Source organism: Leuresthes tenuis, unplaced genomic scaffold, assembly GCF_036924035.1.
Source record: "Leuresthes tenuis unplaced genomic scaffold, fLeuTen1.0.hap1 SCAF_8, whole genome shotgun sequence".
Taxonomy (NCBI): Eukaryota; Metazoa; Chordata; class Actinopteri; order Atheriniformes; family Atherinopsidae; genus Leuresthes; species Leuresthes tenuis.
The window spans coordinates 12388597-12501304 of record NW_027325362.1 but is presented as its reverse complement, the minus strand read 5'-3'; the positions used below and the strand labels follow the sequence as shown (position 1 = coordinate 12501304).

At 38.8% G+C, this 112708-nt stretch overlaps 2 protein-coding genes across 3 annotated transcripts; both read right to left on the bottom strand.

Annotated features, from left to right (window-relative positions):
- Window positions 1-16414: 16414 nt before the first annotated feature.
- Window positions 16415-18175, bottom strand: LOC140312575 (dickkopf-related protein 1-like). The gene is made up of 4 exons (XM_072390355.1): window positions 17773-18175; window positions 17499-17643; window positions 17262-17396; window positions 16415-17160 (listed from the first exon to the last, which is right to left on the bottom strand). Exons 1-4 carry the CDS (start codon window positions 17986-17988, stop codon window positions 16895-16897), a joined length of 762 nt encoding a protein of 253 aa, XP_072246456.1. The 5' UTR covers window positions 17989-18175; the 3' UTR covers window positions 16415-16894.
- Window positions 18176-19969: 1794 nt separating this feature from the next.
- Window positions 19970-104743, bottom strand: LOC140312970 (cGMP-dependent protein kinase 1). 2 transcript variants are annotated; one of them, XM_072390878.1, is made up of 18 exons: window positions 104240-104743; window positions 96057-96223; window positions 76969-77082; window positions 53112-53217; window positions 48627-48690; window positions 42989-43066; window positions 41564-41658; window positions 35309-35374; window positions 32410-32484; window positions 27296-27392; window positions 27020-27159; window positions 24142-24231; window positions 23759-23900; window positions 23286-23449; window positions 22978-23100; window positions 22818-22880; window positions 22668-22734; window positions 19970-22555 (listed from the first exon to the last, which is right to left on the bottom strand). In XM_072390878.1, exons 1-18 carry the CDS (start codon window positions 104494-104496, stop codon window positions 22457-22459), a joined length of 2007 nt encoding a protein of 668 aa, XP_072246979.1. In that variant the 5' UTR covers window positions 104497-104743; the 3' UTR covers window positions 19970-22456. The 2 variants fall into 2 exon arrangements, with proteins under 2 accessions (XP_072246979.1, XP_072246978.1); XM_072390877.1 differs by lacking the exon at window positions 104240-104743 and adding an exon at window positions 100562-101238.
- Between the last annotated feature and the right edge of the window lie 7965 nt (window positions 104744-112708).

Sequence of the window (112708 nt, the reverse complement as noted above, 5' to 3'; positions counted from 1 at the left end):
TATTTCTAGGACAGCTCTAAAGACCTATCATGTCAAACTGGATTTCTTTTATTCCTGGTTTATTTTTCTTTGTTTTGGTCCAAAACATGTCTTGTTTCTGTAACACCACAATGTGCCTGACAAGTCCCAAAAGAGCATCCATCCAGAGAGGCTGCAGTGGTATGACATAACTAATAGACTTTGTAAAGACTCCTTAATTTCTCAAGGCTGCCATACAACACAAACAATGTTTAAAGAAGCGCTCAGCCTGCCCCTTAATCTTTCCTGTTGACATGTTTTTGTCTCTACTGGCCTGCTTTTCAGTTAAACTCCTTTGAATCTACCTCTCTGGGTCAAATGATTCCCTGGCTTCACAGCAGTTCTGTGGTGGCTCCACTAATGGCGCTGTAATTTTGCATGTCTTTGAAGTTTTCCCCGACCGTTGTGTTACCTGAAGTCTGTGCTTCTCTGAGGTTTTGGGATGGGGCAGGCTAGCTACCCTCTGCAGCCTAATTAAATGTAATTGCTCCATTTTGTAGTGGTGCCCGTGTGGAGAGGGGAAGCCTTGTAATAAGAGAGATTGCGTGAAGGGTCCGAGGATCACAGACGCCAAAGAGGAGCCACGAGGAGACGATCGGAGACGCTTCCCCCTCTGTCGCCTCATCTGTCCTGAGCAGACCTAGTCATTACCCCTCCACTCTTCTTGCTCTGGCTCTGTCTCTCCTTTCCTCTGTTGCTCTTTCTGCTTCTATTCCAACTTCATCCCTCTTCTGTCCATTTACAGTCATGCACACACACAGCCAGAATGTTTTGTACTGTTTTCAACTAAGCTGCAAGTGCTAGTCTTTGTTTTTCACCCTCATCCTAAATATTTTCATCTGGGCATGAAACAGCGGGAAGTTGCATCCTGAGTATGTACAGGAAGTGTCTGGTATGATCTCTATGGCATTCCATCAGGTGGCGTCACAGTTGAGGGAGCGAAAACAGGAATTCTTGGAATCCTTCAGGCACCTTGGAGACTGTAACTGAGTCAGACACCAAAATAGGCTGTTTTTGCCCCCTGACACTGACTGGTGGAGCGACAGGAGACACATTCTTTCACGGACAGAAGAGAGGAAAATAAAAAGAAATTACAGAGAAGGAGGGAGACAACATGACACAGAGTGAAATGGAGCATTGGCTTGACCGTGACCATCTGGGATGACAGGCTGACACGGGTTGTGTGATGATGTGTGTGTATTGGGTACAACTTAGATCCATCAGAGAAATTCTCCATCCATCTTTTTTTGTGGGAGGGAGGTGCCAGAAAAACTTCCACTGGAGATGATGGCATTCCTTTCTGCTGCATAAGCTCCTCATGCTTCTGTGTCAGGGCGTCCATCCGGCGATTTGCCTTCCTCATCTTCCTCTGAGTCCTCCTCCTCCACTCGTCTTCTCCTCTCTGTGGTGCCAGTGCGTCTGCCACACGGCCCGTTAAGGCTAATGCGACGCAGGCTCCATATCACATTTCAGCCTCACATGAGCAACCACCCCCCCTTCTACTTCATCGCCCCCATCCCCCCACTTCCTCTCCTCAAAGCTGACTAGGCTTGGCCCAGGATGTACAGATTTGATCAGAAAACACAGATCAATAAAAGCTCAGGATCCCAGAGCCATCATTTGACGTTTTATGATCCGAGAAAGTGTCCGCCAATGATTTCTGTGCTTGTTAAAATAGTTGTGTGAAGTTGGAAATAGGTGGCAGTAGCCAGGCGTCTGCTTACATGAGGAAGGAGCAGGGGGAGTGTGTATGGGTGCGTGTCTGCTTTCCTGACAGTGAGAGTAGAGGTCTCTTAAGGAGCAATGATAAAAGTCTAGGAGGGAAACATCAAAAGTGCAGTGGAGAACAAGGGTGGTGAGATCGCACACAGCGCCTCGCCTGCTGTCTTTCTCGTGACCTCTCTGTCATGTGGCTTCCATGAGAACCAAACATCCAGCTGCAGTTGTTTCCATACTAAACCAAGCTGCTTTGGTGATCTGAATGCTGTTTTACTACCACAAAGCTAATCGTTTGGATATCTGGGACAGTCTCAGTATTACATATGGTGGTGAATTTTGTCACCCTCATTTGTTGTCAAATTCATGACTAAAAAATCGCAGTTGAAACTCTTCATGATTCTTGCAAACCAGTTAAAAGATGAAAAAGGAAAAAAAGTGAAAGTTTCTTCAAAACGCTACTGTTGTAGTCATGTTATGCTGCTCCATAAATCTGCCAGCCTGATTAGACTTCTGTTCTTAACAGGGGGCATAACCAATTAAGGAGGCCTACACAGTAATTAGCTGTCTGCATGTTGAATAACTCCATACTCTCAGTTCCCATTAGTGGCATATCATAATAAGGTTCATAATTATACCATGAATTGTATATGTGCTTGATTCATAATTATACCATCTATGTAATTATAGATTAAAGCTTCCTCTGCAACCTGTTTTGACACATTTCATGAACTTTCGTGATCAGAGCTATTGGTGTGTAAATGTTATTGAGTCAGGGATTGCACCAGATCTTTTGGCAAATGTTTTTATTGTTTCCAAACATTGGGTAAAAACTGTTTTGGTGATAACAAGTGGAAACCCTCCAATCCTTTGTCTTTGAAGAGGAGACTTTGCCGTGATAAAACCAAATAGTTCTCACTCGTATAAAGGCCAATGACATTTTTTTTTCTTCTATTCCTGGCAAACATCTTTTTTGGGCTTGATGTTTACAACATGAAACTGCATATTTTCTAACCACGTGTCTACTCTATGATTAGTGCCTTTTTCGCTGCACTGTCAAAGTATAGTAGGTGCCCTGGAATTAATGTAATTGTTTGAAGTGTAAAGCATCAGATGGCATTCATTTATGGGCTTATCAAATCCAGATGGAGCCATATTTTTCTTGGCATGATTCAAATATTCATCTCTTTGAGTCTGCCTGCAATTAAACCATTCAGTGAATGTTCAACAGCTTGAGAAAAACCTGGTCTTTTGGAATCAGTGGGACAAAAGCCGGGTGAGCTGTTGACACCCGTGAAAGACCACCCCTGATTTTGACTGTAAATGATATTACACGTCCGTCAGGGCTCAAGTCCTACATCAAAGCAAAGGAAACAATACGACTGAATGGTTTTTGCCCTGTGTGAGAAAATCAGGATTGTTTTGAGTGCTGAAGAGTTAATCTCTTCTTTGGATACACAACAGTGGTGGCATTCCTCAGGAGGTACACTGCAAAAAACACAGCCAATCAGGTGAAAAAAAAGATTGAGCCAGAGAACCAATAAAAATGGCATTATGGGGAACTCCAGATGTTTGGTTCGATCGAGAATAACAAGTCCCTGTCAGACATTGCCCTCCAGCAAAATGAAGTTGTAATTTCAACCCCATTAAGATGCATTAGTGTTAATTTGTTTAAAGACAAGGAGCTGTTGTTTTGTGAGAAGAAGGCCTATTGTGTTGGAAATTGGGTGTGGACAATGACAACTAGATTTATCTGCAAATGTTGGCATATGAAGACATAGTTTCTTAATTAATAAAAAATATATGGGTGCAGCTGATAGGATAGAGCAAATCCACATACGCGGTAAATTAAAAATGTGGTTTGTTTTGTAGCTGAAGCGAATAGCATAAAGAAACAAGTCAACATTTTGATACTGAAGTGCAACTAAGTGGCTTAATGGAGACTGGCTGTGATGAAAATCATGTTCAAACCACATCATAAGGAGGTATAAATGGGTTTCTTTGACATGACAGTGAATCCTAATGACTGCAAATTAATGTATATTTCTCATAATGTTCAAATGTTCCTCAGGTACACCTGCATGGAAGTCTATTTTCTTTCATTTTCAGATCATTTACATGCTGTCATTAAAGTGGAAGTAATATAAGATTAATCAGAAAAATGCTCAGAAAAGCTGAAGAGGAAACTTACAATGCAGTGCTATCTACTTTTTTAAAAAAGATCTTAGAAAAGAACAGCATCAAAACAAAAAAGGAGATCATTTCAGAACAATTGGACAACACAAGTTATCCACAGTGACAGAGGTGGACCGCTGAATATTGGACACATTTCACATAGGTCAAAAGAGCAACATATAGTAAAAAAAAAGAATGAAAAATAAAATACATTTTGGCCTCTCATTAGAGTGCAGTGCACCATGGGGACTTCCTGAGTTAATAACTGGGATGAGGTTTGCATTACTTTGTGTCTCAGCAGCAGGAGAGGAACACAACCCTTTAATACAGCAGCTTCAATTACACCACATCAGGAAAACGATGTCCCCTTAGATCCTATTAACAAAAATAATACTCAAGTTGAAGTGTATGTCTCTGTGTGTGTGTTGTGTCTCATGCGTGTTTGTAGATGGAGGAAGAACTTTATATGTGTATCCTTTGCTGAGTTGAATTTGTTCTATCGACTCAAAAATTTGCCTCCTCTACTCGACAGCTCGTGCATCAGAAATTTGTCAGAACTATCCTTTAGTCAGCACTGGAAAGACTGGTGCATTTAAAAGCTTCAACCGTGCACCAACATCTGTTAAATTGTTGCCATCGATAATCATCGCAACTACCAGCAAATTGCTGCGTCTTATCATGGACAATTAACAAAATGTGGAACTTTTCAAACACCCTCTGGCTGTCTTTTCTCTTCCTGAAATTCTCTCTTTCTTTCTGTTTCTGTTTCAGCTGCTCAGACATATGTGGCCTGTTGTTGGGGGATGCCTCTTCTGTCCATTGAAGGAAGCTATTTTGCCTAATGCCAAAGCCATAGAGTTGCTTCATTTCCTGTCAGATAAGCGGCCACAAAGAACTCTCTTTTTTTTCTTTACTCCCAAACTACTTCTAACATCTCAACATCCTCCTTTCTTCCTCCCCTTTCCCCTCCTACTCCTCTTGTTAGTTGATAAAGAGCGTTGTAATGTCAGGAAGGACACACATTCCTCACAATGTAGTCACATATCTCTGAGGAGTAGGGTCTAACTTCTTTCAAATGTGTATGACACATAAAAGGAAAGGAGAAGGGGAAAAAGGGATGAAAAAGAGAGAGTGATGAGAGGAACACTGATACACAAGAAACTGAAATAATTTTCACACACTATCTCCAAAATGCATGTGAAGAAATTCTCTGAAGTTGCCCTTGTTCACATTTAGCACACACAAATAAATAGTCTCTTTTAATAGCTTTCTTAAGTCATGGGTTGGTACTGGTCAGTGAGAGTGAGAGTTCTAGCCAAAACATATAATACACTTGCTTATAATACTTTAGCATTTGAAGAAACTTCACAATAAAGGCTAACAAACTGTACAGCATCTATATTTACCTACATTCCATAGTATTCAACTGCAATACAGCTCCTGTTGTTTTTCTGAATAAAACGGATATATGGACACAATTTACCATTGTGTCCATTACCACGCTGACTTTCCAGCTAGAGATCTCTGGTTCAAATTCTTTCCTGCACAAGCTTTTCTTCAGTCCGTTCACTATTTTACCTTTGCTGTTACCTTTCTTTTCTGCTTCACTCCCATTTGCCAAAAGTTAAGATTGGGAGTTACAAAGTTAGTGTAGGGTTAGGGCTAGAATTAACATACATGGTTAGGCTTGCATGATAAAAAAGACATGGTTAGAGTTAGAAAAATATACATTTTCATGATCTTATATTCACTGGGTGCAGTGTCCGTCACATGACATGACGTCACAAATTATTTGCCTGAAAAATGTCGTTTTAAAAAATTTTGAAGCCAGGATTGTGAAAGTAATGGATGTGCGGACAAACGTTCACATTTTACAACTTCTGGTGAGACCGAGCAGTGCGGGTGGAAGTTTATGACATGACAAGTATGCTAAGGGCATTTTCATAACATGTTCATAAAAAAAATGAATTAAAAAATGTTTCTTGTTGTTAACTGAATTTGTCTCGTGGCATTTTGGCATCTGCTCTAATGATGAAAGATCCTAGACCTTACAATCATTCTACATGCATATTTGCATTGGCACCTTTGTGTTTAATGACCTTTCCACTAAACAGTCAGATATTTGAATTGTTGAAGTTTGTCCTTGTCACCTGAAAAAATCGCCATCATAAAAACGCACTACCTAGCTGTAAAACATCCAAATGAAAAACAACTCTATGAACTCCGCTCGGCTGTGCATTACTCACACTTTCCACTAGAGACATGGCAGTAAAAAGTCCAGCCTTACTAATAGTTTAACAGAGAAATTAGAGTACTCTTTTCTTCCAGTCAATGACAAGTAAACATTGAGCCTGAATGTGTAAACACTGCTAGAAAAATACATTCGAGTGGTTCAGTGTGAGTTTACCAAGACATTTCATACAAAAGAATAGACTGTCCTTAAGTAAAAATAATGATATTAGTACTTTCACGACTGAGCAAGTAGTGTACTTGGATAAACTTCTGAGACAGATGCTATGTTCACTTTTCATACATGATTAATGACTGTCTCCTATAAATTACATTTCATTGTGACAGCACCCACTTTATGCTTGTACAGAGGCTCGGGTCATTTCACAGTTCAACCCATGGTCCACATTACTTTTAATCATGACCACTTGATAGCCTTAACAGCATGTTTATTGCTGTAGCCATGACAATACTGTTCATTTTCCCTTTCAAACCAAAACTCAGCCTTTCTTTTGACATTACTGTTCCATAACCTGAATGTGTTTACTTTTGGTAACCATGTCTACATAGATCCTCTTTTAAAACCAACTCTGATCTTTCCCTAAAACTAACCAACTTCTTTTTGTGAGTGACTTAAACTATTTTCTGCCACTATAAACATTCCTATGGGTCATAGTCAGAATAAAGGGACACATGACCTGTATGTTCACTCATGTTAGAGCACTTGTTGCAAATAAGGAATAAGAAATGTGATACGAGAACTGGATCTACAGCAATGTCAATAATGAGTAGAATAAAACTAAATCTTCATTGCTTTGAATTAAAAACAACTTTAACCAATTTTACAATAAATGTGCAACTAACTTCTTTCTGCAAATGAATCAGTTATTCTCATCTGTGGAAAAATAGCAGCTCTGAGGCCCAAACTTGGCACTGTTCTGACTGTAATGTCTCACAGGTCCTGGGCAACTTCCAAAGTGCACCAACTTGAACCTTTATGTGATTGCACTGCAGGAGTCAACAGTGGCAAGTTTTCTAAGTTTATCAGCCTGATTGTAAATTACAAGCACAGCACAACAAAAATACCTCTGTGTCTCCAGATAGCCAAAGTCTCAAAATCTCCCTTGAGGCAACTTTTAGACGCCTTGCAACCAGAGCACTCAATAAAGAACAGGCTTGGTACTCAGCCCCAAACCATTAGTACTGAGCGAAGGCACTCAACTCAGTACACAGGCGTTAATTGCCTCGTTGCTTGTAACTTGGAATCCTTTTTTAATGCTGTTGCTTTTGTAAACAAGGTCATTTGAAATGGATTGTAAACACCTGTGTGCTGGAAAATGTAGTGCGTGATCAGGACACTTGGATGCTGAAAGGTTTGTCCTGGGCTGATAAGTTTAATGTCATCCATGTGCTTGTCCTGACTGATGATCTGTGTTATCTCACAGAAGCGTGTGGTTCTTGATGTACATTTGAAGATGTTTTATCACTTTATTCCCTTTAATCTTGAGGCTATGCTCTAGTGTCTTACTCATCCCCTTATTTTAAACCTGAAATGTGTCTGGAAACTGTCTCCAGATGCTCCAGCTGTTGTCCCAGACAAAAGCACAAGAGAAGCTGTCCAGTAACCACAGCACATAGCAACATTGTAATGTAGTAGACTATCATCATTACATCTCTTGCATTTGTGAAGATTGTATACACTTTAAAATTACTTTTTAGATTAAATATTCTTTCTATCTCTGCATCAAAAACATATTTTTCATTTTCTAATATTTAATAATCCATGACAACAAAACTGTTTTAATGTTGTCTTTTTACTGTTATGAATCAAACTTGAACATTTAAATGATTTGCACACCAAATCCTTGAAATTTGATTTGCATACTCAACATCCAAACTTTTAAGATAACATGGTTGCATTAACATTTTCTTTCATTTCATAAACATGAATTATTTCTATTTAGTTGTTGTGCTGATGCTGCAGAACAGGCTGCTATATGAAGTACTAGCAAAAAACAGTGTTACATATGAAGCATTCCCAGTTTGGCTGCTATCAAAATGGCTGAGATGCTTGTGGCTTTGTGATTAAGCTGTTGCAAACCACACAGCCCAGGGAGAGTAAACCCAACATTTAAACCAAAAGCCAGATACAGGCAGCTTGGGCAACAACAGTGGCATATTAGTAATTACCCCAAGACAAAATGTCCGTCATTTGTGTCTAACCCACATTCAGGCAATTCAGCTTCTCAGCTCATGAAAGTATGTCTTAGAGGGCTTGAGGGAGGGAGCATGCGGCCATTTGACAGCCCTGAATCGTCTGGAGGAATTAACATGACATTCTATAAAACTGGCCTATGCAATTAATGGCACCATTTTTAACTTCATTTTTAGCTTCAGCGTTGCTGCACAGACTGCTTTTTTACATGTTGTTTGTTTCTTCCTGCATGGTCAATTAAAGATCACCTGGTAGTTGAACTTCAAAGCCAGTAACAATTGGATATCTACTGCATCATTGCTTACCAAGTCCCTGTGAATCCCCTTCTGACCAGTGGAACCTTGTCTAGAGGGGAAAATAACCCATCTGTCCAGCAAATGCTTCCATATGGACACAAAGAGTAGGCCACATTCTTGTGGAAATGAAAGCAGTTCCTTTAATCTAAGAGACATAATCAATAAATGATAAGGCCTGCAGCCACAGGGCAAAGCGGTAGTTTGAAGATAAGTTAAGACAAGATTAGTGATGGGGCAAAATGAGGTGATGGGGGTGATGCTGAATTAAAACATTATGCAAGGAGGACTAGAATTACTAGCTTGGCAATCACGAGTGCCTATCAGCTCTTCAGATCACTTCCTGCAAGCTTAGCTCAGTCGTCCTCAAGTGATCATTGTTTTATCTGGAAGGAATGCTAATTGGAGTGGTGAAGAAGCCAATCCTTGCCAGCATCACCAAAATACACTTTGTGGTTAGTTTAAATAAGACAACAGATGCCTCCACAACAACTATAATGCAAAGGAGTACGAATTTGGAACGTAATTTCCATCTAGCAAAAATTCCCCCAACAGCCAAAGACAAGGAAAAGAGCCCAACAGACAGCTAGCATGGTTAATGGCTGAGCATAGAAAAGGCTGAAATGTACCATTCAATAACAGGGAGTTAGACTGAGGCTTCTGAGCTCAATTCAAGCCCCTAGGGAATGTGCTGAGTTGGACCTTTGATGCACAAGATAACCAAAGTAGCGAGCATTTTCAATCAACGTGTCAACCCAAATTTCAGTAGAGAGTAAAAAAAAAACACCAAAGATAGAGGGAGGTTTTAGGCTTGGCTTTGATTCATGGTAGTATACGCTTAAGAACCGGAATTATATTTGAGTGCCTGGAGAATTTGTTCATTTCTGGAGGCATTTCTAATGATATGGAATGACCCAGACGGGTGCTACTGGTATTAAACTTCCTAAAAATAGAGTTTTTATTTGAAGTCCCATATTTGGGACATGCACTCAGAGTGGTAAACTGTGACACCAGGGAAGGAGTTCAATTTTCCCTCTTATGGATGAAAATTCAACTTAACAAGCCTAACAAGTATCTTTTGAAACAATACATTTGGAAATATGTCATTTAACTTTTGTGATAAATACATAAAGCTGTAATGAAAAACTTGAATGTCTTTCCATTTCCTTCCACGCAAATGTACCCACATTATTCTTTTGTTTATCATGACCCTTGTGATTTCAGGAAAATGTGTTAAAAATGTATGTGTAGTTTGTGGCTTGTAACAGCAGAGGCATCTGAGAGCAGATCCTTTTTGGTGTCCACAGTTTACTGAATTATAGGAAAAGATGTCAAGCATGATAAACCTAATTCTTTGTCTGGCTGTGGCTGGAACAGGGTGTTGGGGTGTGTGCTAAATATGACTGATTTATACCTTTTTCCTAAAGTCAGTTGTGAGAGTGACAGTAATATGATGTTTCCCACCCACAAAGGAGCAACCCACACACAGGCAGCAACCTCAACATGGCTGTTTGCTGTGGCTATAAGCTGTTCCCAATCATTTCCTTCTCCACAACAGAGACAATGAGCATGCTGTTTGGTTCTATGTGTAGAGGGACCAGGTGATGCATAAGAGAATAAATCAGATGTCAGTCAGGGTATAATCTTTTGACATTTTTACTTTTAGAAATAGTAGCAAGACTATTTAAGTGCTATCGTTTGGTTGGGTTTAAAACTGACACTGAGGAACAGATAAGCTGTACTCACGTCTGCAGAGCAAAATGAACTTGACCACCTTGCTCATTTACATTCACTTGGTGTTCTCTTTTGTCAGCTCATTTAGGGCTCCTTAGATGTTGGTGTAAGCAAATCAACATTTAGATAGCGTACTAATGTGCTGCTGAGAAGGCCCTTGGAAGATAAACTACCTTTGATATGACCCCCTGTGGCTCACACTGTCCCCAGCTTAGCCCCACCAGCAGGGGTAAGACAATCCAATCCATTTACCCCCTTGAGAGATCAAAGCTTCTATCTCCTCAGCTCCTTTCTACTACCAAGGACTCCACCTTTGTAAAGTCCATACAGAAATGAGATTGTGCATCAGCATTTGCCTTTGGTGGGGTTAAGGACAGTGTTTTTGAAAGGATGGAAAACAAGCAGAGACATTAAAGTGTTTGGGTGTTAAAGGAGATGAGATTGACTGGTGGAGGCAGGGTGGCATGAAAGGAGGTGGCAAGTGGTGAAAAGCTCTTATTAAGGCCTGATGACTGTTAATGGGTCAATAGTTGAACCACCGGGGCCAATAATGTGTCTTTGTCTGATGGGATGCTACCCTGTTGAGTTAGCTTTTGCCATCACGCAACTGGGGCTTTTGATGTTCCTACACAAAGATATTTGTCTATGTCTCACAGAGATGCACTCATCTCCTGTTGAGGATGTTTAACAGTATGAACCATGAGCTCAGAGACATCTATTTCCTGCTTCCAATAAAAGTCATTGCCTGTCTGCTGTGAGCATGCTGAATTAGGCATGCTCACAAGCAATTCTAACTGATGGCATGCACTTATGCTGGGCTTTGCCAGTCATTACCTAAATGGTCTCTCCTCAGAACTGTAAGTAATTTCTCAAAGCATACGGTTTCTGTGGTCCCCTCTAAGTCAATCAGCTATGCTAATTGACTGTGACTCCATAAGACTACCATCTTTCAGTATTATATTATATTTTACTCTTTACTGAATAGAAACTGTGCATTAGTTTTACAACAGCTATTTCACTCTGCAAAACTTTTCTGAAACTTTTTTGAAACTTTGTAAATAATAACTAAATTATATGTGTGAGGCAGCTTTGTGCAATGTGGTTGTGGCTGAGGCAGACTTTACATAGCAGCTAGGAGCTGAGCCAGCTTTGGCCCTGGCTCTTGTCCTATTCTCAGCCTCAGGCCGCCAGCAGCAAACTTCTGGACCAACCATAATGAAGAGTAGGCATTTTTATCCCCAGATGAAATTCTGCCCCCCTCCTGGTGCATCTGTTTGTTCCCCTGCTAGTCTGGCAGAGTGGGCAGACGTTGCATATTGGGATATTATTTGTAAAAACAATGGTCAGATTATTTGTTTGCTCAGAAGTGATTGCAGCTGTGTAAGCACTTGATATGTTGCACATGGTAGGACTGGAAAGAGGGAAAAAACCTAAAGGATACAGGTGGTGTGGGCTGAACTGTAATGCCAGCATGATCTTTGAGTTCTATTGCCACTGCCTTTTATGATATAATTACTGTAGAAAAGGTAAAACAGACATGTTCTCTTTACTCTGCTTGTGTAGTGTTACTGTCCAGACAGCAGACTCAATTTAACACAGCCACTTGTTTCTCTTTTAGTCCAACACACACACACACAGATGTGGTAAATGGTCTCAAAAATAGGATGGCTTAATTAGAGAGGGACCTGAGACCACAAAACAGATAGCAACAGAAGATAAAAGGAAAACCAGGACATATCAAAGAAATCCTCCATAAGCCTCCCTTAGTGAGCATACCAAGGGTCAGGGAGCAGCATCGTTTGGTTCGGGCTCTGTAGAGGATTCATCAGTCCATAAGACCTGTTGCCACAGATTTTAAGTCCAGTTCTTGTGTTGTTCTGCATATCTCAGCCTTTTTTCCCTGTTTCGCTTCCTGAAAAAATAGACACCCGCCCTTCCATGGACACCATTTCTAATGAGACTTTGCGAAACAGTAAATGAATCAACTACAGAGCTAGATGCATCGCTTCCCTCCTGCAACTTTGGGACTGTAACCAAGAACTATGACTCTGTAACTTTAACCAAGGAACCAACATTTAGCTAACTACTTTTATTAGCAAGCATTAACTAAGTTCCTTTAATTTACAATCAAGTAGTTCAGTAATAGAGTGGAGATAATAAAGATAAAGAACAGTGAAAAACTACCATGCTTAAAGTCCAATATATGAACACCTCATACTTTTTTAAGAAATGCTTCTCACTTGTTGACAAGTCAACACCATAAAACAACTTTTCCATCACTGGTTAGTGAAGGGGCTGCCGTTAAGTAAAAGTAACTAAAATTCAGCTGCAGAACAGTTACAGTTACCTTTGTCTCCTGTGAGGAAGGGGATATTGACATGATGCAAAAATGTTTTCTTTTCAGCATATCAAGAATGGAGGATGAGGCTCATTGATGACTGTTTGGTGTTGATATCAATACGGCATGTGTTTTGAATGTATCAACAATAGTAACAGGCAAGTAGCAGGGAAAGCAGCCAACGAGTCAGCAAAACGCTCGCCGGTGCACACTGACACACTTGCTCATCTGTAGTAAATGCTCCGGAAGATTAGCTGCGACGTTTGAACATTGTCTAGCTTGCTGAATTTCCAGGGGATTGGGTGGAAAATCTCCATAAAAAGTCCAGAGCGAATGGGGTAGATAGTGGCATTCTAACATGCCACCGGGACATCTGGACCACATAAACTTGTGTTCTTAATGGAAGTGTGTATTATGCATAAGTAGCTCTAGGCCAATTGATAAATTGGAACTCAAGTCACAATTTTATGAAATATGATGCTGATATATCAGTCAATAGTTCTAAATTTTTAAGAGTATGCTTTCACCATTTGAAAAAAAACTTATCCCTTAAGACTTATCAGAAGACATGGAGAAGTGACAAGTGTGGCATGTAAAAATGTCTTTTATCCCGTCTCCAGTTTATCTTCTGACACAACTGCTGCAAACAGACAGAGGAGCAATCAGAAGTCTTATTATTGCAGTCAGGTAGCCAGATTTTGCCCTGTTGTGCTTATAAAAACCACAACAAAACCTGTGCTTACCAAACATCTCTGGGAAACTGCATGGCTACATCATAGTCACAATTACTAGGTGAGTGAATATTGTTGAAATTCTGCCAACATGCAACCCTACCTAATTTCATTTATATATATGTTTATATCTATATATGTTTTTTTTTTCTTAAAAAGTACTTACTTGAATTGGGAATTGGGTTCAAATGTGCTCGGAGACAAAAGAGACTAAGAGGAGTGAGGTACAATAAACAGAAACAAAGACACAGGAAGCAAGTGAGAATAATCGTCACCAGGAAATTACCTGGAACGTAACATGACACCCAATCAAAATACAACTTGTCATCACCTCACTCTGTGAAACTCTTGTTTTCTCTGTTGTGCTGACATCATCCAAGAGTAAAATAAATAAAGCAAACTTGTTCTCCACCTGTATTCACACACTCAACACATTGTTCTGAATGAGTTGCCCTTTGTTTAATTATTATTTCCCAAGTGCAGGGAGATTCAACCATATTGCTCAATCGGGAAGATTGTCATCTCACAAAGAAGAATAGTGAGCATTGTGTTTCTTTTGCAAGGGGTGATCGGTGCCAGTAAGCAGACGTTTGACACCTCCAAGTGAAATGTTATTTCTGTAAGAGCATGTTTTTTTGTCCAAATTCTCATACCACCTGACAAAATAAAATGCATTCCACCTGTATACTCCGCTTCATTTCTTCACTCATGAATTTTATCATTCTTTGAGTCAAGGGTGTTTGGCAGCGATAACAATAACAGATATACTGTGTACTCAAGCAGAAAAAAATGTTTAATTTGCATCTCAGACTGTGAAAGGAGAGCACAGTGAGATAATGATATAAACAAATGCTTTGGTTTTAGATCAAAATCTGATTTGTATGATGTTGTTTTATGTTTGGTTTATTGAATCAAATACCCGTAAAATGTACAACTAAATTAAAAATGCAACTATTATTCTATTTAGGTATAGCATACACGTTTGTTGTTTAGGTAGATATTTACCATAGTTACACGTAGCTATTCCTTTTCAAGTGCATGAAAACATGTGATAGTGGATGTGCTGATTCATTCTCAAGCTATGACGACACCAAATACTGATGGTTAGGATGCCAAAGTGTGGGTGCTCCCCTGTAAGAATGTGTGAATGCGTGTGTACATGTGTAGCTGTGTTTGCAAATGTATAAAAGCCATTAAGCGGCATGTGGGTACACGGCTGTGTGCGCTGTTGCATTGTGGTGCAGTTGTCGTCACTGTTGTTACTCCAGAAAATGTGTGTAAAGCATAGACAAGCACACAAACACAATCTGGCCGTCCTTGAGTTGATGCACATGCCTGTGGCCTGTGTTAGTCTGTGGCTGGTGTAATGATGACAGGCTCTCAAACACACAGATTCCTGGACCCCCACATACATGACTTGGCTGGGCCTGTGTGGTATACTGTGTTGCTGACAATGCTCCCATTACTCTCAATTACTGTAAAGAATGGAAGTTAAATTATTTAATTGGATATGTCTATTCTCAAAAGTGGTGAAGCATTCTTCTCAAATTGTCTAATTTAATGAAAAATAACTATCCCACAATGCAGAAGTGCTCTATCAAAAACAGAATGCAGCTTCAATTAAGAAGCTTAATACTTAATACCAAATGGCTCCTGGAAGTAGGCTTATGTTGTTATATAGACTACTGTTGTGTCATTATTTGTCTTGCATTGACATTCAAAGTGATCATTTTTGGGGAGCAGTGTATAGAAACTACAAAATAACAAACAATAGATATACTAAATTGAAGAATAAGATGCCTAAGAGGGGCATTTGACTTGTTTCCTTTCTGGCAATTTTTCATCACTGATTTCAGTGACAGTAAGTTAAAACCTTTACCTTATCTTCTTTTAACATACTTTGAATCAATGTCACAGAAGGAGGTTTTCGAGCTCAGTCAGATAACAAGAGCGTCTTGTGCTCCTTTTGATCTGACAAGAAAATCAAGCAAAAAGTACAGTAATTTCCTTGCCATCTTCTAATCTAAACAGGTCTAATTACAGACACCAAGGTGTGTTTGACTGGATTCATAGCCTACATATTAGAGCACATCCATTGTGCAAGATGTCAGGAAATGGGGTGTGCTGAGCAATCGCAGCTAGGCAAGTTCTCTTTTTTTCTTTTTCAAGTTGCATCACTAAAGTGCTGCTGTGCACTTTATTTCATGAATCCTTGTGCAGATTGAGTAAGATGAAGTAATTAGAGGCTTAAGCTCGGATAGCTAGCTATGTGCTCTGCTGCACATAAAGACAGAGAAGTTGTAATTAGAAACTAGCCAACGCCAAATTGTCTTGGTGGCAAACACTCAGGACACACATACTTTGACATTACCTTTTTGCATATAACATTTGATATTGCCGCATCCTGTTCTGTAATTTTTGGTAATCTTATCATGAACATAACTGACCATTATCTCTTTCCATAGCAATAAGTGGATTGTTGATACTCCAGTAATAACTAGTAGCTTTGTTTTTGGGTTTTTTTCAGAGAAAATGGATATTTTCACCAATATGTGAATTGGAGTATCTCTGGACCAAACGCTGAACCCATTCACTCACCCTGGGCTGTGAGTTAAACAGCACAGATATTTCTCAAACAGCTTTTGCTCTCTAGAGGACGATTGCTCTGAATATTTAGACAAGACTGATGCATTCCTCTTTGACATATCTTTCAACCTTTTGTTCTGTGTAAGATGCTAACAAATGTGATAGACAGAAAGAAGGGATAAGGTTATAAGGAGACATTTAATAAAACCAAATCTTCACATTTTCTCTATATATATTTTCTTATAAAACAATATATATAATATATATACATATACATATACATACATATATATCTATATATATATATAGATATATATATATACATATACATATAAAACATATTTACAAAACATGCAGCACCATGTTTTTATAATACTGGTGTTGACATAATTCAATAGGACAAATAAGTGCCACTTGCAGAATATTATTTACACGACAGTAATTTACTGCAATAACAGTGGCTCCAAGTTCCATAAAAAGAGAAACAAAACAGTTCTGCCACTACTGACATGAATCAATTCCCCAAATACTTCTGAAATGTCCAATACTAACTTCCGACTCTTCATCAGTTGATGGGGAAGTATATCAGCTCGTTTCGCACTGTTGCATCCCTCTGGGTGTATCACTTTTCCAGGATTCATGTCTATCCTTCAGGGTGATGCGTTCGTGTCAGCAACTTTGGCAGGAAAGAATGTCTTAGGTGTTGGGTGTCTTTGAGTGTGTGGGTGTGTGTGTGTCAGCATCTTTGGTGTACGCAAAACTGAGGAGGATTTGTCAGTGTCTGTCAGTGGTTTATTCGTGTGTGTCTCTGTGTGTGAGTGTGTATCTCTGTCTCTGTGAGTGTATCCGTGTGGTTGTATCAGCGTCTTTGACAGGTGTGTAGGTTTCGGGCTGCCGTCCTGCTGACACCATGATCTCGCTCTCCTTTCTCTGGTCGGCAGGCCAGGCCCTCGCCACAGTCGCAGCGCTGGAACAGCTCCAAGCCATGGGTGCCTTTCCTGCGGTGGCGCGTGCACACTTGGCCCTCAGTCAGTACTGGCTTACAGATGCGAGACCAGAAGTGTCTGGCACAGCACAGACCCTCAGAGCAGTCTGATGATCTCAGGCACGTATCACCCTCTTGGCCTGGAAATAGTAAAAGGATGAAAATATGTCATGAAACAGATCTAACTGAAAACATATTGAGTCTGTAAAATAAGATTGATGGTTCTTGACAAGAGACTCACCTTTGACTGCATTAGGCTGATAGTCACGGACAGTGGGAGGCCTCTTGGCTTGATGCTCCATGGTGTTGTTTTGCTTATGCCAACCAGTGATGGTGGATGCATCCATGCCATACATGTCATTTGCCTGACAAACACCTACAAAGGGAAAAAATGAATATATTTAGCCCCCATGTTTGCCGCAGTTGAAAGTAGATTATACAATAATTATAGATATCAGTAAACATAGAGACAGCTCACCATTGCTGCAGCGGTTTCCCGAGCAACACATGGAGTCCTTTACGCAGCGCTTCCGGCTCTTACGGCAGGGCAGGCAGACACTTCGGGCTTCGTTGCAGAATTCATCACCTCCGCAGTCTTCGTCATCCGAGCAAACACCTGACTGCTTTAGTGTGATAACAACAAAAGTACCCCGTCACAAAAGATATTGCTGTCATAAAACTTACATGAGCGCAGTTGCTATCGTGGCCCAGACAGTTAACCATTACGCGTCGGAGATTAAAAAAAAAATTACCTGTACGGTGTCCATGGGTAATTTGTGTACCATACTGCCTGCGGGGGAGGTGTGCGGACTTGGACTGACAGTGTACGCGCCTTTGCCAGCCGGAGCCCCGGGTAAGTTTTTGATCGCGTTGGAGTTCATCAGGACTGCGCCCGCGCAAGCGTCTCCAAAGTATCCAAACAGCGTGAGATACGCAGCCAAGAAGCGGTGCGCCAACGGCATATTCATGATTCTCCTTTGTCAGTTCTATGGCAAACAAACAGAAAAGAAAGAAAAATCCCCTGTTTTGTTGAAAAGCTAAGTGACAAAGTCCAAACAGCCTCGACTCCTGAATCCCAAAGTTTCCAGAGAGTTTCGGAACGATGCTTGGAAATCTCTTGACTCACTGTCCCGGGATGATCGCTTTATACATGTGGACCTGTTTGTCTTCCCGCCCCTCGCTGTGCACAACAAAGGCGGAGGGGTGGAATTTCAAACAGAGCCCCACTGTACGGAAATGGCCATCCCTGCACAGCACTACGTTTCACAGTGTTTGTGGAATGATAATGACCTGCAAAGTCTGTCTGAATACTCATCACTGACGCGCAAGGAACAAACAGTCTAACTCCAGTAAGTTTAAACTAAGATTTATCAAAAACGTAAATACTAAGAATAATAATTTAATCTAAATTGTTGTTCATCTATTTTTTTAATGCGGTATTTTTACTGTGCCATATTATTCTACAGCTCAATAATATTCATGGTAAACAAATTCTTTCTCTCCCATATTTATATTCTGGGGTGATTTTAGTCATCTTCTTTAAAAATAGTACAAACAAGAACAAGTGATCATCTTGTTTTTTATTCTTATTTAAACTACGCAAATTCCATCGTTTTTTCCAGAAATAGTGATCAAATTTTGTTAACATTTTACTCAACGGCTTTTAAATCGTTTTATATATATGCCATGGCAGAATACCATGGCAGTTTAATTCATAACTTAAACAGCATTTTTCAACACATGGCGTTATTCTGGTATCATGATGGCCCATCTTTCTAGGGGTTATTGGGTTATTCCAGTTTCTTTGCCATCCACGTAGACAAGCTGCCCTTTGGCTGGGCGAGGACTAGTGATTGAAGTTACTTGTGTCGATTAACTACTTCATTTGATCTTCCTGATCGCAAAGGTAGCAATTATCCCCCAAAGTGTGCTTGATTACACCAGCGGCGGACATCAATGTGTAGGATATGCAGACCATTAATGGGTGTGAAAAGTTTACCGAATTAATGGACTTCCGCGGGGAGGCCCCTAAGCGTTGACTAGCACTTCGAGATTAAAGGCGACTCTGATCTGCCCTTCTCTGACCCTTTGGGTCCCAACAATGAAAGACGTGTCCAAAGTGAGGAGATACTTGTTTAGGAATATACAAACTGAATCTTATAAATGTGTACTTAAACATTCCTTAAACCAACCCTCATCAATGTAGAGATTTCATGCAGTTAACGGTGTCCTCGAAAATGTCAAAGTAGGATTTCTGGGGAAACGTTTTAGTATATTCTTATAGTAAAACTTTAAAGGGAACAGAATGGAAAGCTCACAGGTGCTGTGGTGCGCGAGGTGGTTTCTTTAGCAATATATAATATCTTGGCACTTGGACGTCATCTGCTGGTCACAAATAAGCCTCGTCTGAGTGTGAGGCCGTATGTCGGTGTCCGTGCGTGTGTCCGTGCGTGTGTGTGAACATGCAATATACTCCGTGGACACCTGACAAACGCACGGGCACTTTGCGCGTTGAATTGCTGCATATCTTTTGAAGTAGAGCTTTTATCTTCACTTTACTAAATGTCAGTGCTGGTAAGGTGAACTCCTTTGAGGCACTTTGATCCCCTTTGATCTCCCAAAAGTGTCACCCTGTTGTTACGACTGAAGCCATTTCCCCGTTCCCCAAAACAGATTTGTTGTGCGAACAACAGGGTGACTATGAGAAGCTGAATCATCTCCACTTACATTTAAGTGGATGACACTAACTCTAGGGCTGATTATTAGATCTCAGGGGTCTTTAAACAGTTCACACCAGGCTGAGGCAAAAATTTCTTACCAACAGCTCCCTGTTGTGGCAACTCCTGCAAACTGCAAACTCTCCACAGTGAAAACATCCAATCGGCCACTCTTGGTGGTTTAAAAGAATTAGGACACAAACACGACTCAAAAGTATTGTTTTTACTCTATAATTTTAAAAATCTTACATGTGGCACTCTGCAAAATTATTTTACAGAAGAAAAACAACATAACACAAGGCAAATATCTGGTCACTTTGCAGAAGGCAGTCAAGAAAAAGTCAAAACCAGTGGTTTGGAGAGTGATGACAAACATAAGGCTTTGTGACAAACAAAACCTGCCTTCAACACAGTCAAACACCTTCGAAATATTTACAGCATTAAGATTTCTACTTTAGCTCTCCATCGAAAGATGTATAATGTGTCAGTCTACCTGACTTCCTGAAGTCAAATCTGTTCAGCTTTATTAAAACTGATAAAATAAGAATTTGAATCATGATGTAATATGATCGATGCTGTCTTAAAGATTGTCAATGGTGGCAACATGAGTTTTATATTCAAAACTGCAAATCATCCTTGCCCTCTCTAAATGCTCACATTTAACGGCTTAAACAGGTGACGGATGGTCAGTCTGAGAAATGATCAGTGCTCACTGGTGTTTCATATCACGCCATTACTGGTTGACTTCTTAAGATCAAAGAGGATAAGCAGAGAAAAGCATGTCATTGCAGCTATGTCAGGTAGGACAGATTTCTTTTATCATCTTACTGTAAATAAATGTTCCCATGAGATTAAAAAAAAAGAGGCTTATGCAGGATTTTTTTTTTCATATACACTTTTGTTTTTCATCAAATTACTAAAGATTTTCTTAACATGGTGATTAATGTATTCATTGGATATAACAAAGGATGAAAAGCAGCCATATAAGACGCTTTTGAGGTGTATGTGTTCGTACAGCATTGAAAAGGTTGTGTGATTTTAATTTTATATGCCATCGTCTTAAGGCACTTAAAGTCCTTTTGAGTTAATGATCTGACTTTTTAATGTAGGAGTTTATGGTGGAAGGACCATGAACTTTCATAAAATAAAATTTTCTCCTTTCACTGTTTGTCTCTAGGACGCATTTTAAAATTCCAATAATATGTGGATATGTAAAGCTTGTTTTAAGAGAATGTTACAGTGCTCAATTTAAGCCCCAAAAGTGAGAAAATGGGGAATTTATAAGGATTAACTTCACATAGATAATGGAACCCCCTAAAATGACCACTTTACACAACTCGACATGGTGTCAAGTGACAGAAAAGAGGACCTTCACTCAAGTCTTCAAACTTATACAAGTCTCTAATTTTCCAAATTATGACGTCAAGTATGTTACAAAGTAACCAAGATAAAAAAAAAAAGAAATCACAATAGAAAAACAATAACCAGTACTGTCATGTCAACATCACCTATAATTAATCAACAGCACCAAAGACACTGAAACCATGTTCACAGTTATGTCAGAGCTGTACAGGAGCAAGCAAAGGATGTCTGGTTTAAGTGGGTGGGAAGAGGCATTTAAGTGATTTGAAAACAAACCAAAGAAAATATAGGCAGAGAAACATCAATATGTGTGATTAAAAGCACATAAAAAGACTATGACTTATACTGAAGCTTAAAATGAGCTGTAACTGCTAATTTTCTCAGTTTATGGTCTTAAGTGCATAATGACACATTGCTTCATGGAAATACTAGCATGTCATATGTGCCGGTGTGTGATTCATTTAACTTTAAGCAGGGCACTCAAAGAGTCACAACTTTGTCCACTGATCACACAGTGTTTGTGCTTTTTAAGGTAGATTAATCTCACATTAAATGTACTAAGTATTTGATTTTATCCCGGTTGTGTTTATGTATGACAAAGTAACCTGAAAATTCAAATACTATGTACTGTACATACTGTATGTCATGTGTTAAATAATAGGAAAATGTGACATTCAGGTTGGTCTTGAGCACTTCATACTGGGAAACTATAGTGTGTAGATCTCTGGAAATGATCATAGACTACAGCAAGCGGCTGCATGTCAAAAAACAGACAACAACTGCAGTAATATCATGTTCCTGCCCCAAAGTCCACCAAATATTTTACCAAGTACTGCACAGAGACAAACCTAGCAAAGAAAATGAACAATTAGTCTCCTCTCTAATTGAACAGTCATGTTTTCACATCTTATTTATCCTTGAACCAAAACTTAAACAAACTGTCAATGTTCATACATCCACGAACATCTTTCCCTGTTACATGGGGAAATCTGGCTCCATTATCAGCCTCTGTTGTGTGTATGTGTGTGTGTGTGTGTGAATCCCTGTACTTTCTTTGCCTTTGCCTTTAAACTCATGTGTAAGACAACACCAAAGATGTGCTACAGCAGAGTCCCATTATAAATGCTTTATCCAGAGCCACAGTGAAATAAAGGCATATCGGTGACCCAGAGTGTTTGCCATCTGTTTATGTTCTTTTCTCTTTCATTTTTACTGCTTTTAATTTCTTCATTTTCTTTCTTTCTCTCTTTCTTTTTTCTTTCTTTTTTCAAACAACCAACCAGGTCCAATATGGTCTCCAGGCCATCAAAACTGACAAAAGAAGAGCTTCTTTTGGTTTTAAGTGGAGAGAAGGACTTCAAAAGTCCACGTCCCAGCCAGAGTTGTCATCGGGAGGTGGGTCCTCATTGTCCTCCGGGAAGCTATCAAAGTTACTTGTGTCAACTGCTGATGTGACCTGGGAGGGAGACAATCATTTGCATAAAGAATAAACAACAACGTAAGACTGACAACAAAAGATAGAAACAAAAATCTGTAATGAGCACAGAATGTCAGGACCATGCACTTACATTTGGGATAATTGGCGGTGTCAACGTTCCCTTCTTCAAGCCCTCCCAATTAAAGCCCTCAAACCATCTAATGGGAAAACATTATTAGTTAATCAGAACACAACAACACTGTGAGGAGATACAAAGTTCTTTCCTGCCAAGTTCTCTTACTTGTGCTTTTGAATGTCTTTGACACCATTTTTCAAGTTTCCCAGTCTTTCAGATGGATTATCCCTGAAGAAAAAAAAACAAAAACAACATAGGATGATTCAGTATACAGACCACATAAACCAGCCACTAGAGTCCAACTGCTGGGGGTACAAGTGCTTACCTGCATAGCTTTTTTATTAGATTCGCAGCGTTTTTGGTAATTTTCTTTGGAAATTCAATCATGTCAATGCCTCTCAGGATGATGTTGTAGGTTTTCATAGGATCAGGGCCAGAGAACGGAGGACTAGACAACAGAGGTCAAGAGATTAGTTTTAAGTAAAAAGAGCATTTTATGCTAAATTTGCATGTGCATTAAACTCACCTATTTAAAAAACATTTTCCCATGTAGTTTTGCATTGTATTGTATGTTACAACAGGGAGTACTCTATGAACACATTTTTTTACAAGCATGCCCAGGCTTGTGTGTACCTGCCAGTTAAGAGCTCAAACATGAGGATTCCCAGAGACCAGTAGTCAGCTGAGATGTCATGGCCCTTATTCAGAATGATCTCTGGCGCTACATACTCTGGTGTCCCACAGAAGGTCCATGTTTTCTTCCCAAACCCGATCTTTTTGGCAAAGCCAAAGTCCACCTGAAGGGAAGGAAGATTTTTTCAGGGAGTCAATTAGCTTCTATAACAGTTTAATTCATATAATATGAGATAATATTCAATCGTTTGTATGAAAATGTTTTAGTTGGAAATCGTCCCATCACAGAACCCAATTCAGGCTCGGTCATGCTTTTCTTTCTACAGTGATAATTTTTTCTATCTCCAGCTATTGTGAGGCAGTGTTCGTAGTTGTTTTGATATTTCACTGTAAGATCAGAGAAAGATATTTCTCCTGTTTGCATCATTTCAGCTGTCCACAAAAGACATGTTGATTACATTTTGATCTCTTACCAGTTTGGCATAACCCCTGTGGTCCAATATGAGGTTCTCTGGTTTCAGGTCTCTGTAGATAATGCCTTTGGAATGCAGGTAAGCAAAAGCCTCAACAACACAAGCTGTGTAAAACCTGGTGGTTGAGTCTTCAAAAGAGCCCCTGGAAAAACAGCAAGAAAGCTGAGATGAATGGCAAAATGAAAAATTTAAAGATAGAGAACACCAAGGGTAATGTCTTTTCTTAGACCAGCTGACAGCTTTCATTAGTTCAGGCCGTCAATGAAGGCTTTTTAAGTTAAACTTCAAAGGCGGTGTCAAGAAATGAAAAGTAAGCATAAACTATTCATTGCTATACTTGCTTTCTAAATATACATGATTCCAATCAGTTAAATCAAACTTACCTATCCCGAAGGATCGTCCATAATTCTCCACCCAAACAGGCTTCCATCAACATGTAGAGATACTTGCTGTCTTTGAAGGTTCTATAGAGTCTGAAAAAAATAAATAAACAAAAATCAATTTGAACTCATACAGTTATAAAATCCATGACAGTTGAAAGACTATTGAACAGGATAAAAGCAAATAGTTACCCTGGGTGGTCACATTACACATTTAAAGGACTTTTATTTCTAACATTACTACTTACACCGATTAACACGGTGCATTAGAAGATCTTTGAACAATGTTTACTGTATGTTTCACAGAAGTTCAACTTGCAGAAGAACTGAAACTTTAAAATGAGTGGTGCTGTGTTAACATCTAGTGTCACTGTTAATCATCATTGTCATGACAGATGGGGAGGATCTATAACATTAAAGTGACACTAGAGAATGTGGCAAGTTTCTTTTGCTCTTTGGCTTCCCCTGCAATTGTGGGATATTACACCTCTGTTATAAAAACAAATCCCCACGTGGGCCCTGCACACATACAGCCATACACGATAATTTGTTAACATGTTGAAGAGGCCACACTGATCACATAAAAACAAAAGCCCACAAAAGCTAAACGGTCTGGCGCAGGGCGAGAAACCCAAGTTTTAAAGTGTGGTATCTCAGTCCCGGGGTGCTCCAGGGCGCTTTCCGGCCCAGGAATATGCATATTAAAGGTCAGTGTGCTTCACAGCAGCACATAGCTTTAAGGCTCACAAACTTTTCTGGTGTTGCTTTAAGTCAAGGCATGGGTGAACAATTCTGTTTGCTGCACTGTGTTTCGTAAATGCCTGCTTCTGAGCATCTGTGGGCGTAGATAACACAAGCACAAAAACGCACTCATAACTTCATTTCACCAACTTTACTACACTTCAGGCAGAAGCTGCCTCTCTGTCAATCCCACTGTTTGTAGAGACAGGAAAACGAACTTAGAGGGCTGAGCTAACAAAATATATTAACCCATCATCTTAAGATAACAAGGATAACAAGCCTCTTTATCTCGAGATAATGACTTAATTAACCCATTATCACTACAAAACGAGTTTCAAACATGGCCTCTCTTGCCTTCAGTACTCCTCATTCTCAGTGTTTTATATACAATGTTAATATGTTCGATTTTCATATTAAATATGGCCAATGATAAGTTTGAAACAAGGGAAAAGTATGTTAAGATAAGCTCAGAGAGCCAACATACCAGGCTTTAGACAGCTCTGAACACTTGATCTGTAATGATTCTTTTATTTCAATTTTATCCCACTAACCCTAAAAAATTAAAGATTGACATATGATACTGTTATTTGTTACAGGCACCGCATGCCCAAGAAAGACTGGCAATGCTTCTCAAAAGCACTGGAAGCTGCTCTGTGACAGGCCTTCTGGATTTTGCCAACCAAAGAAGACACTGTATTTGATAGTTTTGATAGTTTGAAGGGAGAGACGCAGGTGTAAGAAAAACTGCTTGTTCAGAAAAGATAACTAATTGAGGGTCTGCATAACTGGTTAGTAAAGGATGAATACATAATTACACAGTAATTACTGTGAAATTTGCAAAGCAACTCCAATCAAAATTAGAGCAGTAACTTCCCTTTGGTAGAGAGCAATTTTGATATTTCTCTATTTCTATGTTGATACTACTTAACATCTAAATTGATACCAACAAAAAGGATCTATATCTCAGTTGGACACAACACAAGCACACAAACGCACTCATAATTTGATGAAAATTATAGCCTGTTAACTAGGCTGTTAACATTTGCAACATAATCGAGTATACTGCGCACTGTTCCTAACTACATTTCTTAAGTGCTCTGCAGTGCGTTTATTTTTACTTTTTTGATATCGTGTCAGGTTTCATACTTGCTCAGATCAAATTTAAATTTTTTCTCTTTGTTTAGAAAGTGACTTAAAGTTGTAAAATGTGTCCACCATGAATCTTGAAATACTGTAGATTCCTGTCATTGTTTCAATATAACAACTTAAAGTTAACAATGCCATTTGGTGACATCTTCCCTATATATTACAGTTCTGTATCTATACACTCCCTTTTTCATGTTATGCAGTTGACTCTATGTACTCATAAAATGAGTCTCAGCCAGCAGAGCAAGTTCAACTCAATTTGGATGAAATTAGGTTGCTTATTGCTTGTTTTAGTCTCATCTGACCACCGAGCAGCCAAATTCATCATCATTCTTATCATGTACTTTGGCTAATTTCAATCTTACAGTTTTGTGCCATTATTTTTTCCAGCAACTGCTTTCCTCCTGGATTTTTTTTTTTGAAGATTGGCTTCATGTAATGTCTGAGCGGTCAAAGAAAACAAACAAAAAGTAAATGACAATATGTGCATAACCCCTGAAACATCGGTTTGTAGTACGGTTCTTGGTGAACCTCCTAATCATTACTGCATCTGTGTTTTGGCTCAGGTTCAGTAGCCTGCTGATGTTTGTGTGGTGTCTCCCGTCTATATTAGGTTTCTGGATTCTTATTGCTCATGCAGTTCCCCGCCATGGTGAAACAGGTTGAATTAGACACTGAACAATCCCAAACTGAAAAAGCATTTGTAGGCTTTTCTTCTTTTTTCTTTCACAATCATGTTCATCGAGTTAGTCTAATTGGAAACTGAGTAATTACTTTGGTCATAAGTCAGCTGACTTTATTAATACATTTTGCTGTTAGTGCTGGAAACCTTTGATGAGAAGAGGAAGCTCTGCAAGCTCCACAAAGAATACTCTGGTAATTAAGCCTGGGTACTCATGGCTCTGAGGTAATAAAGCACTGATTATGACATGTCAGCTGTATACACAATTTATGAGCCATATAGCCTTTCAATAGAGCTGTTCTGGGTGTGTACCTAACAATAAAGTCAGAGTGGGCTTCTTGCATGATGAGCTTCTCTGAACGAATGTGCTCCTGCTGTCTTGTGTCAACAATGTGTCGCTTTTTTAGGATCTTCATGGCAAACGTTTTGCTCTCATCGCTCTTGAGTTGAACCTGCAGTAAGAGGGAAGAAAAAAAAAAAGCTAAAATACAAATGTCTGGCTGCATGTGAACCTGCAAAGCTCGTCTTAAAGATCATCGTTAAGAAATATAACCATTTGTGTTAATGTCACGGTGCAGCGTTCCGTACCAGCTCAACCCTTCCAAAGCCACCGACCCCCAGAGTGTCGATGATGTTGAAGTCAGCAAGGTTGAGATTGAAGAAAAACGCATTCTCTGCTTCATACCTGTAGTGCCAGGAAAAGGGGACAAAAGAAAACATGGGAACAGGATTAGAGATAAGATGAAGGATGAAAGAGCACATAATCCACTTTCAACAAACTGAGGCAAAATATCCGTTTCGCTGTGAGCTCATTTGTTTGCAGATCTTTGACAACTTAACTCCTAGTAATCTAACAAGGATGTTTTTGAGGATGTGGAGTGTATGAATACTAACACATGAACAGGATGTGTGTAAGTTTAGTCCTCTTGCAAATTATTTTTGACCTCTTTGAACACAGACCGACTGTCACCATCCTTGATAGGAACGAACAAGCTGTTCACGTCTCAGTTGACTGTGAAGATATGCCTTGGCTCTGCCACTGAACACTGCAATATGACATTGCTGACCTGCACATGCTGGCAGTGGAGAGTATTTCCAAGTGTTCATCCCTTATCCCCAAATGCCCTCTGTCTTCTCCGGTTATTGTTTGATCCAGACAGAGTTTCATCTGCTGGATCAGTGGGCTTAGCACAGATCTGAGCCTGGACAGGCCTTTCTGGGTCACTTGAATCTGAGCATCAACTCAATGTCATGCCAAACAATTGAGACTCACAAAAGTCAGTTAACTTTCTCAATGGAGCAGCAAGGATTAAGTTTGTTTACTTAATAGTAACAATGTCTCATTTTATGAGCACTGTTCCAGCTTTGAATTCTATAAATTAAATGTTATAGAAGATGTCTTTCCTTTCCCTCACTTTTTCCTGTATTGCATGGCTATGTCAGATGTGAGTGGGGAATTTGAGTTGTTTCCTATCGACTTTACTCATCAGTTACTCTGCATTCCAGAAGAATCAAACCCTTTCCCTCAGCCACATGTCATTGGGCCTTGTGGTGGCACGTGTTGGGAGATTACTGAACACAGTGTTTCTCAGAAACACATCAGGTTACCAGGACACTCACTGTTTGTTCCTGTTTATGTGGGCACTACTTTTATCATGGGACATTTGACAATGATCCTTTCATCTTTTTCTCCTCTTGATTCATCTGAGCTAGCATTGAGAAGACAGCAAATCCAAAAATAATCCCTGTTTAAGAAAAGGACAGAGGGAAACAAACCAAGAGCCAAAAAACTATTCTGTTGGGATTACTGGATTATTGGACTCTGTTGGATTATTATCATGGTCATGTTGACTTTGGGTTCGCACACAAAGAAGAAACACATTAAAATCTACGGTATAAGATGTAAACATGATGTGTTTAAATTCTGATAATGAAGTTTTACAAATCCATATAGATAGAAATAGAAAAGGAGTCAGAGGAGTAATGGCATTATTTGGCCAGCAGATGGTAGCATTGCTGTATTTTAAGGCAAAAAAACATAAGCAGATGTACAAAAACTTCATGTTCTTTTGAATTAAATTGCAAATTAGAGAATAACCACATATATCAAATTCTGCAGACACACTAAATACTTTACTGAGAAAATATAAAAGGCAACAATAAAAACAGGAATGTCCTAAAGACACACTGAATCTGAGGGAATCAATGATAAATAGAGATATCTACAAAAACATTAACACATATACATGTGCAGATTTTGAAAACACCACTTGCTCATTCCTTGCGGCTGAGGCATGAATTTCAAAAACCTTGAATATGATACTGATGAGCAGGTCCATTGAGACTGGAACCATCCAACCATCAAAACTATTACACATAGGCTATAGATATAGATAGCTCATATAGAGAGCTCAGTTGCATCCAACACTGTAAAGTAACTCTGGTTACTTACACATTTAATGTATTTTAAGATGTTTTACATGAGACTGAAATAACACATTATTTATTATTGTTGCCTGGAAAATCAATTTCAACCACAGCAATACAGTGTATCCATGCAGGTCAAGTAGCATCCCAGTGGGTGATAATCTGTATCACTGAGCAGATGAGGTCATAAAAATGATGCAATCCCCATGAGGATAACTTTTTGTGTGAGTACATTATGTGAGTGATTGTGTGCTACCATCTTAATTCATTTTGCTCCCATTTTTTTTGGTCTAGCCTGACTCTAGGGAGCAGAGTCAGGGGAAGAAAGCATTTGTGACCTTAAAGATGGCTCTTGCCATATTTATTTATTTATCTATAGTTTATTATTTATTTATTCATTTATAGTATTTCCTGCAGACAGAACTTCCACACTAGCACAAAAGTCATAAAGGTCATACAGGTCATGCTGAGTCATACAGGGTAATTCTTTCCACAATTTTCAACCATAGAGGAATTTTTTCCCTGGATGGAACTAATGTGAGAATGGTCATTATTAATTTGAGAACGAAGAAAGAGAAAAATTCCCTTACAAGATCAAATGAGTTTGAATATTGTCTACAGATTCTCACCTTCCTTTCCAAAAAAATAATTTAAAATTTAAAAAGTTGTCCCTTGTGTAGAAATAGACAAGTGAAATACCCACTCTACCTAGTCTAAAATAGAGCTTCTCCTGCCAGGAGAAGAACTCGCTCAATCAAAATGTGCGCATGCGAAACGCGACAGGGAGGTAGTCTTTGAAGAAAAGACCTGTCAGCCTCACAGAGAGTAGCAGTAGTTTGCCATACAGCTACAGTACTGCTGAAATGTGCTTATCCACCGTGACCAATTATAGATAGTTTCCATCGCAGTGGGATCTTGACTTAAGCTTTGCTCACTGTGACACAAATTGTGCTCTGCTGGGGAGGGAGGGAGACACAAGACAGCAAGTGATTATGGGAAAGCTACGTTAATCAGGGTGAAAACAGGTTTGATGAGACAGATTTGAGGGCGTTGAAGGAGTTCAGGGCTGATGATAGGGTATATAGCATAACTTTTTACTGAAGAATGGGGTTAGGAATGTGCACTGTAGGTTTCTATTTGTCAAAATCTGCTTGCAGAAGAATCCTCAGCTGCAGTGAGCCATGGGGGATACCGTCCAGGGGTGAATGCCAGACATGAGCCAAGGGACCTCTCATTGTAGTCATCCAATCTCTTTCACCATTGCCTCTTTCCAATTCAGTAACTGGGGTCATGTTCTGCTCTTTGCTGACTAAATGCCACTGTCTTGCAAAAGATGACTGTCACTGTCAGCAGTCAGCTAGAAATCCAAAGTATTGCACAGAAGTCTAGTTGTCTTGTCACCAGTCCTGTTCTATTGCCATCCCGCTTTACTCCATGCATCCATCTACATAACAAATAGGCTGCTTTCTGCTCTCACGCTCTCTGTAATCTGTCACTGCTGACATTTTGTTTCTCCTCACTTTGATTTACAGCATAATGAGTGTAGTATCAGATTATTCTATTAGATGGCTTATTCAACCTCAAGATGCCCATCTCATGGCCAAGGTCAACTGTGCTTTCGATGATGTTATTCTCATCCTTCCATAGTGATGATAAAGAGAGTACTGTACATATTAATTCCTCCAGAAATAGAGGAGGTTATACTGTTTTCTGGTTTGCTAACTGTTTTTTGTCACGTAACACACTTAAAGGCACTCAATATATTAACAGCATGTTTCTTTACAAAACAACAGCGAATCAGCAGTCAACATATAGTTTTGATGCAGTTTGTAATAGTTTTTGATAACTAAGTTTGAGAAAATTGACAATACAAAGGAACAAGCATAAATATATATACGATATATATATCGTGCCATAAAAAAGTCTGGAGCCACTCATCGTTTCTTTATATTGCCAGAAAAGCAGGAAATAGTTGCAACAATTAACTAAAACATGTGCAAGCAGAGATGTGAATACAGTATATAAGCCAAAAGCAGAGTTTGTACAATTCTAATTATCTTCAAAGTCTATATTTGGCGCTACCTCCTTCACTCTTTAACAGAGCCTTTTTAAACTTTCTTATAATTTCTTTGAGTAGTCTTCAGGCATAGTTCTCCAGGCTTCTTGAAGGACATCCAAAACATGCCTTTTGTTCTGCTCTCTGTCAAGATCCCACACAGCTTCGATAATGTTGAGGTCCAGACTCTGGGGAGGATTCTTTACTCCATAAGACATGTTGTAACTGATTTTCAGTGCAGTTTTTGTGTCATTTGGCACACCTCAGTCGAATGACATCTTGACAGCCACCCCTCCATGGAGACCATTTCTGATGAGGCTTCAGTGAACAGCAGGTGGATCATTTGAAGGGCCAGATGCATCTCTCAGGTCCTGTGTCAGAACTTCTTTCCTCTATTTTCTCATGACATAATTTTAACCCATATGGAAAAGATTTAAACTAAAATGACCTAACCAAAATGGACAATGTAGCATATGTAACATTAGAGATCTTTGACACTTGGCGGTGGTATTTTAATCTTTTTTAGAAATGTGATCTACGTGGTCCATTTGGTCTATTACATATTCCCTATCATTTTTCTGAGGTCCTATGGGTTAAGGTATTGCTCATGTGCTGTCAATAGATTTTTTTAGGCTTGCCACTGCTTCGTATATCCTCCACTGGTCCAATTTCCTTAAAATTTTTAAGTATAATTTGCACACCGTGCTGAGATATGCAAAGTGTTTGGCTAATAGCTCTTTAGAAATCATCTTCCTGGTGCAACAATACTATTCCATGCCTTTTAACTTTCTTAGATATCTTTTTGTGGATGCAACTAAATGGGAACAAATCGTGTGCCTCTGTGACAGGCTGCTAGTCACAAAGTGCCTAAAATATCATCTAAAATAGGTTATTTACTAAGATTGTTGTATTTTTTATGCTTCAGTAATTTATAGGTCAGTGTTAAGTGGCTTAACAAACACAAAATCGTATTTCTTTGAAAATGGACAGTTTCAAGGATGAGACTGAAAGAGAGCGAAAAAGCTGCCAATGTCCAATGAAAATCTTTGAAGACCTTCAGATAGCCCGGAGAACTATTATTCAAGACCACTTTAAAAGATAACAAAAAGTTTGGCTCCTTGGAAGCACAATGTTTAGAAAGTAGAGGTGACTCAAGACTTTTACACAGTACTGTACATTTGGGTAATTAATTTTGAACAATAATTCAAATTTGGCTTACTTGGCTTTGGCATCAGCATCCTCATGGCCTTTACTAGACACATCTTCCAAACCTCCAATCAGGTGCTTGAATGAACTGAAACACAGACAGTAAATGTTATAACAGCTCTTTGTTGAACTTTCCAGACATGACGTTGTTCAATAATCCACAATTTATTCAGGCTAAAGTAATACACGCACTCTCCTGTCATGCTTGTAATGAATTAATAGATTATGTTTCCTGGCACTAAAGCAGTTTGTACACTACAGACGATCTGTAGTCAGTGCATCACCAGACTGCCATAAAAATACCACCAGTTACTATTAAATATTCATCAGCCTACTTTTAGTGACTAGCCTTTAAGATCACAGAAGAGAAGACAAATGAAAAGGTGTAAAACACTCTGATAGCAGATGTTGATTGAGTGCAAAGTTTGATACAAAAGTAGAGACACATTCATTTCTGCTGAATGAAGAGGCAGTCACTAGATTTTATGTAAATTATGATTAGACCTGAGTATAAAGTCAGTTATTCAGTTGAAAAACAGGGAAACCTTGTTCTTGTGATGCCTTTGGAATAAACTCTCATTAGGCATGAAAGTTGTTCATTTCAGAACAATGAGCTCCACAAAATTCTTGTCAAATTAAAAATTCAGCTCAATTCATCCACTCATTTTCTATACCCGCTTAATCCAATTCAAGGTCAATCCCAGCTGTCACCGGGAAAGAGGCGGGGTACACCCTGGACAGGTCGCCAGCCCATCACAGGGCCACACAGAGACAAAGGAGACAAACAACCATCCACACTCACTCCGAGGGACAATTTAGAGTCACCAATTAACCTGACATGCATGTTTTTGGAAGGTGGGAGGAAGCCGGAGTATCCAGACAGAACTCACATATAAACGGGGAAAACATGCAAACTCCACACAGAAAGGCTCTAGCTGGGATTCGAACTTGCTGTGAGGCAACAGTGCTAACCCCCACACCACCGTGCAGAGCCCAATTCAATTCAATTCAATTCAGTTCAGTTCAATTCAATTCAATTCAATTCAATTCAATTCAATTCAATTTAATAACACTCCATTAATCTGTTGCTGCAGTATATCTGTATATATATCAAATATCAGTATTGTTATATAGGTAGCTAAATACATAAAATACAATCAAATTTAAAAACATTTGGAAACTTGAAGTGTAGCAGAGAGAGGTGTGGTAGAAATCATCAAAGTTTGCCATGATAGATTCAGGCTTCTTTAGTAGCTTGGCAACAACTTAGCTGATGAGTACACACAGTGTCCAATGGTAACAAAAGTTAACTCTCTCAGTAGACAAAATTGTCAGAAACTCCCAGCCAACTGTTCAACATCTAGGGCATACAGATGCTTCGTCTCATTGACATGCCAAGGATTACACCATCTGTTGTTACCAATCTGCAATCCCTCCTCCTTCACTGTTATCTATCTGTCTGCAGTCTGTCTAACCATTTAGTCTTAAAACTGAGTAGAGAGGTGTTAGAGTTGTTCCTGCAATCATATCTTGGTGATAAAAATAACACTGCCTTCCTGATATTCCTGTTGCGTTCTTGTCAGGGATCGAAGCTCATCCATTTTATCTACCAGTAATGTTGCATTTCCCACGATGATCAAAGGAAGAAATGGTTTAAATTTCTCCCTCCTTTCTCTCCATTCTTCCTAGATGTCTCCTCTTCAACACATTTGGATTTTGGGTCTTTACTTGGGCTTTGGAAAGCTCAATTAATTGCCCCTACAAGCAAACAACTTCCCCGTTGCCATGGTTATGCATTATAACAGATTCAAAAAAGTGCCAGAGTAACCAGCAGAGCGTCCAAATCAGCAGTAAAGTAAAGTGTATAAATCAAATGTTTTAAAAAAGACACAATCTGTCCAGAGATACTGCATTTGTGGTTGAGATACAGAATATGGCTTATTATGCCTCTTGTGCTTGTTTTGCTTGTTTTGATAACTCTCTTTACCATGAATCTTGTCATTGTCATTGTCTTAAGCTGCACTGTTTCATCTGAAATGTTTCTGTGGATATACAGAAAATGAATAAAGTCATGTAGTAACGCTGCAAAACAAATATCATGTACCAACTAGCCTGTCTGTGTGACACATGCAATGAACCAGCTGTGTGACAGCATTAGCTGCTTATACGACAGGCAATTGTAATCACATTTACTGGATGACTCACTTACTATCCCCCTGCTAGCCCTGAGGATGTGCCTGTTCCCTGAGGCCAAAGGGAAGCCTGAAGTAAGATGATACCATCTCTTCCTCTGGCTGAATGCGTCGCTTGTCTAGTTTAACCACACAACTGAATGCTCGAGACAAGGATGTTGAATGGTTGTTTTCTTTGATAATATGGTAATTTTTAATGTTGTGTTGACAGTCTTTATTCGAGTTAATTAAACATTTTGTGCCACCATAAAAATTCAATATAAAGTATAACCCTCTATTATTTTAGATGTATTTTTAAATACATGAATTGGTCATTCAGAAAGACTCCCTGAATGTTTTAAAGTGAGTAAGCGTAATCGAAAATCATTAATGTAATCTTATATTTTTCAATTCAGATTTTCCTTTCTGCAATAAATTGCACATTATTTGACACGAGACATGATCCATCTTACTGAATAGGTCAAATTTCTTTAATTGTAATTTAGTGAATGAGTTTTGTTGAATTACAAATTTCCAAAAGAGTTTTGATAAATTTGTGGGTTTGGCAATCTAAAAGCAATGCCAACAAAATTCCACGTGTCTAAATTTGTGTAAACATGAAAAACTTGCATGGCATGGCTCACTGATGTTTGACTCTGCACGTGGCCACATGTACAAACATGTCACATGTACTAAAATGTTACGAATCAACAATCAATCAACAGCCTTATTTATACTCACTCTCGATCGATAACTAGACAGGTGACTGCCTCGGCTGCAATGACGTTGGCTGTCCTGATGTCCTCCCTGGAGAAAATGAACATAAGACAGCTAAATTAGTTAATTAGTCTAAACAATTATCACATGCTACAATGCCATTATCAAATCACATTATCAGTGATTTGAAATGCTTTAATGCTTTAGAGGTTTGATGATTGACACAGTAAAGATTCTTGCCAAGTTCAACTGCAAAGATTCTAAATGGAAGTGGCAAACAATGAAAACATTTAAAACAGGCAACAAACACTGCAGGACAGACATTACTTTTTATTATATTTGACATCAAGTTCATCTTCCTCTGACGATGCTTCTTCAGAGGAGTTACCCCAATCACAGGAATCCTCTGAATCTGTATCCCAAGAATCCATCCTTCGATGCGAAAAATGTTCAGTACGCCAAGTCCCACAGGGATAAGCTCTAATGCTGAAGCAGCAAACTGCCAAGGGCAGCCCTCCAACCAAACACCTCTGTAGTCATTTTGTGTAAGGCTCTAGTCCAAGTGTAGTGGCGTCCTTTCTAACATAGCCTAAAACAATACAAAAATGCAGAAAATTCTTCAGGGAATGTCCCATAAGTAGATTATTTTATGGCCTGTTAATCTTTTCAAAAGATGAAAAAAAGCTCAGGTCATTTGATGGATTTAATATCCCGATGAGCTGCAATAGCTAAAACAAGCTATGTTCTAGATCCAAAGAGAATCAATTCACTTCAGCTGAAGCACTAACAGTAACTGGCAATCACCCTCTGTGTCTGCTCTGAACTCACAGACATATGGCAACCTATTTCAATGAACTGAGGTGACAATTCTTCCTCATGCCATGTAAACTCCCTCTGTCTTTCCATCCAAAACAGCATGACCCCCCCCCCCATGCTCACAAACTCTGTCTCACTCTTTCTGCTGACCTGTTTGAATAAAGGTCACAGCTGGTTGGTGAACAACAGCTTTTTAAAGGCGAGGACTATAGCCGAGGAGAGACTGGCAGCATTTGTTTGGGGCAGAGGCTATATCAAGACTGAGGCCTTCTGGCTAGCATAGCACATGCAGAGTTACATCAACTGCTGGTAACGCTCCATGACCTGCATCCATGGTCTTAACACATCAATCTTGAAAACACTGCTGCCAATGGTCTCTTCACTCATATCAGTATTCAGAACCATTAAAGACCTGATTACAGCATTAATAAACCTTTTATTAGGCAAAAATGTAGTGGATAATTCAAGAATTCCTAAATTTAAACAACTGTAAATGTGACTTTGTTTTAGTGGACATCTATAATCAACTCAACACCACACACACATTTTGCACACTTTATCAGTGATAAGGATCACCGCCAATGATCTCTGTCATGACCTAATGAAAGTGCACAGGGACAGACACGGGCAGTATTGAAACAGTGTTTGCGTATCCAGGACTCATCCTTAAGAGACCTCAAGGATTTCATGTAAAAGAGAGGCTTGTCACACTTGTCCCCTGCTGCTGAGGAAAACAACTTTGGAGTGTCCTGGCACTGATAACAGCAACGTTCTATACGAAACACAATCTCAAAACAATATCGGTCAGAGTGATTCATATGCACAGCGCTGAGTCCAAGTCACGCCATGATGGCTCTACACCTAATTTGGCAAAAGAAGAGATGCACTGGAAACAGACACACACACACACACACACACACACACACACACACATACACACACATGCACACTCGTGCAATCACCAACTCACTAAAAGCAGCTGCATGCTGTGTCTGGAATGCCCTTCGGACTTACACAGGAGCTTGTGGTGTTGATTTCCAGTAGATGTTTGCAATGAACATGGTAATTGGACAGTAATCTAGTGTACTGGGAAGGGGGGTTATGAAAACAGGGTATGCTTGGAGGCAGCAAGTCGGGTAGCAGCTACACAGGGTGCAGGGAGGGAAACTTAGCAGAGATCAGGACTGGGGCAAGAACAAGATGTGGTTTAGAGACACAAAGCCAGGGATTTTTGTGCAAAGTCTGTGAAACAAATGTATTCAGTCTGTTGTACTCAGATGTGGCTTTTTTTTGCCTCTTCAGATAAAGATAGATTTGACTTTTTTGTTCCCTTTTCTGAAGGTTTTAATAAAGAGGTTTGTTCATATAATATTCGGTGTCTGATTGATATAGCATTTCTTTTGTCAAAACATAGAGAGTTCCTCGCTGTTGATGGTAATTTATAAATATAGATATCCAAAATTCCCTCTGAAAAAAATCATTGACCACTGTGTCAATTAAATCTATCAAGAACCTGTAACCTGGCTTCATTCAGTTTTTAGATTTACTATATAAACTTATGTGCTGTCAACAATTATCTTGTTGCTCATGTCAATATATAATAATCAACATGGTAAGTTTCACGCTGAAATATTTTAGTTAAACATCTTACTCCATTCACCTGTTGTATCCCTCCTGAAATACTTTGACTCAGCCAGTGTTTGTGTACTTTCGTCCACATTATGAACAGTGTGTGCACATTCCCAAATAACTACCTCTCTCTTCTTTGCTGTTCATTAAAGAAGGGAAGCACATGTTCCAATATTGAGCTCTGTTGTTAGACTAACCTAACATGGATCACTGTTTATATCTGGTTATTTAAACAAAGATAATGTTGTAATTCCCAGATGTCTGAGCTTACCACAAATGAACAGCCTGCCAAAAAAATTTAACTGCTGCAGTGGTGTTTATATTCTTTATTTCAGACTTTCACATTTCTGCTTGCACATCTGCCAGACTGGTACATACTTGTGAAATTCTGGGCTCCAGTTGAAAACGCCTGTCAGTGATTTCCTTTGTTTTCAGCACCGCCATCCCTCATGAGTTCCAACATCCAAAATAAAATGTTTTCATTGGTGGGAAACTCCGTCAGAGCGCTCGTGTTGAAACCTCTTAGCTAAACAAAAGATGTGCACCTTTCCCATTAGAAAACAAAATGCAGCATGGAGTTTCTTTTCACAAGATACTTCTGAGTCCCAAGAAAAGCTTCAGATCTTTATAGGTAGCAGTAGCTACATAAAATAATGTCTGCAAAAGTCTAAAATTCTATCAAATGCCTTAGAGGCAACAATACAACACCGACCGACCAAGAAACTGAGACAGTCTTCGTGCACTTGGAGACTTTGGTAAGATTGAATCCAAATTTAAATCCAAAGAGTAATTTGGCTCATCACTAGGGGACATATCCATACAATCCCTGCCTCTAGAGATCATTTATCAGAGCGCTATTGTTGGTTTGAAGGTGTTCTGACACTGACACATATCACATTTCTGTCTGTGACATCAGACTTTTTTTTAACAGCACCTCAAGTCCATGAACAGGAACATCCCCACAGGCACACACATACAAAATTCACACAAGAGAAGAGGTCAGGACACACATTGTCTAGGCCACTGACAGATCTACTCTTTGAAAAAAAGTTCACACTTCTCCATGACAGGTAGAATGTGACATCAGATATGTGGCTGACTATGTTTAAACAGCATATCAACCAAGAAGCACATCTTTTCCTGGAACAAGCACCTACCGGGATGTACTCTGTACATACAACAGTATTCCTTCAGGGATAAATATATATATATACTTCAAGAGGAGACATGTAATCTGATATTTGACGAGTTGTTTTCACAGGCAAACAGCAGTCACACAAGCTCCAATAAACCATTACAATGGGCAGGAGAACAGACTTTGATTTGTAAATATGTTGTACCCAGAGATCAAAGACAGCATCTTCAGATGGACAGAGTAGCCTTTGAGAAGGGGCTATTGAGTTTCATGAGCCAGGACACACACAGTTAACTCCTAATTAGAAAGATGACCCAGCAGAAGAGCCCTCTGATCAAAAGCCTGGTGCGAAGATGGTCAGCACCTTCCGCATTTAAATTTGCGAGACATGTTTGACTATCAAAGGTGTAGCTGAATAAACCTCTGTCGCTCAAGACACTCCAAGACAAAAAACATTTGCGACAACAGACTGTAACAATACCTTATAGGTACTGGAGTGCTTCTTGTACAAAAGCTATGATTTTTTTTGATTAAACAAAGCATGACACCCTCTTAGAAGCGCTTTGAAGAGCCTTCAAAACTGCATAGCCCAAATATAGTAATATGGAACTATAGAGAAACATTTAAGGATATTTTTCTTTACGTTAAGCCTCGTACAGGCTTTTATCAGAGAGAAACTAACAATAAACCAGTGACTTCCTTGAAAATTAAAATACCTAAACACAAAAGTAGCAGAGCTGCTCAATTCATTACAAAGAGGTGTTTTGTGACATATTTTTGTTCATCAAACAGCCAATTTTTACGCCTCATTAATGAAAAAGGATAAAAATAAATGTATATCTTGAACAGTATGCTCCTCCCACTGCCACCAGATCAAGCTCCCCCTGCCTCACATTCCCTGCATGCATTTTAATGTCCTGTCATCTTCTGTCTCCTATAGTCATTAGCTTTAACATATGGGAAAAGCCCTGCCATCTGTGCAGCCCCAGCTGTTGCCTGAGCAGCTCCAGTATTCCCTTTGAAAATGAACATGGCCATGTTTTAACAGCGCATAAGCTGGGGTTTATTTTCCAGAGGATGGTGCTTTAGTTTAGCTTAAGTCTCGTCATTTTAAAGCGATAACTGTTAAAAACCTGATTTGAAGCAGCTTTCACATTTGTCAGCCACAAGATGGCGACATCTCCATTTAGTTTCATCTTAACACTGTTAGCTCCCTGCGTGTACGTACTCATATGTTTGCACATGAGTGCAGATGTCTTGTTTCCACCAGACTCTTCACAAACATGCTACACCTGAGAATATTTTCTGCTGGTAAACTCACTCAGTTTTAAATAATATATTGTGTATGAAGAGGTGTACTCATGGTGAGACAGAACCAACAGCAACATAAAAATATCACTTCAGGACAGTGGTCTTTGATACCAGTAGTTGAGCACTTAGATGGCATTAAATGTTAGTGTTAGAATATATGTTGTATTTGAGCGCTTAGATGGCATTAAATGTTAGTGTTAGAATATATGTTGTGTTTGAGCGCTTAGATGGCATTAAATGTTAGTGTTAGAATATATGTTGTGTTTGAGTGCTTAGATGGCATTAAATGTTAGTGTTAGAATATATGTTGTGTTTGAGCGCTTAGATGGCATTAAATGTTAGTGCTGGAATATATGTTGCAGCAACAGGTTTACAGAGCACAGATATGTGATCCAGGGAAATCTTGTCTCTGCTCAGTCCATGTGTATTTCTGCCAGCATAAACTCCTCGCACTTATTAGCAGCAGTTATTCTGACATATTTCATAACAGTGCTTAGAAAAGACACACAAAGACGGTGAAAATTCATTAAAGCAGTCAAGGACAGCTTGACGAGGCCCTTGCTATTACATTGCTCTAGCAAACAAGAAGAGAAAGAAGGCAAAAATAAGGAAGACTCTTAGGACACTATTTGATTGTCAAACTAAAAACTCCAGACACAATGAATGAGCCACCAGGATCTTTGGTTAGAGAGTACAAATAATGATTAATTTGCTCCTCATCCCCCTGCCTCTTCTTGTGAGATGTATTTGGGTCCTCTTTCACAATACACTCATCTGTAACATCCTGCATCAAGCCTACTGTAGCTTTGCAAAAATGCAACCAACACTATTTTGCAAAGGTTCCAAATCACGGCACATTAAGGCTGAAGAGGCTGAAGTTACAAAAATAGAGGAGGCATTTGCTGAGCTTGATCAGTATTACAACAAATTTGGTAGCCCATTAGACCCATTATATAAGGTGGTTCTTTTCTCTCTTATTTACAATAAAATTGTCAATTCTTGTTGTATTTATTCAAGAGCTCTCCGTTGTTCTGTGATAAGATTATGAAGTCTGACTGCACTGCAATGCCTAATTTGTCTACATGTCTCATATCCACAGAGCCCAAGGCTGTTCAGTTGGTCTTGTTGTTGTGGAGTTGTTACGAACTGAATTAACGGATGTTTTTAGGGATAAGTTTAAAAAAGAATACTCAACACAGACTCAACAGTTAAGCATTCAAAAGGTGTGTCTGACTTTAAGCAGTTCACCACATTCAGCAAGTAAAAAAAAAAAAGAGAGATTGATAAGGCTTGAGGAGTATTGAAAATGAAAGATGCATGTTCATACTACAACAACTACAACAAAGGATTTACATTGGAAGAGAATATTATATTAGCAGCAAACTTACCCTTGCAGAGCTTTCTCTCCAAACCAGTCACCTTTTCCGAGGCTGCGGAGGTAAACAGGCTCTCCATTGGGCATCTCTTCCCTGGTCACATTAACCTACCAAAAAAGGGATAGATTTAAAGAAAGTGAATAGTGTGGCATGAAGACGAAGAAGACAAAACTGAAGAAAGAAGGATGTTTTGTAAGTAGATGTAAGTTTGCTTTGTAAGGGGAGGAACAACATTTTATTTAGTAATCATTCCATGAAAAATTACAGGTATATGATCTTTCAAAATATATGATGTGACCCATATCTCTGGGGTCTGTCACAAACGGGTAACTGTCATTACTGCACAGGGCCGGAGATGCACTGCTGACCACTTCGTTAGCGACATGACATGTAAGTGATTGCACTCTGCTGTGCCTGAAGACTTTACAAATCACACAAATGGCACTTGAGTGGCTTTTGGAGTAGATGGAGTTTCGCCCAACGAGTGATCTCGTCTTCATCCATTAGGTGTCTTGGTATATCCTGCAGCAGCATACCAGAATGCTGTGTACACTTGAGGGGCAGTGTTACAACTCCTAACCACGCAGAATTATGTGGTGGCACAGAAAAAGCAAAGGGAGAAAGTAGAGGAGTTAAAATACTGAGAGCCAAAAGGCAAAATATGGTAGAATGTAGACAAAGTGGAAAGCAGAGAGCATTGGTCACTTTTGGGAGTGTATGTGTGTGTTCGTGTCCGCATTCAGATATTCATGAGCAAAGCTTTGTGGAGTGTAACTGTGTTATGAGGTGGGTTGCATCTGTTCGCATCTGTAAGGAGAGTTTACCCAAAAGGATGGGGAAAAAGGACTTCTTAAAAAGGACTATTTATGATGGCTGATGTCATCATTGTCACAGTAGTCTTTAAACATGGCTAACAAACCATGTAACCTTTTGAGGGTTCAAGGGACTATCAACGGTCAGAGTTGCTGTATGTTGGTTATAGATGTATGAGGCATGAGAAAAAGGATATCAGAGTTTTGAAAAAGTGCAGGGAAAAGATGCTGAAGATGAGGATAATTAGCAGAGAGAAAATGCGGGGAAGGCGACCAGTAGGCATCTTGGTATCACAATACAAGTACGTGAAAGCCCCCCAAAAGCACTGAGGCTAGACAGGACTGACCTCAGTGTGAGAGACACTGTTGATTACAGAAAGGGAAATCAAAGTCACTCCATTCTTTTTTCTACTTATACTCCCATTATGGCTGCAAAGGATGATGAAAGAGGCAGCCCTTACGTATGTCTCCTCGTCTATCTCAGGATGATTGATGACAGCCAACCTCCATCCAAAAATATCATCCTTTTGCTTCAAAGATAGACATCTTTTGCTGTGTGTGCCATGATGCCCTGTCTTGTGATGAGGAATATTTTGCAAGTATTTCAAAGCAGGACTGTCCTCACCTTCCCCTTACTGATAATGAAGAAGGTGTCTCCTCTGGCCCCTTGTCTGATGATGTATTCTCCATCTTCATAATGTGTCTGTCAGAAGAGAAGACCGGAGAAGAGAAGCATTACTGAGGCTCACTGTAATTATTTTGTCTCCTTTCTCTTCTTGAGAGTGAGACAGTTGCTATGCACACTTTAGAAGAAGTAAAGCTAAATTTGGTGAATTGAATTGAATCACAATTAGTCACGTTTTCTCGTTGAAACCACAGAGCGGAAAGTTGCTTTGGCGCCTTTTACCCAGTGTTTACTTCAATATGATCTGCAACCTTGAATGTGAAGAAGTGGGTAAAGAAATAAATGAAGAAAATTATAATGCTACTGCATCTAATTTAAATGGGGAAAAAAAATCACATCTCCTCCACAATGGTAAAAAGAATAAAGAATTCACATCCATCTATCCAATTACTGTAGCTTCACCAATCCTTTTCAGCATTGTGGGTACCAGAAGGTGTCACAGAAAGCACCGTGCTCTGGACTGATCGTCTGTCAAACACAAGATAGGATAACACTTTCACCCTTGTATTGCTTGCTTCAAGGTCAGCTTCGTGCAGGGTAAATTGAAGTAATATGTAGGATCTGACATCTTTCAATAAAATATACACCTTTGTGCCACAGAGAGAACTGGATATGAAGTTGTGTTGTGACTGAAGCTCAGGAAGCACCACTTGTCTCTGAAAAACATCCATGAGGTTGACGGAAGGCTGCACTTCCGAGAACAAGTCTGGAGAAAATATTGAGCTCAATACTACCTTTTAGATCAAAAAGTACACTCTCACACGTTGTTAACACTTGCCATCCATTTTACATTTATCGTTTCTGACCTTGGAAAAGCATCTTACATCCTATAGCAAGCGGTGTCGTGGTCTGCTGTGCATTAGTCAAAAGCTCAGTCACAGTTTCTACATAACTGTGGAGCAAATCTGTTATGTTCAGCTTTATTTGGTGCCCTTTCGCAAGCATGCTTCCAAGGTAAGAAAAAGCTTGCTTGATCTAACTAATAAATAATCAATGACTTAAGTGATCTTATTACTGTTCCCTGATGGCATTAACCGTTACCCAACAATTCATTTATATTTTTGAAATTCACAGAAAGCCCCGAATAAGAAACGAAATGCCTTCATGTCACTATCTTTTCATTTATAATACTGTAGGAATATACTGTGTGGTCACTGTTTTGTGTAAATCGTGTGTGTACTGTTGTGTAATAAGTACTCAGAGAGCTGCAGCTTGTCTTGGCCAGAAGAATTTTGCAAAAGAGATTTCGAATATGAAGAGATCAGTTTTCCCGATTAAATAAAGGTAATGAATTATCACTATTTGAATTGTTGGCAAAGCAGTTTGCAACATTTTATATCACTCTAGTTTAGATGAATGTGATCTAGACTTGACTTGTTTTTGCACTCTTTTGTACAAAAGGATTCAGGTCACTTCTACAGCCACAGGTGAAGTGAGTAACCTTGCTCACCTTATGAAAATGCAATGTTCTTCTCGGAAAAAACTGAATCCTGACATTCACATGGCAGTTATTACCCCCATGACATCGGTACTCTCCTACAGTAGCAGCATCCCCAGCAGGACAATAGGGGGGGCTCCTCATAAATAACTCAAAGAACATGACGAAGAGTCTGTCGTGTTCAGCAGGCCTCGAAACTCCCAAGAAACCAATCTAATGGGCTCTGATTGTATCTGCGGGACACAAACACAATCCACAAAGACTCCAATCCACAATCCACAGGACTCAAAGAATCCCTTGCCGACACCCCAGTCTCAGACACTCCAGGACACCCTCAGATGATCTTTGTCCACGCTCTGACTGCTCAGAGCTCTCTCAGCAGCATGAGGAGAGCCTGTTTAAGATTAGGCGGGCGGTCATACTGTTATGGCTTATTGGTGGACATTAAAGAGCAGGTTGTTACAATAAATGCCAATACCAAAAACAATGTTTTACTTAAGTTTTAACGTGCATTTAAGATAGATTCAAACATTTACATTTTACAAACATTTGTATTTTTTGTATATCTATTTCATCTGCAACTTGTGTTTGTTCACTCATTTTCAACTTTTGCTCTATCCCTGCTGCTGCATTACTGTAAAAATTCCCCTTTGAGCGACTAATAAAGGATTCTTCTATTCTCTTACAACAAATAGCATTTCTTTTTCTCCATTCTACCATTCTTTGGTCTCACTAATTCAACTTCTAATTCACCATCTACTTTCCACATACCATTTTCTTCTCTTTGATGAAGTAGTTCTTCACTGCAAAGGCTACAACTATAGATTTTTAATTTTTTTCCTTTTGGTGCCCTTGCTTCTCTTCATTGCTTCTTTTAGGTTCACTTGTTCTCCCGCTGGCCTTTTACACTAAATCCTTTCTGCATACATAACTTACATGCTTTTCCACGCACAAAAGTTTTATGTTGGCATGATGACGCATGACTTTTTTAGTTTAGTTTAGTTTAGTTTCGTTTTACTCTGGTACTTCACAAATTCGTTGACATGTTATCAACCACATAATAAACGTAATGTGTCTTACAGTCATACCAGCGGCAATCCAGGTTATGATAACTGAAATCACTTATAACTGCGGGGGAAATTTACAAACTGACAACAATGTGCCATGACACAGCAGAACAGAAGTCAGTAGCAGTGAAACAATAGATTCTGCAATTTTAGTGTATCAGTGAGAATGAGTCATGGTGCTTTTTTTACCTTTACCATGCCATAGCTTAACAGTATTAATCAGTCATCTTACACATGAAAAAAATGATTTTGCTGCAACAGGTGACTTATTTATCATTTTTTGCCTTTTTGGACAGATACAGATATCATCCAATTGCACAAAGTTTGATATGCAGTGTTTTCATTGTTAAAAAAATTGTTTGGCCAATTTACATAAAGAACAGAAAAGTATGATGTTAGCTATATGTACTGTATAAGCTAGTGGAGAACTTGTCACAACCGGTAGATGGGGGTTGTGCGTGACGTGGTGGAAGTAGGACCCAGATGCAGGTTTTAAACTCGATTTATTTACAAAAAAGTAACAAAAAGCCCGGCTGAGCCAGATAACAATAAATCTAAACTGTGGAATAAATTAAACAAGACCATGGCTGTGGAATAAACGAGAGGCAAAACCTGACCAGACAACACATGACTGAATGAGACATCAATGGTGGTGGAGGTGAGATGAGGATTTTGCACTGAACTGAGAGAACCTGGAAACTAAAGTACTGTGGGAAGGTGATTGGGGATGAAGCGCAGCTGTGAAAACAAAGACAGGTGACTCGAATGAACCTAATGACGTGACAAGGAAAGACATGGCAAAAAACTATTGAGTAAAAATAAACCTGAAAGCAAAACCCAGGACATGACAGAAAAAAACCCAAAACAAGACATGACTGAATTGTGTTAGGAATAGTAACTAGAAATCAAGATTTTCCAAAAGGAAACAGAAACTCAGGCCTTGATTTGTAAACCATGCGGTCCCAGAACAGATGCATGGGTTCTGTTCAAGCAGAGCACATGATGGATGAGTTGTGCCCTCGAATAGGCTTTAACAGCCAATCAAAGCGTGGCTGATAGTTACCACAATTTGCACACCCATCATTAAGCATTAGCACATCACATCCATGTAAGTCCTGCCTAACTAATCTTTCCTGTCAATTTCCTTCTGCGCTCTGGCTTTGTCTGCTGAGCTCAACTTCGCTCTGTGTGCCATGTATGAAAAAGACATACTGGAAATGATTTGTGTTTTTCTGACAGAAAAAAAAAAAAAAAAACACAGAGCAGAGTGTAGGAGAGCAGACATAGTAGTGGAGTCACACAGTTTGTGCAGCAGATAAAACACGTACTCAAAATTGTGGAGAAATAGAGCTGTGCAGACTCACACTGACCCAAAAATAAATGAGTGTACTTAATATGATGAGCTTTCAACTTGATAAAGTTAGCACATTGCTAATTATATGTCATTCAAAACTAATGCTAGTTAACCTTATTCCTGAGGCCAAGTCTGTCGATTACACTCCAACCTGGGATTTGAGTGGATTGGTTCATTGAATATGTGTGAAAGCCTGATTGTTGTTTTTTTTCTTTTATTGTGACAATGTCATTGGTTTTCTTGAGTTCTGAGGCGGGAAAGCTCTGCCACGATGTTATTGTTTGCTTCACCGAAGATGTGTCATCAGATCTGCATTTCATTGTTTGATAGTAATAGTTTTAGGTTTTTATATCGTTTGTGTGCAGGTTCCATAGTCACCGCGCTACAAGGATACTCACTTGTCGTTTTATCTATGTTAATTTTGAGGAAAGTAGCGTACATAAATTAATTAATTCAATCTTTTATTTTTGTTATGTTTTTCACATAAAAACAGGCAATTTCTGTGGTAATCATAGAAATAGATTGGAATAAATTTGCATAGGTAATAATTCTCTATATCCTATAACTTAAGGATCTAGTACATGTCTGTTATTCAGATATTAATTTACTTGAAAGATATGTTAAGACTGTACTTGAATGCAGTACATGTTAAAAGACTCAATGTAATTAGCATCAAAAGTGTAGATGTTAAAGTGTAAGCATGACCAAATTATGCTGGAGGACACATCAAACAACGTGGTGTGCAAGTGGCTACATAATTGGATATGACATATATCAAAATGCAAAGAAAAATACTCTCCCCACCTACAATATAAAATACTTTTTTTTTTTAGTTTTTTCTTAAATTCTTTTATGAAATTCGCCTATAACAACTCCCCACTCTGCAAATTATGCTGTCGTGTTTCTATTTTTTTCTCCATCTGTCTCCAAGGCAGCTGTTGGTCTGCATTCATTAGCATACGCAATGAAGAGCAATCACAAACGATTTTAAAACTTGCCAGAGTTTTTAATCCATCACAGTCAACGCCGAGTCTGCTATTACAGTTATCAAATCATGAAGTGCAGGCTTTAAAATGCGGGGATTTGCATTGAAGTTCTGTTACCACGTACAGTAATGGACGGATGCACACAATTCCAGAACTCAATTCCATTTGGGCCAATTTCTTTTTTTAGTGGGAACGAATGAGAAGCAATGGACGTCTCAAAGAAAAATGCAAGGAAAATAGATATTTCTCCTTAAATATTATGCTCTCTCAAGAGAAGGTATTTAAAGCATCTTACCATAGTAACAACTAAGTCATAATGGATACCAAACCACAGCATCAAATAAAACACATAACATGTGCCTCGGCTCACTTAAAATGATTGACCCTGTTTAAAAACTGAAATGGCTTTTGGCTGCAGTGCACAGTATTCTTGAACTGGTTTGTGGAATTAACTGTTGCTTAGTAAATGGACCATTTAGTTCAAAACCACCATTCTCAGCACATACTAAAAGGCAACAATTGCTCTGAGATTTCAATTGTGGCCAAGTTTTTCCATTGAACCAACAGAATAATCTAAAGGCCTTCACCAAGTAAACCTTATATGAAACATGCAATCAGTCACCTTCTGGCTCCCTTTACCATGAGCAATAAAAAATGGAATGTACTGTATGATACACTATTAAGATGCATGAAGCACTGTGCTGCAGATGCCACAAGGCAACAAGGGACATACCTCCTCTAGGATATCAGCAAGCTTGCTCAAGATATCCTCCTGGAGTCCGTGGAATGTGGGAACACTGCAGGAGAGAAGAAAGAAAATGCTTTTAAATAGACAAGTATATAAGTTCATATAATTACAAATAAAGTCTCATGTTTGTTGCATAATAAATATAAATAATTGTAGCTGTCAGTTTAGTATACAGCAATAAAACATAACTACTTCCCTCTAAAGTTGTTGGCTTCATCAAGATGCTTTATATGAACAAGCAAACATTCCATCACCTTTTAAATAATGCATACCTAAAAAGGTGATATATTGCACAAATACACATGACAATTAAAATTTTGTATTTTGATTAGTCATTGTCATAATGCAAGTAACAAGCTAAAAGCCAATCAGTCACGTGGTAATAACCTAAAAAAAACAAAACATAAAATTGGAGTCTGGCTATCTAAATGAAGAGCTAATATTGAAAATCTCCTCAGGAAGTGACAGATGGACACAGTCTTATTCAGTCTTCTGACATGTGTGCAGTGCCATCATGTCTGGATCCAAAGGCTTACGGAGGAAAGATCGACAGTGCCTTTGAGTCTTACAAGGAATATCAAAAGATCAATTTAAATTGATTACACACCGTAAGGAAAATCACCTACAAGAGACATAGATTGCAAACTTCATAATGTCCAAGACTTGCAACACCAGCAACCCAAGAGCAAACAGCTTGATATCAAAGATGTACTGAGAAACTCAAATTTTTATTCATCAAGGACCTGCAGGTAGTACCTGTAACTGTTGGTGTCAAATGCATCTACATCAAAAAAGTCATAACAAATATGAGATGCACGGGAGGTGTGCTAGGAAAACATTGCTCTCTAAACTGACCTTTTGAGTTAAGATAACAGTGAACAGCAAATGGAATAATTATGGAATAATGTGCTCTGGACCAACACATTTCTGTTCCCAGCCCGTCACATACTGCTGCTTGCTCAGCAGCCTCTTATGTCAGCTTTCAACACAGAAGGTGTCCCTTTTTTTGTCAGTTTCCAAAGCACAAGGAACTGCTCTGCAGCTGCATATGGCTGGTTATCCTTCTGAGCACCACGGCTGCTTAAGCAGTAAACAGTGACAGGAAAACATCATTTTCTAGAGCAGGATTGATGAACAAGCTTGAGGGGATGAGGCAAAAAGAAACCTGATTCCTATGCATGTGACTTCTGTCTGACTCCAGCCTTGAGACTGCTGGCATGAAAAGTACTTAGTTAAGGTTAGAAAAACCTCAGGGTTAAATGTTAGAGTACACAATAAAATACTTTGTTTTGCTTTGAAAATACATTGCAAGTCTTGCTGACATGTTCCATGTTGTCATGGTAATGCCTCCTCTTGACTGTTCAAATACCAGCTCAGTAAACCCTGTAAGTCTAAAAGTGAGGATGTGGAAGCACACTCTACATTCAAAGCTGATGCAGTAGAGATAGCTTTACTAACAGGAAACATACATGACACAACCCGGTGATGTTCCAGAGAGCAGCTTCATGCCAACAGTGAAATATGGCAGTTAAAATGTTATATTTGGGGCTGCTTTCAGACCCCACGGACAAGGCAGCTTGCAGTCATTAATCTATTTCAACAATGAATACTGCATCAAATACACAAGTGCTTGAAAGTAAAGTGAGACAATCTGTCTAAACATTTAAAGTGAAATGTGGTAATAGGATGATTCTTAGTACATTAACAAATCCACCCGGCAATGGAGCATAGTCAAAGCCAAGATTTGAATCTCATTCAAATGTTCAGTGGGGATTTCAAATGGGTAGTGCATACAAGAAAACCTGAAAGACCTTCCACCTGAAGGGATTTGGCATGGAAGAATGGACAAGAATGAATTTCAACAAGCTGGTAGACTGTCCTGCAAAATATTTCTTTCTGTTAAAGGGGAAAAGCTTCTGAAGCTGAGACAGTGCACACTTTTACACAGAATAATATTGCTTTCTTTGATGTTTTTGCTAAACTACTGAAACGTATTTGTCCTTATTTTTCAACCTTTATATATAATGTATAAAATGTTCTGAATGTGTAAAAAAAGCCAACAATTTAGTTGCTCAGAGTCAAATATCACTTGTGATCTGAGCTGAGAGACATAAATATAGGCAGCAGTGCCACAGAAAATCAATACTTTTCTATGGAGGTCAGCCTGTGCATTGCATTATACGTCTACAGTAGGCTTATATAAATAATGCAGCACAAACTGAGCAACATGTGTGCTTTAAACTGTATGACATCGGATGCAGGAGTTGATTACGCCAACATGAGGTTGCAATGTTTGTTCCAGTGCTTCCCGGCAGCTTGAATGAATGCAATCTGCCTGCCAGCGAGTGGACTAAATAAAACTTGCCTAATGTTTATCAAGGAGGAGAGAAAATATTTCATGTTAGTGAACAAAGGGCTTATCTTCCTATGTCATCGCTCTCTCTGTTTCTCCATCTCCCTCCCTCCCCCCATTTTCCATGTTTTATTACTGTAATCTGAACCATCTTGTCTCAGCCTCCAGATCCTGACCACAGCCACTGTGCTGATCCTTGTGTTGTTGCTTCTTAAACAAAGGCACTTGATAACCAGCTAGGCAGTGAACAGGCGACCCCACTGTACAAGAATGGCATAGATTTTCAAACCCTCAGTTTGTGGAGCTGTTGACACAAACAAAAAGCTTTGGTTCCAGATCCATGCACTGGACTACAGTAGTTACTACAGTAGTTTTTATAGACATAAATGTCACCTTTGTGATCAATTCAAAGATTCTAACAATTTCACACTTAAGACCCTGTGTAAGTGCAGAGCATACGATATTTTCACCACCAAGATATTTCTCCAGTAAAGTTTGATAAATGTTTTCTTATGCTCATTAAATGCACCTTTTAGAAAATAGTAGGGATGACTGTTTTTATTATATGCCAAAGAGCAAGGCTTTTATCGAAAGTGAAAGAAGACATAAGGTTGCATTAGAGTCTAAAAATATCCAGAACAGAATTATGCATTTAGTAAATCTAGTTGAGTTTGTCCATTAGACTTTTTACTTTTCCTGGAACAATGCATTTGAGTGATTTGAAATATACGCTGGCAAGAGGCAATAAGTCTTCACAAGCACACTTATCTGCAGTATGTAATACAATGTGGGATCAGGTTTTCCTGAGTGTTCCTCTTTTGCAACTTAAAAGCGCAAATGTATGATATCACAGCAGGTAATGGGTGGGTATAGAGGACTAACAAGAACCAGTATGCTCTTGTTCTTCTCTTAAACTAAAGCTCTTTTATAACATTTTCTTTTGAAGAGCACAACAGGAATATAATTATCTGCCAGTTAACAAATGCTCCCATAAATCTCTGATTTCTCCCCCGACACCCCTTCAAGAACCAAACGCACAGTAAGTCTTACAAGCTTAAACACATCTATAAATATTTACTTATCTCTTGGACTGTTATGCAAGACCTGCTGGAAGACAGGAGGTGCTACACTGTACAGTATATATATTTGGAATACACTCAGGAAAGAAACTGCAAAGGCTTTGAGCCTTTTTTTAGTCAAAAATATCACACAAATAGCGTTGCTCTTACACATGAAATGCTAACAGTGTCTTTTGACCAGTTAGAAATCAATCTTGGCATTGTATGTCTTAGGGCTGAAAATGTACTGTATAAACAAACTAAAATAATTTTATTTCAAAGGGAGGAAGATTGGTTTGGAAAAAATAATATAACTTTGTGAGAAATATTAACCTATAAGTCGCAAAAGAAGATAGGAGCCAATGTCTTATTGTGAGTATTGCACATCAGGCAAAATGCATTCACTTCTGCAACAGGCAAATTTATAGTTTTGAAAGGTGCTGACACTGTAAATTTCAGAAAGAAAAAAAAGATGTTTCAGTCAGAATGTATAGTTGTACGATTTGGTCAATTTAAATAAGTGCAGCAGAGTGTGTAAGTGAGAAGATCAACTTCTTAGTAATGAGAAAATGGAGTAATGTCTATATTAAGAAATTTGTTATATAATTTTTTAATTGGCTTTGAGACCAAAGTGGAGGAGAGAGAGTGGGTTACAGAGATTTATACAGCAATTGCATGTCTCAGTCTCTCTTTTATGTGTCTTTCTTTTATCCTATACTTAGTACAGACCCAAACAAAGAGTCTGCATGCCTTTTAAATGATAATAGGCTCCTCTATGGAAAAATGGTTATTCCTTGGGCCTCTCTCAAACAGATAAGGACATAAATGTTTAACGGCAAAAAGTATTAGATATTATTTCAGTGGATTGAATGCCTCTGTCTGACGTGTGTTGAGATATCTAATTCACTGCCATATAGAAAGAGAAAGGAACCTTGTGAGAAACAGATCAAATATATTCTACTGAATAATTCTTGCTAATTTCATTCAGTGCATTTTAGATCAAACACCTATTCAGGCCATTTGTCTGACACTGTGGGACAATGTGCCACGGTTGCTCACCTTTTAAGAAACTCCATATACTCTGTGTGTTTGATGAGACCCGTCCTCATCATGATCGTCTGAAAACATTGTCGGTCAATGGCCCACAGCTTCACATTTGTTAGCGCTGGAAAGAAGACCACACACAAGCAATGTCATGAAAGGCAGTTTCTGTCCTTGGGGGATCAGAGAAACACAACAGTATCATTGGGTGTAAGCATAACAGATTCCCTGTCACAGCTTTATGCTTTCAGTATGCACTAAATGAAAGTAGTGGATATCCTATACACTTGAAATAGCAACAGAATAATGGTTGTGTTACAGTGTGTGGTATATCTCTGTAAATTAAAAGTAAAACTACTAAAATCACTGCTCAAGGGCTAGGAGAGAGAAATCCATTAACCTTTAGATTTAGTTGCTCCCAGTGAAAATAATCATCGTACATGTGTTTTCTCTAGCCTCTGATCTGGCCTGCAGAGCAAGTAAGAACTATTCTGACCAATTACACTCTATTCAGTAGTTGGGAGTTAATGGGTATTTTTAGAATACCCTGCATGGCTGGCTTGCTTCAAGTCATGCTATAACATTTTAATTGGTTCAGGGTCAGGATCTTGAGCCTGCCATTTTCTATTAGTCTAAGCCCAAGAGTTACTGATTACTCTTTTGTTCTATGCACACTTAACAAATTATATGATGGAATGTTATGTTAGGTTACATTTTAGCAGCATTATAAGTTCTGTTAGTCTTAGCACCAAAAGCATTAAACACATGAAATGCCCTTACTTTGTAGAGCAGCGATTTCCTGGGCTGTGTCAATATTTATTTATCCTTTTTTTATGGTGACCTGACGGTAGAACTAATGCAGAGCCAGAAATACATAGTATGCATAATAAAACTTATTTGACACCTCCTAGGCACTTTTTTTCATCCACCTTTTTTCTACTTTCTTTCCTCGCTGTTGACTACTGCAGACCTTGGTCCTTAAAAAAAAATCTTTTTCTTGCTATCTTCAAATCTCAACAGCTATTTCTCCTAAGTCCTCCTTTGTCATTTATGATCAAAATATGTTTCACATCCACAGATCACAGTCATGCAGTGAAAACCAGGCCATGTTGGTTTTTAATCAGAGCAAGGGACCTCTAACTGACAGCTGATTCCCCTGTTCAATTCCATTTCGCAGAAGAGATTGGGTGGTTGGAGCAGAAATTTATCAACAAAACAGAAAAAAGCACGATTCATCTAGCTGAGTCATATTGTAAAATGACTGCCGGGATCGAACGCTTCATTTTGTTAATAGCATGATAATTATCATCACTGTATAATATATTTCTATAAACATCACGATCTTCTGCAAGAAGAGGCTCTTATTTGAAGCGCTGTTACTCCATAAAGGGTAAAGATTAAACTGAGAGTAATCTTCAGCCTGATCCTCAAAGAAAAAGCCGAAAATTCTTGCAGAGTTCACTGTGCAAGGGCACATCTGCTACTGTTAATATTATAAAAAATATATATTGGATAACAGTCCACTTGATCTGAGTGTAGCTGATGTTCACTCTATCTCGTTCTCCCAGTGCGAAACATCCTCCCTGAGTTTTAAAGATAAAAATCTATTTTTCTTTCTCTTAGCCTCTGGAGATCACTGATTATAGAAGAGCTATTGTTCTCTCGTTGGTCACAATAGTTAGGTCACCATGCAGCTGATGGAGAATCGTGTGTTACTTCTCAGTTCAAAAGAGGTAGTATCTGTTAATAAATGTGATACACACACACACATCCCCATTATTTCTGTCAACTCCACCTCAAGTGTCTACTGGGAGGTGGTTCTGTGATTCAATTCAATTCAATTTCAATTCAGTTTATTCATACAGTGCCAAATCACAACAAATGTCATCTCGAGGCACTTCAGCGATACAGTCCAACTCAAGCCAATTAGAGTCCAACTCACCGTAATCATAATCCAATCAAATCCAATTCATCAAATCATTCATTAATTAAATATCTTGAAGTTTTTAGAGTGAATTCTCAGCGAGGATATACATCAGCTTATGCTCGCATTCAAATACAGAAAGTATGATTCGTATTCACATCAGTGCTGTCTCACAGACAACAATTTCTTTTTTTTATGGACCAACATGTGGCAGCATTTCAAAATCGGGCCAAACCATAAGAGAGATGCCCTCATTAAAGAGAATGACACATTTTTTTCACTGAGACTCTTTCTTGGAGATGAAATCCAAAAACAGACAGTATAACAAAAGAATTTACATAGAAGCAAACCGTAGATAGTGATATGTAGACATCCTGTTTAAGTACAAACAGATAACAGATATACACACGCTTTTGAGAGTAGAAATATTTACACGTTGCTCTTTAATACATACACACAAGTAAACATGTGAAATGCAGTTGGCACAGTGGAATATAACACTGTTGCCCCAGTCGCAATACTCAATTTCCACAGTATTTGATTTGTCTTTCTCTTTGTAATCCTTACAAATGTGTTATCAGTTCCAGTCATATCTGGATATACTTCCATCTTATGTTATCATCATGCTTATTTCTGTTGAGGTGATGTGGAAAATAAGGACAAATTACTCCAGCAAAGAATGTTGCCCCAACAAACCTCATTTGTTGAAATAGGTTGAAAAAGAGAAAATGTTTGGGCCAAAGAACACTCTTCCCATTGTGAAGAGTGGGAGGTTAGACGTCACTGCCCACTATGTAGTGTGTAATAGAGTGTTTTAGATGAAAGTGGGAGTGTGAGGCAGTGGGAAATAAGATATGTAGGGAGCCTGCAGCTTACTGCAGTAGGTAAATGTATTATTTGGAGACTTAACTAAATTGCGGTGAGACTCAGGGAGCTACTTAGCCATTGCTGAGGGTGCAGATAAATGTCTTAATGCTTATTGCTTACTGACCATTAACTTCACAGCTTTCTGGAAGACTGCAGCACAACAGGCTATGCTGGTGAACTGGAGCATATTGTTTGGCAATCGCCTTGAGAAATTTGGCTGTGCGTGGTTTCACTAACCACTGGGGCTTCATCAGTGTTTCGCTGTGAATGCGTGACCCATCAAACCCAGCGGCGTTTAGTAAGTATGTGTACAGAGAGTACATTATTCACTGCAGTCGTGACCGAACATAGTGACACCCAGTTGCCCCAGATGCACTGTATTCTTGATGCACCATAAACATTGAAAGTTTGCCTTTAAAAGAGCTTGAAAGCCTTTCAACCAGAAATGTGTTAGCAGTAAGACTTTTTAACAAAATGTAAAAATGTTTTTATTTTAAAGGGTCTATTTATCTGGGTGTATCCGATTGCTTGGTTAATATTCTTTCCATTTTATATTTGCTCCATCTAAATGTTGGTCTGTTTGATGTTTTATGATGATCCAAATATAGGGCCCCAAGTCGAAACATGTTACATATATGTGTATGTGTGAAGCTGTGCCAGAAACTCTTAGACAGCCGTAAAGGGAAAGTTTTATCCAAAAAATGATCATTTCCTAAACTTGATCAAGTAGATTTGCACTGGCTAAGCGAAGCTTAAATAAGCAGGGATTTGAATGTATATGCAAAATCTGTAGACAACAGATGGCAGTTTGATTCCAAAAGCTCTCTGATATCTGCTTTCAGTCAATCTGTCGTCAAAGCAGTATTTACCAATAGCATTTGGACTTTTTTTGGTAGTCCACATGTCATTACATCAGCTGATTTTAAAGCCAAATCACATCAGCCAATGGATCTGCTGATTCGCTGCTACAAATTTGGTTAGCATATCTCATACAGAGAGCACTCTATTTAGCCTTTCTACCTTTTCTTTTGCAAGCCACAATATAACTCAACTCCAGTCCATTTCCTCATCTTCAAATTGTGTTTGACTTCATCAATGCCATGTCTGTTGTCATGTGCTTTGTTCTGTACAGTGGGGTATCTGCTGCTGCTCTTTCTTCCTCAGGCACTTCACATGGCACACAGAGATTACATCATCAGGCGTTCCGAGATAGGTCTAACTTTAACCAACCAAAATAAAAAATTTTGTCACTGATAATTATGAATTGGCTAAACCTTAACATTACAACTCAACATATGTCCTGTCTCCTAGGTGAAACTTTAGTGTCTGACCCAAGTAGTTACTGCAGTCTACAACTACAAGCTACAGCCTCTTTTCAAATATTTCATTGTGCAGTCAGATGAGCTCGACAATACATATCAAACATGATGAAATATTGCTTTTTAAACTCCTCACCAGTGGGTTTAAACAGGCAATACAGGGTGATATCAGTATAATCTACAGCCGTCCTTCTCAAATACAACATTATAGTAGTTCCTCCATACTAGAAAACACGTGGTTTAACTGTGCATGTATAATGTAGCAGTTAAATCACCTGAACTTGAATTAAAGCCATGACAACCTCACTATTACACCAAGTGTTTAACACCTATTTCTCTGCTGTCCTGAAAGCTCCTCTAAATTGAATGTTATCTCGCCTCAGAATAAAGGATGGCTTTTCATAACTGTCCTTTATTTCCTCCCTTCTACTTGATTCAGTGGTTGTAATACCTCACCCTTCTATTTTATGCAACAATGGATCAGTTGTTTTGATTGTAAACACCGCAAAAACTTCTCAGCCACGCCACACCAAAAGGAAAATTGTGAGCGACAATGTACGTGTGGATGTTGCCAGTAAGATGCAGGATTCAGACAAATGTGCAGTGGAAGTACTCTCTCATTCATTTGGCTCAGTCATAATTCAATGTAACTGAATTTCAGACCAGGAATTATGCAAATGCACCATGTGTGTATGTTCTTGTAATCTAATTATTGCTTGTTAAATTGCATAAACACAAAATGACAACATTTTTTTTTTCTCTGTACTCGGGTCATGACAGTTTACATCAAGCGAGTCTGTGTTGTGAGATATCCAAACTTCCTGCATTGTGACGACTCTAATCCTGATTTTCTTTTGTTGCAAGCGTCATGTTTAATGGGGTTTAAAACAGTCAACGTCACACGCAGCATGATTCCGCTGACGTCTAAAGCACCTGCCGTTTGGAATGCAAAAAAATCCAACCATCTCTCCAAAAACATCACAAGGCTACATGGAAGTGGTGCTCAAAGATCAGATTAGTCTCAAGACATGAAGCGTACAAGGAGTTGTTTGATGACAAGAGGCACATTTGAAAAGAGCACCTGCTCAATGTATATCCCTGTGTTAACAGTTTTTGACAGAGATAGGGGATTAAAATTAGTTTTCCCCCTCCCTCTCTCTCTAATTTATCTGTCAAATAATCAGCCGACTGCTGCACCCACTCTTACAAAGTTACTGTGTGGAAGTACAAAAATGTGTTGGAAAGCCTTGGAAGTAGTAAATTTGTGTCTTTGGCATGATGATATCAAAACATACATGATTGTGAAGTGATCATTTCAGCACTCATAACTGATTAACCTGGGTTTATCCAGCTCTGAGAAAAGGAGCGGCTTCTCCAAACTAATTAGTGAGAGCACTCAGCATAAGACTTTTCAGTCAGGAATCTGGCAATGTTTGGACTTGTGGATTTCTAATTTGATTTTCTCCATCACTGTAAAAACATCTGTAAGCTGCCTACTCCTGCAGTTTAATTTGTCATTTCCGCTCTTCGCTTCCAAAAAAATGACAAAACCTTCTTCGCCCTTTCTTCTCTATGACTCTGGCAAACAAACACATACGATCACATATAAAACCACTAATTGACACGAACTCTATGTTTTGTTTTTGAAAGCCTCACGAGAGTACTGCTGTCAAGGCCAAAGGGATGGAAGAGGGTAATCTCCTTTGCCCCTATGTCATTAATAACATCAGGCAAGTTTGATTATATCTAGATGAGCTCTTTGGAGCGTGAGAAACAGGGACAGGTCATTTACAACAGACAGTGTCGCAAAGCCTGAAAAAGTAGAAACATAAGAATTTTCTTTATAATTATAGCTCAAATTATAATTATTCTTTCTTAGTCTTAACAGTGCAGGACAAACCCATACACGGTGAAAAATGTGATGAATAATAATATGTTACTTATTATAAAAAGGAGCATTTCTTGTATACAGAACAGAAAGGTTGAGTGTGCTTCTGTTACATCTGCCGTATCTCAGTGAATTTCTACTCCGAAAAATAGCTGGCTATATCAGATGTAATTTCCAGTTGCCAATTCTGCCAACCTCATGTGGGAGTCCATAGCTGGAGCAGCTGCTGCTTGAGAAATATGGAGCTGATCATCATCCCACCTGCCATCAATCCATCTATAGTGCTCTCGTACGCTATGCTGTTTAAAACACAGAAGATAGCCATTCTCTCTTCTTTTTTTAAATAAGGAATTACAGATTTTGATGTTGTTATATCACATATATATTGTGAGCATTTATATCCAAACATGTCTGTTCAAGAAAAATTTTAAAAATGTTGAAAACCATCCACATGTGTATCATAAGTCTAATACAGTGAGGATGCTGTTGTTACAGTTGGAAAATTCCCATCAGAGGCTGATTAAAAAGCAGTTTATCTAAAAATGAGCTTTTTAGCTTTTCTCTGTCTCACAGAGTCCCAAGATTAAAGCACCATTTAAGATGCATCTCTGTCACATTAACAAACATTTGAACCTGTAGACTTAATTCATCATCTTTGATATTGTTTGAACGTGCACCACAGAGTTGCTATATTTAAATAAGCCTTCCATCATCCTGAAAGGACCATATAAAGTTTGCATTCTGATAGCAGGCTCTGGTTATTCATATCTAGAGTAAAATAGTAACCCATACATTTTCAGGTTTCAGATTTTGACAACTTGAGCTGAAAGCCTGTAATCTTAGGGATTAATGCTCTCATGCATTTGTTTATGAACCTTTATCTTAAGGTTTACTCTTTAGGTTTAAATTGGGCTTGAGAGAATTAGAAAAAGATGGGGAAAAAAGTCTGTGGTAGCTCTGTAATTGAGCTAATTGCTAAAACACTGATGCACACAGTATTTCGCAGGTCAAAATGCCAATATTTGGTAATTAGCACTAAATACAGCAGCTGGCTAATAGGGCCTGATTTTGCAGGAATTCGGTCACACATTAAAGCAAGAAACCAAATCATATCTTCACCAAATGATGGTCCTGAAAGGTCAGGAGTTCTTACATGTAATGCTGTTGGTGGCATAAGAGTCAAAACCAAATGTCACAATCATCCATCTCATAGTTACTGAGAAATTTTAACATAAAGTATAAATGTTAACCTCGTGTTTTTGCTGGAGGAAAAGTCAGATGAAAAAGTCAGAAGTCATTAAAATTGATCGCCAGAGTACTGTGAATGTCTGTAGCAGATTTAATTGAATGTAGTACTGCAGCCATTGCGAAATTTCAGTTTAAACTAAACCGTGGACCATCTAGCTTTCCGAACAAACTGACCTACAAATAACCCGACATATTGAAACTGCGATTCCTAAAGCAATGCTGTTGGAATACAAATTTCCATCAGTAGAGTATGGTATGTGGATAAACAGGAAGCTTAATCTCTACAGCTGCCCCACTAGTGAAGCTAAAATAAACGTTTAAAAAAAGGGCAATCTGAATGGTACTGTGCAATAGCAGTAACATATTTAGAGTATAATGGGATGAGAGCAATCTTCTGAGTCATAATAATAATATTTGAGTAGTATTGGCAAACCATTGTTAATATATTAATATATTGTGCATTGACTGCACTTCTGGAAGAATGAAGATGAGCAGTAATCTTTTACTTGGTGAATGTCTTTATGAGAAACAGAACTAAGATACTATGCCAAAAAGAGAGAAAGAAGTTCCTTTTAAAAAAAAAAAGATATTCAACTCAAACAAATTTTGCTCTTCTCGTTCATTCAAAAGATTTTTCATTAAAATAATTTAATCTCTGCTTTTCCACACACAGATTTCATTTCATGCTGTTATGATGTAAGTATTGTGCTGCTGACATCAGTGATAAGTGGAGGGAGAGCAATGAAACCAGCTTTTCAGTATCTGAGCACTGATGACAAAATTAAGCTAGAAAAAAAAAAAAAAACCTTCAGTATAAATTGCTCTCTCATTGGTTTGTGAGATAAGTTTTAATTGTTTGTTGCCCTCGTCATTACAGGCAATCAACCAGAAACTATTTGCCACAGAGGAAATCAGTTTGAGTAACCTGATAAATTTCAGTCCACCCGGCTGTAGAAAATCAAATGGAGGAAATGAGGTGCGTTTGCTATTCATCAGCAGGTTGGTTATTTTTAGAGCCTGGTCCAGGTTGTATTAGGCGATACATTCTCTATGTACATGTGGCTAGTTATATAGACAGCTCACACTGAAATATCCAAATTTGCTGATTTGTCAGGCAGCAAACTACCATGGGAATAGTGTAAAACTGAGTTTCACATATTGTCAGGCCCATTTTAGTCATTGTAAAAAAAAAATACAGCAACTTACTGCTAAATGTGTATATTATGTTATTATTAACATTGAAATTACAAGAAACACACCTCTCACAAGAACGGGGAATTACTTGTCTTGTCATTGCTGCTTTTTTTTTCTGTATGTCAACACAGATGCGTTTGCATCCTGCTGAGGAAAAAAAAGATCAAACATCTGCACTCAAAAATATGGAACTGATCCAGAGAGACAGTTCCCCCCACTGCGATGCCACAATGTGTCAATGTGACATGCTTGTGTCTGTGCGAGCGACTGTCTAAATTCCAGCAGTGAACACAGTCATATGTGTGGATGGGATTTGTGTTTATTTTATTTTTATGAAACTTCCATCATTTTGACAAGAAGCCTCGGCCTCAAAAGTTCAGCTCAGTTTTTGCGGAAGCCATGAAGAAACTATTGATTTCAGACAGAAAAGAATAATCATAGAAACATTAGCCAAGCCAGTGGGTGGGCCAGAGATGATAAATCTATTTCTCTGTTCAGCATCTTGAAGGGAAAAACTATTCTGAATGTCAACTACTATTACCCTCAATTTATAATTTATTTCTATGATAATGCCTGCCCCCTAATATTTTTCTTCCTTTGAACACTTGCAACATAAAAGTCAGCTCTCAAGCAGTAATATCAGCCACCAGTATTTTGGGTCAGTTTCTCTGTATTGCCAGTAGCTGCTGGCACATTCACTGCAGTTTAACTTCCAGCATTTTCTGACATATCTGATTAAACATCTGTTTACATCCATCTTTAATTTGTTTTAAATGTTGTTGCAGTGTTAGATAACACTGATAACAGATGCTTTCTTTCCCATATTCAGTTTTTCGGCAGATTTTTATAAATCGTGTAAAATGTAAATATGAATAGAATTCAATGATCTGCGGATGATTGATTGCCTGCATTTCCTTAGAAGAGAGAACAGAGAGCAAATTTTGAGACTGAGACATTTCTTTGCTTTTTTTTAAACAAATATGTCAGTTTTGAATTTGAACATGGACAGGAACACGCTTTAACAAAGCAGGCACAGGGGGGCTTGTTTACAGCTGTGTTGCATCACCTGTTGTTCAGCAACATCCTGTAACTGTTGAGATCAGCTGCTGTCCTGAAAGTGACAGGTTTTCTCATTCTTGCTTGATGTAATAATGCAAAGTGTAAAATTGCAATGTTAGATTGTTTTACTACATGTAATATTAAATGATTTACAAATTACTAGTGTTTTTCTATGTACATTTTACACAGCATCCCAACTTTTCTTAAGATGGGGTGGTTTCAAAATCCCCATTTGGTCATATTAACACAGCAAGTAGGTTATTTTGATGACAGGTATTACTCGGGCTATATTTGGGACCTTTAAGCTCATGTTTGCCAGATTAATGCATCACTTGCGAATAAAACTGTCCCATGCACCAAGAACCCAAATCTAAATTCCTTTGAATGATGATTTTTGAGAACTTAGCTTGAGAAAAAATGGTGATTGTAAAATAATCAATAAAGTGTTCCAATGCAATAATCAGCAAATTAAGCATTTTGGTAAACATATGGGTTCATATCATATTTTATTCAATTGCAGCTTTTCATGTTCCAATATGTCCTCAGCTAAAACATTCTCCATATGCCTTTGTGCATAATTTACTCTCCACCCGCTCCTATATTTCAATAAAGTCAACTTATTACATTTTATGATATTTTATGATATATTTTCCAAATATATCAATTTTAGGATTTAAATAATTCCATCAGTTTACCTCTTCTGTCAAATTCGACTCTTGGATTCACTCATTTTAACTCTAACTAATCGAACTGTATATTTATGACTGCTCTGGTCGAGGTCGTCAGTACACCCGGCTGGACTATATTCCAGCCCCTGCACACTAGTTGGAGTCTGCCCCTGTGATTGTTGTATTTGGCTGATATTAATAGAGCAGATACACAGATCAAGATAAAGATTTTTACTGATGACTGACACTCTCCTAGTGTTTACTTATTTATTACTCCCTATTTAAAGAATACTCAGTAATACTCACTTAAAGGATCCTGTCAAACGTTATCACAGGAAAAAGTCACTCAGTGGTTATTTTCAGATATCTGAAGCTCAATTTTACTCTACAAATGGTCATGGAAAAGCAGGGGCTTTTGATGATGCTCAACCAAGTTACCAGGAAAATAATACATGACCTATTTGTTTAGTAAATTCCAGAGGGTGACTTATTTTTGGACAGGCTGTATATGCATGCACATAGTGTCTGTATGTCTTACACACAGAATTTACATTTCTTTTTACTTTCACAAACAACTTTGGGGCTATCTGAGCTTTATTTACCAACAAATGTGGGTTTAACATACACAATCTCAGGTGATATATGTTTTCACATACAAGCTATTTGGTTAAGTTTAAGAATATATGTGCAAAATGTTCGGGGAAAATACACAGCTTCACATTCAATATCATCCCAGTTGACAGAACATGAGGTATGTAAATACTGTGTGTCTGCTTTTACATACATCACTGAAAAGCAGACAGTTTAGTTGGCAGCAGTAAATGTATAAAATGATAAACAGCATCAAAATCTTTTTTTCCGATTTATTCTTGTTGTCAAATGCTAGCTGAAAGGCCAATATTTATCAGAGACTAGATACATAGAAAAGAAAGACAAATTAGAAATATAACTGATTATTTACTGTCATCCACCTCTCATAAAGCATTAAATCAAGCTTGTTTTTGAGAGTGGAAGCCAGCAAATTGTTTCTTTAGAGTGACAAACATCAGGTCATCATCATTGTAAAACAAAGTTTACCTGCAAGCTGTGACCAAAACCAGTGGAACAATAAATAGTGTTGGCAAGATTGCAAGTAAAAGCTGCGACAGCAAGCAGAACTCGTTAACGGTAAAACACTGTCTTGTCCTTCTCTCATCTGCACTTGCACTCACAGCAGGTCATAAAGTATGTTCTGCTTCTTCCTTCCTTACCAAACTTACAAAAGGGTAACCATTCCTTCTTCTCTATTGAATGGAAGATCAACTTTTCTCCTGGACCGGCTCAGCATTAGGCTGAACTTTGGGATTTAGGACTATCATTATTCCACATTTAACTATGCAAGCTAGCTGACAATTGTCTCTCACTCATAAGATGAAAACCTAAGACAGCATATAAGCAGGTTTTTGATGGGTAAATTCTATTAAACTTGAATTTCCTTGTTACTTCCACAGAGCACTTGCTGACGTAGATACAGTTGTTAGACAAATGGATCCCTTTACAATTCTCATTATCTTTCCTTGTATTTAAGACTTTCTGGACACTTTTTTAAGAAAAGATAGTCATCTGAACTTTTCCCAAGACACATGATATGATTATGAAATTCCAGACAAGGGGCAGCTGTTTGAAAGTATGCTGAGCCACATTCTGTCTTTGATCAATTATAGGGTAACTGGCTTAGTGTTGTCATTTTGCACCTCTGTAATCGTTTTCCCTCTCTTTCTTGTTATTCAGTTTTTTCCTTTTACATAATTTTATCATCATTTAGCATCTTTCTTGTGTTTGATTGACATTCCAGCAAGAAATCATGACAGCAGAGTCAAACAGAACTCAGTGCTGGTTGCATCCTTGATTCTGTTGGTTCCTGGGACTGTGCGCAGTAGGCAAGATAAATAAAGAGACCTGCCCTTTGTGTTAAAAAAAAAGCTATGCAAATGTCCCCTGGATAATGCAAAACAGGTAGAGCAATAACAAAATGCTGTGAGATATCCTCAGTTATCCAACATTCCCCGGCAGCAAGATTCCTGTCCTTATTCTCATTAGCCTATCCCTACTGTCTCATGAGGCAAGCATAAAAATGTCTAAGAGAAGCAGCTGTGCCTGCAGGATTGTTTTTCAACCAGCTGTATATTGCTGCTGTCTGAAGCTGCCTCTCTGGGTGTTTTAACCTTTTAAGTCATCTACAGCCCCAGAAGAGCATCCACCTCCGGGCTCACACCTGCATTCCAACATAGAAACAGGACAACAACAGCAGCAGGGGCCCTTAGTCCAACTGCACACAAACGCAAAAGATTCCAACTAAATCATTAAAAGAAGTCACACCATCAAGTTGTGGACACAAACATTAGACAAAAATGCCCAGTGACCACCACAATCACTTCAAACGGCTGGGTGGGGGCTACTGCGCTACCCTCACCATGTTACCACTCCGTTTCTTGCTGCACGCTGGCAACAGTGTTGCCATGGCAGCCATGGAAACAGAGCAGGTTTTTTCCAACTTGGTCCCGATGGAATTCTATCTGCCAAAGCCATTCTTTCTGTTTTCTTCACTCTGTCCCTGGGTTTTCTGTGGTTATCCTGTGAAATCCTGTCTCCTGTGACAATGTTACTCTCCTGAACCTCTGTATAGTATAAGCCTGATGATAAAGAATCATAATGCTGTAACTTTCATGGTAACCGTTGTGTCAGTCATCACAAATGGAGTAACAATTTGTCTTTTGAGAACTCACTTGTGATTGCTGTTACTTTAGTCCAGTTACAGTTATTGGTGTTATCTCTAATTCTCTTTTTGTCTAATTGCTTGTTAGCCTGCATTAACTGTGCAGTTAAATAGCCATTTCTCTAATTTTTGCATTTGCATGATTATCTTTTAACGTGTCGTCTCTGTGGCTTATGTCTAAATCATCAGTCCTTGACTTTACTGTTCATGGTTGAACCTCAAATTAATGTCAAATAAGCGCTCTAAAATAGGAAAAGACACCGCAGCACAGTAGCACCTTTTTGCTAAACTTGCCTCCCTGATTATCATCAACTTTTCAGAGCCTGGTCAAGAATGATGGTACTCACATTACAATACCTTTAGTGGACAAAAATCAATCTGCTTCTCTTAACAATTGTCATGGTTTATGTTTTAATATTCTTGTTTCCAGGTTCTTTGTTATGTTTCAGGTTCTTATGTTTTCAGGTTTCTAGATTCATTTCTTGTCACGTTTTCCCCCTGCCACTTAGTTTAACTCTGTTCACCTGTTTTCCATTTCACAGCTGCACATAATCACCAGTCACTTCCCCACAGCATTTAGTTACCTGGTTCCTCTCGCTCATCGCAGAATCCTCACCTTACCTTCCACACTCACGCCACATTGTTAAAGTAAGATTTTGCCACCATAGCCAGTTTGTTTATTGTCTTGTTTTCCATAGTCTCATTATTCATAGCCTTGTTTATCCATAGTTTTGTTTTTCTACCGTTAAGCCCTTTTGAGATCCTTTTGTTCTTGCTCCACATTCTTTGTTAATAAATCTTGTTACCTTGAGTAACAAGTCTGCATCTGGGTCCTCCCTTCCTGCACCATCGAACCTGACAATAATGGCAGTCGTTTTAAATCTCCACGTTTTACATCACAAACTAGTGTCTAACATAAAATGACATTTTCATCTGAACTCAGAGAATCCTGCAGCCGCTGCAGTAAATGTCCTCTTCTCTTACTTTCCAATTTCAGATACTGGAGTGTGAAATGACTTCCCAGGGGACCAACACCACATTTTGAATTCCTCATATTTGTCTTTTTGTACTGCAGGTACCTATATTCTTAGGCCCCAAAATTGTGATTATGATAGCGTCCGAACCAGCCTATTGTTTTCAATACAGCAGTGTTCAGGTGTCCATCCTGCCAACTAAAGACTATAAAGCAAGACTTCCATACAACCTGTGTACACAAATGAGTGAGAAGCAGAATGAAAAGTGTCTTCTAACCAATGCCTATGCTTGCATCATATCACCAGCAACAAAACTATTTCCTTGGATGCTACATGTGACTGCCATAGCTGTTTTCATTCTCTAATAAGAAAAATAAATTAAATACAGAGCTACATTTACAACAGCCCAGTTCAATTGCAACATATGTGATCATGCACAGCTGTGTCAGTTTTTTAGGTTTTGATGCGATTTGCAGAAAATAAATTGCAAATTTTGAAGTTGGACTGGCGACCTGTCCAGGGTGTACTCCATCTCTCGCCCGATGACCGCTGAGATAGGCTCCAGCCCCCCCGCGACCCGACTGACGGATTAAACAGGTATAGAAAATGGATGGATTTTTGAAGTGCAAATTGAAACTGTTTCTTAAAAAGCACAGTCACAGAAGTAATGGCTTTTCTTACCACACTAACAGTCTACATACACTTGATTTTATTCCAAATAAAAACACATCATTTATTGTTTATTAAACAAATGGGTTGTAATATTTTCCAGATGTAGACTAAAGCTGTGGAATCTGGTTGGATAAAAAAATGTGACTTGAACTTGTGTTAGTAGAGGTAATTGTGGGAGTAATTTGTGGGGGATGGAGTTAAAGTGTAGAATTTTATTGTACATGAAGGAGAATAGAGGAAGTAATTCAGAGAGATCAGAGACATTTTCTTGCCAGTGGATCCAAGAATAGGAGTGAAAACAGAACACTCTGACAGCCTGACAAGAAATATGTTTTATAATGTAAACATAACATAAGCTATAACTATCTAACCTTGTCACCAATCATCATGTTTAACTCTGAGAAATCAGATCAGTAACTTTTCCCCTTCTGCCTAAACAAGATTCACTCACGATGGACCGGTTGATTCCTGAGACTGCACAGACATAGTCTACAACACACACACTCACACATTAACACACTCTCATATGCACACTTTCCTCCTTAAGACTGATTAGAAGCACAACTGTTTGCTCACTCCCAGCGGAAGGACGGGTAGTTATACCGTACAGCTAAGCTATCATTCTGTCACTAGGACTATTCTAAGAAGTCTCCGGAGCAAAGCTGGTGCTTAATATTCTGTCTGTGATAGTTTTTTTATCCAATTTACCTTTATTCATACAACACACAAAAATACACTACCTTTAGTGCTGGGCACTGAATCGACCAGTTTCAAAGACAGCCTTAGTGACTTGGTAGTGGAATTAAAGGGGAACTCCGTTTTTTTAAGCCTAGACCTTATTTCTGGCATGAAATATGTTTATCTACTCACCGAGAACAGTTTGGGGAAAGTTATTTAGAAATATATCCACCGTATATCCATATATTAGGAGTGAACAGGGCACGGACGGTGCAGCCTCTAAATAAGGCATTATCTGTCTTTATTTCACCAATACTTTAAGACGAATGAATGAACGAACGAGTACTATTGCTCTGTTAGCACATAGCTACTGTAACGTGGCTACTTGCAGCTATAGGAGAGCTAACGGAGGGAATTCTACACACACCTCTACTGGGACCACTTCATTCACACGCATGGTTGCAGCACAGCTCATTCACTGTGGTAAGAACGTCCATCTTACTCAAAGTCGTCGTTCATATTGTCAACATTTGATAAATATCCTGCCATGTTGCACAAAACTAGCAGTAGCAAATTCCATGTGAAGTTAGCCGCCTGTCACAGAGAAAGGAGTAAATAAACTGTGCTCCAGGGGGGTGTGTGGATGAAGTCATCCCAGTAGAGTGTAGAAATCCCTCTGTTAACTCTCCTATAGCCACAAGTAGCCAGATCACAGCACCTATGAGCTAACAGAGCTATAGTACATGTTCATTCATTCATTCGTCTTAAAGTATTGGTGAAATAAAGACAGATAATGCCTTATTTAGAGGCTGCATCGTCCCTGCCCTGTTCACTCGTTATATGGATATACGCCAATCGCGAGTTTTCTAAATAGCTTCTGAAGGACGCAGACTTTCGCCAAACTGTTCTCGGTGAGTAGATAAACGTATTTCATGCCAGAAATAAGGTCTAGGTTTAAAAATACCAGAGTTCCCCTTTAATATATAATTTTCTATAAAAGGAAAAACATTTTTTATATAAATTATAAAGTCCGCTAACAAGTGCAAATGAGCCAGAAATGAAAAGATGTTTTGTCTTGTCTTGTACCAACAACAAATCTGTCAGGTGCTTTTTAAACTAATTGCAGTTGAGTAAGGTTTTGACTGTGTCAGCCTCATACAGGGTGTTACAGAAGTCCTGCTGAAAGGTGCTAAAAGCATGTATCACTGTTTCCACGTCCTTGTTAGACAAAAACAGATTGATTTGGTTAGTTGTGAAAAACTGGACTTCACAACAGTGCTGACTTGTTAAAATTTACAGAATAGTACAGACAAACACCCCAATTTTTGCTTTAAATTGTACAATTTTACTTCTACATGTTAGCAATATCTGATACTCAGATATTGCTGTTGGTTCTTTAATCTATGGAGCATGCAGAATGTTATACCTGTGAACCGCAGCTGTGGAAACACAGGCTCAATCCCACATTGCAAAGTCTGTCATTAATCGTGTCAGTTGTGTCAATACTGGTTTAATGTGCAACTTATAGGTTTAGGTATTCAAGAAGTGTATGCATGGTATTTTGTGTAAATGTGTGTTTGAAAAGTATCTGATAATTTTAATGTATTTCATGAGACATAAATGCAGAAATTCAAAGAAAAACTAATTCCAAGAGTGTCTTCGCTTTATGGCTGTGGTGATCAGATGATAATGAGTTTTTGCCCTCGTTATTAAATTAGTTTTCTTTGTGACTTTTACCTTAATGACTGTTATGTTTATTATGCTGTGTGAATTTCAACCTTACAGAACAAACAGTCGTTTGTTTTGTAACCGAACAGATAGCTTTCCCGCCTGGATGAATTTTGTACAGATGAAGAGAGAACTTTGCAACTATATCCATCGCAAAATGTGCAGTTGTGTGTTGTATTCAATTAAAATGAGAACATGATGTGCCAAGAGATTTGATGAAGTTCCAGATGGGATGTTCAAGCCAGAACTGTGTGAGAGTGATAACTGATAATCGTTCCGTCCGTGTATGCAGCCCCCTCAGTGCCGCCATCAGCTGCAGCCTCCAGTCCTGGCATTAGTGTTGAGTTATGACATCAGTGTGCAACATCAGGGGAGGAATGATGGCAGAATGATGAGAAATCCAGTTGAACAGCAGTGGGAACAGTCCACTCCAAACCTTTTGTTCTAATTACAGTTCAACTTTAATGGTTTAACTTTAATTTCTCTCATAATTTACCCTCCCTCACGCCAGTGTCACTTGTACTGTAAAATGTTTTTAAAGTATTAAAAGGATAAATACAGTATATATATATAGATATATTACACATTTATCTTTTTTCAAAAGCCTACCTCTTCTATATTAACATAAATGTTTAGCAAAATCTCACAAAGCCAACATGCATACTTGTAAAAATGAAGCCCTTCATCTTAAATGACAGATTAATTTGTAGCTTGGTTGGCTCCCATTCGAGGGAAATCAAAATCTTTCATCATAATGAGAGCCCACGTTGGTCAGGAGACGGACAGAGAACAAAATGTCAAATACTTGAGATCATTCAGAAAAAGAAAATGCCAGTCTGAGATAAATATCAAGTGTTTAATCTTCAAATTTAGCCCAGTTAGCATGAATAATGCAACTAATGCATTTATGCATCTAACACTTAGAGTACTTCCCCCCCATTTGACTGACATACAAAAGCCATCCTGTTAGATGAGGAGGAACTCATGATATTTACAACATTAACATGATTTTTTTTTTTTAAAGCTAATAAAATGTATCTCTTTTAACACCACGAAAATATGAACTAATAATATTAAAGTTTCTTTTGATACCTGGACCTGGTTTGAATTTGCACTGCTAGGAGAGAGTGGCAGAGACATGCACTTTTAGTCTACCTTGACCTCTCTGTGGAAGCATTTCTTAACTGTTCCATGCAGCACACTAGAGCCTCAACTGAATTGATCAAACACATTTGAACATCTATGCAGTTGTCCGAATAGATTTTTCAGTACACGATAATTGCAAAATAGCCCTGTTACTTAACTGTCTTTCCAAGTATCTCCTGGCAGCAGTGGAAATACGTGCTGGGGTGCACAGAACCGTCACTGGTAATCTGCAGTTCAGTCAAAAACTAGGACAGGCAAAACTGAGTCCAGATTTCTGCTTTGCCTGAAACTGTTCATAAGACAAGTTGGTTTATGTCCAGTATGAAAAAACAAAAGATAAAACAATGGTCATTCTAATCAAATTGTGGAGAATTATCTAAGGGTATGCTACTTTGACCATCTGAAACATAAAGAAAACAACCTCTTCTGTCAAATGGAATGTAGCATTCAATTTAAGTTTTCCATTTTCTTTACAATGCCTGCTTTTTCCAATATTTGTAGAGATATTTGAGCAGTTCATTCTCAAATGTGCATGCAGGCATGAAAGGAAAGGTGATGCCAGTGTAAAAAATGGCCACTATGATCGTCATAGAACTTAATGCTTGTCAGACCTGACAGGACTGTACTGAATCCTCTCTGCATGGATGCGTTAAAGAGTGATTGACGCTGACTCACAGAAGATGTGGCGTGTGTGCTACTGCCAGGAAATACCCACCATTACATTTAAGGTTCTTTTCAAACACACACTACCCACAACTCACCTGGACACCCCTTCAAATAGCCTGGTATTCCTCAGAATGATTTACAATTTTTCTTATTATGTCTTATTTCTTATTGAGGGTTGGGTTTCTGCAATTATAATGAAGACAGCTGTTTTTACCACTATCATTAAGATGGAGCTTGAAGATATCAAGTCTTGCAAATCATATTAGTAGTGACTGGCTGTGTCATCACTTTCTTAGAGATGACTGGTCCAAAAACACTGCCAGGGCAGTCATTTAGACAATTTGTGACTGAACAAACTAATAGTTTATCTGTTTATGTGGCTTCTTTAGAGGTAATGCTCATTAGAATCAGCTGTACAGAGAACAGGCATCTTTTTTAAGTCAGCATCGTGTATATCCAGCTCTCAACCTTTTTTCAACCTTTTCCATTTCTTTAAGCTGTGAAGGCATGTTTTTCTCTGAGGATGCATTACTATAGTATATTGCCCTGTCATCCTTGTCAGAGTAGTTCCCAGTGGTTGAACTGTTGTTGTAATATGTGCACGTAAACACGTCAACTCACAATAGGTGGTACAGGTGATTAGCATGCAGTCACAGTCTGTCTCATGTCAGAGAGCAGCAGGGGTGCTGCACGCACATAAAAATAAGGGCAATAAGTTGAAAACTACACCTACAGATGAAGACTTTTTGCGTAACGCTGGTTTGGTATTTAAAGTTCTGTAATTCACTTTTGAAGTCATTCATTTTGAAAACAGACTGAATAATGGTAAGAAAAAAAAAACATCTCTGACTGAAGGTCCTTATATTTTGTTGATTTTCATATCTGAATGGAGAAAAGGGGATAAGTAATAAGTTACTTAAAAGGCAAGGCAAGTTTATTTGAGGAGCACAATTCACACACAAGGCAATTCAAAGTGCTTTATAACTACATAAAATCACAATAAAATTATTCCATCAAATATAATTAATTAATTAGATTGAAAGTGAAGAGTGAAGATAAAATACTTTCAGCTGTCATATGCACAGCTAAATAGAACTGTTTTCAGCCTGGATTTAAACATTGTCAGAGTTGAGGCCTGTCTCACATCTTCTGGAAGACTGTTCCAGATTTTAGGAGCATAAAACTGAAACGCAGCCTCACCTTATTTAGTCCTGACTCTGGGCACCAGCAGGAGACCCCTCCCTGAGGTCCTCAGAGTCCGAGTTGGTTCATATGACTCTAACATGTCAGAGATGTACTTTGGCACTTGACCATGAAGAGACTTGTACACGAGCAGAGCTGTTTTAGAGTCTATTCTCTGCGCGATGGGAAGCCAGTGCCTTATTTATAGAGCAAATCTTACTGTCTTTATCTGTGGGCCAGAATTTGTCTTTTTTAAATGTAAAAGAACATTTTTCTTTTGTTTCAACAGGATTGCCCAGTCGACCTGAAACTGTAGTTCAACTTAACTGTGCGTGTAAGTTTAATAAATCAAAGAAGCAAGCAAATGCTCAATTCAGATAAGCAAACAGGTAGCAAGTTAAAACCCCTCGAGTGTGAGGCTATTTTTCTTGTTTCAGTCCTATAATTAAGTTAACCTTTCACTTTTATCTATGGCTGAATTCCATATAACAGGTTTTCATTAAATAGAGGCAACAACAACAACAACAATGCTATTGAAAAGGATCTTTTCAATGCAATTCATATGTGCTGAAATGAAATGCAGAAATTCTAATGACGCCCAGATTTCTGTGGCAACATACTGAATGGTGTTCTGATATGCTGTCTAGGTTTTCATGATACAAAGACATTTTGACATTATGAGTACATTTTTGGAGACGACCACTGTAGCTCTCTTTTGTCTACAGACAAAATAAAACTATTTTGTCTCTAGTCCCTTGAGGTTTCTCCCTCATTTTGCTGTCAGAGCTCTCCTGTTATCATCTCTCTGTTTTGTCACTCACTCCTACCTTTTCCGTCCTCTCTCTCCCCAAAACCTGGCATCTCCCTAACTGTTGTCGAGCAAAAATGATGTGATATGGATTTGATGGCATTGGAACTTTTTTGTAGAGTCACAGGAAAGCCTCAGGTGGCATGTTAAATTCCCCCTTCCTTTGTCAAGACTGGCTGAGCCACAACCCCAAATGAGGCCATAGCTCTACACTTAAGTGTCTGCATCTGAAAACTAAACATAATATATTGATTGGAAGAGCTCACTAAGGGGGCACTACACTACCTTGGAGCAAAATGTCTGTATAACTTACTTTAAAGAGGGTATTTCTTGAGGGAGACTTAAAGCAAGTGCTCAAACAATAAATTACCAGACAACTGGAAGGGCATTAAGGGACGCATACTCCTCAGTAGCTCCAGCAATTTTTAATCATGCAAATGCAAGAAATTCTACAAAGTGAGTTCATCTTTGCATTATTTGGGTGGAGTTGTAATTATATATAATCCCTTCAATACACCCAAAACCATTTGTAAGTGCACAAATGGTTGCACATTCCCTAATCCATTGTTTTCCCCATAAACTGAAACATATTTCACTTTAATGTCATCTCAGGGATTAAATCTGTATTACTTATTCAGAGGAATAATCATTTGAACTACTGAGCTTTTTGTTCGTGTATCAATGCAGCCACAATGGTGATTTTGCATACTTTACGCATTTTTGTCGGTGCTGTAAATCACATTGCTGCACGACCACTGAAATAAGTTCCAGAACATGCTTTTGGTTATGGACAGATAGACTGGGGCAGAGGCTGCAGTGATGAGGATGCTGTACCGCTATGTCACGATAAAGAGGAGTACGGCTGTCGATTTAACAATCAACCTACTTTCCAACTCTCAGTTATGGTCACAAGCTGTGGATAGTGACCAAAAGAAAAAGATTGCAGATATAAGTGGCGAAAATGAGCTTCCTCAAAAGGGTGGGCCACTGTTCCTACATATCAAAAGGTGATTCTGGCGTTTGGTCAGGATGCATTATGGATGTCTTGTAGGGGAGGTATTTTCAGCCTGTGTCTCACCAGAAGGAGACCACGAGGCAGACCCAGGGCTTTAGGAAGTTGCTAAAAGAGCGAAGTCAACATCTTAACTCTGCAGAATGCTTTAGTTAAGCCTTAAAAACTCAAGACAAAAAGAGAAAAACAAATTATGGTTAATCAATGGTTAAATGATCAAATCAATTATATAGTAGAATGTTAAAAATGAATGATAGTTTGATTATAGTGAAAGAAAACACAGCAAACTGCCCCATGGTTCTTGAAATGGAGAAACACTAGAAATGGCGTCATTTAGCCAATAAATAGTGTTAGAAAAGCCTGGGGTTGTTCTTGACATGTCAGACTGAGATGAAAACACTGTCATAACTGCACACATTTTCTGTGACTGAGTCGCTGCACACAAGAGCTCTTAATTGTTTGTGTGATTTTTCTTTAATTGTGACAGTCTCTAGTGATCTCTTCATCACCACAGCTGACAATAATGTTCTACATAGGGAGTTACTTTGCTGTAGAGAGATGGAGGAGGGATACTGTACAAATTTTAAGAATGAACACGCCTGATAGGCTCCTCATCTAAATCTAAAGATGTAATTACTCATGCGTATGACTTAGGAGATTCGGGATTCAACTGAAATTTCTCTGAGGATATATCCTTCTACAGAGCTGCATGCACAGACAAAATGAAAATGCTTGATTGGAAGCTGAACCTCTATGCACACTCATAGCTGCAGGATTTCTATTAGAGACATTCACCTCTAATAGCCAGTGAGGTAGCTAAATTCTTCTGTACATTCAAGTGTGCCGAGACGCATCAAAGGAAAGACAGTCATCCTGAGAACCAGCGCCAATGACCCTGTTAAACTGTAAACACACTTTTGCCCATGTAGACAATTACATCATTTGTTCCATGCATGGGTTTTTTATTAGGCAGCACTGACGTCTAAAGATCGTGGCAGGAAGCGCGGGCCAGTGGGCTGGTAGCATGCAAAATAATACACAAAAGAAAACGACAGACATTCTGTCGCCACTGGGAAGGGGAATATTTTATCCCATAAGAGTTGGATCACCTTCCTGTGGGCACTTGTTGCCATAGCAACAGGAGCTGGTAGTTCTGTCAGTTTGGCTGGTTCGTGGACGAAAATCGTGGAACTTGAGAGGGGTCAACCCTTGGTGCACAACCTTGCTGCCACAAAATCATTGACCTTGCTTCCTCCACACTTCAACTCGCCCTCCCATATGAGCCCTAGAGAACCTGCGCCCTTCATGCATTCATGTATACCAGGGTAACACTATTGTTTTACATTTCAGGAAGGGAAAACTCACAATGTATGAAAGTCTGTTACCAGGTCATGCAGAATTACGACATATTGTGTTCTTTTGTTCCAAATCTCGCAGGCTGTGACCTGGATAAATGTATCTTCATTTGAACTGTATTCAGGATAATAATCCTTTCACCCACCAGGCAGTACATCATCTCATCTCAACTACTTTTCCACCAAGACACACGTTTTGAGCTATTTTCCATTTCCTGTCTCACAGAAACACACATTTTTCATCTTAACACATTGTCTTACTAGCTCTCCAATGTGTGTGATCCACCATCTGTCTGGTCCTTTCTCAGTGTCCTCTTTTTACTCTATCAGGCTGACTATTCAAATCGCCAGTCTGATAGACCACCTACTCATCCACTGTGCATCCTTCAAATCTAAAGCTTTGACACGCGAAAGAGCAGAGGCAGTAAACCTTGAAATTCAGTTTGCTTGGGGTCTCGCAAGGCACTTAACTAATGTGTTGTGAAAATACAAGCTGGTGATGGGTAGTGTTAGATCATGAATCAGCAGCGATGCTATCGCTGTGTTCTATACACCAATTCCAACTGTGGCAGCGTGATCCCGAAAGACCCCTAATCCTTCACACCAAAGCCACAGTTTTCAGTGGAAGTGTCCTCGAGTATGTGTGCTGGGGAAGTAATCTGTCACCTGGGCAACATGTTGACATTTAACACAGACTTGTGAGGATATTTTCAGGTGTCTGTGAAGACTCACTCTTGACAGTAGCAGTCCTGGTGCAGTTGTAGAGAATAGCCAGCTCCCCAAACACCTTTCCCGGCCCCATGGTGCAGAGCTTCAAACTCTCCTTCGTCACCTCCACCTTCCCATCTGAAAGAAGCACAGAAGTGCAGGGAGGAAATCAGTCACAATGTTATTCAAATTCCACATTCATTTTCCAGGGTGATTACCCATGTGTTCAGTGTCTGTGGCTTTTTGCTATTTTTTTAGGGCACCCACCCTCAGTGATCTTGACTGTCTGGGCTAGAAAAAATACACAATTATTCTTGCATTGCAGTCTCCAAAGGATTCTGGCCTTCTACCAAAGCCGGTATGACAAACTCACTAACACAGCTATGCCTTAAAAAAATTGCTAACAAATTGTGAAAATATTTTAACATGTTTACAGGTCTGAGGCACTCTCCAAGAATGTTTATTGATACAGGAGAAATGGTTGCACAAACTTAAGTCAACATAAGTCACTATACTCTGACATTGCTAACAAACTTTAGCAACTGCTTTTAATCCCAATAATCTTATTCAATCAGCTAACAATAGGGTTTGGCATCAAAACAAACCACTAAAACTGTTAATCTGCTACTGTGGAGATGCAAGAAGATGTTTCGGCAAACCACCATAAATGTGGGTGTTACAGGTAGATCCGAATGACTTCAAGAGAGATCCTGCACCACCTGAAACAGACCTCATTAGACTAAAGCCAATTATTGTTTGGATATTGAATGACTCCTATAAGATATATCACTACAATAAACCAGAAAATAGAGGGGGAGTATGTTTTGGAAAGGAGAACTGTGCTCTCTGAGCTCTGAACACTATGAGAAGGTACATTCTAACCCAAACAATGAATGATGTCTTTTTTGTTTTGTTCTCTATACCCAATCAAACAGCAACTGAGCAAGAAAAATGTAAAATTGCGGGTGATGAGTTTTGTCCTTGACATCTGCATGCCTAAAAATGATGCAAAAGGAGTATTGTACGCTCACATTGATACATTGAGATTCATTCAAGATTAAGGAGGTGTGTTTTCACTGCAATCAAGGTGAAATCATGGAAATTCAACTAATCCAAACATTCTTTTAGATGATAAAGTTATTTCACATTGCTCCATTTAGCCTTTTTATGACAGCTTGCAAAGAGAGAAGGTGAAATGTAGTCTAAAACAAATATTTGAGCTTCATGATGAAATACATTAATTTACAAAACACAAACACTGTATGTAGTAATATATCACTTTTGCATATGGACACATATATTCTCCCACACCAGTGTTTTCTCAGTAATTGCTCTTTTTTAGAAGTCTGATGTGCTAAACATTTTGCTTTTACTGGCTGATATTGAAGTTGCATTATTTCACTTCAGCACTGAAGTTGCTTTATGTTAGTGTGGTACTGTGAAACTGAGCTGAATGTTGCTTGACTTCCTCTGGCTAATGTGCTTAATGAAAGCATAAACAACAGACCTGACTGTGTCTAGACGACACGTGTTAATAGTTATCTACATGCAGCCCATACAATCAAACCACAAGCACAAAGCATATAAATCCATATACTCGGTCGGTGGTTCTTGTCACTGCATTTAGACGAGCTTCATTGAAGATGTATGTTATGGTGGAAGCTGAGAATTTCTGCAGGACCATGACTGTGATTCACAGAGCAAAAATAAAAAAAGCAAAAGTCGGCTCGACACAATTGATGAAATATGACAAGATGATGAGAGTGGGCAAGTGATCCACAAAGAAAACTTCTTGACATGTCATCTTGTTAGAAGGCCATGACCCCCTTTGACAGACAACCTTGAAGAAAATGCACACTTGTCTTTCTTTTCTCTGATTTATGTTTATTTCCATTTTGTTGAAACCTTTTTCTTTTTACCTCAACCAACAACACAAAATCCATCACCACTCAGCATGAAACTATACACTGAGAGAAAATCTTCAGCTCTTTAAGTGTGTCAACGTCTCACTGTGTGCACTCCTGCAGTTCTCCATGCCCCTGTTTAACAGCTCTTTTTTTCTTCCAGACAATTCCTGTAAAAGGTGACAGCTGGAAATTCCCGTAAAAAGCCACATATATATTTTTAACACTCATTATCGACTTAAGTTTCTTCGAGCGAAAAAGAGCAAGTTCTTTTTCCCCTCCAGCAATTACACAGATTAATAAATGCACAGCTCATTTTCTGAAACTTTATCAGATTCAGACTTTATCAGTCTTAATCTGAATTTGATAAAGGCTGTGTTTATATAATGAAGGCTGTTTCATTAAACAATAATCTAGAGTAGAAGTAGTTTTCCTTTGTAAAGATACACAAATGTTCTGTAAGTGTAATGATTCCAAGGGTATTGTCTTAACAATAAGGAGCACCTTGGAGCTAGATCAAGATTCTCAACACAAATAGGAGGAAAGAGACAAATCCTTGCTGTAGATAAATTCTTTTATTTTCTGCTCCCTCTGAACAAGCTGTTATTAATCATTGTCATGTATGATGTATCTCTTCCTGCGCACCTCAGGATTTCTCAGAGGAAAAAGGAAACAACTTGTGCTTGTTTATTAGCCCTGTAAAAGATGTCATGATTTTTTCTTTTCCTGAAACAAGTTGTGTGGTGTCCGTTTAGCCATTCAAAGTCTATAAACAACTATTACAATAAGTGCGCTTAATCAACTACCAGATTCCAGGAGAAAAAAGGGACTAATCAGTTAACTGTGTTGAGAATGAAATGCACCTCTTTTTATCTATAAGCTCTTAAACCTTCAGCAAGGGAATTGCCAGAAAAAAAATAGAATTACTCAATTATTTATTCCACAAGTGATCTGTTTTTAGAAACTCCCGTTGAGAAGCTCACATGCATCCCTCCAGACACGCAAACATACACGCAAACATACTGTCCAGCTTATTTCCTGTTTTTATGACTAATAATGCTTTATCACACTGCTTTGTTTTTCAGAATAGCTCCAAATTCACTTGGAATTCATTTCACATGAGAGCTACTGAAATCTTATTTCAGTATCTCCATTACTTATTAGCAGACAACCTGATATGAAAGTACAACTCATTCACATTCTCAGACACACAGTCTTTTGACATTTGTATGCAATGTCTAAAAGAAATAAAGTGCAAAACACATGTACAACAATCACTGCTATTAGGTTTTTCGCCATCTGTATACCACATCCTTGCCTGAGGCTGTGTAACTGTGTTAATGGGTGATCATTTGAATGCAGTCGCAGTATAGTGAGGCATCAGGACAGACCTTGCAGCAGACTTTGGCTAAGGATCAGATGTAACTCTGGCTGTATTTCAAATTAAAAAGCTCTTGGTCTACCTTATCTGTGCTGGTGTTAAAGATTTCACAGATAAAGAGAAATGTGAATTTTTCTCCTGCTAATTTTCTAACAGGCATGACATACATCTCCTCAGTAATCTACAGGGTATCTGAAACTAATTATTGGAATGATTGACCATTTGTTGGAAGAAATATGTCTTTCAGACAAAAACAGATGGCTACAAATGAGGGTTCTCAAAAAAAAGTGGATGCTCAGATATTGACTAATGCTAAAATTTATAATCAGATTAGACACTCATCTGCAACAGTACCAATACCAACAGTGCAGTCCTCATCTCATGCAGTTGATGCACAACTTTTAACAGCACCGTTGCAGGCACACAGCCCCTTCCCTCACAAGCAGGTGAACACATTAATGTTAGTTGACACTCAATCAATAAATCAGTGACTAGAGGCTATAGCTAGTAACGGGTGGCGTAGTTTTGCATGTGTGTAATGCTAATAAACATTGCTTTTTTTTTACAGGAAAACACAATAATTTGTGTCTGAAAAGTGTTAAAAGTAAAAAAAAAAAAGATTCAAGCAGAGAAAAGAGAACCAGAAACTACACAGAAACGCTTTCATCCATAGTGGGGTCAAGCTACGGTTATTGTCGTCCCAATTCACGAGCACAAAAGGGGAGTGGATTTACTGATCGAATGTCAAATTTCCATATGACAGATGCAAATATGCATCCTTTTAGCTAATTAGTACAGTGCTTTTCCTGGTTGACCTATCACATCCAGACCAAGACAACTGTCAAGCAATTTCAGCGGAGGCAAATTAGGACTGGGTCGAACAGGGAATCGGACAGCTGGCAGGTCTGTACATTTAGAACATTGTCATTGTTATCTTTTTACACAGACAATGCATGCTATACTTTGTGATTATTGTCTCTTGTTACCAGTTTCCTCGTCTTCAGTGTATGGGCTTCTTCAGTTACTTAGTATTCACCTCCCATGCACCACCTACACTTGTATAAGCCCTACTGAACAATTACAAGAAGGAGTAAACTAACATCCAGCCACATTATCTGGATGTGTTAGTCCAACTTTGAAAACTTTTACTAACACAGTAAATATATATTATTCATCTTTTCGGTATTGAATATTGCTAATTTTCTCAATATTGATGTTGAGTTTGAAATCTTAGTATTTTGTGACAACCCTACATATGAATGCATTTTCAACTTGTTTGTACATCTGGAGGAAACATGAGGCACAAGGTTTCTATTAAGTCCAAATTAGATCTGCAGCAGAGGAGGACACCGGTTAATTTCACAACAAAAGCATAAGACTGACTATAAATAAAATTGAGCTTCAGGGGTCAGACGCAGTTTGCTTCTTCCCCCTCTTTCCACAGACCAAGTTTTTTTTTCCAAGCAGCATAAAGCGGACATCAAGAAACAGGATGTGGGGGATTTCAAATCCCGTAGGATAGAATACAACCAACATCCCACCCTGATGGACCATATTCTTCCAGCATAACTCAGGGGTCAAATTACCCATTGCTGTCACAATCCATTTGAGCAGTAGGAGAGCAGTGATACTACATCAAGCACAGCATTGTTTCATCCTGCTCTCACTGCAAAAAAAAAAAAATGGGGTCATTACCTCTGAAGATTTTAGGTGGTAGAGCACTCAAGTTGACACTTCTGACTTCAGGTCAGCACAAAAAAAAGCTACACACTCTCTGCAGCCTGACTGATGTGGTGGAGTCATGGGAGAAACCAGATTAAACCAGATCTTTTTTGTTCAAGCGTGGGTTTTATTCTAGAGGAACCAAAATGAGTTGAGAAAATTCCACTGTTAAAAAAAGCACAATCTGCTTTTCATTTGGAAAAAATATGTGGTTCCTTCAGTAAATAGCTTTTCATTAAAAAAGACTTGCAGTATGCCGTTTAGTTAATCAGCAGCCTGCAGCATTTTTCTGTTTTTTTTTTTCTCTCTTTGCGATTCCTCTCTCATACTAAAAACCAAAGAAAATGTTTTATCTCCCCAGTTTTTAAAAATGTGAAACAGGCCTCGACCTAATAAGGAGACAGATAGAAGTCAAAATTTGCATGTGGATTTGAGGCTAATTAAAAGCGAAGCAAAATAAAAACCTAATTTCTCCCGATCACAGACCTATGACAGAAATTAGAACAACACGGATTCAGGCGTTATCTCACATTTCCCTTTGGATAGAAACAAAATAAACCCTTGAGTTTAAGAAAACACCAATGTAAGCTGAAGCCAGCAGCAAGAACAAACAACGATGAGAGGCAGTGAGAAAGGAAGTATAAGAAGTGTTAGTTATTTATCAGGGTGGATGGCTTAGAATGAGAACGACTCATTTTAAGTTTAAAGCTTCCAGGAACTGAAAAAAAACGGGGAAAAAACAACTCAACAATGGTTGTTTCAGCCAATGCCTGTTTGTGTAACTATAAGCTGACACAGTACAATAGCAACAAGAATGCCAAAGCATGAATGGCAGTGTCATTTCTCAGATCTGAAGGAAGAATTTGTTGTCTTTGAACTGTGGAAAAAAATGTTGAAATGTTCTCTAACAGTTAACTCTGCTCTTGTCACCTGGTGATGTTGGAGTGTTGTATTTTGAATGTGCATCAGCAGGGTACAATGCTGCCCCTGATCCTTCTGCTTTGCACCTAATCCAATCACATTATCATGCTGGAAGATAAAACAGATTAGAGTGACTGGTTAGCAGTGTAGTGCAAATAAAACAGTTTTACCAAACTCATATAAGATGCTTATATAAGACGTCACCGTATTTACACCCATGTGACACAGGTGAAAAAAGAAAGGGAGACAAAAATACTATACCTAAAGGATCATCATATAACTTACAGGATAAAGTTAGAGTCGGGTGTTTCTATCATAGTCTTAAAGACCTTTACAACACTTCTGTGGAAGTATCCAGTCCCATTTTAACCCTCCCTGGGAGTGGTCAACCATCAGAGATCACTCGAAAAGAAAAATGTGCGATCGTCTGAGTGATCTCAAAGGAACCCTGTGTAACTTCTGAATAATTCAAACTTCTCTTTGATCAGCTAATGTTAATTTTCATGAGTCCACCATTAGGAGGACACTGAAAAAACAGTGTGCCTGCAGTTCTGGTTGTATTTGAGGAGAAGGGAGAAAGCCCTTCTCTCCAAAAAGATTTTTTATTGCCTATCTAGTTTCCTAAGTTTACATGAACAAGTCAGAATGCAGTTGAAAAAATGCTTTGTGGATATATGAGAGTAGAAATCAAGCTTTTTGGTTTTAATGAGATGTGTTAGGGTCTAGTTAAAGTCAAAGAGTTCTCTTGAATGCATGCCATTTGAAAGAGCAAAAGAAGAGCAAAGAAAGCAGGGGAGGAGGCACGGCGAGACGACTTGGATGAAAGAGTTAAGAAGTCAGACGTGAAAGAAGGATATTAAAAACAGGGGGGCAGCAGGGGAGCAAGACACAAGGAGCTGATGAGGGACACCTGATGCTAAAGGTAAGCACTGCTGAACATCCCTTCACTGAAGATGAAGGCAATTCAAATCTTTTCAATTCAACAGAGACGCCTGAATTCATGCAGCGATCCTTGCTGTTGGCATAGCAGGAAATTACTCTGCAGCTTTCAACAAGACTTTGAGAGACCTACAGACACTAACCTGCGTGTTGCCAACAGGATAAGAATAACAGCTGGTTTTTAGCTTTTTCCACCCCTTTACCTTGGAGACAGGGATTCCACACAAACATATTATAGCATCATATGTCTACTTTTAGACCCTCTGAGCTTCAAACATACTGCAAAATTACTTCCATTTAGTGGAAGTGATATCTCCTGTGGTGTAAGATGACAGTTATCCACTTGTCTGGTGCTCCTCTTTCCTCTCTGTTTTCATTATAATAGGCCCCTCTCTATTCCTGCAGCTCTACTTCCCATCAAACTCTGATTGTGGCTGCTGTGTTGACAAGTTGATTGGTTGCCTGAGCAGGGGGCAGTGAAAATGATCATTTTGTATTCACACACTAAATTGCAGCCTTGTAATTAGCAGTCAGAGTCCTTCCCATGTGCATGTACTGTAGCATTTATTTTATGCTACACTGATTTAATTAGACAGCTTAAACATCAATATTACAGATTGCAATACAGTACAGTACAGATTAAAATGACATGCAAAGTATTACAGTGATAGGCCTCTCTTATTTCTGCAGCCTCCACTCATTTAAGTTACATTCTTTATCATCACATATATGAAAAGCTTTTTGCAAGAATATACAATTCACAGCTGTGCCTGCAATTATTTATTTATCTATATATTCTTATACTTTTACATGTATATCATATATACAAGTTCTAAAGAAAAGAAAGCAGTTTGTCTCTTGATAGCAAGTTTAGTGAACTCATTATACTGGAAAATATGCTTTTTGCTTTCTTGAAATGAAATAAGTTCCCATAATTACCAAAAGATCTCTAGGAAAATTAGCTTGAAAATGAGTGTCTGCTTCATATGATGATACTTGACTTCAGCTTTCAATGTTGTTGCCATATCTGTTGGGGAGGATCAGTATAACTGAACTGTGAGTCAAGTCATAATAATAAATATCTAGTTTTGTTTGTTGGCAATATCATATAACAAAGGAGACAATTTCATCTATTAGAAGGCAAACAGACACTGACTAATTCCCATTCCTCTGTTTCAGCGAACACATGATCAAATAATTGCAGAGATAACAACATAAATTAACCTGTTGTCACAACAAAACAAGCTTTGTTATCTCAAGATAGGAATAATTAACTCATGATCTCGAGATGACAGAATCAAAGAATAATTTCTAGCACTGCAGTTTTCAGCCATCTTGGAGATTGTTACACAAATCTGAGTGTCCACAAGCAACTTAAACAAACAGCTCTGAGCTTTGAGATGAATGCTAATGTCTTAGCATTTAGAAGGCATAATATTTACCATATTCAACATATTAGTTTAGTGTTTTATAGGGCTGTCCCAAACGTCATGTTATAGTCTCCACATATTCATCATTTTGGTTGTATTTACACATAAAATAATTGATTGTCACAGTTTTGTTTTTTTTCTTAATGCATACTGTGTAGTCTATGTCAACACGCAAACAGCTCACTCGTTGCTGCTGCTGCTTGCTGCTCTCTGCACCGCATAAAAGCTGAGAAATGTCTGCTTGATGTGAGGATGACATACCTTGCTCTGGCAGTCCAATAATGTTCGTCCAAATATTATATTGATTTGTTTGTTGCTGGGTACTTCAAGAAAAATAAAAAATGCAAGCAATCTAAAAAGTTAAAATTTAATTTACTGACAAAATCACTAGCTGATGTGAATCAAAGCATGACGTTCACTGCTGTGAGTGACCTGAATGAAAGAAGCACAAACTGAGAAAGCACATATTGACACTTTTAAGAAAACTAAATTGAAAAACTGAAAACATGCCCAGCTAACATCTGAATAGTAGATTATTCAGGCCCAGTCCAAAGCTTCTGAGCATGTTACGTTTATCTTATTAGAACTTATTACAGAATAAATCTGAGGCTGATGGTAAAGGAGTTTGAATAAACAGTTTTGCAGAATTCAGATTTCAACCTGACGACGGTACAAACATTAGTGAAGATGGATATGATTTCCACTAAGAGTAAAGGGAAAGAATCAGCAACGTAATCCACAGCATTAATCTATCTCTGTCCAAAATTTTGTAGTCACTGGGGAAGTGAGCAGATTAGTGTTTATCCACTCAAGACCATGAGATTACCAAATGTAACAAACTTTAATAATCCTCACAATATCAGTGAAGAAATTTGAGTTTGGACCAAAGCTTTGGACCAACAAACTACGTTTTTTCTGGGTCTAACATTGTTTAATGAGCTGAGACTTTTTCAATCTGTTTGCATTTCAAAATTCCTTAGATAATGTCCCAACTGCGATTTGTTATCAAGCCATTTTTTTCTACATTTAGAAAACACTGATATGATAGACTCCCACTGTAAACTAAACTCTACAAAGTGCACACACACACCTGACTTATTACAATGCACATAACTCGAGAGGGAATGCCTAGGGTGAGATATCTGATGACCAATCAAGTGCGAAGCAGCCATCAACGCTGTTGTTGAAACTTTACAGTATGCATTGAATCTGCTGAGCACAACCTAAAGTCTCAGAAAGGTGAGTCAGATAGCTCAAATCTACCTTGCAGATTATTGGAGGAACCAGTCCTGACTACTTGCTGGGTGGAGCTGCATAGCTAATTTACATGCACCGTGGGGGTCATATGACAGTAAGTTACCGGAGAAGTCAGCTCAAGCTAGTTGGAGAAGATCCTAAAAGTATGGCAGAACATAGCTCTCAGCCAGGTAAGCTGGGCTATGAGTAAACTCTGCATTTCTAATATTGATTAAAGCAACAGAAAGTGAGTATATCATCATTCTGATTTTTCCATTGGTATGCAGCCGTTGATAATTTAGCTTCCTCTTCTTAAGAATCACTCTCCTGTTCAAACATGTATGGCTGAATTATTCCAGAATTAGGCCAGGGTCAGTTGGTGGACGGGGATGGTGGTTGAGGCCATATTTGCATACTTATATGTCCATATTTACTGAATGAGCAAAAGGGTATGGAGACATCCCCAAGGCAAAGGTTTTTTTTTTTAACAGTGAGCATCTGAAAATACAAAACTTAAACACCAAAAACGCCTTTATTCTATGTTATTTATTTCTTTAGCCTTTATTTACATTATTATTATATACAGGTAATCTCACTGAGACACTGAGTGTCATTCTCAGGAGAGACCTGTTTCAAACACACAATTTAACAAATCATAACACGAAATGGGATATTATGACATTGTCTTTAGGTAACAAATTTTTATGGGTATTATGTTCAACATTTTCTTCCTTTTTTTTTTTATTTCTGCTATTCCAAAAGTGTGTATAGAAACAGTTTGTGTGTCTGTGTCTGTCTGTGTTTGTTTTGCAGTATCAGGAAGGATTTGTCCTTCACTGTAGCAGAGCAGATTACTTCTGCCCTGCCTTGTATCCTCAGTCTGAAACTCAGCAAACACAGCTTATCCAGTCACAGCAGACCCTCAGTATTACTACCAGTATGTAACCACCACCTCTTCGTATTGTACGCACTCACACACACACACACACACACACACATCAGCAGGTGTGCAATACAAAACCTCTTTCAGTCAAAAGCCAAGAATGGAGTTTCTATCATTTGCATAATATCCAGCTCATACAATGCTTCTAATCTCTTTTTTTTTTCTTTCTGTGTTTGCCTCACCCTCCACCTCATCATCTGCCCTAATGCCACACACGCAATTCATAATCTTTCCAGATGGGAAATTTGCAAAAGTGGTGCTATCCTTTACGGGGATGAAGGCTCAGGGGTCATTCACACAGGTCTCAGGAAAAAATAAATAAACAAAGGCCATCACCTGGTAACCTGAGAGGTGGAAAAGACAGTAAACGAAAAAACAAAGGAAAGGTGGTGAGCTAAAGAAAGAGGCAAGACTGACAGAGAGGTGAATAGTAACAATGGGAATAAGACAGAGGATAAAAAGAGGTGATGAACAAGTGGAGAAGGATAGTGACAAGAGGACAGATTGGGGTCAAAGTTAGTAAGAAGTGAGGAAGGAAAAGTCGCTGGTCTCATGCTTGGGAATTTTGAACTGATAACTTGTAGCAGCGTGTCTGTGTTTGTGAGAACGTGAGGGTATCAAAGAGAGAGAAAGTGACAAAGAGAATTCCTCAATGGTGGAGAGGGCAAATCGTACAAGACACTTGCAGCTGGTGCTCTGCTCGGTGCCGGTGAGATTAGGTGAGATCTGCGACACACAGGCACTCAACATTTGCACATAAATGAGTAATTATCTGAAGTTATGATACTCTAAATGAAAGTTGTTTCAGAGAGCTATACAACTGAATGCTAGTAAATGCACATATTTCTGAAAATCAACAAACCATTTATATTTGCCATTTATATAGAATTCCATTAACTTTTTATTTTATTCATATATCATTATTTGTCTACTCATTTATCTATTTGCATCTTAGCCCACACATTCAAGTCAGGATAAAATTGTACATTTGTGATGTAGCTGCAACCCTAGAGAGGTTTTACACCTGGTTAAGTCACTGTCATCGAGAATTTTTTTTTAAAAAGAAGCAAAACACATTTTCTTTTGGCTGTTTTACAATTCCATCTCAATAATTCATCAACAATAAAGGTTATCAAGTGCTTAACAAGAACACATAACTGCAGTTACAGACACCTTTAAAGGTGAGGGTACGTTAATATATATTTCTCTGCAACATTTGTAGAAGAAAAATGTCATTACACACATATTTCACTTAGTAATGTGGAACCAGACTCTGCACTTTTTAATGCTTTGAGGGATTTCAATGGGGACCACATTTAAGTGGACAGTCACTTTTTAAAAGGGAAGTATTTTAGCCCTAACCATGACCCTTTAATAACATTACGTTGTTAGAGTCTAACCTTAATGTTATTGTTTCAACCCAGCCAAAAAAGTGACAAGAGTGCTTTTGTATTTTTTGTTATATACAGAAGTATTGGGGTGTTACTGCCGCAACGTTGTTGGTCTCAGTCTCACATCATACAACTGTCCATGGTTAAGTTAGTGTTCAACCACCCACTGCCACCCACTTCATCTTTCTGAGGCTATTGAGACTTATTAAAGCAACACTTGAGATATTTGTGAACCTTAAAACTAACTGCTACTGACTTGTTATGATATACACTGGTCTTGATGTGCACATTTCAAACTGCCCATGAGCACCCAAGGGCTGAGATTTCGCAGTTCACCACTTGTGTGGTGTCCAGCCCTGCACCATACCGTTTGGCTTTATGGTCGCAAAAAGAGACATTTTTGTTGCGTTTTTGATGGCGTCTCACATACATGTGCAGGGCTCACACAGAGATTTGTTGTTAATGTTACTTTAGGCAAAACAAGAACGATATGGGAATGCGCATATGAGTCGTATTTCCCTTCAACCGTCCATTGTAAAATGCACTGGAACGACTAATCTTTGGATTACGTTTCACTGCCTTTTATATAAAATATGTTATTACTTTTTTTAACTCTTGATTGGGGGATTTTTTGGGTAGATTATTGTGAATTTTGAGGTGTTTCTATCCTGACTAAACTATCTTTTCTTTTCATCTTCAGTTTTTTTTCAGACAAAGTGACAGGGTAATGTTTGCTTCCAGAATTTGCTGCTTTTATTGAATTCCTTCAACAATGACACCAGCCTTGTACGGCTGGGTACAACACAACTCTAAGTTAGAATAGATCAACCTTTACATTTGAAAGTTGGATGAGTGTTCTGTAATTGAAATTCTGCTCAATTTCACGGACAAACTTTTCTGTCCGTGCCCTAAAAGATAACTTTATCAGTCCATAGAACATTCCAAAACAATATTTCATAAATCAACCGGCATTGTTTAGTGTTCTTTTTTCCAAATGATAAGGTCAAATTTGTGCTGTAGCTGCAAAGCAGAACACTGTGCTGCCACCCAAAAAACTGATAAATCTTCTTGAAGATCTTGTACAGATGGTTGTGTTCTTTAACTGCTCCCTTTAGACTACCACTACTCAAATACAGTAAAAACTTGGACATGAAAGCATTATGTCTTTTAATGACCTTCCAATTGACTGTATTCGATTTTATTTTTCAGAGTGCATTTCAGCTGTTTAACAGAGTCCATGGCTGCTGACTGTTGGGACAAGTTTTGAAGAGTCGAAGTATCTATAAAGCTTTGAAATATGATTTACTTAATTGTGAACAAGCCATAAACAGACCTTAATCAAAGTTATGTTAGAGCATAAAACATTTGGAAGACTCTGCATGATGTATCGTTCATGCTTTGTCTCTTAAATTGTACACTGTATTGCAACTACAACTTAATGCATTTTGGAGATTAACTCATCTTTCTCTACTTTGCATGTGACTGTACATTTACCCTCACAAACACTATATCATTCCCAAGTTATTGAAATTGAGCTTCCCAAGATGCCTTTTAAGCAGACTGGGGCAGTCTGAGCCTCAGCGGTGAGTTATGGTTCAATATTAACCGGCATGGCTGTGGTTCTGTGTAGTAGCTGTGTATCAAATGTTAGCCACATACTGTGTTCTCAGGGGGCAATCAATCCAGAATCTGTGAGCCACAAATCTTTTAAGTTTTCTGGAGTTTTTTACCCCGAAAAAGCTTCTTTGGCAGTAACAGCAACCATTAATTTGAAGTCTGCATCAGTCAAGTTGCCAGGCAACAATGCAGGGCTACGTGTTTGTGAGCTCATGTTTCTGTAACCTTGTATTTTCCTTATTTACATATCACATCATATATATGCTATTATGACAGCAATTACAAAGACTATCTGTTAGCGTAACGGCTGCAGATGTTTCTGACGTTGTTGTGGCTACGAGTAAAGGTATGTGGAATAGCAACGGAGGTGGAAGTGATACTGCATAGTTTTAATTTGCCTTACATATTGTGTCCTTTCACACATATGACAGTGAGTCACACTCAGGTGCCCCTGGTGGTAATATCTCTAAGCTCAAGATGAGCGAGGAGCCCATCTTCCTTCACTCTGCTTCACTGAGCACAGAGAGCATCCCTCTGAGGACTCCAGTTTAAAGCATAGAGAGAACATGAGTCCGCTAACTCGTAACAGCTGTCGACATCTCAAACAGAGACATTAATTGTTCTTGTCTCTTACTGAATATTCAGTAAGTGGCTAACTTCTTACGTCCTGCAAGACTTGTTGGTGTTTTGATCAGGTGGTCGTTCTGACTTTCAGATGTTTTTAGTCTGAAGAGATAATAATGCAGCCTGTGAGGTGACAGAGATGTTATAATATCCTTGTAGTTCTAAAGGGAATTATCACAGGATAAAATATGCATGTGTAAACAGTGATGCAAACAGACACGTGTGCTTCTTAGTCATACACATGTATCAGCTTTTCATGATTACATATCAAGCGTCTAAAATATCAAGAAATCAAAACTCATTAATTTCCCCCGGATAGAGAAAACTAAAATGAAGCAAGCCACTGTGGGATAATTCTACTGTTGATTGCTATTCTGATTCACAGCAGCAGGAAGGGAAAAAATGACTGACTGGAGTTGTTCAGGTTAAGCCTCAAAACAGCTCATTTAAATTCGTCTCTGTCACATTCAGACATTAAAGAATGCAAATTAAGCCTCTCAGTTCAAATGTTCTTGAAGGAGTCTGTCAGAATATGGACAAAATAATTACAAGTGAAATTAATTATAGTAGAATTCATGTTTCTGAAAAAATGTAATAAAAAAAGAATTTCATGTTTATTATAATAAATTTATAAAAATAATTGGAAAAAATGACAAGTCCTAGTTGAACTTTCAAATCCCTCATAAACCTCCACCTGAGAAAAGTGCTCCACTGTTGCGTAGTGATATGTGAAGCTGTCAATGTACCGTGAACACTTGGGGCTTTGAGCAGACTTTGTAACAGTTGTGTCTCTCTGCCCTCCCTGTACACTGTATTAAATTATCAGGTAGTTCCTCTACATGTGCCTGCATCTCTCTGGCAGGACCTTTTGTTTTTTATCTGTATGCACTTGTTTCTGATAGAGGATGAGAGATTCGGAGCAAGTTAGTGAGTACACAATTGGCAACAAGAAACCTATAATGAGGAGATCTGCTCCAACAACAGTCTGTCAACGTGAAAAGTTTGCCAAGCGGAGGAAACCCTCATTTTCATCCATCTGTAGCGCTCTACCAAGATTTTTAGTTTTACATTTTAAAGCACAAAAACATTCAACGCTGTCTAAACATGACAGCAGCATAAAGAATCAAACAATTAACTGATTAGTATATCAAGTATTCTGCAATAATTTTGCCAATTGACAAGCATCTGGGCAAATTCTGCAAAAATCCACCCAATTCTTAGATTTAAGTTTCTCTGAAGGAAACTTAAAATCTTATTAAAGCATTGTTCGGTTTTCTCAGTTAAAAGCTGTGATTTAAATTAGTTTCCTCCTTCATTTCTCTGCCACTCTGAAAATTTGCTGTCATCAAGCTGTGAGGCACCTGGTTTAGCTGCATTCTTGCTGGAAGCTGTGCACAGCACCCTGTTTTTCATGAGCTGATTGTCTGTAGGGTTTAGGACGACCGGTGGGATGAAGTGATAAACTTTGATGGACATTTTCTACAAATTTCCAATTAAATAACTGAGGATTTAGTTGCAGATTAATAAAAAAAATAATCTTTAGCAGCCCTAAAGACAAATAATCTTGCACCTTCTAGTTCACAACTTTATTCACTGACTGAACTTAACCTAAACAGTTCTTTGCTGACAGTTACAGTTACATTAGATTAAGTTGAGTGGTGACTATAAAAGTAGTTGTGGGGGTTTTACTTTGGATTAAATACTTGGCAGTAACTGGAAGTGATTATACTAGTTATCATCATCATCATTAGCCACCTGTAGGGCTCTTTGCAGATGACAATCGAAAACCTATTCCATCTCCATGGAAACATGAACCTTTGTCTCTGTTGCAATTTGTATTTTATAAAGGATAGATGTTTGTTGCAGCCCAGCGGATGTGGCCAAATCCCAACAAACATTCATTGCGGCATCTGTGGGTTTTCAGAGAGATTCATCATAGCAGCAGGCCAATGCCAGGATCCATTGTCTTTCTACAGCTTGTGCTTTGTCTGATCTCCAATTATCAGGTAAATCTCAAATAAAAATTACTTATACTAAGGTGGTTTAAACAGATTATGATATTCTGTGGAATTCATGTAATGATTTGATTTGGGTTAATACAATGGTGAAGTGTACTTGTTCCTCATAAAGCTACATGTTGCATATTAAAGCACATCAGACCTGTGGCAAAATGGTAATGACTCTCGTGCCAAGTTTCACTGATAAATGACACAACCGCCTGAGCAACGAACACTTCATTTGCCAATAAAATGATGTACAATATCAAGCTAATGCGGCTGTGTGTTTGACATGGCATGTTACAGTGAGACATGTCAGTGTGGCTTAAAAAGTCACAGACTGTGGCTTCCACAGACCTTGGTACAAAGTCGTGCCCATTGGGCAGCAAAGGCTTTTTGCTTTTCTAATAATGCTAAACGAGGAGTGTTAAAAGTGAGAACGCTTGACAGAGGACACACTCAGACGTGAAAGAGACGGATAAAAGGGAGATGAAGAAAGAGTGGAACCGAAACAAGTTAGGGGCAGCCAGAAAGAGATGACAAAGCTCACTGAAGACAAATATGCTAAGTCGGCCATGGGGATTTGAAAATGGAGTATAATTAACCAAACATTTGATATTAAGTGGCATATTACAACTGCTGAATTGAAGCCCTATTTCCAATTACGCTGCTGTTCATTCTTCTATCACTGTCAAAAAGGAAACCACAAAGCCCCTCTACAATTACTTGCAGATCTGTATCGTTCTTTTCTCTTGCTGTTGCACTAAAGAGGAACCAATTCATCAGTGTGACACCTTGGTGACCTAGCATGGCAAGTTACCTATAGAAAAATCCTCTTCGTAAAGCCTTCACCACAGAGGGAGAATGAAATGCACCACCCACCGATTTTAAGGCTCATTATTAAGAGATCAATTGTCTGGTTATATCTGTGATTTTTCTTTCTTCACTTTTGTACCCAAAATTCTTGAATTAAACCAGGCCTCATTGATGTCATAGACAATAATATTATCTCTCATTCTCACAGTTAAAATAAAAACACAATTCCTATGTTATGTTTCAGGGCCAACACTTTACCAAACGCCAGCATCTAATTTCAGATTACTGTACAGTCCACAGTTTTGCACTTTTGCATTGGATTTACATAGACTCTTTGCATATTTGGCTCCTCGCTGCAGTCTGAACATAAGGTCAAAGGGTGAGGATGCAGTTTGCTTAAGCAAAAGAGAGGCTGCTGATTGTCAGGGCAAGGTCTATGAAGCATTGAAAGCTGCATCTCATATCCTTTACTAAAATGGACATGGTCAAGCCTTAACAAGCCAGTTAAGGTTTATGACCCGTATTACCTTTTAAAAAGTGTCTAACGTTTGGGAAAGACTAATTCAATTTAAGCTTAGCTGCCAAAACTCTACATTAAGAGTTAGCAGATTTTAGAGTGGGGGTGCACTGTTCTAGTGAGAACTTTCCCTGTGACTTTACCAGGGAATTTCAGAAGTTTGCAAATGAATATCAAGGGCGGTCGTGGTTGGTTGGAGATATGCATAAAAAATATGTGGCTATGTTTTCTTTGTTTTCTTTTCAGATTTTTGAGCACTAGTGACATTTATTCAATGGGGAGATAGGAAAAGAGGCAGAGAGAGTGGGGGGGAGCATGCACTCCCCAGGCCGTGACTCAAACTCAAACCGGCTGTGTCGAGGAACTACATCCTCTGTATATGGGACGCCGGCTCAACCAGTTGAGCAATATGGCACCCCTAGATGGTTAAGTTTAGATTTGATTAAAAATGGTTAAAGGTTCCATCCTCGTTGCCTGAGTACTTCCTTAAACAAAACAACAGTCAATGGAAAAATGTTCCTATTACAGATTTGGTTATTAGACTGGGCTGTGCTGCCCATTTCACTGGTATAGACTCAAACAAATACCAATAAATTCCAAAAACAACTATCATGTTATTTGTGAAAAAGTATGAGTATGAAATAGGTTATCTTTTGAAACAGGATAATGTTCCAAGACAAACCTCAAAACCCATAATGTACCTCAAGAGACACAAGCTGAATTTTCCAATGTGGTCCCCTAATGTAAATATAATTGTAAATCCATGGATAGACATCAAAGATCAGTGCATGCAAGAGAACCCAAGAATCTCTAAGAACTAGAGGCCATTTGCAAGATCAATGAGTAAAAATCCAAATTAAAGAGCTGAGGGACTCTTTCATTAGAATGAAACATTTTCACAAATTGTGACAGTGCAGGCGTTACTAAATAGATGTTCATGCATTATGTTCTAACTTTTGCATTATGCTGTTGCTTGCAATTTGATTGCTATGAAGCTTTAAAAAAATCAATTAAAAAGTCTTACTCTATAGCAAAAAGTTGGACCATGGGTGCTGAGACTTTTTCATGCCACTCCATGTCTTTGAAAGTTAAACATTACCTCCATGTAATGATCAATTATATTGCCCAGGCATTGACTGAAGCCATTTTCATTGAGGTCAAATCAATCGTGAGGGACAACGGCTCACTAGACATTTTACTGCAGTCACATTAACTGCTAAAAGGACCTTTCACAAATCCTATCAGTGCCAGAATGAATGTTTCATTGTTCCTGACATCAATTTTTAAAAAATAAATTGACAAATAAACCACACGCTGAAGCAATAGTGCTAAAAAGAAATGAAGCATAAAGTGCACAGTGGGCACACAGCATTAAACAACATAAAATCAATGTGACATGAGTGAATCATATGGCATCACAAAGTGTTTGAGTTTTAGTTCAAAGCCCTGCAGAAATCCATCAATCATATCCTTTCATTTATTCTCTATCACTGCCATGAAGGGGTTTTTAAAGACCAACACTTCTGCTCAGATCCAACAAAAGCTTTTTTTAAAAAAAACACTTATACACTTCTCTTCAGAGTCACTCTGTTTTTTATGTTTGTGATTTTCATTTGAATAAATCTGAGTCCCCTCAAAGATGTGTATTTTACCTCCATTTATGTGTGCTTTTACCTTCCATAACATAGACCAGTGAGCCCACATCGCCCTCCTTAATGATACAGCTGTCCTTTCCATACTCCACAGGGTACATGCAATCCACGATCTCTTGAATCTGCGACAGCTCCAGGTTCTTCATGAAGTCATTGTCCAAGATGGCCTCCTTGATCAGATCCTTGGACCTGGAGGCAAAGTGAAGCAAACTTAGACCAATACTGCACAAGGCACAACTTGCCCAAATACAGATCAACACACCTTTATATTTTTAAAAGGTGTAATGAGTTAAATCAAAAACCTTGCCTGAGATCAATTGAGTGATGCTGACCTCTTCAGTGTGTTTATGATTATGTATGGAGCAATTACAGTTAATTACAGTTAAGGTGGAAACCTTCTTATTCGCTCAAAGTGATGAAACAAGTTAATAAAAAGCAAAGTCCAAACCCAAAGGAAGCAGATTCTTGTCATTCAAGGGGCTTTTCTGAAAGCCATTTCTGGCCTTCAGACTGCAAAGTCATTTGGGCATTCCATGGGTAGGTATATTCTGTAATCACTATGCAAAGAAGGAGGAAAATGTACTTAAAAGCAAACAGTTTTGTGAGAGTGCCCTGGCAGGCTAAAAGGAAAAGCAGGGTAACTGTGTGGCAGAGGACATTATGACAGGGGAGAATTATCTTTTAAATCGAGCAGTACAGATGCAGAGGAGAGATTTGTTCATAAAGGGTGTCCATGTGTTGACAGCTGGTGAATGCAGGCCAGGTGTGGTGAAGTTTGAAACCTCAAAGCAAGCGTCATCTGAGATACAAAGAAGTGAGACGAGAGAGACCATGGGTGAGTCAGGATAAGTCACTCATTGAAGTACAACATCACCACAGTCTGAACTGCTCGGTTGTTTGGCTGGTTTTGAAAAAAGAAATGTCAGCTGAATGGTTTATTAAAAGGTTTAAAGGTTTGTCTAAAGGTTTATAAAATGTCATCCAGCGAGAAGGGCACGCCTACAGAGAGGGGAGGTTTTTGCACCCCAAATAACACAGAGAACACCTACTAACCCCTGCTCTATGGACTCAAAGAATATGATGAACCACCTCCTGCCCTTTTTCAGTGCATTGTCGACACAGATCACCTGGAGAGCTTAAAGCTGAGAGGGCAAACAACATTGAAGACATTTATGAAGCAGTGCTCTGCCAGTGCAAGCCAGCAGCCGCCTTCCACAAACCACACAACTGCACAAACAGACCATCAATCTACAATATCAGCAGCAGACGGGTCTATTTAGATTCACACACTGAGCTTTGTATCTGTCATTTTATGACAAACTGACCTGCACATTCAAGTGTTTATAACACAGAGAAGTAAGTCAGTTACTTACTTACTTACTTCTCCTCACATTGAACTTTTAAGGTCATAAGAATCTGCATCTCTAATAAATCATGAAACACGCAATTCTTTTCAGCATCAGCTGAAATATTTGTCTTGGTTTGCTCTCAAATGCCAGATATCAATAGCAGGGTCCTTACAATTTTTTTTAAAAAGGTGTTAATACAATGCCAAATATTCAAACAGACATGTACTCACATGACCAAATCAATAAAAAGGTACACTCTATAAATATCCTACAACAGAAGCATTGCATTGCATCAACAACTCAAGAAACACAAAATATTTAAATATTTAACAATCCCAGTTATTGCAGGTCTATAATTGGCAGGAATGATAAGTCACAGGATTTGCAGCCAAATGTATGTGACTCAAATTAATTTTTTGTTTGCTTTTCTTCATTTAGTGACAACAACTCCCTATTCAAGTGAGTTACACAAAGGGAGCAGTTTATGTACAACCCTGAATTCCCCAGTTTAGTACATTCTTCAGAGAGAGCAAAATGCAATTATATGACTGAAGACAACAACTATGCATAGTTTTGTTTAAAGTATGCAGGATTATAGGAAAGCCGTTTAGAAAAGTAGAAGAAAGTATCATCTTCAGATTAAATTTATGACCTGATAAACTATTTTTAGTGATGGCTAAGAATCCATTTTCACCCTAACAACTCATACATGCTTTCCCCTTGCCATATCATGTCTGATCTATACAGACAGTTTAGAGACATAAAAAAAGACTAAAGAGACTGAAGTGAAAAGCCTGCAAGTATTTAGAAATTTCAATAGACTTAAACCAGGGACATTGTCGTTGCTGCTGCAACAGAGCTACTGTACCTCCATTAACCCCTTACCCTCAAAAAAATTATCTTTGTATATTTTCATTTTGTCCTTGGAAGTCCAGACACACTCCTGCTAGAAAATAAAAAAAGAGATGATTAAGGTCTTGTGCTTTTTTAATATCCTCAGCCCACAATGTTAAAACATCCTTTCTACAGCAGAAGGAGAGGATATTTTGGATTTAATCTTGACAGCTATGATTAGGATTTGGGAAGACAATCTTAATAAAAAAAAGGGCTTTTTTCATCTATGAGGACACTTATTGCGATGGTGATGCTTTGAGATAAGCTTCATTTTTATATATTGCTGTATCAAACATGACTTATATTAACTAAACTTACAAGAACAAGTTGAAATCTGATTTTTTTTCGGCTTTGTTTGCTTTTTCCAAAACCTGACCTCCAGTGGTCTGAAAATGTGTCTCATTGACCCTGTTTCTGTTACATTTACACCCAAGAGACTTCAAGCCTTTCAATCCTGTTTATGGCCAAAGTTGAGCAACCTCTTTTAACCAGACCCTTATAAAAACATTTGCCTCCCACTACTTTGTGAGAATGACATATTTGCTTTCATCCACTGGTGAAGTTTGGGCCGAGCAAGTTCAGTCTTCCTTAAAAGGAGAAAATATGCTCTTTTAGAGGGGAAAAAAAAGATGAGGGGTGGCAGAAAAGTGGGAGAGGCTAACAGAAATGAGACAGGCAGAGAAAGAGGGATGGATAGCATATGTGTAAAAATCTAAAAGCCTCTACAGAATGAAAGAAAATTATAAATAATCGGCCAAGTGCAACAGACATTATCGCTGTACCTCAGCAACGAAAACAAAAATGTAATGTAGCGTTTTATTTTGCTTGCAAGGGCACTTGTGTGATTTATGAAAGAGGAGTAAAGCAAATATCTTTTCTTTCGGTTGAGTCATTACAAAATGACTCTCACAAACACAGACAAAAGAATCCGAAAAGTCATCCGTCAACTGTAGAAAACAAAATAAAAACTCTGTGAGATACTCAAGAAAGAATATCCAAAACAACTGACAAACAATGATAGTGCTGAAGTTATAGTAGCACAGTGCGCATACTTGCTCAAGTCATTTGCATTCCACGGTCTGTCTGCTTTTCCATCACATTACTCATGTATTGCTTATTACAAGAGAGAAAAGGTGTGGCAGATGTTCAGCAGAAAAGTTAAACCGTCATCGGAAGACTTGAACTTTAAACAAGCTTTGCAGAAAGAAGACGATCATTTTCAGTACCTTTGAGTTTCCCTACTATTTTCAGAACTTCTGTCACACAACAGCTTTTTAAATCTCGTAATAAATTGCCGTCACAACTAATAAAGTCGTAAGTGAAAACATACAACATAAATGTTCAAAAATATCTGAATGAAGCACATTGTGTTGATAAAAGCTTCTGGAAACTATCTTAACTGAAGTGCGGCCAATGTAGTCTAATGTAATAAAAGGCTTAGAAAGAGGATGATTATCATAATAAAATGGTCACTCGAGTGTGCTTTCCTTATCTGCCATTTGAAGCTTGCATCCAAGATTGCACATTCTTTTGAAAAAGTGACACCAAAAAAAAGGAATTCAGAGAAAAATGTGGCTTTATTTCCTGTGTGCTTTAGGACAGAATAGCAAATGTTCTTCCAAATCAGGGAGTTTAATATAGCTCAACATTCAAGTTTAACACACACAGCTGGGTTACTCAAAGGAGAGAGTTTTTGTTATTAAAGACATTGTTATTATTCCTCCAAACCTCCTGTTGCAGACCCAGCTGAGCTGATGAGCTTATGATTGAGAGTTTGCAAAGAAAAGACACAGGGTCTTGACCAACTATAAGTTAACATCCTCAGAGGCCGTAGGATTGTCTGTCATGGAATCACAAATTGTTCAAGGCACTGGTACATTAGGCAGAGCTGCTGCCACTGTCTCCCTAAACCTGTTATTCTCCGTCACAGAATGGCATTTAATTTTCCACTCTTGTTAGCCTGCGGGCTTAGCTTTTGATTTCCCTGCTAGTAATCCTATCAGTAACTGTCAGTTTAGTTTCCTGGTTTGACTCGTGTAGTTGTAGACATAATGTCACATTTCACTGATAGTGTTTCTACTGTGTGCGCGTTTTTGTATGTCTACATTTGCGTTTATGTGGTGGTACGAAGAGAGCAGCCCCTCATCCATGAGTGCGCTACAGGTGAAGTACCTGCTGCGCCACACTCAACATTACGCACAGGAATCAAACAGGTGGCACAACGGTGAACTCGTACATGGCTAACGCAAAATAGATCATGTAAAAGTAGAGTTCAGACACCTACTGTGTGCTTTTGTGGTAGAAAGGCAGGGTGACATGACTAAGATCCTGGATGTCGAAGGCAGTGGGTTCGGCCGAAATAGCCTGCCTCTTCGTCCGATGCTGCTCTTGCAGCTCGTTCTGCTTGTGAACCTGCTGGGTAGCCGGTTTGATGACGGAGCGGTATTTGTCCAATTCGGTCTGTAACCTCTGTATAAGCTCATCTTTCTGGTCGAGCTCCAGTTCAAGTTCGTCGATAAGCGCGTCCCTCTGACGCAGCTCCTCGATCTTCTCCTGGAGCGCGTACTGGAGGTCGCGCAAGGTGCCCATTTCAATCGACGAGTGACTTCCCAATAAGTTTATCGAGTGCTATGCAGTCGAGTCTTTATCCTCTCTCCTCTACCACGCCGCGCGCAAACTTTATCCGGCATGAACAGCTTCAGAGGATGCAACCCCTGGTACTGCTAAGGAGGATTCCTCGCCGATGTCTGTCACAGGCGATAGCTAATGGATTTATGGTAGATTATGTGGTTGGTGGTTGCCGTGGTCGCAAAGGTGAGCCCATAAAGCATATCGAGAGCAAACTTTACTGTCTCTGTCCTCCACTGTGTCGCTATCTGTCCCTCCCTCGGCGATGTGACAGTGGAGGACCGTCCTCCCCGTGTGCGTCAGGCTGCGACCCGGAGACAGCGCATGGCGAGAAGGGCGCCTACAGGAATCAGTGGTACGGTGCAGTCTGCCACTCCAGAGACAGATGAATTCATCTAAGATGAATAATGAAATCAACGAGAAAGCCACAGTTTGGTCATCATACCCCCGTAACTCGCCCTGAGGCTGCTGATTTACAAATAGATGACAACCGGGGCTATGATGGAAGTTGAAGGTGAAAACTTAATGAACCTCAGCGCAAAAATTGAACAGCTGTTTTCAGTTAGTGGATGCGCTTTTGTTTATATTGTGTTGGACAGTTTGTTTTGTCTGCATGGGAAACAACGTGAAAAATATCTGAAACCAAATGTGTTTTAATTCAATTGACACTTTGGAATACATAAATCAATTCAATATGGGATGTAATAAGTCAACTTTGTCTTGCAAATATCAAATTTGTGACAAATAGAACAATAAACGGTAAAAGCAACAGATATGAAAATGCCAAAGCTACTGCGGCTCAAAAGTCCCCACAGCAGCTTCACATTCCTCATCTAATCTGGTGTTGTTTGCACTGAGAGCGCCGCTGGTGTCTGTCCCCATGATCCCAATGACTCATTTTATGCTCGTAGAGAGCATCATTTGGCCCCACGCTGGACAAATTCAGGGGAAGATAAACTGCCAAGGACAATCAGATAGGACGGGGAGTTACTGAGGGTAAAACAGCAATTACTGTTGGGCGTCACGGGCTGACAGGTAGCACAGAGAGCCGGGGTAACGAGATTTCCCGAACTGTAGGATAAGCCTGGCTGTTTTGTGGTGGTATAAGGCATCTTTTTCCTGACATATGGCATGAACGGAGACAAATGGTGTAACAGTGGAACACAGCTGCCCTCTTGTGGTGAGTTTAGCGATTGACTCAGGAAAACAACAAGTAGGTGGTATTCCTTTACTATAGCCAACAAAAAAAGTAACGATCCTCCTCTGCCATGAACTACATTATTTGATTAAATCATCAGAACAAAGTTATTAAGAAAAGAGAGGCAGTGCTTTATGTCATTAACAAGAAGATGTACAACTTGTTATATCAGTTTAAGCAAAACATGTATGTCAGATGAATCAGATCAGATGAATTTGGGGGAGGACATAAATGTGAGACTGAAAATAAACAAATAAATAGATAAACATCAAAGTAAAAACACACGCCAAGATTGTTCCCAGAGGCAGAGAGAGTAAATCAAAGCGTTATGTGAAACTTTCGACTGGGCCAAAGCAACTGTGATGAACATCTGTTCAACCCAATGTCGAAATCAGTGAAATTAAGACCCCACATTGTTTCCCAAATGTGCCCCACATAAAACCACTCATTTTCTTCATGAAGCCCATAGCTTTCTTGCCTGTGAGTTTCTTAAAACCAAATTGCATTCAATGTCTGTCAAGGGAAGGTGTGCAAAGCGAGGAAGCAGAAAAGTTGACTTCCTATCAGGTGCCCTCAGACCAGTGTTGCTTCCCTGAATCCGCCCAACATCAGAAGGCCCTCCCATCGTCCTTCAAAGTTCCTCTGCGCTTTAAATTTCACCTCTCTAGCCATCCAGCTCAGCCCTTTTCCTATGCAGATCAATAGAAAGTGGATCCACTTCTCCATGCAGCTGTAATCCGAGGAGCGGGGCGGGCCACTGCCTGGTGCCTTGTCTTGGCTCTAATGGAGGGGGTCATGCCGCCTCCGACCCTGAGGCGGTGGACGACCTCCTTCAAACACAGGGGGCACCGAGTACAATCATCTAAACGGTGCTTTGCATAAATGCAAACATGTTTACTTCCGTTCTGAATCTGTGCTTACAAGCAATTAACCAATTTGCTCACTGAAAACCCATTCAAGCACTCATCAGCTGAGCAGAGATTAATGCGATCTTTTTTTTTTTTTTTCAGAATGAACCATGTATGTAAGCTATGGGAAGGTTTTCGGTAGGTGATCATAGGTCCATATAAAGGATTATGTTGAATCCAGCTTGGTGAAGTTAGTCATTTGCTGTATTGATTTTTTGGTTTCTATGATGGCTTTTTCTCAATGAGCTCAGACCATTCATGGCATCCGCATGAGGTATGGATGTCATGAATGGTCTATAGTATAATGGTCTGCATATAGAGTCGTGAGTCTTTTTGGCTGATCCCGTATTCATTGAGCATGCCATCTACTAATGAGAATAATGATGACTTTTCCTGCATGTATGCAGTTTATTTGAACCAGATTAATAAAATTAACCTCATTAACCTCATTGTCAACAGTGTCAACAGAACATTGCTTCTTGTGTGTGTCAGAGACAGATTTAAAAACCTTTACAACAGTAAACACAGATAAAATGAAACAGAATAGAATGAAGATTAGCAGAAATGGGGTTGGTAGATGTGATGAATTCAGCTTCAGGCCTTATCTAAAACCCTCAAAACAAGCTACTGTGAACTTCAAACGTGCACCTAAAAGTGAAGAAGGAAGCATATGGTCAAACAAAGCGTTTTCTAATGGAGTATTAAATATCCTCAGACATGCACTTTGGGTCCACAGTGTCCAGCTACTAAAAGCCAATAATGCATAGCACTTCCTAGAGTCTGTGTCCTGTGGGACTGTCGTGATGGATCTGATCAATTAGGAGCTCTTTCTGGGGCTCAACTTGAAGCTGCGTCATCGGCCCCAAGAATGAAAATGCTCGTTCATTCATGGCAAAGCTCTCAACCTCCCATTTAAGAGAGAAAATGTGTGAAAAGGTACCATAAAAACAGAACATTGAAAAAAAGAGATAGAAATAGTAAAAGAAGGCACTGAGGAGACACTGACTGGTGTGTTTGTGTGTGTTTGAGCGTGCACAGATTTTATCAATACCTGCACATCATTTTTTTTATATTGAAACAGACTGTTAATAGCCGAGTATTGATCCAAACCTTTCATGGAAAATGTTTTGATTCTGCCTATGGAAAGAAACACACCTAAATGAGAGATGGGACACAGCATGGGCGTAGGGGGGCAATAAAGTATCACCACCAGCTGAAACTCTCTTACCAGTCAGATTTGGGATATTTCCGAAATGTCTGCCTTGACAGGTCCTGGTACGTCTGAGGCTCCGCGGAGATGCCCTGTGCTCTGCGGGTCCTAGGTCCAATAAGTTGTGCGCTGGGCAGAACAGACTGACATTTGTGCAATTTCCTCTTCAGTTCTTGAATTTCGTCCTCCCGGTCAGCAAGTCGCCTTTCCAAGTCCCGTATCCTCTCCTCCTTCAGCAGCAGGATCTTGGCAAAGTCGTCCTCCAGATCACTCATGTTGAAATCTTCCTTCAACTTTGCCACGATTCTCTGCGATATGGGCAAAAATCACGAACTCCCAGCACTCGCACAGGTTTCGAAAACGGTCACAAATCCCCCACCAGAAACGCGCAGGGTGATGATGCTCCGTGAGTCCCCTTCACTGTCCACTTGTTTATTTCAGAAGAAAGAAGCAAAGCGGGCGTTTAAAGCCAGGGAGCGGGCGATTGATGGAGCAGCGCTACGCTACGATCCACCAAGTCTCCGGGGAACCGCTGATGATCCTTCATTGAGAAACCAATTACAGTAGCTCTTCCTCTCAGAGGGCGCACACTTGCCGTCAAACTTGGCACTGAGGAGCCGAGATAACTCCTGTAGTTCACTGCTTCTCAAGCTGCAAACACACCACAGAGGAAGCCCGGTACCGCCGCTGCTGCTGCTTCTGCTGCTATCCAATATTTGTTTATGTGCACATTCTCTTTGGGTGACAAAAGCGCTCACATCACCTCCCTGACCTAACCTATTGCAAAAATCAATTGTTCTGCACTCGTACTCGCGTCATGGGACAGAGGACTGGGCTTTAGCCTATTTACAATGCTCGCTTATGGAGTATGCACCCTTCAGTGGAGTGGAACTTATCCACATGGCACATGGCTCCTATATTTTCGTATAGTAGGCTTCTTATTTAGTAGTCATACTTCTGTTAGTTTTTGATGTGTAGCCTATTTGTAAATTAACAAAGGACTATTAGGACTTGTGTAAAAGTTCGGTTAAAGTAAATTCAGGCTCATGAATAAGTAGAACCGTGTGGAAAATGGATCTAACCTGCACTCTAAAGCAAGTCTGAAATGAGCTACCAAGCATAACCCCAATTCCAAAAAAAACTTGTGGCACTTTGTTGAATCCAGATCAAATAGAATGCAGTGATGTGCAAATGCCATAAACCAATGTTTTACTCACAACAATATGAAACATCAAATGTTAGAAAGTGACACATTTTATCATTTCTTAGAAAATATTTTATTTTATTAACCACAGAAACACAAAAAAAGTTGGGACCAGGGAAACAAAAGGCTGGAACAAAAAAGAAGCAGTGGAAACACATTAGCCTAAATGGCAACAGATCTGTAACATGATTGGCTATAAAAACAGCACTTTTAGAGAGATAAATTTTTTTAGAAGAATAAATGGCCAGAGGGTCAGTAATCTGCAAAATAAAATGAGTCTACAAATTGCAGAACAAATTCAAAATATTGTTCTCACAACGTAAAATTTAAAGACTTTGAAAATCCCTTCATCTACCTAATATCATCAAAAAAGGGTCAGAGAGCTCGGAGACGTCTTTGTATGCAAGGGACACAGCTGAGAATCAGTACTGGTTTGCTGTGATCTTCGGGTCCTTAGGCGGCACTTCATTAAAAACAGGGTGTGATTCTATTCTGGAATTCATTGCATGAGCTCAGGAAAACTTCCAGAAATCATTGTCTGTGTGCACATTAATCATGTCATCGACAAATGGAGGTTAAACCTCTGTCATGAGGCGATATGTAAGCATGTAGCAGGAATGCTCTCCTCTTCTCTGTAGCAAAGCTCATTTAAGATGAACAGAGGCAAAGTGACAAACAAGACTTTGAATTTCTGTTTTTTTTTTTTACAATAGATGCCACATCCTCCAAACTAAAGAAGAGAGGCACCTTCCAGTTTTTTATCAGCACTCAATTCAAAAGCCTGCATCTCTGATGGTAGAACTGTCAACCTGCACATCTGGAATGATGTAATCAGTGCTGAAAGCTATGTACAGGCTTTGGCGCAATATATGCTCCCATCCAGTAGATGTCTCTTTCAGGGAAGGCCTTGCATATTTCAGCAAGACAGTGCTAAACTGCATTCTGCATCTCTTGGAACAGTCACAGTTCCTGGACATTTACTGATTGTTGTTAAAAGAAGAAGAGATGCTACACAGTGGTAAACATGGCCCTGTCCCAACATGTTGCTGCCATCAAATTTTAAATGAGCTAACACTTTTTATGAAACAGTATACTTTCTCAATTTCCACATTTGCTGTTTTTCTATGCTCTACTGTGGATGAAATATTGGTTTATGGTATTATTTGATATGATATTGTTTTAAATCATTAAATTCTGCTTTTATTTACATTGCACACAGTGTCCCAACTTTTTTGGAATCGGTGCTGCAAATGATTAATTTGCAGAAGACTAAAAGATGCTGTTATTGTAAGAAGAAAGGTAAAATCGATAACAAAATAGATTCTGTGTTATCTCACAGATTAGAATTCAGTAACTGGAGCAACAGTCAGTCATCTCGTTCATCCTCAGTGATTTGTGCAGAAAAAAAGAGACTTCACTAACAGATCATAACTTCACTTGCTGTTACATTAATTCCTACCACTGCCTAAATCTGTTTCAAATGAATGAATTCATTGTGAAGGGGGGGGGGGGGGGGGTATGGGCGCTAGAGGGTTGTTTCATTAAAATTCTGAGTTAAAAATAGCGTGTACAGATCCTCACTTTGCTGGTGTATTTCAGCTCATCTCACACTTGTCTACTGCTTGCCATTTTTATCATTCTAACCACCTCTTGCTGAGCTTGAGATGAGCTCTTGTTGCTGGAAAGCATTGCCACATGCAGTGGATCTATTTGTGGAGTTTTCTTACACATTATTAGACATTTCCCTTCCCCTGTTTACCTCCAGCTCTCCGCATGCATCTTAGAGCAGAATACCTCTCTGATAACTGGTTGTAAAACCTCTTCTCCCATGCCAGACTGGTGATAACCCACTTTAGCTGTATTTGGCTTGATAATTGTACTGAGCGTAGTTAGGCATGGGCTGCAGAGATTCTTGATAGGAGACACTTATGATCTGGGTTGAGTGTGCCACATGTTTAAAAGTGATTGTGAGCAGCGAAGTGAATGCAACTAGTACTCAGAGACAAGGTGAGGACCAGGGTCATGCTGTTATCAATGTGGAAAACAGTCACTGATGAATTATGTATGCAGCGGACACTATGTCCATTATGACAGTGGTAAATTAAGTGTCACCTTCTGCTACCTTATCCATATCAATAGAGAATATGTGTGCAGTGAAAGAGCACGAGTGACATCCTATTCAAGTAAAAGGGTATTCATGAATTCAGACAAAAAGATGCAGAATATCATCAATCAGTTTTTCATTAAAATGTCTTTGATCTTATACTCTTAGCACAACATCCGTGGCTGAGTACGCTCGTTACATCGTCACCATGACTATAACAGCATCACCAACCTGAAGTGTGTATCTTGGTTGCCTCCACACCAGACTATGTCCATGTTTGCACAGTGTGAGTAATGCAGCATTACCAGTTTCTGTTTGTGTTGTTTGAGCACTGCATGGGTCATCTCCCCAGCATGTTGGGGGCTACGTAATGGACGCCAAGTTGACCTCACAGCACCCAGAGATAGATGCTCTGACTGCACATGAGACACGGCTGTAACTGAGCTCATGATTCTTCATTTTGGCTGCCAAGTAATAAAGCATTTATGTGCTGCCATTGCAGCATTTCTAAAACGTCTATGCACAGAGAAAATCCTGTGCCCTCTTGCTCGCCTCAGGGACAGATCAGCTTACGGAAGAGAGGAGGGCAGACGTTAGTCACTGTTTTCCTGTAATACACTGAAATACACACACAGATACACACTGAAAAAAGAGAGAAAGGTATCTTGGGTATACCCAGACATATGCTTGCACATCATTATCACCCACACCCACAGACACTTGCATTCAAAGATTTATGTAACCATTCACTAAGCAAAATTCTTGCAGATACACAAACACAATCAAGCCAGCAGCTTGCATGGAAACCTTAGAAGGGGATTTCTGTAAGCACACTGCTTGGATCAGTATGCTGTTACACTTCTGGAGAATCTTCCGCCATGAGCACCCAATGCTGTCGGCGGCTCTGTTGCTGGTGCCTGTGAGACATCACTAGCTGGCCAACTGCCCAGGCCCTCCATCCCACAAGAGGTGACAGGAGCTGTGGGAGAAGGTGAAAGAGAGAAGACAGAAGAGATGCCTTTCCCCCAAGCAATCTATTTGTGAGTCTTTCCAGTCCCAAAAAGTAGCACCGCAAATCTTTTGCTGTCAAGCAAATTCATACGACAATTTCACATTGCATAGATGTAGCTGCACATTGTAACATGAGCCGCTGACTGATCGCTCGGCTCACAGTCGAGATGGATGGAACTAGAGCTCAGGAAATTGACTTAGCCAAAGCAATAATGATACTTCCTTCCTGCCTTCCTGCATCAGAAACATTAAAATCAGATACTGTAGGTGAGGAGAAGGTGTGTATTCTGTGTAATATGGCTTTTGCTCTGGAGCTGATAATTATTTTCACTACTGATTCATCTTTCAATTAATTCTCAGTCAAATGGAGTAATTTACAGGAGAAGAGAATTATCTTTATACAGCATTAGTCAATACATGGAAACAATAACTCACATGACTGCTTGTATGTAAAAGGTTTAACTTAGTGTGATGAATCCACAAAGAATTAGCAGCAGAATCAGCTATCCTCAGCACTAACAAACTTAATTGTTTACAGTGTTTTTGATATAGTATCTTACTGTTGTGTTTAACTCTCACTGCTGCTATTTCAACATGAAGCTATTTTGAGCCAAAAGGCTCAGATAAACCCACTGTTAGGATCTGCCTTGCACCAAACTGACGATTCATCCAGGTAAATATTTCCTTTAGAGCCTAGAGATAGTGAGTGCTGGGCTTAAATTTGACATGTGTATAAAAACAGTACTACAAGTAAATGTTAATGTTTGGCTATATTTATTGGATGACTCCATATTGTCCTGATTTAGGTGTACCATACAAATTTTAGTTGGAGGGTCTATTGGAATAGGTTTGATTAATATGAATTTAAAAGTCATCTATACTTGTTTTGATCATACTATATATTTCTGCAGCACCTCTTTTAAGCATTCAACTATAGATCCTGTCTAAATGCACCTCTCCTAATTGGCCCAGCCTGTTCAGATTGGTCAGCTGATCAAATGTTGTGAGCCAGCTGCATATTCTTAGCTTGAAGTGTGCTTCACTAGCAAGTGCATGTATTATTCAAATGGGACATTGCTATTAAGAAGCCAGGCTTTTGAGTTAGTTGAAAAGCAGTGTCCTCTGTTGGATAGATCAGCTAAAGCAGACTTTACTTAATATAGGGGAGGTTTGACTCATTTAAAATGGTGTTATAGCCTGTGTCTGTGTTGTTTATATTCTGTTGTTTTCACTGTCACTGACGAAAATTAGAAAAAGAAAAGAAAAAAATGTCTCGATAGAGGAATTCCCAAACGTTTGACTTAAAGTGCATATTAAACAAAACCACCTGGAACTTAAACAGCCCAGGGCACTTTTTTATAGGGGCTAAAACTCAATTTCTCCCCTAGGTCTTTTACATTTGCAGTAAGGTCTAAGTATAGTATAAGCGATGCAAATTTAATCAGTTTCACTGTCTCACCAAAATGTTGGGGCTTCCATGCTGATCAGACTCAGCTACACAGAGAAGTCAAACCAAGAGACACATTTCAACTGTATTAACTCAAAATCTGTTAGTTGCACATTTCTATGGGTTGCGGTTATTTTTATTTGTGCCCTGGACTGTATATGCTGTGAAACGATCTGAAATAAACATTATCCCAGATTCACTGCTTTCTTTTTACAGTCCGAGCTCTAACTCCTCAATCATTCTGCTGCTACTTTGACCAATGTGTGTGCTGTGCATACCCAGCTGACTGATTTGAACATGAGTGTATGAATTTGAAAGTTTACACACAGTAACAACTATTTCTGTGGTACAACTTCAAGTGTAGGGATCTTGGAAGCTATATAGTGCAGAATAGACACTGGACGGTTGATGTGAGAGGGTGGAAAAACGTTGTTTGGCTCAGAAAATAAGAAAAGATTTTGTACTGCAAGCCTCGTCCAGTAGGTTCTGGGTAATCTCAAAAGTTCTATCTTTCCACCATGGTCATTTTTAGGGGTGAGATTCCATATCTCCAAGGGAACTTTGGGTAGATTTTGGTTTCTACAGTGAAGAAAAGGAAAGATCCTCATAAAAACTCCAGTTGCCTGAAGATGTTAATTTGGTTTAAATAATCATTAAATCCAACACAGCATGTATAATATCTTCTAAAATTGACCACCGCAGAAAGTCAATCTTTTACAGTCTGGACTCCATAGAAACCATAACCCTAAAACCATTTGTAAAATCACTTAATCAAATCATGTCAATGTTTCTAAATCAGATAAACATAAGATGTGGGCAGCTCTTAGCCATCAGACTTAGGTGCCTTTTAGAAAGGCTATATTTTATGTAAATCAATGATCTTCTTACCATATCTGAGTGTATTAGGTCCCCAAACCTCAATAAACAGTGAGTAAGAGCTAAAAACATTACAATAAAAATACATTTAAAAAAATCAGGGACTTAAAAGGAACACAATGTCTAAGGCAAGCAACACGAATAGCTGCTGGATTTTGGACCTTCTTGACAAAATGTTGTTAATTCATTGAAGAAAATGTGATCTCGTCACACAGGTCTAGAGCACAAAACATGTTTTCCCAACCCATTCTGTGTTATCTCACATGTTCCATGCACAGTTTGAAAATACTCCCTTTTAAAAAGAGAAAGAATAAATTATAAGACATCTTGTCTTCAAAGTTTGCTTAATAAAGGATGCAAACAGTCAAAGAACTTTTAAAAAAGAATCGCTGTGACAACATACACAGTTTTTCACAACCATATTGTCATCGCTTGGGCACCAAGCATAGCTTCAGCGCGAAACCAGCTCTGTAACTCGAAGAAGACATGCCAGTGAGAGTGAGAATAGGGGCCGGTCTGGTATGACAGAGAGGAGAAATGTGTTTGCGAGGTGAACAGAGGGTCAGGGTTCAGTGATTGGAATGCTGCCCTCCTGCTGTCTTCCAGGTGTCCTGGATGACTTACGTTGTTAATGCTAACCACCTCAATGACATGCACTGTGGCCCAGCAAGCTCAAAGCGCTGGCAAAAACAGGTAAATGAAGAGAACAACATACCCAGTTTAAAAACAATGAAACACAAGTGTTGTTCAACTTACGGCATTATTGTGCTACAATAAATTTTTTATCTGTGATTTGTTACAGTTTTGCTATCAGAGGAGTATAGTTTAGGAGGTCATGGACGGACAAAGTTATTCTTAAGATAATACACTCTGAATCTGTTTTGTAACAAAGCTGCATTCTGGCAATTTGCTCTCTTTAGTGCGTTGAAGTTCAGTGCCATTTCACAATCATGGGATTCTTAACCTTATGACTAAGAGGCTTTGCCTTCGAGTAGCATCTTGAAACAGCAAAATGTCAACTGAAAATAACTATATAGAGAAATGCAGTGATCAGTTTCATGAAAATAATAGTTGTTTTCTTATCCATTTCCAAAACGAAGTGGCTCAAAAAGTCCTTTGTGTTGGTGATGCAAAGTGAAGTGGCATTCACAAACATTAAGTTGAAAGATGATGCATTTTTGTTTGTCACAATGTTATCATTATCAGGAACATTTTGTCTCGGAGTGATGCAGAAAAACTAGTGCATGTACTTATTACTTCAAGATTAGAGTGTTATCTATCACCTCCCTATGGGTTTCCTGCATAATCACATACAAAACTTAAAGAATAATTATTATCATTGTCTACAAGTTCATAACCTGAAATTGTATGTATTTCAAAATAGGATTGCATGTATTTTAAAGAATCTCACACTGAACATCACAGCAGCACCTCTTCTCATCTTGTCTGAGATGATCTGTTTCGGCCATTGTCACTTGAAGTGCCCTTCCTGAAAGGCCTGTCTTACCTGATATGTTAGCTGTCAAAAATGCCATTGTGTGAGGCTGTTGGCCATTCATTGCTTTTTGTGTGCCAAATGAGCCCTTAAACAGATATTATGCAAATGTTTACCCAGACTACAAACTCAACACTTCAAGTAATCCGCGAGCAGTATTTTTGCAGTAAATGGTGAGAATGAAATTATTTGGTGTGCACTTTTGGCTTTGCATCTCTACAGGCCTTTTGTCTGCAAAAAAAGTGTTATAACATATAACACATGTAAGAGTTGAGACTGACAGATAAACTTTAAATGAATTCATACTGATAAGGCATCACATTTTTGGTCACCATTTGTTATTTGATCAT

Bases quoted from the DNA above. Each gene is read 5' to 3' on its own strand.
- LOC140312575 (XM_072390355.1), bottom strand. From the start codon at position 17,988: ATGAATATGCCGTTGGCGCACCGCTTCTTGGCTGCGTATCTCACGCTG. The intron at 17,397-17,498 runs GTGAGCTGTCTC...TTCCCTTTGTAG, and splicing joins GGGAAACCGCTGCAGCAATG to GTGTTTGTCAGGCAAATGAC. The intron at 17,161-17,261 runs GTGAGTCTCTTG...TACTATTTCCAG, and splicing joins TCAGCCTAATGCAGTCAAAG to GCCAAGAGGGTGATACGTGC.
- LOC140312970 (XM_072390877.1), bottom strand. From the start codon at position 100,866: ATGGGCACCTTGCGCGACCTCCAGTACGCGCTCCAGGAGAAGATCGAG. The intron at 77,083-96,056 runs GTAAAAGCACAC...TGCTTCTTTCAG, and splicing joins ACTGGTCTATGTTATGGAAG to ATGGGAAGGTGGAGGTGACG. The intron at 53,218-76,968 runs GTGAGTCTTCAC...TCTTCTTTCCAG, and splicing joins CAGGACTGCTACTGTCAAGA to CGCTAACAAATGTGAAGCTG.